Genomic DNA, 128203 nt, shown 5'->3' with positions numbered 1-128203 from the left:
AATTTTGTCTGCATTTTAATGAGAAACTGCATCATTCACGCTTTACAAATTTGCACTAGGCAACCTGAAACACAGTTCACACTCCTCCGAATTTTGCAAAGCCATTCTCCAACTCAACAAAGTTTAATGAACTATGCAGAATTGGTGAAACTGACATGCAAATGACGAGACAAGGACAACTGTGATTTTAAAGAAGAATAGGAACCTTTCACAAATTACTTAAAAAGACAACAAAATAAACTGGACTCCTTGGCAGGTTTTGAATAAACAGACACAAATTTATTGAGGGTCAACATAGTAGATAGATAATATAAAGATGTATATAATTTTATAATATGCAGAAGTTAAAATTGGTTGAGAAATCAGAGAGAGAAGCTGAGGGAAGTCTTAGGGGGGAGGCAGGGAGGGTTTGCTGGGGAGGGGGGAAATGGGGGGGAAATAATGGAGATGATTTGTTTGGATAATTTGTTATGTGAAAACTGTTAATATTTTTTTTAAAAAAAACACCACAAAGTTTACAAAAAACATAGAATGGGAGAAATGTACATAAAAGGCATATAAGGGGGGTACATACACAAATTCATTATAGTGTGGAGAATTGCTTGCAGAAGTGTGTATATTAGTCAAAACGGATGGTGTTTTTTTTAATTCTCATGCAAATTCATCAACATTTGAGCAAAAATTTCTCCTAATAATCCTAATAAAATACATTTCCCCTAATAGACACATTTTTTCCTAATATTTATATCTTCCCTAATGCCATGCATTTTTGCATCGTTACTAATATATGCATTTTTATGCACAATTTATTTCAGTCCATGCATTTTTGTACACGCTACTTGACCAGAGAATTGCACTGCAAAATTCAGAGGAGTGCAAATGTCAAAGGATGGCTGCACTTTGGTTCTCTTCTGTTGCTTTGGAAAGCGCAAATAAGTTTGCCTTTAAATGCGAACTGTGCCGAAATTCTCTCTGGTCTCTTATTCCCCACCAACTTTCTTCAAAAGCATGTGTCAGAGTCACCCGTGGTCCCAGCTCACAAGAGACCAAAGTCCAGTCCGGCTTATGTACAAAAGCTTTTATTGAAGAACATTCTTAGCTTCACATCCGAGCTCCGTGACTCTACGTCTGTTACGCTTAGACCGCTGAAGTCCCCTCTGAGTCAGTCCCGCCTCTACACCAATTTAAGAGGCTTGTACTGGTCCACCTCTTCCTCTCTTTCCTTTTCCGCAGGGTCTTTCTGCCCCCCTGTGTTCTCTCCCTTCGGGACTCCCCAGAGGCTGAATCCTCTGGCGCCTCCTCCCCCCTCCTTCGCGCTTTGGGACCAGGCTCCTCCCCAGGACTCTCTTCACTTCCGCGCGCCTCCCATTTTGAACTTGGTGCGCGTACGTTGCTCCTGACCTTCCCTTCGACAGTTACACTGCTCTCGATACTACTTTCCTCCCCTTCCGGCAGGACGTCTTGCCCTGATCTCCTTCCCCTCTCTGCTTCCTGTTCTGCTCCTTCTGACACACTGGTCACTCCACCCCCTTCACTCCGTTCCGGCGGAGCAGCCAGTCCCGATCTCCAACTCCCACTGGGGGTTCCCCCTTCGTTTCCCTGCTCCTGACTGCTTCCCCCTCTAGCTCCCCTTGGCTTGACCAGAGGGGCTCCCTTTTGGGAGTCCTCCGATTCACTGGACGGACTCATGGACAATCTTGGGTCATTGTCGTCCTCTTCCTCGTCACCCTGGAATCCTTCCCCCTCGCTCTCTGTCTCCTCCCTCATCTGCGCCTCTCTCCCTGAACCCCTGACAGCATGCTTCCTCCAAGCACAGAAGTGGCAGCTTATAGCCATCATGACTAGTAGCCATTTTTAGCCTCATCCTCTTTTGTTGGCGGCCATCTCCGCAAGTCATGGATGCAGATTCTGTAGTTTTATAACTATGGTTCAAACAGGTATACAAAGAGCCTTCAGCAATGTGTATCAGTGGAAGGGGCGACACTTGCGAGTTATCTTTCCCAGTGCCTTTTTTCCTTAAAAAAAATGTTTAGGGCTACTTCCATTTTCCTACTCATATTGAAATACTGCCCCTCAATGAGGCCAAACTTAGATTCACAAAATGTTTAGGGGTATGTGTACCCCTGCGTACCCCCATAAAAAAGGCACTGGTCTTTCCTATGAGCACGGGGGTTCTGCAGCAAGCACACCCGTTTTTCACTTCTGGGAGGGTGCTTCTTCCTTGCACGTTCTGGTTTTCTGCTTCAGCTGCTTCTGAGATTTAGGTCACCTCAATGACACGCATCGGGCGGCCGAGCGTCCAGAAGACATTAAACCAAACACCCATCTTCCTGTTCCACCTTGTACTGCTGCTTGTTGTGACATGAATAATTAAGGCCTTCTCCCGCCCGCCCTGCCCTGAAAGGTGTTTCATGGGAAATATCCCTTAGCATCTTTGATTTCGTGTGAGAAGCATCAGCAAGCGAGGAGGAGAACTTTGGTGCAAAGCAGCAGCAGCAGCCTTGCTCTACGATTCAGCTGGGCAGCTGTTGACTACGCAGTGTTTTTTTTGGCGAGGGTGGGAAGGGAGATGCATCCTCTTAGGCTGCGAAACTGTCATCTGCGGGGGTGCCCCAGATTTCTTTTCTCCATTTTAGCTTTGCACGTAGCCACTCTAAACCTAGTTTACCTACATAGCACAATGGTGGGGCAGAGGGCCAAAATGCAGAATGGACTGTACCACTTCAGACAGTTGTTAGGGGATGGAAGTTCTCCTTTGTGAAAGTTCTCCTTTGTCAAAAAAAACTCCTTGCAAACAGAAAACCAGCACAGCAGGGAATGAACTGGGGCTGGAGCCTTTCTCCTTGATGTGCTAGCTTTCTGCACGTGGGGATTTATTAACTTTACTTTACACAGGAGCATGTACAACTGAAGTCCACCACAGTCATTCTACCACGTCATTCCTATCTCATTCTTTCACCTGTGTAGACCAGGTCTTACACCTAAGCAGGGAGTAAGAGGAGAGAGTTTCATGCACTGCAAAATCCTTTTTTCCCCCCCAGTCTTAGTACATCCACCACCCACAGTTCAACCTGCAACTTCCCATTTTCTAATCCCATGCAAAGGTAAGGTATAAGGCTTCCTGCCTCTTCAGGTATCCATTAATTTGGTGTGTCACCCAGTTAAAGAAATCTTAGCCAACTAATTGTGTGGCGTTTGCTTCGTTTTAATTAAATTTATTTGCATATGAATAAAAATAACAGTCATGAGGAAAGTTGTGCCTCATCTCAGAGAGACTGGCAACACGAGAAACAGGCCCTTCCTGTGGTGGCTCCTTGACTGTGGAAAGTTCTCCCCAGAGAGGCTCACCTGGCACCATCACTACATGTCTTTAGGCGCCAGGCAAAAACATTCCTCTTTACCCAGGGCTTTGGCCATTTAAGAAATCTATGGCCTGCTAAAGCTAGGGGGACCAGGAGGCTGTAATTATGATCATTTTATTAGTATGCTGTTATTGTGCTTTTTATTATAGATGTTCCATAAAATGCGCTCTTAATGTTGTGGATCACTCTGGGATCTTTTGATGAAGTGCGGTATATAAATACCATTCCCAGTGTGTGGGGTGAGAGCTGTGGTCATTCAAGGAGCACTCTCTGCATGCCCAGAGGCGACCTTTTTATTACTTCTTCACCTATAATCCTCCCCCCCCCCTTTCGCTTTCCTCACAGGGGTGGTTCCACATTTCTTCTCAGGTTCCGAGCTCCAGCCGTGGAACCAGGTTCTGGTGCCTCACCTTCAGCCAGTGTGACACCTCAGCTTGCAAATAAGCCCTGTTCACTCAGCACTTTTGGCAGTCACCAAGGAGGAAGAAAACCACGATGCAACGCTGCATCATGGGAATCGGTTAGCAGGCGCCAAAGCGCTTCTGTCAGCCATGAAGGCCTGAGGGCTCCGCAGGAGAGAGAAGACCTAGCAGTTTTCTGACTCAACCGAGGAAGGCAACCAACCGTGTCAGGGAAGCCAGTGCTCTATAAATGGTCAACTGAAACCCCCCAGAGCATTGAGGCAGCCCCCCCCCCCGAGGGGATGGAAACTCCTGCGGCTGAAATTCACCCAGTCAAGCAGGCAGCAAAGAAAAAAGCCAGTCAGAAATATGATGTGATTCCGGCTTCCAAAGTCACTTACAAGAAGTGGGCCTCGTTCCTGCTTACAGGGCAGAGCGGGAAAACCTAGAGAAAAAGCCGTGTTGCAGAGAACTGCTTGTTTGTTATCATATACACCAACTGCGTGGGGCAGCCTGTTTCCTCTCTGGGAAACAAGGGGGACAAACTAGCTGCGATGCTCATCATGTTGTTTGTGTCGCTATTTCCCCCCTCGCTTTTTTAAATTTTATTTTGCAAAAAGATGCTGCACTGTAGGGGACCCCAAGCAGGACCTTGTTGGTGAGGAGGGGAGGGTTAAGTCACCCCTCCGTGACATGTCCCAGCTGGCTTGACCCTCTCCCTACACACCAGCAGTGCAATATGCCAAATTTAGTTTGGCTCTCATACAGTGGATGCTCAGGTTGTGAATGTGATCCGTGCGGGATGCAAGTTCGCAACCCGCAGCGCTCACAACCCGCAGTGGAGTGTCTGCGCATGCACAGGTTGCGATTTGGTGCTTTGGGGCATGTGCAAAGCGCGATTTAGCGCTTCTGCGCATGCGCGACTGCCGAAACCCAGAAGTAACCCGTTCTGATACTTCCGGGTTTCAGCGGTCCGTAACCTGAAAAAACGCAACCTGAAGCATTTGTAACCCAAGGTATGACTGTATTGCCCTTACTGTCTTCTCTGGAAGGGGGAATTTCAGACCTGAGGGCCAAATGTGAACCTCCTGGCCTCTCTATTTGGTCCTATGGACTTCCCCCAGCTGTGCCTGTTTACCAGGCCTGCTTCCCACTTCCACAGAGTGGTTTTTATTGTGGTTGTAGTTCTGGCGGGAGTGTGTCCTTGCACTCTGATCATGCCTCTTGCTTGCATAGACGCAGGACGGAGAGGGGTGTGTGTAGTGTCTACAGAAACTGGCCCAGAGGTGAGATTTGCAGTCACCGTTCCATTTTGGCCCAACTGTTCTGTTAATTTGTTCCAACTACACTACACACAAGAATACATGTTCGAGGGGTGAATTGCGTTTGGCTGCAATCTTCATTGGAATCGGTGGGATTTACTTCTGAGTAGACATGTTTTGGTATCACACAGTTAGTCTCAAACACACGTAGAGGATAGTTCCATTGTGGCACTTTAAAAACTAGCAGGTGTCAGGGCCAGAGTCAGACACACGAAAGAAGCAGGGCTCCCTTGTCAGTGAAGTTAACTCTTTATTCAAAGAAATGGCATACTGTACAAGACCTTACTTGGAAAATCAATACAACCCAGGTGGTTAGGAAAGCCCAGAGTATTGTGAAAGAACGATGTCAATCAACATTTGATTATCTCCTTCTACCGGTCCACAATAGAAGGTGTCCTTTCCTACTGCATCACAGTGTGGTACGCTGGTTTGACATAAACTGATAGGAAGTGCCTACAGAGGGTGGTGAATATAGCACAAGATATTATGGGCTGTCCCATGAATCCACTGGATGAAATAGCGGAAGAACGTTGCCTAAGGAGAGTGAGGAAAATTCTCAGGGATGATGCACACCCTGGCCGGCACTTTCTGGATCTCCTGCCCTTGGGCAGAAGATATAGAAGCATGATTAGTTGTGCCAACAGGGTAAAGAACAGCTTCTATCCATGGGCTGTTAGGCTGCTGCATGAAAAGATAACAACAGGGCAACTGACTTTCGGGTTTGGTGGGTGTGCGTCAGTAAATGAAGGGAATGAAGACTAAGAGAGCTGAGTGGGGGGTGCTTGTGTAATCTCACTGTATACAAGTTGTACAAGTGACAATAAAGTATTTCAATTTCAATTTCAATTTCAATACAACTCAGCAACCCTTCCTAGCAGCTCCTGCCCCTATGAACTGAGGTTCTCTGCTTCCCACCCTCCCTAACACTCCTTTCCCAGATGTTTCCTAAGCGGTCTCACGTTGCATCTGCGCACCTCTGGTCTGCTCTCATTACTCTACACTTTCTTTCTTTCTTGTTATGCAACTTGTTTAATTCTTGAAATTTCAGTGTTTGGAACTGTTTTTTTTTTAAATAATATTTATTAAGGTTTCCAAATTAATACAAAAACAAGAAAAAAACATAAAAAATAACAAAAATGCAAAAATGCAAAATTAAAAAACAATTAAAACAAATACAGTTTCCATTACTTATTTCCATTAACTTATTTCCCAGACCTCCTCTCACCTCCCCCTTTTGTATTCCAGTTCCAATTATTAACTTAGCAAATCCTTATTATAACTTATTATAGCTTATTATAACTTATTTCTCAACCTTTACATTACAGCTGATAACCACTTAATTTCAGTCCAACATCATTCTAATCTCCATTAATTTTACAATGCCTCTGTAGATAGTCTTTAAATTTCTTCCAGTCTTCTTCCGCCGACTCTTTTCCCTGGTCTCGGCAGAATCATTACTCTGCACTTTCTTGGAGACCGGGAGTGGAGCTTGTCGCAGCAGGAGGGGGAGACTCCCTGGATTCCCCAGCTGCCGCTTGACCCCCCCCCCTCTGCTTCAGCCTCAGAGTCTGAACTGCTCTCTGTCACAGGCTCTTCCTGCTCACTAAGCCCTGTTGCCCCTTCTGCACCCAGCTCCTTCTCCCAGTCTTCTCCCCCTGACCTCTCCTTAGTGTCCCACCACCAATCCCTGGGCTCTGAGCCTTCCTCCTCTAGGGTTTCCCTTGGGGGGGGCGGTTCCCTGGCTGGTGCCTCCCACCACTCCTCTTCATCCAGCCAGTCCCTGACAGCAGGTGTAATGAGACATTTATGCTGTCATATGCCTGCTTTAATAACTGTGATCTCTCTGCTCCATGCCTCCCCCCCCCCACTTTTCAATGCTACTGATTATCTGCAGGGCCAAACTACAAATGGTTGACTGACCACCAGTGAGATCCTGAACATTTTCTGCTCAACATTCCCACTGGATATAATGGATCCTACACAGACCCATTGAAGGCAATGAACATGCCTAAGTTTGGTGCATCAATGCACCTGAGAAATAAATTAGCTGGATACAACCCATTTACAGCGCATGGTTCCATGCCACAGGAATCTTGGGAACCATAGGGTGCTGGAGAACTATGTTTCCCAGGATTCATTGAGGGGGAAACATGTGCTTTAAGGGCAGGTCATCATTAGACATTTAAAGCACATTAAATGTGCATAACTCTCCCAAAAAAATCCTGGGAACCCTAGCTTGCATAGGCTGCTGGGAACTGTGGTTCTGCACAGGGAAAACCTGCAATTCCCAGTACTCTTTGGTGGGGAAGTCATGTGATTTAAATGTACAGTACAGGTACAGCAGGTGTGTGTGGGGGAACCCCTCAGTCCCTCTGACGACCTGTTCCGCCGCACTGGTCGCTGAGCCTAGGGGGCACCTCAAGTTGTTGCAACTATGACAACTGAGCAGAATGGAAGGCAAGAGGTGTGGAGGGTGTGTGTGCCAAATTTGAAAGACCAGGTGTTTCTGAGCTACAACTCCCACCTGCTCCAACAAGCCAGGAGTGGTGGGAGTTGTAGTTCAGTAACATCTGGCGGGCCAAAGCTTCCCCACACCTGGTGTGTGTGTGTGTGTGTGTGTGTGTGTGTGTAGCAGGCACGTCCAACAGGTAGATTGTGATCTACTGGTAGATCACTGGACATCTGTGGTAGATCACCGGTAGATCACTGACTCCCCCCAAAGAAGCACAACAACTCTGTCTGCCCTATGAAAAGCTCAACATTATTGCCTTGCACCCCCAAAAAACGGGGCTTTCCTCCTCCCTAAAAAAACCTTTGACCTGAACTCCTAAAAAACGGGGCTTTCCTTCCTAATAAAAGTTCAACCCCCCCAAAACAGGGTTTTCCTTCCTAAAAAAGAGCTCAACAACTTTGACCTGAACCCCAAAAAAGTTGGTAGATGACTGCTAGTTTTTAACTCTGTGAGTAGATCGCAGTCTCTTGGGAGTTGGCCACCCCGATATATAGGATCGCACGGGGGCGTCGGATAGCGCCACCCTCACCTGGAGATAACAGAACTCTCTTGTGCGTGCGCTGCGCCTTTAATATTTACGGTTCTCCTCCCCGCTGGAAGTACAGTACCGCCAACACCAAGCCGGGCTCCTCCGCAGTGGCTTTTCTTCCTCTTAGGATGGATGAATTGAAGATGTAAGCCTGCCCGCCCGCCTAGCTGGGGGTGTCTCCTGGTCAACCGTGAGGGAGAGGAAAAGGAGCCACCTCCTGCCGTTTGGGGGGGGGGAAGAGCCAGGATTTGCCCAACACCCAGGAAATCTCTCCTGCCCAGGGTAATAATATTATTGCAGGAGATCTTCTTATGGCTACTAGGGCTTTACGCGCTAGAGCTTCCCAACTAAGTCCATACTCAGGAGGAGACCCGCTGAAGTCAATGGACGGAAGCTGGGCGTGAGGGGCCAGGGCTTTCAATGGGCCTACTCTTGAGTAGAAGCTTAGTAGGAGGCACAACCCACGGATCTCCTTTTGTCGCCCATTGCATCGCTCAGGAAGCGAGCGGTGGGGAGCAAGGAGTACCGAATCTCACCCAAAGGTGTACATCTCCAGGCCTTCTAAAACTGAGAGGTTTGGTTGAGTGAAAACGAAATAACGTTTGCAAAAGGAAATAAAACGTGTACGGAAGGACTACCCTGCTTGGGATCTCTATAATAATTGTGTGGATGGTTTATTATCCCAGCAAACCCCATTCTGTCTACCGAACACCCTGTGATTATTCATTATTTCTTACTATTCCTGCATAGAAATGAGTATAATTAGTGTCACCACTCGCTGTCATTCCCTCACTTCTAAAATTAAAATTTAATTTTGGGGCATAAATGCACAGTTTACCTGGGAGTAGATGTCATTGAACTGGGTGAGTCCTACACCTGAGTAACTGTGCTTAGCACTGCACTGTTAGAAGGTTTTTATTTTACTTTTTGAAGTGGCGTTTTGGCAAAGCTATGAGTTAGCGTACAACCAGGGTAATAAACCGATATTAAAAGTATCTCGCACATATCTGCCTGTCTAGATATGATAATATCTGGGGGTTTGTGCAAGGAAACCACAGGTATTTTCCTTTTTTGAATGAGGGGAAATCCTGTGGACCTCTTTCACTTGCTGTGGCAAAGATCTTTGCTTTTATAGCAGAATGGTGAAATGGTTTTGTCAACAACATGCTTCATCCAAACTCAGCAGGGGGGCGAGCAGCCTGGAAGGCAGAGATGATGTTTTTCCTTCAAGTAAATAATTGGTTTATTACAGGGATGCAGCGAAAGTTAGCAGTCCAGGTGGCTCTCCCGCAACAATATCTTCAGAGATTTTAAATAGGATATAGCTCAGCTGGTGGACCATGAGATGAGGGTCGTGGATTTTAGCCCCACGTTGGGCAGAAGATTCCTGTGTTGCAGGGGGGTGAATGCCGAAAAGAAACATGCAGCAAAGTTTGAAAAAAGTGTGCTTGTAATGCAATAATAAATGCAGATGGAAGGCTGTGCCCTTTGTATCTGAAGTATTCAGATTTATCCAAAAATCACAGCCAAACTTCAAAGATGAATTCCCCAAATACTGGAACCCAAACAATCCCTGTGTGCCAATGAGCAGCTTTGCGTTTTTATTGTTTGCACTCCAAGCCAAGGCCTGGTTACTCCAAAGTAAGTCCCACAGAATTTCAGTGGAATTTACTTCCATGTAAGCACACCTGGCCATTGCTGTATTATCCCCACAAGAGGCGTGAGGTAGAATTCTATTTAACTGCACCAACTGTCTCCTTTTAAACTGAAACATTCTGAAGCGACGTGATGCAAAAGCAGTTCTCTGTTGCAGCAGCCTATGGGGAGAAGAGACTTATTGGCATATGTAATACGATTGGCTACCTTTTACACCAGATTCTTCATTGGAAGATGCTCGTGACCACTTTGGTCTATGGTCCCAGGAGTATAAGAAGCGGTTGTTATTACCTTGGGGTGACGAAGAGAGATTTATTTATTTATGACAAAATTTACATATCGCTTGATTGTAAGAAAACCTCTGTGTGGTTTTCAAAAAAAACCAGCCACGTTGGGGGTTAGTAATGACTACCGTTCACCAACCCACCCTCTTCCCATTAAGTAAAACGAAAGCAAAATACAGCCCCACATCTGATATATTTTGTTTATTTCATACAATGATTTCCACCCAAGACCTCAAGGGGTATATATGCTTACTTCCTTTTTATCCTTGCAACAACCCTGCGAGGTTGGAGAGGCTGAGAGATCATTTTTGCTCCTTCACTCCCTTACCAGGGTGGCAATGGGTGGCGTGACTGAGAAGCCGCTACATAACGAATGAACTAGGCTATGGGTTCCTTCTATGCCCTTTCAAGCATCCTTTTTAGTGCTCATTCATGATTATTTGGGTTCCTAATGCTTTTGGGATGGTCACATATGACCCCACCCACACAGCGATAACATACTAGCATTGCGGAAGTGTCACAGAGCGAACGTAAACAGAATAATTCCACCACCAGTGCTTCATTTTACTTTGTGAAGAATATGTTGCAGAAAACACCAAAAATTTAATGCTTGATTTTATCTAGATCTTGCCAGATTGAACGCAATCTAAAAAAAAGACCTGTGCCATGTAGGAACTCATTCCAAACACCTAACTGGACGGCACAGCGTTTACACAATTAGCAATTGAGATAGTGACTTTTTGAAGTAAATTGCAGGCAAGGGAGCCCTGATCTGCATTGGGACCCTGCTGCTGGGCGGGGGGGGGGGGGGTAGGGGCGCAGAAGGGCTTTAAACCCTTGCTTCTTGCAAATGTTCAAACCTTTAAACCTTTGTCTCTGGTTGGAAAGCAGAGCAGTATGGCCACCCCAAACTTTTTGCAAGTGTGGATTGTATAAAAAACAGAAGTGTTTATGACCCCCCCCCCCGTTAATAGCACTGTGAACACAAATGATCATGAATGTGTGATAAAAAGGCATGGGGCAAGGCCATAGATACTGAGGCAAAACAACTACATATATGGACCTTATTCATGAACTGACTAGAGAATGAACTGATCCACTGGGTCTTCTGCCTTTTTCGTTGAACTTTATGAGACTTCTGTTGAAATCTACAATTTGATGCAATGAATAGTATACCTTATTTATTCAAAAGTACAGCCGGTTACGTCTTGTGTGTTTATTGATTATTGCATAGGTACAGAGGAGATATATATATATATATATATATATATATATATATATATATGTAGTTCCTTAAATAAGAACCAGACTGAGAAACATGGAAATCTTAGAATCAAAGAATTGTAGAGCTGCAAGGGACCACGAGGATCATCTAGTCCAGTCCCCTGCAGTGCAGGAATCTTAAACCCATGGTGCTTTGATTAAGAATCTTATGCTCTGCCAATGGCGCTGTTATTCCTGTAGCAACAGCAGCAACAAAATTGGTCTTTGTGCTCTTTCAACAGGTTATGAGAAGGAGATACTGTTGCTCCCACCTTGGTGGAGTTTTGTAATACCAGATCCGGTGGATCCCTGACCACCCCCTTAGTGCGCAATGGAGAAATCTCAGCAGAAAGACCAAAAAAACCCCAAATCCTCTAAACAAGATGCCCAGCCTGCTGAACAGAAACTTGACCCCGGTAACCGAGGGCTGAAGAAAGTGAGCAACAAGACAGTGATAACAGGAGGTGCTGGCTATTTTGGCTTTACCCTTGGCCGTGCCCTTGCCAAATCAGGAACCAGTGTGATTCTCTATGACATTAACCAACCCCTCTGGGAAATTCCAAAAGGAGTAGTACTCGTACAGGTATTTATCATTTATTATTATGATCGTAACACCCCACTTTTCTTTTCCATAAGCAACACATCGTGTAGAGAGAGATTATTATCTGCTGTCAGGTGTAAGGCAAGTAAAGTGTGGTTGTGGGGGAAAGGGTTTGCAAGCACCAGTGATCAGTGGCACCCCGATGCAATGGGGGTGGGTGGGGTAGGTGACTATGATCTCTGCAAGATCGGGGGGGGGGGTCCAATCCTGCCTGTTTTGAACTTTCCAAGGACCAGGAAAACCCTCATTTAAAGGGGGAAAGTTCCAGGACAACACCATGGGATGGGAGGGACAACCTGTGGCTATCCCTATATTAATGAGACAGGCAAGTGCAAATCCAGAGTTCTCCAGTATGGACAAACACTCTCTCTTTCTGCACAGATACCCATTGGATTTGCTTTGCAGTTCTTCCATCAGAGGGATGGATGGTGTATGAGGCCTCCTCCAACTCTTATGATGGCATGATTTGCACAGTATGTCTCCTGACCCTTTGCAATGACAGAGAAGATCTGCATGATCAAAGAACTGGGTCCTTGCCCTCTCTTCCCTGTTGCTGGTGGTCTTAGAGTGTGTATCTTGGCTTCTCGGCATCCTTTGTTGTCTGTTGCCTGGGGGAAAAACATTGCTGACCCCCGCCCCCCAGCCACCACTCAGGAGTATGTGATCTCTGTGTTCTAGGCAGATGTGAGGCACTATGACCAGCTTTATGCAGCCTGCGAAGGGGCAGACTGTGTCATTCACGCAGCCGCGTACGGAATGACAGGATTGGAACAAGTGAGTTGGCTTCTCTTCGTCTTGAGTTTCTGCAAGGAATCAACCCCTTTCATGTGGCCTTTCCAGATTGTGTTGAACAGATTTTCAGAAAATTTCCCGCTGCCCTGAATCAAACGGAGATCTGTTGATAGCTTTTTCCAGGGCCTGCCCCTTTCAGAAAGGAAAATAAAATACACTAGACTCTCAGACAAAGAAGCCCTGAGTGGATACAGACAGTCTGGTATAGCTCAGTCCGTAGAGCATCTCAGGGTCGTGGGTCCAATCCCCACATTTGGCAAAAGAATCCTGCACTGCAGGGGGTTGGACTAGATGATCCTCTGTCAAGGAGCTGTCAGGCAAGCACAGGTCATCCACAAGTCAGGAGAGAACTTGAGACACACAATGCAATAAGCTTTTAATTCACAGAAAGGAAGCACCACAGCAGCGTCCCTCTGGCTTGTCTCACCTAGCTCCTTCCCCTCTCACTCCAGATCCCTCCCAAGCAGATGTAAAATGCGGCACGGGGGCGGGCTCCTCCTCTGGGCCTGTCTGGCCCATTGCTGAGCAGCGTGTAGGACTCTCCTCAAGTGGGTAGTCTGGGGAGGAGAGCCAGTTTCTTGGCAGCAGAGGCAGCCTCGGACTCTTCTCTCTCTGAGTCTGCACTCGTGCTGAGACTCTCAGCACCTAGCGCTGTCTTGGAAGACCTTCCTTCTCCTGACACACACACACACACCCGATCACTCAGCCCTCCTGCATCTAGCATCTCCCAGCTTGACACTCCTGCACACTGGCCCCCTGTGTCCCACCACCACTGCCCTGGGTCTAAGTTGTCATCTTCTGTGTCCTCCCTGGAGGGGTCTCTTGCATAGGCGGCGCCCAACACTCTTCCTCATCCGGCCAGACCCTGACACCCTCATGGTCCCTTCCAATTCTATGATGCTTTGAAAAAAGATGCCTGAGTGATGCTGAATTAGATCACAGACATTCTCTTAAGCAAAGGCAACAGTAAGAATATGTATATTTTTTAAGAAGAGAAATGTTTTATTTTCAGTAAACAATGTACTGAGAGGGGTGCATAAGTAAATTATCATTTGTTATTCCACATCTACTTTTGGCCCCATGTGACCTCTGGAGGACTATAAAAGGTTCCCTGTGCTGGATTTCACCCAAGACTAACTAGTGGTTCTCCAGGGTCTTGGGCAAAGACACTTTCCCATCACTTGTGGTCTGAACCTTCTAACTGAAGATGCAAGAGAACGTACCTGGGACCTTCGGCAGGTACACAGCCTCTGAGCAATAGCCCTTCTTGACTGCTTTTTTCAGATGATTTTTTTATTATTATTATTTTTTTGGCGAAATTCAACTTTTACAAGCTGGCCTTCTTGACGCCTAGGGAGCAAGCCAGGCCAATTCTCCAGAGACCAAAACAAGCTAAAGCAATTCATTTTGCTTTGATTGCAGCAGCTGGAGCAACATTAAACCTCTTCCTGCTTTTCCTAGATGCACAAGAGACATATTCGGTCTGTCAATGTCGGAGGAACCAGTGTTGTCATTGAAGGTGCGTACAGCATCAGTGCTTTGTTTTGGATGAGCCAAGGCTGAGGATCGTCAATGGTCGGCTTGTTTACATACCACATCTCCCACAAATAAATCTGTGCTCAAAAGCAGTTCGCACAAAAGCCAGTCTAAATACGATAAAGAATAATAATGGTCATTTATTATTTATATGCTGTCCACCTGACTGGGTCACCCCAGCCACTCTGGGAAGCTTCCAACACATTAAAACACAGTAAGACATAAGACATTCAAAACTTCCCTATACAGGGCTGCCTTCAGATGTCTTCTAAAAGTCACAGGGTTGTTTATTTCCTTAACGTCTTGTGGGAGAGCGTTCCACAGGACAGGCGCCACTACCCAGAAGGCCCTCTGCCTGGTTCCCTGTAACCTCACTTCTCACTATGAGGGAACTGCCAGAAGGCCCTCGGAGCTGGACCTCAGTGTCCGGGTTGAACGATGGTGGTGGAGACACACCTTCAGGTATACAGAGCCAAAGCAGTCTAAGGTTTTAAAGGTCAGCACTGACACTTTGAATTATGCTCAGAAAAGTACTGGGAACTAATGTAGATCCTTCAGGACTGGCAGCTGCATTTTGTCTTAGTTATGGTTTCTGGGTCACCTTCAAAGGTAGCCCCACGTAGAGCGCATTGCAGTAGTCCAAGTGGGAGCTAACTAGAGCATGTACTACTGTGGCAAGACAGTGTGTAGGCAGGTATGGTCTCAGCCTGGGTACCAGATGGAGCTGATAGACAGCTGCCCTGGACAAAGAACACAATAAGACAACATCACTGCAACATAATGCAAGAAAACCCAAGAATCAACAATTAAGAATTAATTTAGCAAGGATAAACATTTAAGAAGTAAGTATACAGCTTACTAATAGTTCAGGCTAAAGTATTCATTAAGCAATTCCCTTCTGCAGGCTCCTAGGGCTGGAGGGTGGAGCGAAACCAATCACCCCCTGATAGCAACCCCAGAGTCTCCCCACCACCACGGTTCTTTCTCTAGAAAGAGCTCCCTTTTGAAGTCTCCTAGGGACGCAGGTGGCGCTGTGGGTTAAACCACAGAGCCTAGGACCTGCCGATCAGAAGGTCGGTGGTTCGAATCCCCACAATGGGGTGAGCTCCCGTTACTCGGTCTCTGCTCCTGCCAACCTAGCAGTTCGAAAGCAAGTCAAAGTGCAAGTAGATAAATAGGTACCGCTCTGGCGGGGAGGTAAACGGCGTTTCCGTGTGCTGCTCTGGTTCGCCAGAAGCGGCTTAGTCATGCTGGCCACATGACCCAGAAGCTGTACGCCGGTTCCCTCAGCCAATAAAACGAGATGAGCACCGCAACCCCAGAGTCAGCCATGACTGGACCTAATGGTCAGGGGTACCTTTACCTTTACCTAGGGCTGGAGGATGCTGTAATGTGAGCCGGGGCAGAATCTTTTGTTGGCTGCTGTTGCTCGCAGCCATCCTGAGATACCAGACCTTTCCCTCAGGAAAGCAGATTTCCATTTGTCTCCTTCCCTCAACAAAGTGCTTTGTGTTTCCTATGTCTCTGCAGTCTGCAAGCGACGAAGCGTCCCCAGGCTGGTCTACACAAGCAGCATCAACGTGGTGTTTGGCGGGCAAACCCTTATTGATGCCGATGAGCAGAGTGTGCCTTATTTTCCTTTAGCACAGGTATTGGGGCTGCTCCCCTTTTTTAGCATTTGGCTGCAACTGAGGGGTGTGGGTTGCAAGAGAGAGGAGGGCTGAGTTTTTTTAAATGACCTCCCCACAACACAAGGGAAATTACGTGTTGTTTTTTCCCAGCCTGTTGCTCTGGATCCAAAGTGTAGGGGTGGATCCAAAGAACTGGTGGAGGCTGGTCTATTAGCCCTCGGTCTGCCCCCATCCCCCACCCCCACCTCCCTGCATTCTTGCTTAGAAGCTCATAGATAAACTATGGTACTTTAGGGACAGTGATGGCCACTAATTTGGGTGGTTTTAAAAGAGGATTAGACTGTGATTGCCTGGGACTCAGGCTCGGATTCAGAACCAGAGGAGACTCAGTCTGCACCGGATCCTTTGCCTCAGGCGTCATCTGAACCAAGTCTGGGGCCTGATCCTGAAGAGCCCCAGTCTGCACAGGTTCCCCTGCAACAAGCACCAGCTGGTTCAAGTCAGGGGCCTGAGCCTGCCCTGGCTCTAGATGCGGGGATGACCTCGTTGCCTCCAGCTGGGCCATCACTTACAGCTGCTCCACTACTGGTTGGGTCAGGGGAGGCTGAGGCAGCCTCTGGCTCTAGTAACCCACCGACGTCTCCTGAGCTGCAGAGACTGAGGTCTGAGAGAAAGAGAGACCTGAGTACTCGCAGGAGGAGTGCTCGCCTTCGGGCGAAACAGGGAGGTGAGTCACCAGGGGACCATGACCAGCCGCTACCCCAACAGAGATAAAAGGCTGTCGGACCCTGCCCCAGGTTGCGGGAGCAATATTGCTGTATGCTAGATCCTGCCTGAGATCCTGTACCTGTCCTTGCCTGGTATCCTGCCTCGTGCCCTGCCTTGGCCCTGTCGGACTGTCTCCCAGCGGAACCTTCGGATTCTGGACCGGACCTGGACCAGGTTTCATGGGTTACCCCCGGGCCCAGCACATAGACAAATTCCCAGAGTACCAGGCTATCAAGGACTACTAGCCATAACAGCTCTGCTCTGCCTCCACGGTCAGAGGCAGCAGTGCTTCTGAATACCATTTGCTGGAAACCAGAGGAGGGGAGAGGGCTCTTGTTCTTGGGTCCTGCTTGTAGGTTTCCCACAAGGATCTGGTTGGCCAGCGTGAGAACAGGATGCTGGACTAGATGGGCCCTTGGCCTGATCCAGAAGGTCTTAGAACCAGTCGTGGTGTGCCCCTGCCTGTCTGTCGTTGGGTTTGGCTACTGCTAGTCTCCTTGCCTTCTGTCCTACCAGTCCTAGTGGGCACTTGCCTCTTTTTCCAGTGGTGTATGATGGGTTGCCAGTGCCCAGGGACACATGGAGGGGTTGGTTGGATGGGAGGGAAATGGATGCTTGTGCACCCAGCTGCTTAAAAGCGTCCGCAATCACCCAAGAGATTGCAGCCACAGGGATAAGGAAAAAGAGCTCTTCCATTGTCTGGAGAGGTTGCTTCCCAGTTTGCATGGAGAAGCCGTTTTCAACGGAGCCCAGTGATAGGAGCGTGCGGCTGGACTGAGGCAGCGCTGGGTGTTGAAAGTGTCCAGGGAAGCAATTTTGCACCCAGGGCAACCACCCCTGTGCTACAACACTGCCACCAGCTCTTGCTCCTGCTATTTCATCTCTAGACTTAGGTTACCACTAGAGACCCTTGGGCACGCTGGGATTAAGAACAGCCCTATTTTTCTCTCCGTATGATCCCTGTAGGGTTGCACCCCATGCTTTGGGGAAACTGAATTGCATCTTCTCAGAGGTCTGTTAGGAGTAAGACACATGGAATTATTTTCACACGACATCACTTTCCCTACTGGTGTCCCATACTCCTGTAGGGCAGACTGACCTCCTCCCCACATTATTTTCACTCTTTTAAAAAAATAAATGTTATTACAGTCTTGGTTAAATCCTAAGGGAGAAAGTGTTCCCCAGATTCAGGCAGAAATAAACCCCTTCCATCCATCTTCTAAGTTGGCACATAGAGGTGTTCTATGTGGTCCTACAATTGTGGAAGACCCTCTGCTGGGGATTTACCCATGACCCCGTGGTAAGACTTGGAGCTGTGATTAAAATCGCATTATATGGGCTGTTCTTTGGCACCAGGGATGTAGATGGTGACTGACTGAGTGGGAGAAAAACATATTACCTGTTCAAGCAGATCTGTTGGCTTACGTGCTTTGGTATTTGCTAAATAATCCAAACTAATTAATTTGATTTCTTTTTAGCAAATGAACGAGTATTCCAGAACCAAATCAATTGCAGAACAGATGGTTCTAGGAGCAGACGGAGTGTCTTTACCAGGTACTTTTCTGTGATCTTAGCTTGTGGCAACCTTGGGGGGGGGGAATGATTTTATTGTATCTTTCGTGACCCCCAGAGTTGAGCAGCTATTAAGGTTCAGACTCAAGAGGCTCCACCTATGAAGTTATTCCAGGTTCACAGCTCTGGCCCTGCTCTTGGAGACTGAGAGACCGCAGAGCCTGGGGTTGGCAGGCAGGAGTCCGCAGAGGACACTCCCATACCACCAGGGCCTGTAGGCTCAGAGCCAGGACCTCCGTGGACACCTGCCCTTGAACCTGAAGAAGCCAGTCCCTCCCATTGCACCTCACTGGTCCAGCAGCACAGGGAGATATGCTCACCTTCAGGATAGAAGGTTGCCCCTTTAAGACTCCAAAGCTATCCATCAGAGGAGCCTAGAAGCAGGTAGGAGGAGGAGGAGTCGGGAGATGCTGAAACCTGTGGCCTCTCTTGTCCCATGTGGTCCAGCATCAGCCCTAAACATGGCGGTTTCTTCAATTGACGTGTTCAGAATCAGCCAACAGCTTCTTGTCCTGTTTCCTAGGAGGTGGCAAGCTGCACACCTGTGCTCTTCGACCTCCCGGCATCTATGGGCCGGAAGAGCAAAGGCATTTTCCCCGGATAGCCGTACGTATTGTGACTTGCTCAGAACACTCTTCTGTGAATGTGGGGGGAAACACTACCATATGAACCTATCCGGACCCTGAGGTCATCTTCTGAGGCCCTCCTTTGTGTGCCTCCTCCTCGAGAGGTCCGGAAGGTGGCAACACGGGAAAGGGCCTTCTCTGCAGTGGCTCCCTGTCTGTGGAATGCTCCCCCCAGGGAAGTTCACTTGGCGCCTTCATTGTACACCTTTAGGCACCAGGCAAAAACGTTCCTTTTTAACCAGGCCTTTGGTTGATCGGATTTACATCCTATGCCCTTTTAAAATGTGGGGGGGTTGGGGGGAGGGGCTATTGGGTTGTTGTTTTTATTTTTATTAGGTATTTTGTGGCTTTATATATTGATTTTATTCTGTGAACCGCCCTGAGGCCCCCGGGTATAGGGTGGTATATAAATTCAATAAATAATAATAATAATAATACCACCATGGGATGAGACCAGTTACAGTTAGGTACCAGAGAAAACAAGCCACGCAAGGAAAGGTTGAAACAGTTGGATATGTTTGGCCTGGAGGTGAGAAGACAGAGGGTGGGCTGGGGGCAATGATAGCCCTCCTCGAACACAAGAAGGGTTGGCAGATTGAGAAAAGCAAAGACATGCCCTGGGTTTACTCTGCTTGGAATACAGTGGTACCTCGGGTTACATATGCTTCAGGTTACATACGCTTCAGGTTACAGACTCCGCTAGCCCAGAAATAGTGCTTCGGGTTAAGAACTTTGCTTCAGGATGAGAACAGAATTTGTGCTCCGGCAGCGCGGCGGCAGCAGGAGGCCCCATTAGCTAAAGTGGTGCTTCAGGTTGAGAACAGTTTCAAGTTAAGTATGGACCTCCGGAACGAATTAAGTACTTAACCTGAGGTACCACTGTACCTGAATAGGGCTTGCTTTAAAAGTCTCCTGTTCTTCAGCTCAGGAGAGCCAGTGACAATTCTGCATCACATCTCATTTGTCCCTCGTTGTAACTGGCAACGTTATGCTTCAATCATACCTTCCAACAGTTGAATATTCAAAGAGGGATGTTTGTCTTCACATTTGGGGGACCAGAGACCCGGATGAACTGGGTTCATGTCAAGAATCTCGTGCAAGCTCACATCCTCGCCATGGACGCTCTCACTCCTGAGAAGAACTACATAGCTGTGAGTATATCGTTACACATGCTCCAGTTTTTCAGGTGCCGAACATTCTGGGGATGTGCAGAGCATTTCCTTGGCGTGAGGCACCTGGAGGGCTATGGCATTTTCAGGATAATTGATTTACTAAGCAGCTTTTCGGCAGAAGTTGCTAAGTAACGCTAAGAAACCCACAAAAACACCAGTGGTTTTGAAATCAGTGGTTAACATCAGTGCAGCGTCAAAAGGTTCAAGTCCACCATGTTGATTCAAAATGACTTCCAGGTGTATCCAGACATAGATGATGATGATGATTTATTTATACCCCGCCCATCTGGCTGGGTTTCCCCAGTCACTCTGGGCGGCTTCCAACAAAATATTAAAATACAATAGTCCGTCAAACATTAAAAGCTTCTCTAGATGAAAACCTGTTCCCTGCTCTCATGCAAAATTTGGCTATAGTAAATTGGGAGGTGTCCAACTCCCTAGAAAACAAATGTTCCAATATATATATACAGTGGTACCTCGGGTTACATACGCTTCAGGTTACAGACTCCGCTAACCCAGAAATAGTACCTCTGGTTAAGAACTTTGCTTCAGGATGAGAACAGAAATCGTGCTCCAGCGGCGCGGCAGCAGCGGGAGGCCCCATTAGCTAAAGTGGTCTTCAGGTTAAGAACAGTTTCAGGTTAAGAATAGATCTCCAAAACGAATTAAGTACTTAACCTGAGGTACCACTGTATTACGTTTACTATATGGCTTACTGCTATAACTAATTTCCCCCATGAATTTTCCCTGACCCTGAGGTCATAATCTGAGATTCTTCTCTGTAGCCCACCTCCAAGGAAGGTCTGAAGTGTGGGGATAAGAGAGCAGGACCTTTCTATAGCATCCCGCCATTGATGGAATGCTTTCCCAAGGGAGGCCCACCTGGATCCACCCTTGTCCTCATTTTGGCGCCAGGCAAAGCACAGGCGTTTGGATAGCACCAGTGACATGACGTTGCACTGTGAAATCAGTTTTTGATATGTTTCGCCTGTGTTTATTGTTGTATTTATACTTTGGCTATATATCAAACCATCAGGGTTTTTGTTATTGTTTTGTTTTGGTGGGCAATAAATTTAATGCACCTAAACCTCTGGAGCTTCCAGGAAATCATACAGTTCTCAGTTGAGCACAAAAGGTGTCCAGGTAGGTTATTTTCCTTCCTAAGGCTGCAGGCAAACCGTACATGTAAAGTTTGTGGTTTCCCCCCAGCAAACATGGGTGAATGAATGAAGTGGGACTCCATCAACATCTGGGTGGCTACGTTGCCAATGTGTGTATGTCCAACAATGTCTGTATGGCCACAAGTTCCCCCTGTCTATTCTGATCTCTTTCCCCTGTGTTCTTTGTAGACTGGCCAGGCATATTTCATCAACGATGGCGAGAAGGTCAACCTTATTGAGTGGTTAACCCCACTGGTGAGTGCAAGAGCTGTTTGTTATAGACACAATTGTACTCTAAAACCTCTTAAGCCTATTGGCTGTGGTGGTTGTGATGGATGGGAGTTCAAGTCCAGTATCATCTGTTGGGCTTCAGTTTCTCCGTTTCTTTTTTAATGTGCCTTGAGTCTCATATGGCCTGATATGATACAATAATTAATAAAGGCAGCTGTATAGTGTTGGGGGGGTGGGAATCAGGTGAATATGGGGGGGGCTTACAAGTCATAGATGACTATGTATAATGCAAACCTTTGCTGAGTATTTTACCAGTGAAAATTTCTAGACACAGAAGTTTTTTGTAAGAAATTCAGTAACAGGAGTTTTAATTTGTTTTGGTCTTAATTTTGGACTTGATTTTAACCTTCTCTGTATTTTAAATTATGGTTGTAATATGTGAGTGTTTTATTGTTTTATCTTTCTCGTAAACCACTTTGAGGTTTTCCTACAATCAAACGGTGCAGAAATGTTAAGGAATGGACAGATTGATAAATGAACAGATGTATTCAAAGCTGTCTGGTTTCAGTATTTCAATGTTTCTTTCAGTTTAAAGGATTGGGTTGCAGCAAGCCATGGATACGTGTTCCTATTCTTTTTGCTTATTTTTCAGGTAAAATATTTCCAGTTGTTTGGGGTTTGTTTGTTTTTACAGTAGTTCAGACAAAACCTTGGGTTTGCACTCAGTGTGAACCATGAATTTTATCTTGCAACAAACCATGGCTTGAAAAGCTGGCTTGTTGAACCGGCCATTGTGGTAAACCATAATGCTTAAACTGAGATGTTTGGAAGCACACGCTAAACTCTGCAGAAATCCTTCTCCCAATCACAAAAGATCTGAGTTTCTGAAGCTCGACAGTCATTGTTTAGCGTTATGTGCAGATGCGCCCATTGCACTATATCGGCGCCCATCTCAACTGAGACCTGAGGGGGCAGAGGTTAATGTTTTTCAACCCTGATGTTGTTCCATAAAAAATAGCATTCTCCGTGCACACACACCCCTGGCCACAACTGCATTGCCTTGTGGCAAGGATGGGGAAAAGTTTCTGTGGGGAAGTTCACTCCTATACAGGTGTTGAGGAGGGGAGGAATTTTGATCAGGACAACAGCAAGTGAAGAGAAGGATCAGCCTTTCACAGCATGGCCTCAGCCCAGATTGTGACTGCCCATGCTGACAACTGTCTGAAACCCAAATGTTACATTACATATTTAATTTAATGTATAATTTAACCCAAACTTTTTAGAGCTGCGGGCACAGGGAATCTTATTAAGGAGGCAAATAACAACCCCGATGCCAGAGAACAGTTTAATTGCAGCTCTTTTTAGCAATATAAACAAATAAGTTGCCAAAGTTAGACTTGAGAAATGCAGTCAGGGCTCAGCGGCAGAATGTGTTATTTGTGTGCGGAATGACCCTGGGTTCAATCCCTGGTATCTGCAGGCAGATTTTGGAAATATGTCTGTCTGAATGGAGCATTGCTGCCTGCCTGTACTGAGCTAGACAGACCCAAGCATTTGACTCACAGCTTTGTGCATGCGCTGCTATTTCAAGTGACCATTGTATTTATCAAGTGCTTTTTTTATTCTTTGTACAGCTGTGGCAATGGAACACTTCCACAACCTGTTAATGCCCATTGTTGAAATCACACCTTTGGTCACCAGAAATGAGGTAATGCATGCCCACGTTATTACGTACTGGGTTTGTTTCATAGAATCAGGAGTGTAGAGTTGGAAGAGACCATAGTGTCATCTAGTCCAGCCCCCTGCAATGCAGGAATCTTTTGCCCAATGTGTGGCTCAACCCTACAGTACTCAGATTAAGAGTCTCATGCTCTACTGACAGCCATTTGTTGTAGTAACGTATACTCTACCCTTCAAGCAAATTACCAGGGCAGATTACAAAATAGAAAAGCACAAGAAAACAAACTTAAAAACATACCAAAAGCCCTTGTAGTGCAGAGGGAGCTTTGGAATCTGGCTGGCTGGCTTTTGTCCCGCACAAAGAGCCCATTTTACAGGTGGAGAAATCTCCCAGGTGACGTCCCAACATTCTAACCATTACGCCACACTTCTTTCCCCTTCTAATTTTTCTTTCGTCTTTACTCTGTTGTTACTCTTGGCTTGCATTACATACGTCTGATGTTCTTAATGGTATTATGAATTGGCATGCTACCATATACATTTTTGTTGTTGTTTATGTTGGCAGAAATTCTAAAATAAACTATTGTGCTTTTCAAAAAGAGGGTTCAGCAGTCGTGGGTGAGAAAGCTATCACTGGCTACATATCACAATAGCTATGTCCATAGCTGTCAACTTACAGATTTGAAAATAAGGGACCAGCAGCCTCGAAAATAAGGGATCAGCAGCCAAAATAAGGGATCAACAATTACTTTTATAAAATACCTATTTTGTTGCGTGCAAATGGCTTTAGATACCTATTAGGTCCATCATATAGCATATATTCAACACAAAAAACAGCAACAATTTGTTGTTGACAAAGCAAGCTGGACATAGAAAGGGCCCCGTTACCTTCAGTAGCTTATTTAAGAGACATCGTCAATAAGGGACAGCAGCGGGACATGGCGCTGGAATAAGGGACTGTCCCGCCAAATAAGGGACGCTTGACAGCTATGGCTATGTCCTGCCTCCATTGGATGCCTCTTAATATCACCTGCTGGGAGTCGCAAGTGGGGAGAGGGCTGTTGTTCTTAGCTCCTGCTTCTGGGCTTCCCATAGATATCTGGTTGCCCACGGTGAGAACAGGATGCCAAGACTAGGTCGGCCTTTGACCTGATACAGCCAGTGCCTTCTTAGGTTCTTAGGAAAAACATCATTTTAAATGTGCGATGGAAACGATGATGGAATGAAGGGAATTGTGGTGCAGCCGGCATCTGGAGGCCACTGAATCTGGGAAGCCCACCCCATACCAGGTACCCTCCATTGTCGTTTGCTCTCATGTTGTTTCAAAACAGTTTTTAAAAGAAACCCAACTCCTTTGCTTTCACTTCGCAGGTGTACAACATTGCTTACACGAACACGTTCAAAATAGATAAAGCCCGGCAACAGCTCGGCTACGCCCCAAAAAAGTACTTGTTTGCAGACTGCGTGGATCATTTTTTGAAAACCAGGCCCCGCAAGAAGAATTATTTCATGCTGAAAAGCTTCGTGGTGATAGCCCTGTTCATCGCCCTGATCATCCTGGCAGTTTACCGTCAAGAAGTTTGGGAATTTGTTCACAAGAACTGGGGAAAGTATCGGCATCTTGTCGTGCGATAAACCAGCCATTCTCAGGCACAGAGTCGGCCGGGGGAACATTGCCCTTGGATCGCATGGTCTGTTTTTCTTAGCTCTAAAGTAGTAGGCAGGCAGGTACATTAAGAGGAATAAGAAACATACAAGGAAATCGTCCTGCGGTGGCTAATGAACAGAAAGCCAAAATGGCCACCTAAAATCATACTCAGGAGACTCGCGCAAGGGGAGAGGGTGTCGTTTTTATATCAGCGGCGTCTGCGTTCAGTTGGTTCCTCGTCTTTCGTCAAACTGGAGAAGAGAGGGGGGCTTTCAAAGGCTGCGTACAAATAATCCTCCACAGGCACATCAGGACGGCCTCTTGCCTCTCCAGGTCATGACGAGAAATGAGGCCCACGAAGGTGAGAAAGGGATCCAGGAGAGCAGTGCCAACAGCGAACCATTTTGCACGGCACTGGATGTCTCTCGCCAACTTTGCAGCACGAGCTGAAAATAAAAGCACGCCTGAAAACCTGCCTGTGTTTTTCTGAAGGCCAAAGTGGACAAAACTGGCCTGTGGAAAAGCAGGTCCACTGGTCTCGCCATGTTTACATATAATACATGGTTGGAGAAGGCGGTGGTCTGTCCTTTACATGTGAATAAGCACACTTGAGGGTAGGGGAAGGTTTCTCTGTGTTGTTTGAAAAGGAATGGGGGGGGGGACCTGTGGCCTTCGAAATGTCATTGGACTACAACTTCCATTGGCCCTGTGATGTAGTGAATTGAGCAGAAGGGAAGGCGGGGGGGGGGGCAGGCCGAATTTTGGCCTTGCCCAAGGTGAAATTTGAAAAACCAAAGACAATCCCCAGAGGTTGTCGTTCCAACACCACCTGGAAGGCATTACAGTGCCCTCTGGTGTAAAGGGGAGCGCATCGGCCTCACCCATCTATTCTTCTTTCTTTTTATGTGTTGGCTCATCCGGTTGCTCGTTTTAACGGATTAATTTATAAGCCCCGCCTTTCAAGAATCAAGGTCCTTTCCAGCATTAAATGCTACATTTAATAACACTTCACTACCGCACTTGGTCTAATCATCAAAAATGCAGCATGAACTGACTCCAGGCCACCCCATCTCATCCCTTAGCCATAGTCTGTTTCTGTTAAGTCAAGGTAAAATATTAGGGTTTCAAAATGTATTGGGATGGGGCCTGCATAATGCTGTGTGTTAGCATTGCGCAATTGTGGGGCCACTGCCAAAAAGGCTCTGGCTGATGTGTATGTCAGCTGAACTCCCTTTGCTGGTGAGCATCGGAATAAGGTTTTGGATACAGGTCTGGAGTTACGGGCAGGCGTCTATGGATGTAGGTGAGCCTTTAATTTCAAGGTCACTGCCAGTATTTTAGAATGGGCCCGGAAGTGCACCAGTAACCAGTGCAACTGGTACAATATTAGTGTAATATGCCTTGCCTGTCTGCTTCAGGATATTAACTTGGTACTGCAGTATCTTCAAGTTAATGTTTTGGGGGGCGGCGTATTTTTTGTTTTAAAACACCGTATTTACTTGAATGTAATGCACACCTTTTTTTGGCCAAATTACATTGCGAAAATTAGGGTGCACATTAGATTTGATGGCACCAGCCAACAACTACTTTTCCTGTTTGAAAGTTTTTGAAAATTTGATGGCGCATTCAATTTGCATAAATACAGTAGATGGGATTGGGCAGGATATGGCAAATCCATAAACTGGACTGTGTTCCATTGAAATACATAGACTAACAATCTTATGGTATATAATTGTAGAGTTTGAAGGGATCCTAAGGGTCATCCAGCCCACCCCCTTCAATGCAGAAATCCTGCCTCCTGCTGTCCCTAGGTGAGCTCAAATTCAGTGGGGCTTACTTCCAAGTAGGGAGGGGGAAGAAATTCGGTTCGGTTTACATTCAAAGATGGATTTATCAAAATCGCCCTTTCCGAAGCAATACAAAATTCATGCATTGTATTCAGGGAAACCGATTGCAAAAATGTGTGGCTTAGTCAAAAACCCACATAGGAACAAAAAGCGGTATTTTTAGGAGAAATTTGCACTAAAACCCTTAAATGTTTTGGGTTTTTTTTAATTAAATAAGAAATTGCTGTAGAAATAAGGGGAACTGAAGATTGGGGAAATGGGCAATGGAGAGAATCGAAAGTGACAACCGAAATGGGCATGTCGTTCCATTCCTACATGGTTTTGCAGTTCGTGTTATGTTTAGTTCACCGTCTTTCGCTCTTCTCCCCATTGAAAACGCGTGGTTTTTGTCTAGGCAATGAATGGGCTGATATGCATGTCAGGCCTGTTTTAGAACAGCGAGAGCTGCGAGACAGAACAGTATTTTCAGTCCCCGGGGGAAAACGACGAAATAAAAAGCGAGGTATAAAGGGAATTTCACCCGGCAGCCCTGCTGCATTCCTTAAGGGCATTGCAGAGGTCGCAATTGCATTGCAAACGGCAGCTCATCACGATCCCGAAACCCGGGATTTTGGAGAGCAGCAAAATCTTTCAAGATCACCTTTCCAATCAACGGGGAGCAAATTACCGAGATTTCGGGTGGAAGAGAGAGAAGGGGAAAAAAAAAAACGTATCTTGGCAGCGGTGGGATTCGAACCCACGCCATCGAAATGACTGGAGCCTAAATCCAGCGCCTTAGACCACTCGGCCACGCTACCACCCGATTGCAGAGAGGCTCTGAACGGCATATAAGGGACGTCGGGAAATTCTTGCAGAGCTATTTCCGGCTTGCTTGCTTTTTTCCCCCCCTTCCCCGTTCATTGCAAAAGGGAAGGAGCTTCGCAGCAAATATTCCCCTGCAATTCTCTGCTGCTCGCCGCCGCCCTTCCTGCTAGATAAGATGGTTTCCCCGTCGCTCCGAGCAGAAAAGCAAAAAAAGGAACCACCGTGCAGACTCATTGCACTGCCAGGCTGTGGATTTATTTAAATAAGTGAGCAAGGAAATAAAATGCGAGCTCTCCCAGACGCCCCAAAATACAGTAAATAATGGCGTCCCTCGCACCGAACTGCAAACGTGGACCTGATTATTGCAAGGGTTGCTGTTGTTGCACATTGTGGGCACGGGGTGGCGCTGGTGCTCCAGCATTTTCCTCCCGGGTCGCAGAGTTAAGAGAAAAACTTCCACTAGAGACTACTATCCTTTGCTTCATCCTATTTTCTTGCCCTAGTTAGTTAACTTGCCACAAGTCCCAGAAGCTTTCATGCTGATTTCTAAAGGAAGCTGGCCATGTGTAGATAAAGTGGGAACCAAGGAAAGGACAGTGCTGCTCTTATTTCCCCCCACCCTCTTCTCCAAATATGCATGCAAGCATATTGCAGTTTGCATTTGCTCCCATACAAATGAGTGGGTCTTTATTCTCCCCCCCCCCCAAATAAAATTTTTCCTGGGGTGGATGAGGGTGAACAATTGAGGCTATATGTCATGGGTAGGCAAACTAAAGCCCAGGGGCCAGATCCGGCCCAATCGCCTTCAAAATCAGCACGTTTTTACATGAGTAGAATATGTCCTTTTATTTAAAATGCATCTCTGGGTTATTTGTGGGGCCTGCCTGGTGTTTTTACATGAGTAGATAGAATGTGTGCTTTTATTTAAAATGCATCTCTGGGTTATTTGTGGGGCATAGGAATTCGTTCATTCCCCCCCTCCAAAAAAATATAGTCCGGCCCCCCACAACAGTTGTACTAGCATATATGAATAAATTGTTGGTTTGCTACAGTCACAGACCAACAGGATTAAATGCACAATCAAAACCATCTATCTCCTTAAAACAGTTTAAAACAGATATATGAAAATATGCTCACTTGCTCTTTCTTAAATGAAACTGGCAAGACAAAATTATCCTCATCTGCATTGAAGTTTGGAAACTTATTTATTTGTTTATTTATTTAGGGCAAACCTTAAGCAAAACAACACTGATCTACAGAAGAATAATATATTCCTGGGAGATTTCTTAATGGGGGAGAATCAGCACGTTATACACCAAAAGCACTTATAACCAAAAAAACTGTAGAGTTGGAAGGGTTCCTGGGGGGTCATCTAGTCCAAACCCCTGCAATGCTGGAATCGCAGCTAAACAATTCCTGATAGACGATGGCCATTCAACTTCTGTTTAAAAACCTCCAGTGAAACCCTTGTACCCACAATAAAATACTTCTGGGAACTGTAGACTTTCTGGGTGCTGGAATTTGTAGCTCTGGGGAGAAGTAAACTACAGTTCCCTAGGATTCTTTGGGCGGGAATGTGTTTGAGGGACATGGTCAACAGACTCTATTGTTCCACATCTGAAGCTAATTTGCTCCCTCAAATAATTCCGGGCGCTGCTGTTTGTTAAGGGTTGGTGAGGGGGGAAACTACAGTTCCCAGAATTCTTTGAAAGAACTTGCTCTGAATGTGCTTTAAAGGTGTGGTGTATACACAACGACAGATAGGAAACGGACATTAGCTAATCAGAAAAGAGTGAGGGTGATAAAGGAAGAATATGGCAGTTTAACTGGCAGATAGGGCCTGGCTAGCAAAAGAGCAAGAGATGCTTAGGGGTCTGTCTGGTAGAATAAAGCTGTTTATTATTTCCTGAGGAAAATGACCTAGAAAGGGACTAGAGGCAAATTAACAGCAGATAGCCATTCTATTATTATTATTATTAATCATCTATTTTTCCCTGACGGACTCAAAGCGGCTAGGAAGCAATAGATTTAACAGCAGCCATTCAGTTGTGGGGAATTATAAGTGAAGCTCTTGTTTAAACCCGAAACAGTGTTTCTGACAGAAAACGACCATGCATTCATGAAACTATTTATAGTCCGCTATCTCATGAAGAACATCAAAGCGGTTTACAACAAAAGCACACGAAAACTGCACAGTAAAAAAAGAAGTCTGAAAGCGTGTATGGTGGGGGGAACCCACATGAGTCAACCATTGTGGAAAATCCTGGCCTACACCCCTGCTCTGTGGTAGGCTAGGCTAAGCTACAGTGACTGCCCCAAGGTTTCCCAAGCAAACATCACAGCCCAGCAGGGATTTGAACCAGGCCCAAGTCCAGCACTCTAACCATTATGCCACACTGTGGAATCCCCGGTTTTTTGGTTGCTACTGACAGGGTGTGGCGACCAGGGCTGCAACCAATGCCGGATTTATGTATAAACTAAAAAAGCTATAGCTTAGGGCCCCACTCTCTGTTAGAATTCCTGCTCCACGATTGCAGTCATGGGATTGTTGTCTTCCACATGACGGTACAGTGGTACCTCGGGTTAAGTACTTAATTCGTTCCGGAGGTCTGTTCTTAACCTAAAACTGTTCTTAACCTGAAGCACCACTTTATCTAATGGGGCCTCCCGCTGCTGCCGCGCCGCCGGAACACAATTTCTGTTCTCATCCTGAAGCAAAGTTCTTACCCTGAAGCACTATTTCTGGGTTAGCGGAGTCTGTAACCTGAAGCGTATGTAACCCGAGGTACCACTGTACTTTCAAATGTGCTCCCACAGAAACAAGTTTCCAAGCTAATGGGGCCTCCCGCTGCTGCCACGCCGCCGGAACACAATTTCTGTTCTCATCCTGAAGCAAAGTTATTAACCTGAAGCACTATTTCTGGGTTAGCGGAGTCTGTAACCTGAAGCGTATGTAACCTGAAGCATATGTTACCCGAGGTTCCACTGTATATGTTTTGACCCCACAGAGTGGGAAGTGATGGAGACAGGATGTTTGTGTTACTGTGTCCTTTGTTCTTTTTCTCTTTGCTATCTGATGCTAGAGAGAGAGGGAACCATGTTGCAGTGCTCCGTGTGTGTTTATATGTAAATTAAGTAGATTAGCCAAAATGCTGAGTTGCTGAGGTCTGTCAAGAGAACTGCGCAGACTCTGAAGATCCCTAAGTATGCCGGTGTCTGTTGGCATCGATCACTGTGATGTTCGGGCTGAAGAAAGCTTATGAAGCTCCTGATCGACCAGGAGGGAGGGAACATGCCAGTTGGGCATGTGTCTCTGCCCGAGTCCTACTCGAGTGTAGGCTGAACTCCTGACACTCTCTTGGGAGCCCCCAAAAAATTTAAAGGGGGGAAAACTGGATGTACATTTCCAAAATATAAGATAAAAAACAAATAAAATAAAACCTACATACAGCAACAGTGTTTTGTGTTGTGTACGTTCCTATGGTGTAATTAGGTCCATAAATTACCATATAGCATATATTCAACACAAAAAACATTTGTTGTTGACAAAGGATGGGTGACACCTGGCTTGAGAGCAGTACATGTGAAAAGGATCTAGGAGTCTTGGTTGACCACAAACTTGATATGAGCCAACAGTGTGACGCGGCAGCTAGAAAAGCCAATGCAATTCTGGGCTGCATCAATAGGAGTATAGCATCTAGATCAAGGGAAGTAATAGTGCCACTGTATTCTGCTCTGGTCAGACCTCACCTGGAGTACTGTGTCCAATTCTGGGCACCACAGTTCAAGAAGGACACTGACAAACTGGAGCGTGTCCAGAGAGGGCAACCAAAATGGTCAAAGGCCTGGAAACGATGCCTTATGAGGAATGGCTAAGGGAGCTGGGCATGTTTAGCCTGGAGAAGAGGAGGTTAAGGGGTGATATGATAGCCATGTTCAAATATATAAAAGGATGTCACATAGAGGAGGGAGAAAGGTTGTTTTCTGCTGCTCCAGAGAAGCGGACACGGAGCAATGGTTCCAAACTACAAGAAAAAAGATTCCACCTAAACATTAGGAAGAACTTCCTGACAGTAAGAGCTGTTCGACAGTGGAATTTGCTGCCAAGGAGTGTGGTGGAGTCTCCTTCTTTGGAGGTCTTTAAGCAGAGGCTTGGCAACCATATGTCAGGAGTGCTCTGATGGTGTTTCCTGCTTGGCAGGGGGTTGGACTCGATGGCCCTTGTGGTCTCTTCCAACTCTAGGATTCTATGATTCTAGGACAGCTGGACATATAAAGGGCCCCATTAACTCCAGTAGCTTAGGGCCTCATCAAACCTAAATCCGGCCCTGGCTGCAACCACCCTAGACTGTGCTGCCCTGCTACCCAGCTCCAGGCACCTCGTCCCACGCTTTAAACGCGCGCTCGATGCGCTTTAAACCCGGTCTGCATGCGGACGCCCAGAAGCCCCGCCCGGCTCTGCTTCTGGGCTCGGAGAGCCGCCTTTTCCCTCCTTCCCTCCCTCCTGCTCCAGCTCCTCCTCCTGCTCCAGCCCAGGGTGAGAACGAGGCGTGCCGTCGGATCCCTCGCTGCGTAGGGAGAGTTCAGCAGGGAGGCTGCAGGCGCCGCGCTCCGGAACGTGCTCGGTGCGCCCCAGTCCCGTCCCCGGGGGAAGCAGCAGCGAAGCAGCAGCAGCAGCAGCCGGCGCGCGCGGCTCTTGCACGTCGCCTCTGCTCCTGGCACGCTTGCAAAAGCCTGGCCCGCCTCTCTGGAGGCGACTAGCTGGGCCGTCCTTCTGCAGAAGAGAGAGCGAGAGGGCTTGGCGAGGTGGAAAGCAAGCAGGGACCTTTGCAATTTTGCAAAGGTGTGGATCTGCGTGGAAAGGTAGGCCCGGGGCATGCAATTGTCCCTCTCGTTTGTTTGGGGTGGTCAAAGCAAGGAAAAACATTGGCATGGGCCTCCTGTGTATTTGTGTGGGTTTAGGTCAGCTTGGGTGCATAGGGTACCTTTGTGTTTGCAAGGCCGCCTTAGCTGCCTTTGCAGACGGCCCCAAGCTCTGGCTAGCGGCAATCGTGGTTTCTCTTCCTGCCCCTCCTTAGGAGCGGGTAGATGCAAGCAGCGCCCGGGCTGACCCTCCTGCCATATCCTCCCCTCCCGCCTTCTTTCGCTGACACGTCTGAATTCGAGAGCTTTCCTGGGAGCGTCCGCGCTGCTGCCCTCAGTGCTGGCGACTGGGGTGTGGGTAGGGTTGCATCAACACACAACTGTGCTCTGTGTGACGGTGGGAGTTGCGAGCGGCCGTGTGGACAGAAACAACCGTCTATTGTGTTCCTGGCTGCACAGTGGGCATTTTGTTTTATTTGCCTCTCGTGATTCGTTCTGTCAATCATCGGGATCAGGAAGGGTTTGGTGAGTTTGCGCATGTGTGTGTTGGGTTTTGTAATTTTCTAAAAAACAAGATCGTGATCAGCTAGTGAGTGTTTTTATGAACCGATCTCCAAATGCATTGTCATTTAATGAGAACAGATTGGGGCAGGGCGGGGGGGAGGACAGCTCCTCCAGAGTATCTGTTGGTTGAATATGTCTCCTGATTTGTTTGCAGGGAGGTTAGACGATGTTGGCTGTTTGTAGAGCGTTTGCCCTCATCTGTTTGCGGGGAGGTCTGATGACAATGCATCAAGCCTTATCCCACGCTTTCCATTGAACCTAAGAAGCTGCCTTCTACTGAGCCAGAAAATTGATCCATCTAGTTCAGTATTATCTCCACTGACAGGCAAGGGAATACCCCTAGCTCTCCTTATTGGAGAAACTGATCTTTTGGGGAAGCTGATTTCTCTTGTGTATCTGAAGAAGTGTGCATGCACACGAAAGCTCATACCAAGAACTAACTTAGTTGGTCTTTAAGGTGCTACTGGAAGGAAATTTTTTATTTTCTCTTGTAGGAGATCTCCAATTTTAATTGCACAATTCAAATTTGCTGCAAAGTGATTGAATTGCACCCGAAAATAGCAAGAGTTTGGAAACACCTTTGGTTGTGTGTGTCCTTCTGTAGAGTTGTTGGATTCTTTTCCCCTTTGGATCTGACAGAACACCATATTTGGGTGGGGGAAGGAATTCTGTCCCCGATTAGACCGCAATTCTATGCACAACAACTCAGAAGTAAGACCCATCAAATTAGGAATTAGTTATATGATTGCCACTTTACACTACAATCCTAGGCATGGCTACTTAAAAACAAGTCCGGGTGTGTTCAGTAGGGCTTAGTCCCAGGTAAGTGTGAGCAAGGATTACAGCCTTAGTTACTTTGTTTTGAAATTAATATACTGTATACTGCTTTATTCAGCTATGGTTGACTGGTGATCCTCGACTATTTGTTCTGTTTAAAGGAAGAGATTTTATTTTGTGGCAGAGAATGTGCTTTGCATATGGAAGGTCCCAGGATTTTACCCTCAGCCTTTCTAGGTAGGAATGGGAGTGAGCCTGGACAGTTGTGGGCAATTGGTTTAGACAGCACCGAGTTAGATGCACCAGTCTTCGGATTTGGTACCCTGGACTGATCTGTGAGGAAAGCTGATACTTTTCTTCAGGGATGGTCCCAGTTCTCACGTATCACCAAACCATGGCTAAGCGTGAACCGGTGAGTGTGTGAATGCACAAAGCAAAAACTGTTGCTGCTTTCAACCTCTGCCTCTCCTGCCGCTGCTACACTACCTGTAGATAAGCCATGGTTTGGTATAGCGTTGTATCCAGACCTGGGCTTGTGGGTTGTCCCGCTCCCAACAAACCACAAACTCTGACCAAGATTTGTTCTTGGGGGAGACAAACCATGAGCCTGAGTTTGGATGTAATCATAAGCCAGACTATGGCTGAGCTCCACGTAATGCAGCAACAGCATCACCGGGGGGGGGGGTGTAGCAGGCAGGATTTCCCCCAACTACGTGGGCATTATCCCTCATTCACACCTGACCATGTGTTGCGTTTTTGCTTCATGTGAACAGGGCTATGGACTCTCTGTTTCCCCTTCACTCTGTAACATCTGTGTTAAAACCGCTGTGATGTTGACAGACCCTAGCTGTAGCTGTGGGAGGCAGTGGAAGACAGAAGTGCCTGGCGTGCTCTAGTCCATGGGGTCATGAAGAGTCGGACACGACTAAACAACAACAAGAAGCTGCAGCTGCAGCAGATTAGGAAAAGGCTGAGCAGGCAGAAAGTCATTTTGTTCAAGATTCAGCTATCCCAGTGTAAATGCTCCCAAAAGACAGGGCGTTTGGTGCCTAAATGATGGGTAGCATTCTGCTAGGGTGCTTTGCAATAAGGAAGCAGCCATTATCTTTTAAGGAACGATTCCCTTCATGCTGCTATTTTCCAAAAGTGCTATGTTATGAAGCCTTGTCTTCTAGTACAGACACTAACCAGCTTGGAAACTTGTTTCTGTGGGAGCACATTTGAAAGTACAGTGGTACCTCGGGTTACATACGTTTCAGGTTACAGACTCCGCTAACCCAGAAATAGTGCTTCAGGTTAAGAACTTTGCTTCAGGATAAGAACAGAAATCGTTCTCCGGCAGTGTGGCAGCAGCAGGAGGCCCCACTAGCTAAAGTGGTGCTTCAGGTTAAGAACAGTTTCAGGTTAAGAACGGACCTCCGGAACGAACTAAGTACTTAACCCGAGGTACCACTGTAATGGAGAACAAGAAGCCTTCATAACTGCTCGAGGAAGGAGAATGGGCGAAGGCTTTGGAGTCGTGCTGGAAATAAGGGAATGAATGCTGGTTTTCCCCACAATGCCAGCACCATAAATTAACACAGAACATGGCTGGGAAACCCAAATGAGACCTTCCAGGCCTCTCCCCCCCCCCTTGAAATTCTCCCCAGGACAAACCCCACATTTTTACCCCCATGTAACGTGTGTCAGAGGATTCTGGTGATGCCCCTTGCTCGTCTGGAGAGAGAATAGGGGAACTAGCCTGTTGTTAGGATAACCAAATCAGGAACACCCCAGACCCTGAGATTTCAGAGTACAAACTTGAGACCTAGGGGTGGCCCTGGCCCCCGGTGATGTCAGAGGAGTAGGGTCTGGAGACATAGGTTAATTGGGAGAAAGGAGTGGAGGAAGTGTTTGCGCTGCAATTTGCAGCTGACTCTTGGTGGGAGGACGCTTGCAAGTTGCATCCACAATCTGTCTGATAGATAGGTAATTAAAGACACTCTGGTGGACCTGGAGATTTAAGCTTTCCACCTGGAGGGGGGCCAGGCAAATCTGGAGACATCAGGTCTGACCTGCAGGTCTGGCAACCCTGCTTACCTGTACCAGGGTATTTGTCTGAGGCGCATCACTTTAGGACACCAGAGTGTGTCATTTGTATGGTGTTTGTGTAGTGGAAGAGCGTTTTAGAAACTGCAGCGCCACAGTCCTGTACGTGTTTACTTGAAAATAAGTCTGGCTGAGCTTTCTCCCTGGTGAGTGTGTCCCACTGAACACACTGGGACTTCTCCTGTGAGTAAACATGCTTAAGCTCAAAGTGCAAAAGAGCATTTACAGTAGGACGTTGCTGGGTTTTAATGCACCCAGTGTTACGTAATGGAATTAAACATTCTGTAGTTGAACAAAGGCAGGGATGATTCTGATACCCAGGAATAGCCATTTGTGTTTTTCCAAAAGTAAGCCTCTCACCGGCATAAATGACAACGAGGTTGCAGCCTGCTTTCTTTTCTAAGCAGAGAATGTTCCTGGACTGTTTGAATGCAGGTTGTTGATGTAATGTCATGGCAATCAAAGGCATTCAGTCAGCAGATCTGCTTATTGACAAGCCTGGATATGTTCACATATTTATGGGGATCTGAACATGGAACAGATGGAGGAAAGGGGGGATACTTCCCCCCCCCAAAAAATGGCTGCACAGTACCAACCTCCTGCACAGTTAAATGTTATGCAACCGTTGCCGTGCCAACGCACCAAAGTGTTGCAAAAATAAATAAGTAAATAAACATTTAACTCCATGTGTAATAATAATAATAATAAATTTTATTTATACCCTGCCCTCCCCAGCCAAGACTGGGCTCAGGGCACCTAACAACAATAATAAAAACATGTTGATTAAAATACAATTTAAAAAACAAGATAGATATGTAGATATCTCATGTCCTACATTACTTGATCAGACTATAGCTTCATGGGGGCTGAATCAACATACCTATCTGGGTTTTAATTCAAAGAAAACCATACTGTGGGCTTACTAGTTATGACCTGCATCACATACAAAGATGAATACAAAATTGAATTTTCTGCATGGTTTGTGCAGAGTCTACTTTGCATTCAAACGCTGCATGATTCCTTCACTTTCTGGGTGTTACAACCCAAGAGATTGTTGTGTTTCCTAAAGCTCGATGCACACTGGGTACAAACCCTAAAGAAGAAGTAAAAATAAATTTCCAAGATACAAAATGGGTGGGGAATTGTTTCCGACAGTATTTGTTGGAATGCTGTGTAAAATAACCGCTGCTGTTTTCAACATAAGGTAGCAGGCTCTGGAAACCTCGCGGGACAAAGACAGCGTTCTGACTTACACTGTGAGCGCAGGCAGGAAGAAATGGAAATGACAGCCATAATCATCATTATAATAATTGATTCTGTGGTTTGGGAGAGAAAGTAGTTGTTGTCTCTGCAGATTGACTACTGAATAAATTTTGAAAGTAGCATTAAAAGTATTCTGTAATGCTGTTTCCCTCCCTCCCTGCTAGTAATTCAGTCAATCAGTCAATCTTTATTATTACAAGTAATTATTATTTTGTGGCTATTGTAATGCTGGATTTAGAGCCCTGTTGCACTGTTCAGGGTGCAGATTTCTACACACACAACCTGGGCACAAGCCCCTGAGTGCACAGGTAGAGGACAGCAGTTTTGTATGCTTTTCTGTACTCTGTTAGATATGGGTGTTTTACTGCGTTGCATTCCTACATTGCTGGGGGTTGGAATAGATGGCTTTTGGGGGTCCCTTCCATTTCCTTAGCACAATTATAGCTTTGCAGCTCTGATCCTGGCAAGTAACAAAATGCACTTTCTAAATTCCATACTGAATCGGTAACCCGTTTAGCCGGCAATCCTAAGCACCTTGGAGTAAGTCCCAGTGGACTCGATACGACTTTTTTTCCTGAGCAGACGTACCTAGGGTTGTCTCGAGCCGCTGGGTCGTGTACCATTCCCAAGATTGCACACTTTCTCAAGATTGCAGGCAACATTTGGAGATTACACAGTGTTTCCAGAGAGTGCTGAGAAACAGTTTTGGACAAGACAGTTCTGGGAACCAATGCTTCTGGCCGGGTAGGGGTTTTAATATGTAGGCAAAAGGTGTTATTTTAATGCAGTGGTGGTGATGCCATGGCTATCCAGACATTATTGAACACCAGATCCCTTCAGTTCCAGCTAGCATGACCCAACAGTCATGGATGATGAGCCATGTTGTGTATGTTGCATGTTGTATGATAGTTTATCATACATCTGGAAGGCCATAGCTTCCCTATGCTGGTTCTAAAGAAATGTGGGTTTTGAGTTAGAGGAGAAACTGCATAAATCCCACTTGCTTTCAGCCTGATCTCTAGATGTGTCTGGGTTTGTTTTTATATATAAAAAAATCATAGAGTTGGAAAGGTACCCCATGCAATACAGGAATCGCAGCTAAGGTTGTTTTGATTGATTGTGTTTATTGTAATTGGTTTTAGGATTTATGCTGTCTTTGTAAGTTGGTTTGAGTCACTTCCATGAGTAAAACGATGGAAAAAAAGATAGTCTCACCTTTGCTTATTTGGAAGTAGGAATGGGGTAGAATTCGGTTCACACTTACACGTATTTACAGGCAAAATTGTAACTCTGAAGGGTAAACTATGGAGCCCAGAATGACACCTGCAGAATGGCAAAAGCAGGAAGTGTGCAATTTCCAAATATCGCAGCAGGAAGCCTAGTTGCTGGTCATGGCCCTCAAGACCTAATTCGGGCTTATCAGCTGACAGTCTAGGGGACCTGTCCCAGAACACCTTCCTCAGTTCTGAGATGCAATTTTAAACTTTGGCAGAAAAGTGGTATATAAATGTAGTCAGTAAATAAATAAATAAATAGACTGTGTGTACACAACAGACAGAAACTGATAACGGGAGCAGAAGTCAGCATTCTAAGAATTTCACCTTTTACTATTCAAGTTTCTAGTCCTTACGCTTTTTGAAATTCAGGCAAGGGGCAAAAATGTTGCAGAAAGAAGCATATTCAATTAAGTTCCATCTCTCATTATCTGTATCTCTTGGAGAATTCACAGAATTTGCGGGAAGCAGAATTTGGATTATCTTATTTTGCGGGACGAGGGAAGCACAGAATATATACATAGCACCATGATGAAATATCAGGTTGACCATCAACAATAAGAACCTTCTTGGAGCTGCCAAAACAACTCCAGCTTGAGCACAGGGCAAGTTGCCATTACTTTTAGATGAACCTTTAAAATAAAAGGTCTCTGTCCTCTTCTTGGCACAAGGTAGTGAGGCTGGCCTCATTGCACAGGCTCATTGAGGTATGGAGCAGCAGAATGACTGGGGGTGGCAGGAAAAGAGTCTGCTCATTTGGCACCTGTACATGGCTGCCTCCTTAAAACAGAGAAAGCACAGGATGTTCTCCTGGAAGCAAACAGCTCTCTGCTCCTACATGCCAGGAAGATAAGGCCTGGAATTGGATCTGTTTCAGAAGCATGTTCAGTACTGCTGATGGTGCAGCATTAGTACTCAAGCTTAGAGCACAAGAAAAGTGCATTTGAATACAGTGGTACCTAGGGTTACAGACGCTTCAGGTTACAGATGCTTCAGGTTACAGACTCTGCTAACCCAGAAATAGTACCTTGGGTTAAGAACTTTGCTTCAGGATGAGAACAAAAAACGCATGGTTGTGGTGCGGTGGCAGCGGGAGGCCCCATTAGCTAAAGTGGTGCTTCAGGTTAAGAACAGTTTCAGGTTAAGAACGGGCCTCCAGAACGAATTAAGTTCTTAATCCAAGGTACCACTGTATTCTCTGCATGAGATTTCCAGTTTTTAATAATAAAAATAAAAATATTGGTCTCCACGGTTGTTGTTGTTGGGGTGTGTGTGTGTGTGTGTTCTCCAAATCTTGGGGAATATACATGGAGGTCTTTGTTGTTGTTTAGTCGTGTCCGACTCTTCGTGACCCCATGGACCAGAGCATGCCAGGCACTCCTGTCTTCCACTGCTTCCCACAGCTTGGTCAAACTCATGCTGGTAGCTTCGAGAACACTGTCCCACCATCTCAACCTCTGTCGTCCCCTTCTCCTTGTGCCCTCATTCTTTCCCAACATCAGGGTCTTTTCCAGGGAGCCTTCTCTTCTCATGAGGCGGCCAAAGTATTGGAGCCTCAGCTTCAGGATCTGTCCTTCCAGTGAGCACTCAGGGCTGATTTCCCTAAGAATGGAGAGGTTTGATCTTCTTGCAGTTCATGGGACTCTCAAGAGTCTCCTCCAGCACCATAATTCAAAAGGATCAATTCTTTGGCGATCAGCCTTCTTTATGGTCCAGCTCTCACTTCCATACATCTCTACTGGGAAAACCATAGCTTTAACTATATGGACCTTTGACTGCAAAAAAAAAAAAAAACAAACGCAAAAAACCAACACTCTGAATAATTTTCGCCCTGGTTTTCATAATCTTTCATCATTCATGTAGTTCTGTGGCTTGGTTTAAGGCCAGAAATCAAACCAAACAAACTTGTTCCTGTGGAAACAAGGAATGTCCAGAAAGTTACTTATTACTTTATTGTTTAGTGACAGTTACTTATTAGGGAATTTTGGCCCAGGCTTAAGGAGGTGCCATTTATACAATTAGCAATCGCATGGGCGACTTTTTAACAGTAAGCAGGGGGGGCTGATTTGAATCAGGTGGCAGGAAAGGATTAAAACACCTCAGTGCCCCCCCCCCCCGCCAGGAACCTCCTGGTTAGTATTGGGCCCCGTGCCTGCTACTTATTTTGTAAAATGAAAAAAGTAGTTGTGGTGTGAGAGCCAATATGGTATAGCGGTTAGCGTGTTGGACTAGGACCTGGGAGACCAGGGTTCGAGTCCTCCCTCCGTCATGAGGCTCACTGGGTTACCTTGGGCCAGTCACAGACTCTCAGCCTAACCTCCTTCACAGGGTTGTTTGTAATGATATGCCACCTTGAGCTCTTTGCCAGAAAGGTGGGGCAGAAATGAATAAATACAAATAAATCCATCCATGCAGTTGCTAATTGTCTTCTCTATGTGTTAAATGCTGGGGTCCTTCATTGGGGCAGGATCAGTCCAGCCATGGCAGCAAATGAGGCAGTTGTCTAGGTGGCTCCCCGCTTTTCAGAAGTTGGGGGGGGGGAATAAATTGGTGCCATCGGTTGTTTAGCTTGATATTTTCTGCTCAGATTGAACAGCCTCATTGAAAGTTGTTCTGCTTTTCTGCAGAGAATCACATACGCACTTGCCTTTCACTGGGAAAATACCATCTCTAATTTTAGCTTGTGTCTTACTTTAGAAGAGGTCAGAGGAGCATTGATCTGTGCCTGACAGAGAGATTTATGGCAGGCCAGCTCTTAGCTGTAGTGGTGGCTAACGGGGCATCCTTTACCTACAGGGTTTTTACAACTGCTGGTACTTCTGTGTGGCCTCCTGCCTCACTCCATTCCTGCCACGTGAGGAGGCTTGCGTTCAACTTCTGCTGCCGGAAGTTGATCCACCATAGGTAAGCACCTTTCCTTCTTATTGACTTTAACTGTAGGGTGAATTCACTGCGTGGATCTTCAGCAAACTAGTCTCTGTGCCTGGGTTTCCGCATCTGAGATAAAATGGAAAGGTCTCTTTAAGGCAGTTCCTTCCTTTTGCACCAAGCAACCTGGGAGTCATTGATGATTTTTGTTATTTAGTGTGGCAGCACCTGCACTTTGGAACTCCCTGAGATCAAGCAGGGTCATTCACTGTGCTCTTTTTGGCACCTCCTAAAAAAATTCTTGCTTTGACAAGACAACCCAGATGTTTAGAAAGCTCAGTTATTCTAATCTGTTTTAGTATTTTAACTTTTGTATGCCTTAAAGTATGGTTGTGTGTGCAAGAGCATTAAGGTATAAGAACATAAAAATAAGATAATAATTAAGCAGAAGCAGTAAATATTTAAAGAACCAGAAGGGGGAGTTGAGGGAAGTCATGAGGGGGGGGGGCGCTTCTTTTTTCTTTTGTATGATAAATGTTACATTGTGTTGTCTGATTGAATATAAAACTGCAAAAATTCAATAAAATTTCATTTAAAAATAAAATAAAGTAAATTATGGTTGTGGATTTTTCTCCATGTTATCACTTTATCTTTTTGTAAACCATTTTTAGGTTGTTGTTTTTTTACATCCGAGCGCTGTGTAAATGTTACAAAGCAAGTTAGTAAATAGATAAATTAAAAGAATGAATAATTCCACCTTTCATTTCTAGAAGAAATACCAATTGCTAATCAGAGACACAGTATGGAATCAGTTTGAGGCTGTGCCTTTCTTGTTTGTTCAGATATGTTTCATGTGTTGAGTATTGATGGCCTTCAACAAAATGTGCTTCTGTAGCCAGCCAGCCAGCTATAACCCCCTCCACAATACTCCTTTGATTCCATTCCCTTTTCCAACTAGTGTTCCATTCACCACTCAAGACAGTTTTCTATACCCACTGAGCATGCTCAGCCCTCATCTCCCTCCCCACAGCTAAGTATTTATTGTACTTCTGAAAATCTGGGCGTTCCCACCTAGGGGTTCTTTTATGTCTGTAGGTGGTGGCATTTTGGCTGTGCAAATTTTGGCATGCGCAGCCTGGACATGGGAAATAGAGGGAGCGATTTACCCTCAGACTAGGTTTGATGAGTTTGAAATGTCTTGGATAAACACCCACCAAAGTGCTGGCGCTAATTGGACCAGTGGCTCAGCTGCGGCGAGGTCCCTTCCCAAGAGAGTTGGATTGAGAAATTTCTGGATGCATTGCACAATTTAGCCTTTTGCAAGTAAGCGTTTAAGCTCCACCCACCCACCCCAAATCTTCCCCAACCTTTTTAAAAACGAGTCCTGCTCAGAAACAATGATAATGAAATGTATTATTTACCAGGCGCCATACAGAAGGTAGAATTACATCACACTGCCCTCAGGCTTGCAATCTCATAAAAGGAGAGTGAAATAAAGGCATGGAACCGGAGGGGGAGGAAACCAGATCAGAAGTTAGCTGGAAAAAAAGGCTCAGGGAAGTCTCGTGTTTTTAAACGATGGAAGCATGCCTCTACGATATATGTGGAATTCATCTAAGAAACAACTATAGCCATAGAGAAGGGCTGTAGCTCAGCCGTGGGTCATCTGCTTTTGTACGCAGGAAGTCCCAGGTATGTCCGGTTAAGGGGCTGGGAGAGGTTCCTGCCTGATGCCCTGGAAAGCCACTGCCAGATGGTGTGTAGAGAGCATGGGTAGGCAACCTAAGGCCCGGGGGCTTGATCTGGCCCAATCGCCTTCTAAATCCGGCCTGCGGACAGTCCGGGAATCAGCGTGTTTTTACATGAGTAGAATGTGTCCTTTTATTTAAAATGCATCTCTGGGTTATTTGTGGGGCCTGCCTGGTGTTTTTACAGGTAAGCAGCCACCGGGGCTTGTCCGGTGCTGTGGAGAAGGGAGGGGAGAGTCGGTTGAGGGGGTGGCTTATAGTCCGGCCCCCCACAAGGTCTGAGGGACAGTGGACTGGCTCCCTGCTGAAAAAGTTTGCTGTCCCCTGCTTTAGGGGAAGCTGTGACAGTTTGAAGTGGTATAACACTGCTTTAAATTAACAATGTGGATGTGGCCAGGGTGCTTTTGTCAAGCCAGGAGGTAGGAGACAAATTCCATGCATACGGCCTGCATCGTCTCTGGTTGGTTGGTGGGTGAGGCTAGACATGTCTTCTCCATTGCTGAGATGTAGCAGTTGGATGGCTCCATCAGTGGCGTAGCGTGGGTTGTCAGCACCCGGGGCAAGGCAAGTAATTTGCGCCCCCTAACCCGTGGATTTTAGCAGGGGGCAGAGAGCTGCGAGCGTGAGCGCGCCCCCCACCCAGATGTTGCGGCCGGGCCCCCCTGCACCCCCCACGCTACGCCACTGGGCTCCATGCTTCCTGCCAACCTCTGCTTCAGCCCTCTCTGCCTCCCAGGAAGGTGAACTGTTACCCCACCTGGGAATACAGGACTCAACAAGAAGACACTTCATATTTATCCATGATCTGGGATATTTCTCCAGGTTAGGATGGAGCACCACAAGCCTCAGCTTGCAGGTAACTTCACCTGTTCTCCCCCACATAATGAATGAAGAAACAGCAGCAAAGAGAAACGAGAGATCTCCGTTGGCTCAGGAACTGCACTCTGCGATAAAAGCAACATTCAAACCGTCTCATCGTTTTATTAACCACCACGGGAACCGCCCAAACCTTTAAAGTAATGCCACAAACAGAATGCAGCTGTTTTCAAACACTAGGCTGATTTCATAAACTCCTTTCCTCAGCGTAATTTTAAAAAGGCATATATTGGCGTGCGAATCTCTCCCAGCCCAAAGGCTGCCTCGCCTCATTATTTTCAATGGGTCTACTTGGAGAGGAACTTAGCTGGATGCAACTCAGTGGGGTGTGAAAAATGGCATCATTTTTCTTCCAATTAATGCTAACCTGGTATACCTAGAACAGGGCAGCCTAACTTTCCATACCACATGGGTCACAGGAATACTTTGACATGGAACCCACGGGCCACACACTGCCTTCTTGTGGGGGTGAGCAAGGCCAAAATTGGACGTTCCCCCAGTCCTCATGCTGCCTTCCCAGAGCTGGTTAAGTGAGGGAGCGGTCTTTGGGAAGGAGGCAGGAGGCTGTGACAGGACTCTAGAGCCCTCCCGTCTCCTTCCCAAAGCCCAGCACCTTGTTTACCTGGCTTTGGGAAGGCAGGACGAGGGCTGCAGGCAGGGGCAATCAAATGTTGCCCAAGTCCACCCAAAAAAGATATTGAGGGCCATATGTGGCCCTCAGGCTATGTGTTGGACTGCCCTGGTCTAGAGCATCAGCTAGTACAGAGAGTGCAGAGCTACAGATAGACACATAGGAAGCTGCCTCCTAAAAAGTCAGGCCATTGGTCTATCCGGCTCAGTATTGTCTAGACTCTACCAGGAGTCAGCAAACTTTTTCAGCAGGGGGCCAGTCCACTGTCCCTCAGACCTTGTGGGGGGCCGGACTATAAGACACCCCCCCAACCGACTCTCCCCTCCCTTCTCCACAGCACCGGATGAGCCCCGGTGGCTGCTTACCTGTGTCTTGCGAGCAACAGGGGCTGGCAGCAGCGGAGGGACAATGAGCAGCGCACAAAAGGGTTCCAGAGAGGGGCTGCTTAAAATGGCGGCCGCTTAAGCGCTGCTGCTGGTGGCACCAACAAAGCCCAGCCCCCTTCCTCCTCTAGGCAGGGCGGGGAGAAGCCAGGAGGAGGGAGGGAGGAGGTGCCGCTGCCGTGTGAGGAAGAGGAAAAGAACGCGTATGCTGGCGATCCATATGGCGATTCCCAAACCATCTGCGGGCCGGATCCTGAAGGCAATTGGGCCTGATCTGGCCCGTGGACCTTAGTTTGCCGACCCATGCCCTAAAGCAGGCATGTCCAGCAGGTAGATCAAGAACTACCAAAGAAGCTCAAGAACTTTGGCTCCCCTAAAAAAAAGCTCAGAAACGTAGACCTGAATCCCACAAAACAGGACTTTCCTTCCAAAAAAGCCTCAACAACTTTGACCTGAACCCCTAAAAAATGGGGGTAGATCACTGCCAGATATTAACTCTGTGAGTAGATCCAGTTTCTTGGGAGTTGGGCACCCCTGCCCTAAAGAATCCTGGGAGCAGGGTGCTGAGAGTCGTCCCCTTTCAGAGCTGCAGTTCCCAGGGTTCCCTGCGAAGAGGGATTGATTCTTAAATCACTCTGGGAATTGGTCCCTTGGGAGGGGAATAGGATATGGTTACCAGACGTCCCCGTTTCCCAGAGACAGTCCCCTGATTTACAAATTAGTCCCCATACAAAATCCATTGAAGTTGCAAAGTGTCCCCGGATTCATTGAAAAATAAATCTGGTAACCTTAGAATAGGAGTCTCCTAAGAACTCTCAGCATCGTGTTTGGCCTTCAGGGCCATTTTCACCAAACCACAGCCACTCGCCCCCACACCTGGTGCCATATGCAAGGTCAGGTATGGGGCAGTTACTGCTGTAGCTTCAAAGGAGCAATGGGGAGCTTGAAGTGAGCGCCTGATGGTTCATTTCCTGGAGGAAGGCATGTTCCCACTGCTAAAATGGAGATACGTAGAACGTTGTGTGTTTTAATTGGTTGTTCGTTTATAATTGATTTTAATTAAATGTCTTAAACAGCTGTTTCTAATTTATTTATTTATTTATTAAAGTTCTTACGTTACATCATCAGACATTGTCATATTACATCACAAAACTTATTATCCTGTAATTTTCAACCTGTATGTATACACACTCACACTCACTCTCTCTCTCTCTCTCTCTCTCTATATATATAGAAAAGGGGGGGGGGGACCAAAAGTAAAAAGCTATTCCAAACTTACTCCGAAATATAAATACCAATACTTTGGACTTCCTGTCTATCCCGTTGTATATTCCTTTTTTTTTTACAAATGAATGTACTCTTATTATTGTATATTTCTTTACATTTTATCTAATACATTCCTATATCAATATGTATCCTTGGTCTTGTTTCTCAACTCAGCCTCTCTCCAACGTCAATCAAATGCTTGCATAGATAGTGAACCTTTATTGTATTTTTGAACATATATCTTATATCTATCCCACTGTTTCTAACTTTTTACTGATGATTTTGTTTTATTCTTTTTTTGCAAACCGCTTTCAGGTTTATTCAGGGTTTGTTTTGTTTTTACAACCAAGTGGCATGTAACTTTTATTAAATGAACAAATGTAAAGCCTAAAGATTCCTACATACTGACCCATTTCCCCCCTCCCTCCGTTAATTCCGATATTGATCTCCCGCCTTTCCCTTCCTTAGGTTCCTTCATTTGTAATACTGGCTACTTCAGCCCCCACCCGAGCAAAGTCACTCTCCCACCAGTATGGCGGAAGAAGACCTTATCTTTCACATGGAATGCTTCGATAACACCAAGCCAGCGAAAGCAGTCTCTGGGAATTACCACGACACCGATAGCGAGGATGAAGATAATTACTATATCTGCCCGATAACAGATGACCCTGTTTCAAACAAGGCAGCTGGTGACAAAGTCAGCAACTATTACACCAACTTGATGAAAAATGAGCTGTATTCATCCAGCGCTTCTCCTAGGAGTTCTTTTGACATCAAGGTTAGTCCGCACCAGTCTCTCTTTCCTGGCATTTCCTGGGCTGGCATGAGGTCAAAACTTTCTTCCCCTGCTTTGCTTCTTGTAACTAACTACTGTGATGTCCAACTTGCGCTCAATTTACCCAGACCTGTAGCTGCTCTCAAGACAATGGCCCACCCCTTTAGACCAGTTTGCAGTTTGCTCATATCCTGTGCGTAGACCGAAGTGTGAAGCAGTAAACATTCGGCACAGAGCTGGCTTGTGTGTTTGTAAATACGCAGAAGACACAGGTTGTGGACCTGCAGTTGATCAAGGCCACAATTGTTGGCAAAGTCTGTTAAATAACGCAGAAGGAGTCCAAAGAGAAAATAAATCCTGGTAATACTTTGCTGAGGAAACTGAACGGAAGGCAATGTATAATTTGAAGAGAAAGGAACAGACATGTGCTGTCTTTCTCTATCTCCAGGCCTTGTACATAGCAGGGAGGCGTCCAAGCAAGCATACAAAGGAAAACTCCCTCAGAACTACACAGCCTATCAAGGCAGTGTGCCACCTCAGCAAAACATCATGCCGCCTGAACTGCAGCCCTTGTTGAGCTGGCTTTGGTCATAAGGCCTCCATTATTATAATAATTATTTTCCGTGATAACAATGTATTACGTACTCTTCAGCCATTGCTCACTGTGTGGGATGTGAAGCAACCAAAAGCTACAAGAGTCACAATAAATAAAAGCATAACTAGTTGCAGCAGGCTGTTTCATAAAAGCAGCATAAACAAAAGGTAAAGCCAAAAGGTATTGGCAGGTAAAATGGGTTTTCACCTAGTACACCTGGCAAACCTCTCAGGGAAGCTGTTTTCCCAGCTAGGGTGCCATAGCTGAAAAGGCCCTGCCTTCCACTGCCATCTCTCTTCCTTCTGATGTCAGAAGGACATGGGACAAGTTTACTGTGTTTACCTCTGAAAAACACCACTCTGTGTGCAGCAAACATAATTGCCCTGTGACTCATTTGAAAACTCTGGCCCTTGCCGTTAGCTTCCATATAACTATTTCACAATGGGATGTTGTCACTGATGTTTCTTAAGAAGTAGCACTCTGGGCCAGAAGTTAGATGTCTGTCAGTGAAAGGCTGTTAGGAAGCAGAGGAGAGGAACACCAGTTGAAAGAGAAGTGAGCAGGACTGTATTCTAGATCAGTGTTTCCCAACCTTGTGCCTCCAGCTGTTTTTGAACTACAACTCCCATCATCCCTGACTAGCAAGACCAGTGGCCAGGGATGATGGGAATTGTAGTCCGAAAACAGCTGGAGGCACAAGGTTGGGAATTGTAGAGTTGGAATGGATCCCAAAGGTAATCTGGTCACAATCCCCTGCAGTGCAGGAATCTCCGCACGCGGTCCCCCATCCAATTTAGAACCGTAGTGGACCCAGGCTGCATTGGTGGATCAGATGAAAGGTAGCGTAGAAAAACTGGCTTTCAAAAACTTTCACCAGCGCACAATGGATGTGTTGATTGTCTTGAAAAGCGACTTTCATTTAAATGCTATTTTGCTCTGTTCTACATGCTTACTGTAATTGTTTTCATGTATGTCCTTTAGAATGGCACTCAGCAGCATTCTAAGCATGGCTCTGCCGTTGACCATAGCCGGGTAGGTCAAAAACGAATGCGGTAACATTTCAAAATAAATTTCTTGTTTGAGGTGGGCGAGTGGTTTAAAACCCAGATCCCACCATTTCCAGAAAAATCATATGCAGTTTTATGCACAGTTCTCTTAATAAACACAGTTTTGTATGCAGTTTCCCCTCACACAAGCATTTTCACTAATACGCACATTCTGTGCACAGGATTGGGCTTGAGTGTCTTGGAGAATGAAACAGCCTTTTGTCTGGAGTTGTAATGTTCATCTCATCCTTTACATACTAACATGCCTTTTGCTTCATGTGGTGAGCTGGGATTTTTGGTTCATTTTCAAGCGGCTTTTGCTTCTCAGTTTGATTATATGTAGCTTGTTTTGTGTTCTTCCCCCCACTCCTCTTACTTTTTCCTCAAGAGGATGTTTGAGTTTGACTGGGACATTAAAAAAATATGAATAGGAATGCGTGAGCAGATCCAAAGAAAGGATGCGTCTGGCTGAGATTTGCGGTCAAGGGGCTCCCACCAGCTGAGACAGGGACGTACTCCCAAAATATTTTGTTGTCAAAGAAAATAACTTTGCATTAAAAGAAAAACACGAGTTCAGTCTTGGCTTTCGTGTTGATTATCATTTGTTGAGCAAATTAGTTAACTTGGATAGGCAGAAAAATTTAAAAATACATTTAAGGAACCGCAGAAAGAGGGGGAAGGAAGTCAAGTTTTGAAATGTTGAAATGACTGTAAAGTTATTGAAATGTATAAGATTGAAAATCATAAATATGTTTTTTAAAAAGAAAATTTTAAAAGCCGTTGGCCTGAACCAGTAAATCCTTTCACATATTTACCTCCCCCCTCCTTGATGTCATATATATATGATGTGATGTCAGAGTAGTGTAGGCACGTGTGGTTTTTCCAAAACAGGTCCAAATGTAGAGGCAGGCCCACGAGACTTGTGTCCGCAGACAAATATCCTTTATCCTGCACCGTTTTCGGGCTCTCTCTGTGTGCTTCCCATTGCAAGACTGAGGTCCAAAAGTACGATGGGAGATCAGTGATTGTGCATGATCTCTGATGGCCTTTTGTGAATAACGCAACACTTTTCCCACTTCTGCAGCAAGCCTGGAAGCAGGCCATTGAGAAAGCCAAGCACATGCCTGACCCATGGGCGGAATTTCATCTGGAGGACATTGAAACAGAAAACGCAACACGTTACAGGTTTGTAGGCACTTCTGCTTCTGGTACTGATGTTGCATGTGTGCCCCTGTGGGCTTGGGTTGGGGACAGGGGCACCATGCTGCGGCCACTGTTCCTGCCACTACCTACCTACTCCTGCCGCCGTTACGTGCCCTACTACATCCACCAATGGTGGCACAGATTTCATGCAAGATCTTGCCTATTTTTTTATTTTATTTTTAACTAACAAACAAGTTTTAATGTACCTATTCAAAATTATATTCCATCAGAAAGCATCCTTAGCTGCTGTTAACAACACAGAAGCAACACAGCCCCACCCCCACCCCACAAGCAGTCTTCTTATTCCCTCATTACAGTGGTACCTCAGGTTAAGTACTTAATTCATTCCGGAGGTCCCTTCTTAACCTGAAACTGTTCTTAACCTGAAGCACCACTTTGGCTAATGGGGCCTCCTGCTACCGCTGCACCATCGGAGCACGATTTCTGTTCTCATCCTGAAACAAAGTTCTTAACCTGAAGCACTATTTCTGGGTTAGTGGAGTCTGTAACCTGAAGCGTATGTAACCTGTAATCACATCCTGGATTTCAAGTATGTAAGAACATGTTGATTTTCCTCCTTTTAAATGGATACAACAGGCTTTCAAAAAAGAATAAGCCTGCCTGCTCAACCATACCTAGTTATTTGTGATCCATTGTCAGTCATGCAGCGCAATCCTATGCATATCTGTTCAGGAAAAAGTCCCACTGTGTTAACGGATTTGAGTCCCTAGTATCCATGAAGAACAACTTTTGTCCATTTAAATCCCTGATGTGTATAACCTCTGATTACACGAATTAGGCCAATTTTGTGCCAATACAAATTGATGTAGCTTTTTATGTCATGTGCATGCTTACACATAGTAAATGGCAAAGTCAGGTTCCAAGACAGCAGTTGGTTGTTCAGTAGAGCACAGCATTGTGCTCTACAAAATCTCATGCAATTTTGGGCAAGCTCTCACCCCAAATGGGCACAATGTTGCCCGAAATTGGTGCCGATTTGCAGCATCACTTCTCTGCTGTTGGCAGAGGTGGCAGGCCAGGCGGGAGACCTGCAGGCAGGCAGCCTGAGGCAGTGACTTCACCCTGCCCAACGGCTGAGCCGGCACTGGCAGGGCAGGGCTATGTGTCAAAGGGGTTTGTTTCTTTTTCAAAATAGTCCATCTTGAAGCATCTTGAAGCAGTGGCAAATATTAATCTCTCTCTCTCCCCCCTGAGTATGGACTTTTTAGTGGCACCCTAGAAGGAAAAATGTGTGACCAGGAAGACGTTAAGAGGCTTGCTGCTGATTGATGTGCAAATAGGTTAAACAAAATGGGCAATAACCACATTACTCCTTTTAATTAGTTGTCGTATTTATGGCTCTTGCCTGTATGCCCTGATAGGTTCTTGCTTGCGGGTGTTCTGTTGTATTTCACATTTTAGTATTAACTTCCATTGCAGGTTTTTAAAATAAATACCAACCAACAGTTTAGGTAACCTTTATCTGAACCGGAGTTAAGCTGTTTATCCAGAGTCCGTGTGGCTTGTCCATTACTGCCCCCTGCCTCACCCCTTGTAAACATGTCTTGCACGTATCCTGATTTTTGATTCTCCAAATCTTATCTTTTTCTTCTTTGTCCCAAGCTACAATTGTGAGCTCGTTGCTGTTGTCTTAGGAATTAAATCTTCATAAGGAAGAAAGCTTCCAACACGCTTTTATGCAAAGCTATAAATAGTTGGGCCTCTTAGAAACGCGCTGTGGCATTCTTAAAATAGTGTTTGCTTTCTCTCGGGTGTGCGTGCTCCTCTGCTACGCAGCCAGAATGTAAACCTTTTAAAAACGACCAGTGCAGGCGTGCTCAGAGCACAACTGACCTCTAACTTGTGTGCGTTCCTGCTGGGCAGACAAGCTCATCGGAACATGCTGTACATAATGCACATCTGAAGTGTGCATTCGCTGGGTGTGAAATGAGTTCAACTAAGCATGTTATGGCAGGATTACATGAGGAAAGGTGGAAGAAAACTGTCAGAAATAGATGGTTGCCCAACACATTTCAATTATTATAGCTCTCTTTTCCTATTAAAAAGATCTTGAATCGCAGTCTCTGCAGAAAAAGACAGATAATATTTGAAATACATTGGCTGATAAATGGTCTCCTGCGCGACTTTAAGGAAAGTGTTGGACACACCCTTCTTCCCAGGTCATGTCAGTCCTTTGCTTAATCTGAAACCCCCTTTCCATTATAAGCATGAACCTCAGGAAAACCAGTCATGGAACTATATGGAAATCTGTAATTCCACCATAAAATATTATAACCACATGAAAACACTTTTGTTTCGACAAGGTTTTCCAGCTGGATGAAAAAGTATCCACCTTAGGTGTTTATTCTGAATTGTTTTTCAAACTTCCATTGTTTCATACTGTATTTTAAACTACTTTATGTTGCAGCCCTCAATGCCACCTCCACTGCTGCCACCAAATGCTGCCCCAAGACTTTCCCCAAACCTTGGATCAGATTTGGGAATGGGGGCAAGGGCTGTGGAAGGAAGGGGGAATAATAGAAAATTGCCTCCTAGTACCCCTTCATGGGGGTCTCCACAGGATCAAGGAGCTTCTATGAATGGTTGCAGTTGGGGAGGGGGGAATGGATTAAATGTTTTTATTTGAAAGACAGTTAAATTGATCTTTTAATCGACGATACCTGATGGATGATTATTTTTATATGTTTTATTACAAATATTGTGCATGTGTGTTTTAAATTCTATTTTCCCTCTCTGGTATTTTTTTTGGGGGGGATTATTGGGTTGTTCTTGTTTTTATTTTGATTGTATATTTTGTGTTTTTATATTGTGATTTTATCCTGTGAACCTCCATGAGACCTGTGGGCATAGGGCGGTATATAAATGTTAATAATAATAAATTTGTGGTATGAGACTCGCATGAAAGGTAATTCACAAGTTAATGACACAGACCAGTTCCTCCAGTTTCACATGCGCTTCATGTGTGTTGCATAGCATGTAGTGATAAGCAACATGTGAATCCACATGTACAGAATTCCACATCAGCCAGATTGTGGCTCCCTCCACACCATACATTTAAAGGCTAATTTAAAGCGCACGCACACACACCCGAATCCTAGAAACTATAGTTTTACCCTTCACAGAGCTGCAATTCTCAGGTCCCTTGACAAACCAGAGTTTCCAGGATTCTTAAGGGGGTGAGAATGTGCTTTAAATGTGCTCACAGAGGCCTGGTCTCAGCACGTCTGATGGTGTTTGCTGTGCTGATCCTTTAAAGGAAAAAATAATCCACATTCTTGTACTTACAAGGGAAAGTAGAAACTATTTCAAGTATTGTGTAGTGCGTGTTCCCAAACACTTATGCACAGTCACATGTGGCTCTGCAGAAGTTTTAGGGACAGAAAGAGACAGCATTTCTCCCTAGCTGGTGTCAAAGATACGCAGACGATGGCTATCTGTCTCCAGCAACATTGCTGTTTATCAGTTCATGATAAAAGAAAATCCGCAGTGAAAACAATCGCACAACTAAAGCAAGGATGTTCTCCTCCCCTGGAGGGAGGTGGGGGGGAGGGAACCCCTAAAATCTTTGTTTCTTGTTCAACCAAACAGTGATTAAGGGTGTTGAAAGTGGGCAGTGGTTTGTATAGCCAAATATTGTTTTCTCTCTCAGCTCCCATCCGTTGAATTTTATTTCACTGAGAGGAAAACAGAATTGCATTCTTCCCTTCAGAGTTGTTGTTATACAGTGGTACCTCGGGTTAAGTACTTAATTCGTTCTAGAGGTCTGTACTTAACCTGAAACTGTTCTTAACCTGAAGCACCACTTTAGCTAATGGGGCCTCCTGCTGCCGCCGTGCCACCGGAGCACGATTTCTGTTCTCATCCTGAAGCAAAGTCCTTAACCTGAAGCACTATTTCTGGGTTAGCAGAGTCTGTAACCTGAAGCGTATGTAATCTGAAGCGTATGTAACCTGAAGCGTATGTAACCCGAGGTACCACTGTATATATTTATTAGCTGATTTACTTGTAAAACTGAGTCAAAGTGATTTACAAACACAACAGGAATACTAAAACCAATTATGATAAACAGAATCAACAAAAATCTAACAAACATGTCTATTTGTTTTATCCTGTTCCAACCAAAGAGGCCACAAATACTTACAAATGCTGCAAACAAGGGGGTGGAAACCTGGGTAAACCTCCTCCCCCCCCCCATTCCTAAAACTAGCTAAAGAAGGTTCCAGGCAAGCCCTGGGGGGGCGGGGTTGGCATTCCACAAGCAGGGAGCCACCACCGAAAAGCCCCTTCTTGTGTTGCCATAAATCTCCTTTGAAGGGGGAACATGGAGAAGGGCCTCAAATGATGATCACAAATATTTCTCTGTCACTTTTAAAAAACTAATGTTTTTCATTTTTAATGTTGTGTTATGTGTGTGTTTAAATTGCTTAATGTTGTTTCTGTGAGGCTCCTTGAAAGGGCATGTTTTAGCGTAAGTGTATCGTAATAAACAAACAAACGGCGAACGATTCGTTATTACTTCTACTTTGACCCCTACCTCCAGAAGGTTATCTTCCAAAGTATATATGTATATATTAATATGTAAACACACATAACTGCCTTGGGTGGGGTGCACAGATAATATCCCAATAGGCCGAATGACTTGGTAGAAAGTGAAATAGCAGTTTTGCTAGGCAGCCTGCCAAGGAAAAATTACTGCTGCTGCTGCCCTTAAAACAGTGGCGTGTGGCTGTACCTAAGGGCATGTCTGAATTATTTGCCCCTTGTATACTTAGTCCCATTTTCATTTGTCCCTCTTTGTTTCTGTACTGCTCTTGCTTATTCACACTAGCAGGCCAGCACTCTCAGGGAATTGCTAGAACTCCAGCCTCTAGGCTAACCCCACTACTGACTCATGTCTTTAGCATTTCTTTCTGTCTCCCAGACCTTCCAGCCAGCTTCGTTTGGGAGACGTGAGACAAGAGCAGGGGACATTTCTCTTCCACTATCTGTGGGTTTCCCAAGATGTGTCTGGTTGGACAGTGTAGAAAGTAGGATACTGGATTCTGTCAGACATCAATCTGACCCATGAGGGCTCTTACTTGTGTTCTTAATTTTTGTTGACTGCTGTAATTCGCTCTACGCGGGACTGCCCTTGAAACTGTCCCACACGCTCCAGCAGGTGCAGAATGCTGCAGCGAGGCTCCTCACGGGGTCCCTGACATGGGAGCATATTCACCCAGTGCTTTACCAGTTGCACTGGCTCCCGGTGGAGTATAGGGTCATGTTCAAGGTGCTAGTCTTGACCTTTAAAGCCCTTTGTGGCTTAGGGCCCTCGTATCTACAGAACCGTCTCTCCTGTTATGCCCCACAGAGGACCTTAAGTTCCATGAATAACCATAGTTTAGAGGTCCTGGGTCCTAAGGAAGTCAGACTATCCTCTACCAGGGCCAGGGCCTTTTCAGTGATGGCTCCAAACTGGTGGAATGCTCTGTCCCCTGAGACTAGGGCCCTTCAGGATTTAACCTCCTTCCATCGGTCCTTTAAGACAGAGCTATTCCACCTGGCCTTTAATTTGAATTCAGCCTGATCTTTTATTTCCCTTCTCTTCCCTCCCCCTCCTCTTTTATGAAGAGACCCCACAGCTAATTCTCCCCTGACCTCCTCGCTGGCCCAAGTAGGACCAATTCAGCCAGCTAGCCCTGGGGATTATCTAATTGATTTTTGATTTTTGAATTTTATTGTTGTTCATGTTTTTATACCCTATTTTATGCTGCTTTTATAATTAAGTGTTTTAAAGTGTTTTAAATTTGTTGTTAGCCACCCTGAGCCTGGTTTTTGAACCGGGAAGGGTGGGGTATAAATAAAAATTATTATTATTATTATTATTATTATTATTAATTTCCCACAATGCCCCTGATGTAGCATCACACTGGGGCACTGTGGGAAATTCAAAAGTGAAAAGCAGACCATCTCCAAAGCCTGGCAATGTGGTTAAAACAAGTAATAGTTTCTTTTTTCTTCCTTGGTGATTTTTAACTATCAGACCCATGTTGTTTCTTACTTGGCAGATACAATGCTGTTACTGGAGAGTGGGTCGAGGATGAGGTTCTGATCAAAATGGCTTCACAGGTGAGAACTTTGCAAATTCTTGGCTTCCGTTCCCACCTGCCTTAATGGCGGCAGCCCCACGACAGTGGGGGATTGTCGGCGAGTTTATTTATTTATGGCATTTTAAAAGTCCTGCTCTTTTTCCAGCATTCATATTAGCCCCCCTGCTTTATCCTCAAAACAGCCCTGCAAGGTTAGATTAGGCAAAGAGTTAGTGATTGGCCCAAGGTTACCTGGTGAGCATTACAGCTGAGTGAAGACACATGCCTAAGTCTCCCCTACTCCTTTTCTAGCCATTTAACCTCCACAGTGTTGTGTAATGGTTAGAGTGTTGGACTAGGATCAGGGAGACCCAGGTTCGAATTCCCTCTTGGCCATATGGAGCTTGGGCCAGTCACTATCTCTTAGCCTAACCTACCTCACAGGGTTGTGAGGATAACATGGGAAGGAAGAGAAATGCCTTGGAGGAAAAGTGTGGAATAAATCCAATAAATAAATAAATGGGAGTTTGTACTGAGTCTGTTGTTGCTTCAGACTGCTCCATTCCACAGAAAACACTGGGTATTGATACAACTATTTATATGCAACAGGGAGTTTGCCCCTTTTGGACTGGGGGGGGGCAGTAGTCTCCTTGTCTTTCACCTGCCGAGTCTATTTCCAAGTCTCAGTACTTGGCCTGCAAGTTCCCTCTGGACCTTTATTGCTTGGAGTGAATCTGCACATTACCTGTTTTGACTGGGATGCTTAACCCTTTCCACATCGGCTAATTTTCTCAAGCAAACAAATGCCTTCCCATGATTTTTCCTCTCAGATCACCTTCCCATCTCAGAGCCCAGTTAAGGGTGAAAGTGAATTAATAACATCTGGGAATTAATAGCATCTTGAAGGGGAGACTTGCTGGGAAGAATTGGGTGGGGGACACTCACTGCTTCGTTCCCACCAATTCTAGCCTGCAGCTCAAACTCCAAAGCAATTACAAAGCTTCTGCTGGTGAGCTATGATAAAAAATAAGTGTACCCCTTCTAGTGCTTAACTCACACTTAAGATAAAAGGTGCTGTCTATATATTACAGAATGCTGTGAAAAGAGGCCATTAACTCCCACTTTAGCTTTTCTTGCCCTCCCAGTAAATTTAAAATATAGTAAAGTAACCTAGTTTAGGGGGGGGGGTTTGCTTGATGAGCCTGTTTTCACACCGTATGATTTTTATATTGCTCTTTCATTATGGGCTGGGCTGTTCTTTACAGTTGCAAATGGCTGCTCTGAGTAATATGAGTGCATTAGAAGGCCAGGAATCAGGATATAAATATTTGAATGCACATGTAAGGAAAACATGGACTTGGAGAGTGTATTTCCAGTATGGATGCTTTAGCTGTTGTGACAGTTCTCTGCATTCTCAAAAGGATGCCTGCAGTTCGTAGGATTTTATTTCAGTTGCTGGGGTGGGGGGTGGGGAGTAGGGGGTAAAGTACAGCCAGAATTTTCCAAATACAAATAACCTTTGGATGAGTAACGATTGATCATATTTATATTGATTTTCAGCCTTTTGGCCGTGGAGCAATGCGGGAATGCTTCAGAACGTAAGTGTATCTCTGCTTATAAATATTCTTGGCCTGTATTTTGCAGGATGGGAGATTGAGCCTAAAAGTGATGAAAAGAAAACAATCAGGGCCAGAGAGAGAGAGAGCGATGTGGGGCCACATTTGGCCCTAGATCTGAGATTCCACATTCTTGCCCTACAGATTATGGGGTGAGAACCCAACAAATATAATAATGTCACCATATTGCAGAAATTATCCTGGCTCCCATGCTATCATGTTTTCAAAGAGCATTAAGTTCAATTTTTTCCCCTATTCCTTGTTCTCTCTTGGTCTTTGGTCTTGCAGGAAAAAGTTATCTAATTTTTTACACACTCATAACTGGAAAGGTGCCTTCAACTATGTTGCCAAGAGATACATAGAAACCGTCAACCGGGATGTCTACTTTGAGGACGTGCGACTCCAAATGGAGGCCAAGCTGTGGGGAGAAGAGTATAATCGGCACAAGCCCCCCAAGCAGGTACCTTGTTCTAAGTCCGTGAGCAAAACACCACCCCCACCACTCAGGGGAGGCAAACAGTTCATTGAGTTTCTGAAGCAACTTAGCCATGCAAACCCCATTAATGTTAAAAGGTAAAGGTAAAGGTACCCCTGACCGTTAGGTCCAGCCGTGGCCGACTCGGGGGTTGCGGCGCTCATCTCGCTTTACTGGCCGAGGGAGCCGGCGTACAGCTTCCAGGTCATGTGGCCAGCATGACTAAGCCGCTTCTGGCGAATCAGAGCAGCGTACGGAAACGCCGTTTACCTTCCCACCAGAGTGGTACCTATTTATCTACTTGCACTTTGACGTGCAGGAGCAGGGACCGAGAAACGGGACCTCACCCCATCGCGAGGATTCGAACCGCCAACCTTCTGATCGGCAAGCCCAAGGTTCTGTGGTTTAGACCACAGCGCCACCTGCGTCCCCCCATTAATGTTAATGCCGGTTAATTACGACAAATAAATCCATGACCATTTCACTGGCAGCTTAATGTAAGTTGAATTCCAAAAAAAAGCATTCAGTGGAACTTGCTGTGATTTGTCTTCCACAATGGAATGTGTAACACGGGCAATGTTCCTGATGGACTGGGCACAAGGAGTAATTTATAACTGGCTGCAATTTCCTCTGTTCTTTAAATAGAAACTTGAATTGTTTTCAAGTGAAGGTACTTAGCTGTGTGTCACACCCTTCTGCCCAAATGCTATAAAGCGCATCAGCAATTCTACACTGATTTCAGGAAACGGATCCTCAGCATTTATCTGCATACGTTTATTTTGGGAACTATAAGTCCTGTCAGGGGAAAAGGCAGGGTATAAATAAATACCGGAATATTACAATAATAGTAAGTTTGCCCCTCACAGAACTACAGTTCCCAACACCCAAACTTCAGTTCCTACAATTCTTTGGGGGGAGTGTGCTTTGAATATACTTTGGAAATATGGTGTGTATGCTGCAGCCCGTGTTCCTTTCTAGCCTCCTTTTTTTGGTCAGAGTTTACCATTTGACATGAACTGTTTCTTCAAAACTTCCTTGCTTCCTTCCTCAGGTGGACATAGTCCAGACCTGTATCATTGAAATGACGAACAGAGCTGGCAAGCCTCTGTTCCACCTGGAACATTACATTGAGGGCAAATACATCAAGTACAACTCAAACTCAGGATTTGTGCGAGACGACAACATCCGCCTCACTCCACAGGTGAGACTTTCTTGGTAACTGGATTAGTTTTAGTGAGCTAGTGGGCCTTTTTGGCTGTCATCAGAGGCAGTCCAGAAGTGTCCAGGCAGGGGGTCAAGATTCGAGGCAGTGATTGGAAAAGTCGAGCAGCAGCTTAGGCTGTGTCCTCACAAAAGAAGACCAATGTCGCTTGGACTGAGGACCAAGCTCTGAGATAAGGGCTTTACAGGGACCTAAGGACGGGGATTGGCCCCATTGAGGTCACCTCACTGAGTGACCCAGCAAGCTGGTACTGCAGTGTAGATGGCGCTCACACTTTTCTGGCTATTGCAGGTGGCGTTGTGGGTTGAACCACAAAGCCTAGGGCTTGCCAATCAGAAGGTTGGCAGTTCAAATCCCCGCAACAGGGTGAGCTCCTGTTGCTCGGTCCCTGCTCCTGCCAACCTAGCAGTTCGAAAGCATGAAGTGCAAGTAGATAAATAGGTACCGCTCCGGCAGGAAGGTAAACGGTGTTTCCGTGCGCTACTCTGGTTTGCCAGAAGCGGCTTGGTCATGCTGGCCACATGACCCGGAAGCTGTACGCCGGCTCCCTCGGCCAGTAAAGCGAGATGAGTGCTGCAACCCCAGAGTCTGTGACTGGACCTAATGGTCAGGGGTCCCTTTACCTTTTGACTTCCTGTCTCTGAACTGGAGACTATCTACATGAACACTCCCTGATGCTTGATATGCCTGTTACATGGGGCTCTGTGACATTGCTGCCCTTGTAATGCTTTTTTGCTGAGTTATTCTAGCTTACCAGTCTAATACCCCTTAAGCTTTTATGGCTCGAGCTTTCAAGGTTCCGTTAATTTTTAGTTAGGAAAATGAGAATACCTTGGTATCTGCTTAACGAAGGCAGGAGCTCCTAGTCTGCCTTCTGCCTTAAGTTGTCTTGCAGCTGGTCCAGATGTTATACCTTGGTAGCTTCTGAAAAATTTGAAACTGTGTGGCCAAGCCTTTGTGTGGGAAGTAATTAGTGTAGAGAAGTTCCTAATCCAAGGGATGATCCTGTTTTTTCCATTGTGCTGTGGCCTCTAATTTTTGGGTGGTTGAGCCTCTGTAGGTTTCTGGCTTGTGTGTACAGCTTCCCGGGTGGAAGTTCCATATTTATGTGGAGCAAGAGCTGTAGCTCAGTGGTGAAGCACCTGCTCTGCATAGTTCAGTCCCCAGCATCTCTTGATAGCACTGGGAAAGACGCTTATCTGAATTCCTGCAGAGCCACTCTATTCAGCATAGATTAGGTGTTCCCAAACTGAGGTCCACAGACAAGTTTCATTCAGGTGGTTCACGGCGTGTCCGTGAATTTGTGGCTGAAGACGGGAGACAGCGCATCCATCCCTCGACATATTCCTCTTAGCTTCCAATTGCATTTTTATTGCTCCTTCTGTTTCCTGTATTGTATCTTACTGTATTTCAATTTGCGTTCTGCAGAATCCAAATTGAAACACAGTAAAACACAATGCATGAGAAATAAACGAAGCAATGAAAATGCAATTACAAATCACATGGCATCTAGCACAGAGCACTGCAATTGCTGCAGACAGGCAGAAAATCAGTAAGTGGTCCGTCAAGAACCTCCGCAATTCTCAATTTGTTGGGGGGGTGCGTGTGTGGACGTGGGAACTTTGAGAACGCCTGGGGTAGACAATGCTGAACTAAATGGACCAGTTGGTCTGACTAGATATAAGGCAGCTTCCTACGTTGCTAAGCTTACAATTTCCTGCAGGCTTTTAGCCATTTCACGTTTGAACGCTCGGGACACCAGCTGATTGTCGTTGACATCCAAGGAGTCGGAGATCTTTACACAGACCCTCAGATCCACACAGAGAGTGGCACAGACTTTGGCGATGGCAACCTAGGTAAAACCTGGCCTGTCGTTTTTGTAGCCTTGGTAGTTCGTTAGTGAAGCGACTCATAGAATCATGGAATTGTAGATTTGGAAGGGACCCTGAGGGTCATCTAGTCCAACCCCGAAATGCTGATGGGCTTTGGGGCCGATGCTGAGGCAAACTGCCCCTTACGTTGCAGCCATTGGTCAAGGAGCCCTAATAATGTGGCTCCTAGTGGCTTATTTCCCTTGAAATAAAATTCCGTAACCCTGTTTAAACATGCCATTATTCATGTGCAACATTTTGAAGTCCCAAGGTGTTTTGACAACAGTGAGAGATGCCTGTTTCTGTACATTTTCAGGGGGGAGGATTTAGAACTTTGCGTACTGAAATTCTTCTTTGGATACCCTCAGGTGTGCGAGGGATGGCCTTGTTCTTTCATTCTCATTCCTGCAACAAGATTTGCAAAAGCATGGGACTGACACCTTTTGACCTCTCCACCAAAGAGAAAGATGCCTTATTTCGAAGTAATAAATTGCTTGTAAGTGCTCCCTTTTGTACCACTAAACTGTGACCCATTTTGCTATCATATCCAGGTCTGATTCTAGATTAAACAGCTAAGCAGCATCTAATCACTGCTGTTCCATTTGAGCTGGAAATGGAGCGTATAAATTAAAATGATGCCTCTGGTCATTCAAGAAGCAGTTTTGTTCTCCCCCCCCCCCCCGGGCCTCTGCCATGGACCTGGATCCGCTGTTTGCATTGGAAGGAAAGCTTTCATTTCCACCAGTGGAGTCTTTCTTCCCAAAGCATATAGCATCCAATTGAGATTGGGACAATTCTACCCCTTTGTCCTTAAGGGGTAAAATTTCTCTTATTCCAGGCACAGAACTTGCTATTTTCTATTTTCTAACCCATTCTCACAATTTCTAATTGCATAAATAAGGACACATCCACATTGTACGTGGCTTTCCCAAAATAATCCCAAACACTGTGGTTTGTTAAAGGTGCTGGGAATCCTAGCTCTGTGGGGAAGGAATTACAGTTCCCAGGATTCTTGGGGGGGGGGAGCCATGTGTTTTAAGTATATTGTGTGGGTGTGACTCATCGAGTCTAGTTTGGGCCCTGGGTCTGTTTCAGATGTTTTCCTTCATTGTCCCCAGTATACATCTTCCCTTGAAATAGTTGGTGAAGGCAGGGCAGCTCTTTATGACTACGTAACAGTAGCATTTCCCATGCTGACTGGGGCTGATGGGAGTTGTAGTCCACAATACCCAAAGGGCACCAAGTTGGAAAAGGCTGCGTTGGGCCCGCCATGCCTGGAACGTGTCACTGGATCATGGTTTGTCTCTTCAAATGTTGTGAAGAGAAAACGGGAACCTGATTATCTGAGGCACTTCATGTGGAGTTTTGTTTTGTTTTGCCAAGGAAAACGCTCAGACCGTTCTGCGAGGAACAGAAGAAAAATGTGGCAGCAGCCGTGTCAGAACCGTCTCTGGCAGCCGGCCTCCTCTGCTTTTCCGTTTGTCCGAAAACTCTGGAGATGAGAGCATGAGCGATGTGGCCTTCGACTCGTTGCCCTCTTCACCTTCTTCAGCGACACCCCACAGCCACAAAACTGAACATCTGCGTAAGTGGCGTATAGGGTTGTCAGAGGATTCTGGCTCACTCTTCATTTAGGGATGAGCCTGCCCATTTTGGCCACCCCCAGACCATGCACGGATCGGAACAAATGCATGTGGATTTCCCCCCTATATTCTGCGAACTGATACATGCATGCGTTGCAAAAACACAACTGATATACTTATAAGCTGTGCCTCCTTTATTTTTAAAACATTTTACAGCTGCTTAGAGCAGTTGGTAGCTTCCGTTTATTCACATGGTAAAACAATATTTTATAATGCTCCCAGGAAGCCAGTGTATGTCTTAAATAAAGGGAAGGTTCTATATTTCATAGAATCATAGAACTGTAAAGTTTGAAGGTGCCACAAGGGCCGTCTAGTCCAGACCTGCAATGCAGGAATCTCTTTTTTTAGACACCTTGCTGCTGATTTTCTCTCACTTTACATTTTAATTTGTATTTTATCATGTATTTCCAACTGTTCTAATTGTATTTATGTATTTTTTTTGTTTTTACCTTGTGCAGATAGCATTGACATTTGTGTTGTAAAGTGCAGGCTCTTTCACCCTTCAGTTTGCCCTGCTGCTTCCCGGAAAAAAACCACAATTTAGTGCTGAATCGGAATAAATGGCAAGCAGGTTTTCCACAGAAAATAGTTGGTTTTCTGAGGGCGAGCAGCGGGGCAAAGGCAGAACCGCCCAGCTCTGTGCTTTCTAGGCACGGGACAAGCAGAAGTGTGAATGGGCCCTGCTCTGTGGTCTTTTGACAAATGGCAGTCTATAATTCTTTAAAATTTATTTTTAAAGTGCAGGGGAAGTGTATGAAGAAAAAGATGGCTGCCCTCTGTGTGCCTTTGGGGGCTGACATATTTCCCCCCCGTACCAGATCCCTGGTAGCCTTATTGGAACACTGAATGAAAAAAACAACACCACCAGTGACTGCTCCTTTTGGTGGGGAGTTTAATTTGAGCCTAAACAGGCTTTGTGCATATCTCCTATTCCATCGGTGATGCACAGCGCAGGTTGCCAATTGGTTGTACCTTGGTCCTCTTTTAGGTCTAGTTGTTCTGGCCCTGAGGTGTTTTGTGACTATTGCCATTGAGTTAATGCGTAACATTTTGCCCCCTAGACTGGCCGGTATTCAATGAAGTGGATAACTTGGTTCATGATGGCCTTGACAATCAGCGGGTAAGTGCCAAAGTAGATGTGATTGTGGCAGTTGTGTTTGTGTGTGTTTTTAAGTTTAAGTGTGGAACGTCACATAGACACTTTGTGGGCCTCTATGAGACCAGGATACTGGTCTAGATAGGCTTTTGACCTGATACAGCAGGGCTGCTCTGATGTTCTTAAGAGCTGCCCCAGCCACACAGAAAGAGTGAGATAGGAATCTGATTTTAAAAGCAAACAGGTGTGCACCTGAGGAGTGCAGTATCCTCATCTCACCTTTCATTTTGCCCCCCCAGCCCCTCTCCCCAAGTGCTTTTCTTCCAACCAGAGCTACTCTTTCTGTGGCAGGGGTTGCTATCCTTTTTGGGGCCCGTGGTCACACCTGCAAACTGGATAAACTGTTGTGTGCATCGTTTGCATGCTTCCAACACGCACTCATGCCCTGCAACCATGCACACACATGCAGACTCATCTCCCACCACCATTTATGCTTGGAAAAAGTGTTTTTGCTACTCTCCCCCAATCCTAATTTACTGCCGGAGGGTGGGGGGTGGGTAGAAATATCTTCCTGAAGAATGAAGCTGGTGAGGCAGGATACAGTCATACCTCGAGTTGAATGCGCTTCGGGTTGAGCGCGTTCGAGTTGTGCTCCGCGGCAACCCGGAAGTAACGGAGCACGTTACTTCCGGGTTTCGCCGCATGCGCAGACGCTCAAAATGATGCATGCGTGGTAGCGGTGAAACACGACCTGTGCACACACCGTCGCGCCTTGCGTTCCATTCAGGATGCGAACGGGGCTCCAGAACGGATCCCGTTTGCATCCCGAGGTACCACTGTATAATCTTTATAATCCTGAATTCAGCAAGGTAGAGTGAGGTAGGTTCCTGCATGCCCTAGGGACAACCTCTGAGAACACATGTGAACTCACAAACCCCACAGTGGTGACCCCTTTTCAATGTGATTTCATCAGTTCTCATGTATTTAAACGTGGGTGTTGGTTGCCATGTCCAGTCTGAGCCCAACATTTCATGCAGAGGGACTGTATAAGCTTATAAGCTGTATAAGCTGTATAAGCTGTTTCAATTTAAATATGAGCTCTTTTTAATATGAGACTTTTTAATGTATGTATGTATGTATGTATTTATTTATTTATTAGTTTAGTTTAGTTTAGTTTAGTTTAGTTTAGTTTAGTTTAGTTTTGTTTTGTTTTGTTTTCTGTGGCTGATTTCAGTTTCTAAAAGTAATAAAACCAAAAAACAAATATAATGTAAGACCCTCACTCTTGTTCCATGCATTGTAAAATGCCACAAAACTCTCCTAGTCAGAAAGGAGAAGGATGTTGAAGAATTTCAGAAAAAGGAGCGGAAATGGCTCATGTTCGCATATTTAGCTCGTGTCCAGAAAGGAAATCAATACGGTGAATATGATCGGTATTTGCTGCTGCCGTTGCTTTCAGCCAGCAAATGATATTAATTGATTATGCCTCCCTTGCATTGGGTTTCCTTTGCACTGAAATGAGCGGGGTGGTATAACATCATTACATAAATTATGAAAGTTATTTTGCCACAACAAACAGTGAGGCCGGCCTGTGGTAGAACGGAAACTGTTGCATGTAATGAATACAGTGTGGAATGGCAAATAATGCCATCTTGCATCCCTGCTCTAGAGCAGACGATGTATCTCTGGTGGGCATTCATTTCAGTATAGACTTAGCAATCTATAGTATAGACAAGCAGGGATCTTTATTACCTGCTGCTGCTTCTACACACACACACACACACACACACACACACTCTTTCCCAGTCATCTTGATTTTCCATCATTGTGTCACAAGTTCCCTGAGCTAGTTAGGAATAGTCTTTTCATGTCTAGTTTGTTGTGTTGAGAAAACAAGGTGCAAAGCTGCTATGTGACTGTCCTGGAAGGAAATACAGTGGTACCTTGGGTTAAGTACTTAATTCGTTCCGGAGGTCCGTACTTAACCTGAATCTGTTCTTAACCTGAAGCACCACTTTAGCTAATGGGGCCTCCTGCTGCTGCCGTGCTGCCGGAGCACAATTTCTGTTCTCATCCTGAAGCAAAGTTCTTAACCTGAAGCACTATTTCTGGGTTAGCAGAGTCTGTAACCTGAAGCGTATGAAACCTGAGGTACCACTGTAGCTGAATTTATAAAGCAGGAGTATTTGTACTGCCTTTGCACATTGAGAGTTCAGAGAAAGTACTGGCATTGTATCCTGTTTTTTCTCCGTAGGACTCTGAAAATGGAGGTGACAGTGGATACCCCAGCGAAAAGAGGAGTGAACAAGAAGACATTGATCACCGAGAAAAAGTAACGCCTTTTCCCTCCAGAGTGAATAAGCCTTCCCCTTGCCCCCTCATTTTTGTATTATGTAACCCATATATAATTTGCTGCTTGTTTTTCATTCTATGAATTTGAATTGTGAGCAGAAGCTCACAGCAGGCAACTGGGAGGCTATCAAGCTGTAATTTAAGGGCACTGTGACTTGTAGGTCTGGAAAAGGTAAACTGAAGTTCCCAGGATTCTTTGTGGGAAGTCAAGTGTGTTTAAATGCATAGTGTGATTGCAGCCTACATGAAAGAAACGCCATGTTGTGACAGGTGCCTGTCTCCTCTATCCACCTCTCTTTTTCCTGACCTTAACATCAGAGGAAAGAGGACAGGAGGAGTGTGGCAAAAAGGGGGCAGATTCACCTGCACTTCTCTGCTCACCTATAGGCAACTGCTAGTCACCCCCAGGTGAGGTAGAAAGGGACACACTTCATGTCTCTTCCGGCTATTGTTATAAGAACCAGTGCTTTCCCCCCTATAAAAATAGGTCGGTACCATAACGTTGTTACAGTAAGTTCCCCACTTTTTAACAACAGCAAAAAAGAGGTGCCAGTACATTTTGTACCCTTGAGTAACCCCTGAAGAAAAGCACTGATAAGAACTAACATCATTTTTACTCATTTTCTGTTTCACTATTTGAAATATTTAACTTTACTCATATTGAAATGAATGCATCACTCCAAAATCTTGGGAAAGGGGATTGATTTTGCAAAGGTTCTTAGCAAAATGTGAGTCATATTCTGTACCTTTCTTTTCTTTTAACATTAACGTAGGGGCATTCCAATTGCAACCGGAGACATGAACCTGACGAAGACAGTTTGGGCAGCTCTGCACGGGTAAGTAAAGCATAAAATGTCTTCAGGTAATAGCTGATTGCTGTGGTTTGGTCCTTAAATATCATATGCATATTAATGCACTTAGCTTTTCTCAGAGTAATATTTCACCCTGACTTTTTAATTCTTTTTCCTCCCTAATTAGAGAAATGCTGTTGTAAATAAATCCTCTGTGACCACTAAAACCAGTCTCCAGAGCAAACTGGTGATTCTGCATGAATATTTCAGTTACATGCTGTTATTTGCTTTAACTTTTACCCCGCTGTTTGGTTTTGTTTTCATTCTGTTCTGCTGTTGCTGCTCTGTCCACACTGTTTGAATGTTTCTCTACAAAAGGCTCCAGATCTTGGAGTACGCAAAAAGCTCTCATTACTGCTGCTCTTTTTATTCCCTATTTCCTTCTATTATTATTGTTAATTCAAATGAAACCTCTTTTGATGCATACATTCATTCATCCTTACTGATGATTTTCAACAGCAATTTTTTAAAAAACCTACCAGCTCATTCTAAAATAAAAGAAAGATAAGCTAGTTGAAGCTTAGGGTTGCCATATTTCAAAAAGTACATTTCCTGACACCCGCAAAGTTGTTTAGCTTTTTGGGGGAAACCTCCCCCCAAAATAGTGATTTTAAGCTTCTGGAACTGTTTCTGCTGCTTTTTCCATCATGTTGCCATACATCTGGGCTTTCCCTGGCATTTTGCTGATTTGGCGAAATTCTCCCATTTATTTATACACCCCCTAACCAGGACGTGTCAGGAATTTTCCTGACGTATGGCAAGCCTAGCTGAAGAGTTCTCGTAAGCTGCAAATCTCTCTGAAACAAAGGTATTGTTTCTAGCTGTAAGAAGCACTAGAGGATGCTAGCCAAAGAGAAGTCTTAATTAAAATACAGATTCATTTGTTTTTAACTGCCAGAAGAATTGTGAACAACTTTAAATGGCTGAAAATAGGCATTTGCAATTCATTGGCGGAAGTTTCCAGGCATCTGTACTGATGGGGACAGATGGACACATTGAAATTACCATGTTATTGCCAAGCCGCAGTCTGAGAAGAACAGCATGCTGTTATCTAGCCTGCCTGTGCCTGCTATCTGCATCATTTCAAGAGAGATTGTTTCAATTGTTACTGTCCTGTTCCTATTTTCCTCAACCTGGTTCCCTTCAGGTGCTTTTGACTGCAGTTTCCACCAGCCCTAGGCAGCATGGCCTTCAATGGTGGCAGTTGTATTCCAAAACATCCAGAGGGCGGGAACATTGGAGGAAAGCTGATCTGAGGGCTTAAGCATGTGCCTTGATGTGTGTCCCCCCCCCCAAATTTCTACATAATGCATTTCCTGCATTGCAGGGTCTTAGATGACACTTGGGATCTCTTCCTGGAAATGGTTCCTTGTCTTTCAGGCTGCTGTGGTTTTAAGGCTATTGTTTATTCCAATTACTATCATTTATTTCTCACTATTCCTGACCCACCTGAGTTCTAGTCGGTTTTCACTAGGGACCGAGCCTTTAATGAGGCAAACCCTGCATTCTAGAACTCCCTGCCAGTGAAGTTTTTCAGGAACCATCCCTCCCATCCTTTAGACATCTTTTGAAAACTTTTTTGTGTGCAGACAGGCATTTATAACATTTTTTCTTTTAACCAATCAGTATATTTTTAATGCTGTTGAACCGCCCTGAGATCTATGGATGAAGGGACAAATCTAAACAACAACAATAAAAATAGAGATGATTATTTATTATTATTATTATTATTATTAGTGATTCTTAATGGCTCTTTTGTTGATACTATCCTTGTACATAACCTTGCAATACTTTTATGCAAGTGTGGGTTATGGATTCAGAAAGAAGAAGGACCACAAAGATGTCTGGGGTACCGGTGGCGAAAGCTTCTAAGGACACTTTCTAGACATCTGGTTGCGTAATGCAGCATTAAACCAGGAGTTTATGGGTGTGACCTGCCTGTTCTCCAAAGTTGCTAGAAATTCTGGTTGCGGGCAGAGAGTTAGGTGTTGATGTTGTTTTCACCCCTTTGCTGCCGTCACATTTCTGTTTTGAAAAGCCTAACTATAAAGGTTTGCTGATCAAAACTCATGGCACAAGAGGGATCTATCGGTTGGCGCTGTTTGTTTAGATAGGGCAGCACGTGCTCTCTCTTTTTCCTTTTCTTTTTCTTCCATCTTTTTCTTTTTTACGTTTCAAACTCAAGTCACGATGCATTCGCCCTGTTCTAGGTCAGTGTGGAGAAATGGAATCTCTACAACGCTTCCAGAGTTCACATTCACAGACCCTCCTGTGTGGCGGTGGAAGTGCAGAGACTCAATGCCTTGGAGCTTGAGAAGAAAATTGGGAAGTCCATCCTTGGGAAGGTTTGATCACCACACAGTCTCTTGCATCCGGCAGGCACCAAGTATCACCTGAGCCCGACGGCTCACTCTGCAGAAAGAACGAGGGTTTTCACATAAATTGCTTGTCTCCTTAAGTAAAGAGGACCAGCCTGGTTCTAGGGCCAGAAAAAGGAATAAACTTGTAATCTGTGCATCAACTAATACTTAATTTTCCATTGACAATGCATTTAAACTTACTGGGTGACTATGGAGTTGTCAGCGTTGCCAGGGATAGGATAATTTAGATTAGAGAAAGGGCATCAGAGAAAGGAGTTAAACACCTCCCTCTTAGAGCCGCAGTTTTCCAAACTGCTCAGTGAGACTAAAGATTAGTAAAGCAAAACAAAAAAAAAAGTTTATTTTGGCCTTAATACTCAGGGATGAGCTGCTGATATTTCCTCAGGGGCAGCAAATGGCTAGGAAATTTATTTTTCCCCTGGGGAGTGCTTCATAGTACTGTATTTTTTGCTCTATAAGTCTCACTTTTTCCCTCCTAAAACGTAAGGGGAAATGTGTGCGCGTCTTATGGAGCGAATGCAGGCTGCACAGCTATCCCAGAAGCCAGAACAGCAAGAGGGATTGCTGCTTTCACTGTGCAGTTATCCCTCTTGCTGTTCTGGCTTCTGAGATTCAGAATATTTTTTTTCTTGTTTTCCTCCTCCAAAAACTAGGTGCGTATTGTGGTCTGGTGCGTCTTATAGAGCGAAAAATACGGTATTTTTGAGGAGGCTTAGTATTGGCACCCGGCACCCATGGGCAGCTGTTCATCCATATTACAGCCTTTTGAGGACTGCATCCAGGGGGAGCAAGAGGATCTGTCCAGGGCACCAACAATGAAGCCGTGTCTGTCCGTACAGCCTCAGTTGCAGTGCAGAAGTGACTTTGAAAGCATTCAAAATGTGCTGTTCCTTCCTCTGGTTAGCATGGGTGTTCCTCTGAGACAAGCTAAATACATGGTGGCGTTAGGTGAGATAGAGCATGCATTTGGAGACCGCTCCACACATCACTCTTTTTTGCAGCTTGAATAGGAGGGAGGGGGGAAATATTATCCCAGGCAGTACTGAGATAGTCCTGTGAATCCACTTCCAGGAATTTACCTTGCTGGCTTTTAAGGTTAAGAAATTGCTTCAGGGTTTCACGGAACAATGCCCAGTGTTCTAGGTGCTTCTGGTGTGGCGGCATTGCTAAAACTAAACATGATGTGGATGTGCTCAGCCCCCTAGATGGGAGACCACTATCAGTTCCATGTAAGAACAGACATAACATACATAATCATAAAACGATTCCTTGAAAACGTTTTGCAGAACTGAACAGGCCATCGGGTTATTCTTCATTGGGTCATCTTCCTTTCTGATTTCTTCCGTTCTCTTGATGTCTCTCTGTCTCACAGGTGCACTTGGCCATGGTTCGTTATCACGAAGCGGGCCGTTTCTGTGAGAAAGACCAGGAGTGGGATGAGGAATCGGCTATTTTTCACCTGGAGCATGCAGCTGACTGTGGAGAGCTGGAAGCCATTGTTGGCTTAGGGCTCATGTACTCCCAGCTGCCCCATCACATTCTCTCTGAAGTCACACTAGAGGTAAGCAAGGCAGTGCTTAAAGTTGCCAAAACCTGGAGAGGAAACGGGGCTCCTGCATGACCATTCCCGCACCTCTGGATTCATGTTTGAACACAGAAACAAGTCAGGGATGTTGGATATTGTAGCAGTGGCTTTTCTGCATCAGCAGGCGATTGAACCAGATGACCTTTGGGGACTCTTCCGACTCTTATGAATCACATTTGTCTGTACACCTTAAAATGTGAAGTGTTAATGAGACCAACACACGTACTGTGGTACATTTGAGTGAATGAATGAATTTTATTATTACGGTCACTAAAATATAACCTAAAATTATCATTTAAAACCTTAATCATGATGATAGCACAGCTTGTTCCCTACATTTTATGGCAGCTGCACATATTTTGGCCACCCTTAGCGTGATCTCTAGATCCTTGTCCTCTACCAGGAATTTTAGACATTGAAGTTCGGACCCATTTAGAGATTTTTGTATAACAGGAGTGATAAATACCAAGCGTATATCCCCGTAGAAACAGCAGCGTAAAAAGACATGAGAGACAGTTTCTACCTCCATCAAGCCGCAGGGACAGGCTCGTTCCACGTATGGTTTACCCTCGAATCTGCCCTGCAATAAGGCAGATGGCAGCACGTTGAATCTAGAGAGGGTAAATGAACGTCTGTGGTACAGTTGAGTAATTTTAGAGGATCTAAAGAGGGGAGGGGCTCTTTAGATGCTAATGTATCGTACTGCATTTATTTCAAAATATTGTTGAGGGGACCCTTTTGCTCGTTCAGTTGAGGTGGGCTCTGGACGTTGTTCCAGAGCCTGACCTTGGCAGAGCTGCTGCCCATGTATCTTACAAATACTGTTGCTGAGCCCTGATTTGCTGCCTGGGAGGCCCTCAAATGGGAATGATACCAACATCCTTTTGTTAGCTGTCACATTCAGCATTCCACAAATGCAGCGTCTCTTCCTGGCAACCTGATACCCAGCTGCAGTACAGTAAGACAGGACCCCCCCCCAATCTCTTATTTATCTGTGGTATGCACAGAGGACATTTGGTGAGGTGGGGGTTGAGCTGGGAAGAGGGCTTGTGGGGAGGAGCTAGGAGTAAGAAACTGGTTGAGCTTTTCCCTGAGCCTTCTGCACATTCCTACCACTCCAGGGTGGGGAAACCTTATGGGCTCCTGACCTTACAGGTCCTGCAGTTGCCCACTCTGTCCCTCCACCACCCATCCGTTCCATATCTTTAATTAATATGATAACACACAATGTTCCAAGGGATGCGGGTGGCGCTTTGGGTTAAACCACAGAGCCTAGGACTTGCCGATCAAAAGGTCAGCTGTTCGAATCCCTGCGACGGGGTGAGCTCCTATTCCTCGATCCCTGCTCCTGCCAACCTAGCAGTTCAAAAGCACGTCAACGTGCAGGTAGATAAATAGGTACCGCTCCGGCGGGAAGGTAAACTGCATTTCTGTGCACTGCTCTGGTTCGCCAGAAGCAGCTTAGTCATGCTGGCCACATGACCCGGAAGCTGTATGCCGGCTCCGTCAGCCAATAAAGTGAGATGAGTGCTGCAACCCCAGAGTCGGCCACGACTTGACCTAATGGTCAGGCGTCCCTTTACCTTTACCTTACACAATGTTCCAGTAGATTAAGATCCCATACAAAAATCTCTTGACAATACAGTTGTACCTCGCAAGACGAAATTAATTTGTTCTGCGAGTTTTTTCGTCTTGTGATTTTTTCGTCTTACGAAGCACGGATTTTGGAAAAGCTTCAAAAATCACCAAAGTCTTCAAAAACCTCAAAAAAGGCTACCACACCGCGTGCTGTGAGTTGCTCCTCGAAGTCAAGTCGCAACTGCACCCCCTGAATGCACAGTTTTAAGAAAAAGGAAACAAAACTTGCAAGACAAAGGAAACAAACTTGCAAGACGTTTTCGTCTTGCGAAGCAAGCCCATAGGGAAATTCGTCTTGCGAAGCAACTCAAAAAACGAAAAGCTCTTTCGTCTTGCGAGTTTTTCGTCTTACGAGGCATTCGTCTTGCCAGGTACCACTGTAGTTCAGCTTTTTCTACAAGCAGATATGGCAACTATGATAATTGATGGTTATCCTCTTTGCTTTTACAGGACATCAAGGAAAATAGAAGCAAAGGGTTTGATTATTTATGCAGAGCATCAGAGGCAGGAGACCGTCCTTCCATGATTCTTGTTGCTAGAGCATTTGATACAGGCATGAACCTTCCTCCTGACAGGTACTATTTTGTTAAGGGCCTCTGACAAGTGGCAGGTGTGTGTGTGTGTGTGTGTGTGTGTGTGTGTGTGTGTGTTGATTCTTAAATCACTTTAGGAATTGTAGATTTATAAGGGGAATAGTGGTCTCCTAACAACTCAGCACCCTTAACAAACTATACCTCCCATCATTCTTTGCGGGAAGCCATGACAGTTTGAAGTGGTACCATAGTGCTTTAAATGTATACTGCCATTTCTTTTCTCACTCTCTCATTCTGCGACGTTTTTCTCCTTTTGGTCACCACTTCTTTTCCCTCTCTCTTATTGCCACCTTCCTTTCTCTCTGTGCCATCTCCATTTTAAGCCACATGAAATAGGCCGAAGCCTGCATGAAATTAGGGCACTTTTCCGAGGACAGATTGCCCACCCCTGTTGCAGAATTTCGCAGATCGAATAACAAGACTCAGCAGGATATTATCCTTGGAGTTTTCCATGATTGATTTGTTGTTTAATTACTCAGATGCCGGGACTGGAAGGAAGCCATACATTGGTACAATTCGGCATTGAACATGTCAGATTATGACGAAGGAGGGGAATACGATGGGACCCAGGATGAGCCCCGGTATCTACTCCTGGCAAGGGAAGCCGAGATGTTGATGACTGGAGGGTTTCATCTAGACAAGGACCCACAGAAATCAGGTACAGTTCTGGCTTTTTTTTCCCTTTTCCTTTTTTTAACTTTCTGTATTTCATCTGTGCGTGTCTTAATCTTTATAAGATGCCTTGAATCCAATTGTTCGAGACTTACACTTCTCTGAATTCTGCAGTGCAGTTCTCCAGTGAGGGAATGTGTACAAAAATGCATATACTGGGGGAGCGTTTGCATAGAAATGCACATCTCAGTGAAAATAATAAACAAAAATGCTTTCGTATTTGTTTTGTATGTGTTAGGCAAAATTGCATGCATGTGGACGTTAGCAGAAACTTGCATTAATTTGCATTCATTCAAATTTCAAGAGGATTTTTGTTAACATCGTGAACTGATGTGGAAACGGGGAGAAGTAAACTTAGGATTGAAAAAAATGAAAAACAGAGACAACCCGCAACTGACAGATCCATGCATTCCTATTTGGAAGTGCCTTTCATGTGATCCTTCATCCTGTTTTCTTTAAAAATAATAATTTTATAATAGTACAGAAGGAAAATTAAAACAAACAAACTGATATAAACACACAAAACATTCCAAAGATCACATTGAGAAAAGGAATACACAGGTGAACCACACATCCTCATTACACACTTTGAAAAGTATACATTTATAAATTCCAAATGTGTAGCATCAACAGTGAAGTTAACAACAACCTTCTTTAAACCTTGGAGAAATTCTGGGACGTGATATCTAAATAAAGAAAATCTAGAGTATTGAGATAACATACCTCTCCAAAAAGAAAAGTGAATAGGAGGTTCTTCTGGTGAGGAATTAATGAAAGAAATGGAAGCTACTCATCTTAAAATTTATCTCTGCTACAGTTGTCTCTGACTACTCAGCAATATTGTGTTAGTTTGCCTACAAGTGCAACCTTCCAAAGCCTATCATACCAGTTTTGCATAGTTAACAAATGATGGCTTCTCCATAAGAGTGGGATCTCCACCTAGGCTCCTTCCAGGAAACACATTATTGATGACTTAAATTGACAGATCCGCCCATCTCTTAACTGGAGACATCCTTCATGTGATTCTCCATCCATTTTTCTTAGGTGAGCTGTTTACTGAAGCTGCGGAAGCTGCTATGCAAGCCATGAAGGGAAGATTGGCCAACAAGTACTACCAGAAAGCGGAAGAGGCCTGGGCCATGATGGAGGAATGAAACTTGAACCAAGGCTGTTTCTGTGTGTGTGCATGTGCGTGTGTGCGCGCGCATATCAGTATAGATGCTTTTTTAAAAGACTCTTATTTTGTGCAAGGTGCATGGGGGGTGGGAGGAAATTTTAAAAAAGGTTTTTTAATGTGGTGTTAACTGATAATTGTGTTTTTCATATGACGATTTTTCTAACTCTGTTGGAACAGAAATACAAAGCAGGAGCGGTGAAATGTACTGTTACTGACATTCAGAGATGCAATATCAGTTGCTGTTGATAATTTTGTAAAAATGGTCCAACCTGTCTCTTCATTTGGAAGAAATAAAGCAGATATCCACTTTTATGGTAGGCACAATAGAAAGTTGCTTCATGTTTTACTTCCCTCTTCTATCTCTGCCTCCCTCTATTAGGAAATGCAGATATTTTTGCATTTGGGTCTCTTTTGTTAGAAATGCATGCTTGTTATTGGTTCAAGATTTGGTCTTCCAGTCTAGGACATAATAGATATGAGGAACTGGGGAATGTGGCCCTTCTATCCCCACAGTTCTTGACTCTGTGGTGATGGGCAGGAAGGCAGTCTGGAACCTTCTTCCTTTGAACTTGGAAGAAGCTGTAAATTAGGAATACATCCAAGGGCGATACTTTCTTCATCGTACAGCCACTGTTGCCTATTAATCATGGAGCCAGGATGGTGGTAGACTCCTTGTTCTGTTGCCACAGGGAGCAAACCTTTCCCAATTTCCTGCAGTCTGTTGATTTTGTTTCCCCCCCTGCTCAAGCTTTTAAAATTCTTTGAAAACAAAAACCCTGAGAAGTGATTCTCTCCAATCTCATCCTGTTCTGTGGTTTAGGAGCCAATTTAAATATTCAAGAGGTCCGTGAGGAACAGTCCTCTTACAGAAATGTTCCACTTCAGTGTTTACATTTGAAGTGCTGTGTAAGTCTCCCTGCAAACTGAGCTAGAAGCTTTCAGCCTGATTCATAATCCTTTCATGACTTTGAAGAGTAAGGATGTGATGTTCTGATCAATCAGGCAAATTATATTCCACATTTTGTTTTGAGGAAAGGCAGCCTTGTGAGAGAGAACCTGTACCATATGCCTTTCTGTATGTTTGAATAAGTTCTTAATGAACAATGGAAAGAAACCAAAGAACAGGAAGGAGGAACAAAATTCTGCTCATGACATGTTGTTGCCAGGTTGTTGTTTTTGTTCATTGTAATAACTCGTCTATCCTGAGAAAGGGACCTGGTAAACATGGAATCCTGGGGTTTCATGTCTTAGTGCAATTTAACATGATGGCTTTCTTGACTCTCAGCCTTTACATTAAAACTGGTATACTGTTCAAGTCAAGCTGTCCAAAAAACCAAACTTTGATGGCAGGTGTCGCCTAATAATCCTTGGAGGTATACAGTGCACAAAAGAACTGATGCCTCCTTATATTCCTCAATTGGCTTTCCAGCACTGATGACAAGGACAACAAAATAAAGTAGATATAAATCAAGGGTGGGAAACCTTTTCAGACCAACGGCTTCCATTTCCTCATGGGCAACCTTTGGGTGTCTGCATGGCAGTGCTGGGCAGGGCCAGAGGTGAAAGTGGGCATAGCAACAGGTGTGACACTTACCTGTTGTACAGGAGACTACATTTCCGCCACACAAAATCCAGCTATATACATAGACACACACACCCCAAACACATTTCTCCATCCAGGCAAGCAAGGCACATATTATCACAGATGAAGGACACATTCCAACAAGGCAAAAGCACTAAATGATGTGGAGAAGAACATGAGGTGGGTGTATCCGGGGGGGGGGGGACACGCAGCATGGGGAGAATTCGGAGGACCAGGCAAAGCAATCCAGATGGTCACATTTGGCCCCTAGCCCCAAGATTCCCCACTCCGGGTGTAAATGAATGCAACAGTAGCAAATAAGGTGCTATTTTTGCATATCCTGATGGAAATGAAAAGTGTACGGACATGGCTTCCTCATTAGAGCCCTTTCAGAGGAATTGCTTTTCTGCAATTAGCTGGAAGTGAAACGGAGATCCAGTATAGCAATTAATAAGCACTATTATTGTATAGCAATGTCCTCCTCCATAGTCAAGAGCCATCTAATGTTTACGGTACTCACAAGTGAATCTCTTTTCAGCAAAATGCCTTCTGCAGTGTTAATTAAAAGCTCCTCACAGGTTTAGCCCATCTTACTGCTTCATGTTCAGTGAACAGGAATTAGTAATGAATTTCCCCTTTAATCAGCTTCTCTGGGAGTGAGCTTCAATTAATAGTTTCTCCTATTTTGTGTATGATTTTTATAGCATAATAGCACTTTAATATCAATGAGACCACTTTGCTATGTTAGCTACCACTGCCACCCTTCACAGAACACACCTGGCTAAATGAGGAGCAATTGGGGTACAGTTCGTTACTAATCCACCAGTTGTGCTGAACAGGATGTAATAAAACAGGCAGAGCCTGCGCAACTTCCACGTAAATGCACATTTGTCCTTAAAATGCATTGCTTGTGCACACTTGGACAGGTTATTTTATTAGTAATATATATCTCGAAAACAGTAAATACAATGAACTCCCCGTGAAAAAGTAAGTGAAGAAGGGATGGCTATTTCAGATAAAAGTTTGGAAGCAACCAAAAATGATCTTAATGTCTCCAAGATTGGAATTTTATATGGGCTTTCTTGGAAGTAAACCCCACTGAACTTGGAGGGATTTACTTCCCAGTAAGCGGGTGGCGCTGTGGTCTAAACCACAGAGCCTAGGGCTTGCCGATCAGAAGGTTGGCAGTTTGAATCCCCATGACAGAGTGAGCTCCCGTTGCTCGTTCCCTGCTCCTGCCAACCTAGCAGTTCGAAAGCACGTCAAAGTGCAAGTAGATAAATAGGTACCGCTCCAGCAGGAAGGTAAACGGTGTTTCCATGCATTGCTCTGGTTTGCCAGAAGCAGCTTAGTCATGTTGGCCACATGGCCCAGAAGCTGTCTGCGGATGAATGCCGGCTCCCTCGGCCTATAGAGCGAGATGAGCACGCAACCCCAGAGTCGTCCGCGACTGGACCTAATGGTCAGGGGTACCTTTACCTTTACTTTTAAGCATAGATAGGATTGGGTTGCAACAACTTTTCTGACCTCACTCTGCAATACAGCCCTTGCTTGTTTGACTATGCAAATAATGGTTTTGTGCTTTCTTCCATGGTAGCATCACTTTTTCCTGCCCGCTTTATTATCAGTAGTGACATCTCCATTCCCAGTGAAGTTCTCAGAAGCCTCTAGTCTAATTCTGAATTTTGATGGTGAATCTCTAGCTAGACTTCAAACTACATGCTTTAATGTTCATGCATTTATTTATTTTTTTAAAAAAAACACCTATATATAGAAAACTAGATATCAGGGAGAAGGCTAGAATAAGGACCTAGCATCTAGATTTCTACATTCAGAGTAATTTTTTATTTTGTATAGAGGAGCACTCAGTCATGTGATCCCCCACCTGCAATCCAAAGTTGTAGACTCCTGACTGCATCTACTGCATGTAACTATGGGCCTCTGGCTCTCCATTCCTTAAGAAAACATTTTTGATGTGACAGCCAGACTTTCAATTAAGTAGCAGGCTGTTAATCATTAGTTAATTAACTTTGTCACCTTTGCACCAAGCCACTCAAGAGATGAAAGCAATTTCTAATAACATCTGCTACTTCACTGTAGAAATATAAGACCCATTAGTAAGTCCCCTACAATGTTCATTCATCTCAGATTTTCATTACGCACCTTAATTTGCTATGTCCACTCTCTTTGGAGATTTCACTTGTTTCCTGATTTACTAACCTAAAAATCCTGAAATCACCTTCCAGCTGCTACCAGCGCTTCGCTTTTGAGATGTTCTCCTGGATTTGATCTTTGGGGCATATTCCACAGCAAGAATTGCTGGAGGGTACTTGATGGTTACAGACAAGTACTCAGAACTTGTTAAAGAGTTTGCTGAGCTTTGTTGCAAAGCATAAGAGGCTTGAGTTCCTATATCATGTTTACATTGCCTGACGGAAAGGAAGAAGCACAAAAATGTTGTGATAGGTACATTTTCAATAAATTTATGAGGAAGAATCTTATCCAAAGCTTGTGTCTTTATTTCGGGACTCTTGTGTCAGGAATGTCGACTTCATTATTGATCCGGTGTCTAATTGCATATACACAATAAAAACCATATAAGGATTTGAAATTACGGATCATCAGCTGACTATTACAGAAAATATTTTTATTGTCTGCATGATGGTATGGAAAAGTTTTCAGCAAACATTTAAAGGTGAATATGGAAGATGCCTGCTGTATCACTTAACTGGAAGAGCATTCTACAAGACTGGGCCAAAGAAATGAAAGGTTGATGTTGACAAATGAGGCTCATCAACTCAAAAGAAAAATCAGTGATGCTCCTGCAAATGATCTTGATGGCTGTGCTGGGATATTTGGGTTCAGATGGTGCCTAACGTACTTACGTCGTTCAGGGTTTTGTAAACCTTGAACCTTGCTCAGGGGTAAATGGATAGCCACTGTAGATGTTTCAACAAAGGTGTTGGCCATGTGCCTCCATCAGCAGTCTGGCTTCCACATTTTGCACCAGCTAGAGCTGCTGGACCAGGTCCAAGGGCAGCCCCATGTAGAGTGCATGGCAGTGCGATGCTCATACCCTCTGTGGGTTTCCCACAGGAATCCGGTTGGCTTTTGTGAGAAGAGAATGCTGGACTCAACAGTCCATTGAATTGCACCAGCAGGATGCTATTTCATTCATTCAAGTTAGTATATTTCTAATCTGCCAGTTTCTGGGCAGGATACAATACAGTTAAAAACCACACTTGGTGACCTGGGCTTGGACAGGACATTGTTGTGGGGTGGCTAGGAGTTGGGGAGAAGTTAGATTAAGGCAAACGCACCAAATCCATGCTTTCCAAAACAACACAAACTAAAACGGCCATCCTTTGAAGTCTGCACTTCACTGAATTCTGCAATGCAGTTCTCCAGCCAAATAATGTGTACAAAAATGCTTATACTGGAGTAAAGTGTCCATAAAAATGCATATAAGTAATGTACAAAAGTGCATTGTATTAGGGGGGATTTCTTTGCCAAAAATTGAATATATGAGAAGAAATTAGCACTAACGTTTGCGTTTTCATGTGGACTTTTAAAAATTGTAAACTTACATGGAAATGTGGAGAACTGAAAACCGTAAAAATGAGAGAGAACAAAACTGGCAGTTTAACCCATCCTTAAGGTCCCCTAAAAGGCCCTGTCATGGGTCTCTGCCAACTGGCCTCACCTGTTGTTGTATGTGTATAATGCCCCATAATTCCAGGATTAAAACAGTTCTGACCGTTCCAACCTAGTTTGTCATCTCGCCTATCATAAGCTTGAGCAATAAATGCAAGCCACTATGTCGGTGGCTGGAGGTTGATCTGTATGATCCCAGCTGCTGCTGCTGCTGCTTCCATGAATCCAGCCACAAGCTGAACAAGGAGAAATGCACTTTTCATCAACACAACGTAGAGCTCTTGGGAGATGCCATAACGCAACTCTGTACAAAGCCACGCCCCATCAGATGAGTGAAAGCAGCGAGGAAGCTTCTTGGAATGGTGGCCAGGATTCGCAAAACTCCAACCCCAAATGCCATTCATGGAAATCCAGAACTTCAAGAAGTCTTGTGCTATGTTGGATCAGGATGGCCTAAAGACTTTTGCAATTCTTCAGAGGTGAGTCGGAAGAACTTTGCAGACTGTGGATGACTGAGTGAACCGGAAGGCCTAATCACGAAAGGGAAGCGCATTGTTGCAGCACAACAAATGAGGAAAGAGATCCTAGAACTTATCTAGACCAGAACTCATCCATCCACCAAGGATGTCAAGGTCTAACCATGGACTGCTGTAAGTGATCCAAGTGGACAGTGTGATGGCCAGGTTCTGGAAGGGGCAGAAAGAACAAAATCTCATGCTGTGACTTCTGATCCAGAAGAACTGGATCAGCACAATGGGAAGGATCCTTTAATCACATGATAGACCTTAGGAAAGGTGAGCAGCTGAACTGTAAGGCTGACCTGGCTTGGTTCTCAGGTCCTGCTTTTCAAGGTCTATTGAGCTACTTCCCTTGCCTGAGCACTGAAGAATATGTCTGTTTGCTTTGGCACGCCTCATCAACATGACCCACAACGCAAACCCATTTACAGTAGCAGAATTCCAGTCATTTCTGGCATCTGGAGAAATGGCATCTCCATTTAGCCTGGAGAAGAGGAGGTTAAGGGGTGATATGATAGCCATGTTCAAATATATAAAAGGATGTCACATAGAGGAGGGAGAAAGGTTGTTTTCTGCTGCTCCAGAGAAGCGGACACAGAGCAATGGATCCAAACTACAAGAAAGAAGATTCCACCTAAACATTAGGAAGAACTTCCTGACAGTAAGAGCTGTTCGACAGTGGAATTTGCTGCCAAGGAGTGTGGTGGAGTCTCCTTCTTTGGAGGTCTTTAAGCAGAGGCTTGACAACCATATGTCAGGAGTGCTCTGATGGTGTTTCCTGCTTGGCAGGGGGTTGGACTCGATGGCCCTTGTGGTCTCTTCCAATTCTATGATTCTATGTAGCATGCATTTTCATTTGTCAACCCTTCATCAAATCAAATGAACTGTGCTGCCACAGGGCTGAAAGCACTTTCTGAAGAAAACATGATCTTCGTGCTTCGAATCATAGAATTGTAGCGTTGGAAGGAACCCTAAGGGTCATCTCCACCAACCTCCAGCAATGTAGAAATCTCAACTAAAGCAATCATGACAAATGGCATGTACCCAGATGAAATGCACCCAGAATCTTTTACAATTTTATAGAAATTAACATTTTAAAATTGTGTGAGAACCCTGGAGATTATTTATTTATTAGACTTTTTAAGTCGCTAGTTACCTGAAGTTCTTCAAGCAACTAACAACGCATTAAAAATATAAATACACTAAACCAGGGGTCAGCAAACTTTTTCAGCAGGGGGCCGGTCCACTGTCCCTCAGACCTTGTGGGGAGACGGACTATATTTTGGCAGGGGTGGGAATGAACAGATTCCTATGCCCCACAAATAACCCAGAGATGCATTTTAAATAAAAGGGCACATTCTACTCATGTAAAAACACACTGATTCCCAGACTGACTGGGCCGGATTGAGAAGGCGATTGGGCCTTAGTTTGCCTAACCATGCACTAATATCAAAACAAAAATTACCCTGTAACAGCTGTTATAAGAATTTAAGGTCCTGTACAGTGGTACCTCGGGTTAAGTACTTAATTCGTTCCGGAGGTCCATTCTTAACCTGAAACTGTTCTTAACCTGAAGCACCACTTTAGCTAATGGGGCCTCCCGCTGCTGCCGCTCCACCAGAGCACGATTTCTGTTCTCATCCTGAAGCAAAGTTCTTTTTTTTTATAATAATTTTTATTCAATTTTTAAAACACATAATTAAAAGACAAACACATCACAAAATACAAACAAACATAAACAAATCAAACATAAATAAATTCATAATCTTATTTTCTTGTAACTTCTTTCAATCGACTTCCCCATACCTCCCTTTCGCTGCATCCTTATTTTAGAAAGAATTTTTTAGCAACCCTTTAGTCAGTTTATCCATTTAGTTCCCTTCATTAAATTCCTATAAATTTGTTGGTTACAGCTGTAATTCTCTGCTTCTTACCCCTTGACATCTTAACACTCCTCAATTTTACAACAGTTTTTAAGATATATTTTAAATTTCTTCCAGTCTTCTTCCACTGCCTCTTTCCCCTGGTCACGAATTCTGCCGGTCATCTCTGCCAGTCCCATGAAGTCAATCACCTTTGTCTGCCATTCTTCCAGAGTAGGTAGTTCTTGCATCTTCCAATACTTTGCCAGAAGAATTCTTGCTGCAGTAGTAGCATACATAAAGAAAATCCTATCCTTCTTTGGCACCAATTGGCCAACCATGCCCAGGAGAAAAGCCTCTGGTTTCTTAGTAAATGTCCATTTAAGGACTTTCTTAATTTCATTATAAATCATTTCCCAGAATCATTTCCCACTTTAGATGATATGCTGCCAGGGAAAATAAGATTAAATGACATTACCTCAGTAGATTTCATATTCTACAATGGATACTCCCTGCGAGTGATTGCCTCCTTCAAAGATCAAAACTTGGCCAAATATATATATAGATCAAGACACTTGCTGTTAAAGAAAAGGATAACGGTAACAAGATTTTTTGAAAACAGCACATGTTTGAATTTGCTTCCTGATGATATTACGACAGCTGAGATAAGATTTACTTGTAAATCAAAGGAGGAGAGAGGACACTCAAAAGACAAACTGGAACACATTGAGCAAGGGCCCTTGAAACTAAGACAGGAGATGAGACTGCCTAATGAGGGGACTGATAACTTCTATCCAGAAGAAAAGGCATTAATAAATCAGTTTGGATTGTTGCCTTTCCTTGCCCAATCTGAGATCTTGGGAAGATTGGAGACCCTTAGAAATAAGCTAACAGAGATGAATGCTCAGGAAAAAGCAAGAGAGAAAGATCCGGCAACGGACCAATTAAAGAAAGAGTACCTCTCTGAAAAAGTCAAGATAGACCCCATGAAGGACTACTCCTATAATACCTCTGCAACTGCAGAGATAAACCTATTAACAACAGATCTAACACAGTGCGCAAGGGACAGTAATAAACTACCATCCAAGAAGGAAACCATCCCTATGGCAACCATGAAAGACTACTTTTATAATACCTCTGCAGTTGCAGAGATAAACCTGATAGCAACAGATCTAACACAGTGCGTAAGGGACAGTAACAAATTATCATCTAAGAAGGAAACCATCCCTATGACAACCACAACGCGCTCTTGGACCAGCATGAGATACCTAGATGAGGACGAACTTGGTACTAGACAAATAGAACACCTCAAGGTAGATTCGCCAAAAAAAGGAGTACTGATCACCAATGTTAGCACGCTGCATCCTTCATTCGATTTCATTGAGTACTTGAGCGATACATCTATGGACATTGCCAAAATGAACGAAACTCAATCAATAGACAAAAAGATAGGCCCTAAAAATCTTTTAAAGGCAAATTGACTAAGATCAACTTTTGGCAAGACAACGTGCAACCTTACCTTGCTAACTTGGAATATTGCAGGTTGGCAAAAGAGGGCTTCTGACCAATCCTTTACTAAATATATCCAGAGACATGACATTGTGTTTCTCCAGGAGACCTGGAGCACAAGCGAAGTGGAGTTAAATGGCTTTTCTGCGTTCTCCCTCCCAGGTCTTTTGAGTACTAGAGGGGGGCGAGTTAAAGGTGGGTTAGTTACTTTAATCTCAACAAGGCTGAGGGCCATATTTAAAAAACTAGACCCATTAGACCACCTGGCCACAGCTGTGCAAGTACGGTGGAGAACCCACAGCTTGCTGCTGATTAACGTATACCTACCCCCACAAAGAGAGAAAAAACTGATAAGAAATACCTGGGCTCAGTTAGAACAGTATCTTGACAAACTATCAAATCAATTCCCTGATGCCTCTGTAGTGGTGGCTGGCGACCTAAATGCCAGAACTGGACAATCTGATGAGGCTTTGTATGCCCATTTCCATGAAACAGCCCCCATTATAGAGGAAGCCCACTCAATACCAGCTAGAATCTCAAAGGATAAAGGCTGTAATTATGCTGGCTTATGCCTATTACACCTGGTCAATAAGCTGGACTTGGTTATACTGAATGGCCGTACTGAGGGGGAGAAGGTCGGAGAATTCACATTTATATCTAACAATGGCGCCTCCACAATTGATTATATAATCGTGTCGTATGATCTTCAAAACAAAGTTCTGGAATGTAAAGTGGAGGAGCGCTTAGATAGTGACCATCTGCCATTAAGTGCACTTGTAGTTGCGGGGAAGGATTTATCCTGCGCTGAGAAAATTGAATATTCGAGCCCTTCAGCTTTGGAGCTCAGATATTCTCGTATTAGATGGACAGACGAACTGCATAAGGAAATTTCAAGTAGGCTATGCTCAAAGGAATTCCTCACTAAGAGAGATAACCTTATAACTTCCTCAAGCCATGAATTAAAAATAAATTTATTTCAGGAGTTAATTTCACTCCTTCAAGATTCCCTGAAGGAAAAAAGGAACAGGTCAAATAGGCAATCCTCAGTATATAAAAACTCCAAACCCTGGTTTGATCAAGAATGCCAGGACATGAAGCTAAATTTACTGAAAAAATATAAGAATTATAGATCTGCCAATCTACCCCAACTCCCCACGATCTGGTTTGAAGATAAACGAAACTATAAAATCCTGATTAAAAACAAAAAACTCCTGGCACAGAAAAGAGAATGGAAATGCCTAATAGATGCATCCAGAGAGAGAGACTCGGCCACCTTCTGGAGAATGGTAGCGAATGGAGTGCGATCTACCTCCTCAGAAGTGGAGTATACTATACCTGCAGGGACTTGGGAGGCATTCTTCCAATCATTATATTCAGCTCTGCCTTTGACACAGCCACTAACACAGTGTGCGGCAGGTGATGAGTGGCCTCCGGTGACGGTTGCGGAGGTCAGGAGGCTTATTCAGGCACTCAAATACAGAAAAGCCCCGGGAGCAGATAATATCTCCCCTGAGCTTCTCAAAGCCAATATTGACTGGTGGGCCCCAGTCCTTGCCACCCTATTCACTAGCATAGACCAAACAGCAATAATACCAGAGGACTGGGGATTGGCAATCATTGTTCCCATCTTCAAGAAAGGCTGTAAACTTGATCCAGCCAATTACAGACCAATCAGTCTCTTAAGCATTATTAGCAAACTTTACGCAACTCACTTACGTGAAAAGTTTGCGGACTGGCTGGAATGGGAGCACATCCTTAAGGAAGCCCAGGCTGGTTTCAGGGCACATAGATCAACTTTAGACCAAGGACTGGTATTGCAACATCTAGTGGAGAAATACACCTCAAAGAAAGGAGGCTCCCTCTATGTAGCCTTTATAGATTTCAAATCAGCTTTCGATTTGATACCCCGGCACAGACTTTGGGAAAAATTAAGTGCCACAAACATCGATAGACGTCTTTTGCTTCTCATCCGCAGACTACATGAAAATACTCGGATCCGTGTTAGATGTGACCGTTATGGGAACCTATCAAAGGAAATCCAAAGTTTCCATGGTGTCAAGCAAGGCTGTGTTCTTGCCCCTATTTTATTTAATTTCTACATAAACTCCTTAGTTAGAAAGATGGAGGATGCAAGTACTCATCCCCCAAACCTAAATAATATACCAATCCCAGTCCTTTTGTACGCAGATGATGCGGCACTTATTTCCTTCTCTTGTGTGGGACTAAGAAAACTTTTACGAGCTCTTACAGAATATTGCGAAGCTGAACACCTAATAATAAATTACACTAAATCAAAAATTATGGTGTTCTCCAAGAGAAGACTCCGACACAAATGGAAAATTAATAACCAACCTATTGAGCAAGTAACATCCTTTAGATATCTTGGAATAATCTTTGATGAGAAGGGATCCTGGTGCCATCAGATTAAGAATTCCATTGCAAATGCGCAAAGATCTTCCAGAGCTATCATAAGTTTCTTTTATAGAAAAGGAGGTCAATATGTTCCTGCTGCCTCCCAGGTCTTTGTCGCAAAAATACTTCCACAACTGATGTATGGCACCCAGATATTTAATTGTCAAAAATTCAAGTCTCTGGAATCTGTACAAACTAAATTTTACCGCTCCCTACTAGGGTTACCTACCTGTGTTTCCAACACAGCCATTAGGCTGGAGGTAGGTCAACTCCCTATCAATGCCAGGATATGGATCCTGAAGATTCACTTCTGGCTAAAACTCATATTTTTCCCAGTGGGAGTGGCTCCCTTGACTCTATTAGACCTGTTCCAGTCTAAATGGAGATTGTTGCTCTATGAAAAATTGAAGGGCCTGGGGCTTTCCCCACAAGAACTTATAGCCTCAGGTTTTGAAAAGGCTAAAAGGATGGTGAGCCAGCGAATAGGAGATGTAGAGCTTCAGGACCATATGAGCAAGATAGATAAATATCCAGCTATCCAAGATTATGGAAAAGGGTTCAATTTAACACCATATTTGCTGGACTTACAAATCGCAAAATACAGGCGGGCGTTTACCCTTACCAGATTTGATGTACTGCCATCTGCCTTACTAAAGGGCAGATATGTGGGCAAACCCTATGCTGAACGAGTCTGCCCATGTGGTCTGAAAGAGGTGGAAACGGCTTCACATGTGTTGCTACACTGCGACCTCTATGGGGATATCAGGTCACTGTTTATTTCCCCTATCGTTCAGAAATTTCCAGGTCGATCTGAATCTCAGCGGCTGAAAATCCTACTAGGAGACAAAAACCCAGAAGTAACACTGAAAGTGGCCAAATTTTCTGCGGCTGCGATCAAGCGGAGGGCATTAGCTGTAAAAAAGTAAAAGACTTGACCCCCGGACAAGCCCACTCTTTTTTAAGTTTACACATATATTGCAGCGCGTGTGTGTGTGTGTGTGTGTGTGCATATGTGCATTGCTTTTATGTATAATTTTTTAAATTGACACCATTACTCCCCTTGTAAACTACCGTTGTTTTTTGTTTTTCTTCTGGTCTATGACCGTAATAAATTACTTTCAACTTTCAACTTTCCCAGAATGCTTTCACCCTCGGGCAGGTCCACCATAGGTGATAGAAGGTACCTTCATTCTCATTACATTTCCAACAATTATTGGGCAAATGATAAATTTTTGCAAGCTTGACTGGGGTCATGTACCACCTGTAGATCATTTTCATTATATTTTCTTTTAAGGCATTACATGCCGTGAACTTAACACCAGTGGTCCATAACTGTTCCCAGTCAGCAAACATAATGTCATGACCGATATCCTGTGCCCATTTAATCATAGCTGATTTCACCGTTTCCTCCTGTGTATTCCATTTAAGCAGCAAATTATACATTCTTGACAGATTCTTAGTATTGGGTTCTAACAGTTCCGTTTCTAACTTTGACCTCTCCTTCTGAAATCCTATTTTCCTGTCCTCTTTAAATGTCTCATTTATCTGGTAGTAATGCAGCCAATCTCGAACTTTGGACTTTAGTTTTTCATAACTCTGAAGCTTAACCCTTTCACCTTCATATTCTAAGATTTCACAATATTTTGGCCATTTAGAATCCATATTAAGTTTTTTCACCCCCTTGGCTTCCATTGGTGACAACCACCTGGGAGTTTTAGTTTCCAGTAGATCTTTGTATCTGCTCCAAACATTATATAATGCTTTTCTAACAATATGGTTTTTAAAACCTTTGTACACCATTGCCTTGTTATACCATAAGTATGCATGCCAACCAAAACAATTATCATATCCTTCCAAATCTAAGATGTCTGTGTTCTCAAGAAGTAGCCAGTCTTTCAGCCAGCAGAAAGCTGCTGCTTCGTAGTATAATCTTAAGTCCGGCAGGGCAAATCCCCCTCTATCTTTTGCATCAGTTAAAATCTTAAACTTAATTCTGGGCTTTTTGCCCTGCCAGACAAATTTTTATATATCTTTCTGCCACCTCTTGAAACAATCCATCTTGTCCAAAATTTGTAAGTTCTGAAACAAAAATAGCATTCTAGGCAATACATTCATCTTAATAGTAACAATTCGACCTAACAAGGACAGTTTCAACCTTGACCATGTTTCTAAATCTTTCTTTACTTCTGACCAACATTTTTCATAATTGTCTTTAAATAAATTCAGATTCTTAGATGTTAAGTTTACCCCCAGGTATTTCACTTTTTTCGTTATTTCCAAACCTGTTTCACTCTGAAACCTCTCTCTTTCTTCCATTGTTAAATTTTTCTCCAAAACCTTTGTTTTCTGTTTATTCAATTTAAATCCTGCTACTTGACCAAATATTTCAATTAATTCCAGCACTCTTTTAGTACTAGTGTCTGGCTGTTGTAAAGTCAAAACTAGGTCATCTGCAAATGCTCTTAGTTTATAATGTCTGGCTCCGACCTGAACTCCTTTAACCAACTGGTCCCTTCTAATCATATTTAACAAAACCTCCAGGACTGATATAAAAAGTAGAGGAGATATTGGGCAACCCTGTCATGTACCTTTTTCTATAGGTGTTTCTTCCGTTACCACATTGTTTACAATTAACTTTGCTTTTTGTTCCGAATATATTGCACATATACCGTTTTCAAAACCTTGGCCTACCCCCATCCCTTGGAGATTCTTTTTCATAAAGCTCCAACAAATGTTGTCAAAGGCTTTCTCCGCATCCACGAAAATCAAAACAGCCTTTCTATTAATGTCAACTTCTAACAGCTCCAAAATATCGATAATGTTCCTCACATTGTCTGACATATGTCTCCCTGGGAGAAAGCCAGTTTGGTCCTTATGAATCTCCCCTAATAACACTCGCTTCAATCTTTTTGCCAAAATGTCTGCAAAAATTTTATAATCCACATTGAGTAAAGATATAGGGCGGTAGTTTTTAACCTGGTTTTTTTCAGTCTCTGATTTCGGTATAAGTGAGATGAAAGCCTCTTTCCACGATTCAGGTGCCTTTTCCCCCTCCATAATTTCATTGCAAACTTCCTTTAGAGGTTGTATTAACCAATCCTTCAGCATTTTGTAGTAACTGGCGGTCAAGCCGTCTGGTCCTGGTGATTTTCCCAGTTGCATATTCTGGATGGCACCCTCTATCTCTTGTTCTGTTATTTTCTCATTCAGGATCCTTTTATTTTGTTCTGAAATTTTTGGTAATCCGTAATTTCTAAGGAATTCTTCAATTTCTTGTTCGTTTACTGGCCCTTGTGCATATAATTTCCTTAAAAAGCTTTGAAAACAATTACTTATCTCATTGGGTTTGTAGATGGTCTTTCCCTCCATCTCTAAGCTCGTCACTGTATTCAGTTTCTGCCTCTTTTTTAATTGCCATGACAAAAGTTTCCCACATTTATCTGCAGATTCAAATGTTTTTTGTCTCATTTGCTTTATTTTCCATTCTATTTCTTGATTCATCAATTCCATGTATTGCGTCTGATAATACTTTATCTCTCTCAAGATCTCTTGGGACTTTGGTTTGGACCTCAATTTCTTTTCTCCTTCTTTCATTTTTCCTAAAAATTTTTCTTTCCTCTCATTTTGTCTTTTCCTTTTTATAGAGTTCTGTTGAATTAGGAAACCTCGCATCACGGCTTTGCTAGCATCCCAGATTGTTCTTTTCTCCACGTCTGTTCTCAAATTTATCTCAAAATAATCTTTCAATGTTTTTTGGGCCTTTTTATAAATCTCTTCATCTTTAAATGGGGTGTCATTCATTCTGAAGCAAAGTTCTTAACCCGAGGTACTATTTCTGGGTTAGCGGAGTCTGTAACCTGAAGCGTATGTAATCTGAAGCACATGTAACCCGAGGTACCACTGTAAATGTACCAAGCAAACACATACAAATATGTAAACCACATGTCTGAAACCCACAGAAAAGTCCTGAAACCATTTTCTCTCTCCCAAAATGACCTCAAATATTTATTTGCAAGGTCGAAGGAAATGGGAAAAAACCTCCCCATTGTCTCTGTACTCACAAATCCTGCCTTAAGGGCACATTTAAGGTGTGAATAGGGTGAGCCTGTGACCTGTGACCTGTATTCAGGAATTAAGTAGTTATAATAACAAGAGAGTGGTCAAAACCCAGATAATGCAATCAGGTAACCTGCCAGACAGGAGATAAACAACACACTCAGGATTCTGTTTTAGAGGACCGCCTCCTGTGATGTATGATGCATTGGAGGAGGTGGTCCTGGGATACACCCCTTCTGTGATGTATGTATCATGTTTCTGGGGTGGTCTGGAGTTTGAGGGTGGGCAATTTAAAAAGTCTATGTAAGGGGGGGGCACACCTTTGTTCTGGGTACCTCCTCTTTCCTGCTTGTGGTGAGTGAGGTCCCTGTTGCAACAGTTTAATAAAGATCAGGCTTACTAGCTGCTTTGCTTCTCAATATTCTCTGGTTGGTCCCTGTTATTTTCTCCTACCGATAGAGAACCTACAAAATGACTCTTTATGGGCTCTTGGGTACCCCATAAGGAAAAAGGAGCAGTTTTTTTCTCATAACACAACCATGGGAAGTTTGGGCAGCACCCTAGTAAGAAAACATCATAATTGTAGTCTATCGAAAGCCTGGGGGAAACGTTGTCTTTTACCTGGTGCTGAAAATATGTCAACAAAGGCACTAGGCACACACTGCTGTAAGATTATGGCTCAAAAAACCTTTTTCACCTGGCACTGAACCAATGGAATTAATTCTTTGTTCAGAACTCATACATTTCTGCTGTCTCATGGCCCAGAAGTCATGTTTTCTCAGTATTTTTGCACACCACCAGGCCACAATATCTTTCCTCAATGTTCTGAAAGTCTGCTAACCTTGCCGTTTTATTTTTTTCTGCACTTATGTGTAATTTTCTGCACAATCTGCAGCCTCTCTCTGTTTCACAGGACTGTAGCCATAAAGAAACAAGGCAGAGTCCTGGCTCCCTCAGAGATTCTCTATGCCTCCTTGAAGAATTTTCAGCTTTCGGTTAAAATAGCAAGTTTTTAGACCTTTTACCTCAGGGATATTAAAAGAAACCATGTGCACAGTATTCTATGTGATCCCTCATTAAGACAGGGGTGGATAATGTTTTTGTCAAACCAAGGGCCGCATTCCCTTTTGGCAACCTGCTGAGGGCCATATGGCTGTAGCCAGTGGAGCAACAAATGTAAATTTCTACACACAGACCTTTTTATCTTCCATTCAACACCCAGGGCGGAGAAGCAAAGCCAGTGAGGCAGAGGAGGAGATGACTTGGGGAACATTCTGAGGGCCAAATAGAGGGGCCTGGAGGGCCGCATTTGGTCCCTGGGCCTGAGAATCCCCCAGGCTCCACTAAGAAGCAAAATGTTTACAGGGCAATCCTTCCATGTCTACTCAGAAGTAGGTCCCATTCATTTCAATGGAGATTACGCCCTGGTACCTGGGCATAGGATTGCAGCCTTTAAAGACCTTTAAACATTTTAGGTTAACTGTTATTTAACTACTCGCTCTTCTTTAGTCACACCTTCTCCTTTAAGATGGCCCTCACCGCAACCTGGAGGCTACGGCCTTCTTGCATCTCTATGACAACAGTGGCGGAAAGGATCTTCCCCATCTGTAGAAACTAAAGTCGTGGGGGCTTGGTTTTTTTAGACATGGAGTGAGGAGTGCAGGATCCCCTCTGCACCTTAATTCCCTGAAATTACTCTCCTTAGTGCTTTTCTTCTGAGCCAACCTGCAAACCAAGGAGTGATGTTGGCTGATGGGGCAAAAAAGCTTGCAAAGAGATGGGCTGCGGCAGTGCCAGATTACCAAATAGGCAGAGTAGGCACCAGTCTATGGGTCCCATGGCTTTTAGGGACCCCGCAACAACAGACAAAAATAATATTGATTTGATCTTGAAAGAAAATTGCAATCATGCTTTCTTAGTTCACTGTTATCCCACTAGAGCATCACCCCCCCCCCCGATTTCGACTGCCATGGGGCCTCCACAGGGTTTAACCCGGGACTGGGCTGTGGCGAGAAAAAAAGTGGCATAGGGAGGTGCCTAGAGAATACTGGGAACTATAGTTTACCCCCTCACAGAGCTACATTCCACGGCACCCTCAGCAAACTACAGTTCCCAGAATTCTTTGGAGTATTCCAAAGAATCCTGGGATTCAATGTGCATTTAAAGCCAATGTGCATTTAAAAGATGTTCCCCAGGAAGACCCTCAAGGTGAGGATGAAGACAAGATATTTGCTCCCACTGTCAACTGGTATTCCAAGGTACGCTGCCTCTGAATCTGCAGGTTCTATTTAGCGACCGGGCTGATGAGAACATTGGGTGCTGGGTCAGAGCCGAGGACCAGCTGAGTCAGGATCCTGCCTCTCACAAATGCCTTTGGGAAGTCCACACAAGCAGGGGAATGAAGGCAATTGTTGCTCTCCCCACCAACTGGTATTCAGAGATATACTGCCTCTGAATATGGACGCTTCATTTAGCCTTCATGATGAATAATTGACGGAATCTTTCCCCAAAGAGTTAGCTGGTAGCCTAATTCTGATTATAGAGTTGCTTTCCCTCCTGCAAGCTGACCAGCCACACAAAATAATAATAGTAATAGATTTCCATAGCATAACTGTTAATTTCAATGCACCTATTGTTATTTCATGCACTGTGCTATCTGCACAAATACAGCTCTGTCTCGTTTCAGACCTTGATGGGGAAGGATAATAAAATAATAATAATAATAATAATAATAATAATTATTTTTTAAACAGGGCCAGGTAACATATGGAAGGTGAACTTGGGATCTGGATGGAGAAGGAAAAATAAATTACAGTATTAAGGTAAAGGTAAAGGGACCCTGCCCAGTATGATAATTATGATGGCAATTATTTAAACAGGGATGTCTAAAGCATGGAAGGTTGACAGATCTTGATGGGAGAAATAAAAGTATGATTATTCTTAAAACAGGGCCAAGTATATGGAAGGCCGACTCAGATTCTAATGGGGAAGAAAAATTAAATCAAAGCATTAGTATTATGGTGATTATTGTCATTTAAACAGGGAAGAATAAAATATGGAAAGTCGAGCTGTACACCTTTGATGGAGAGGGAAAACAAAACCATAAACTTTTAGTATTACTCAAACAGGGATGAGTAAGAAGATATGGAAGCCGGTCTCTCCCATCTCGGTAGCGTGGCCGAGCGGTCTAAGGCGCTGGATTAAGGCTCCAGTCTCTTCGGGGGCGTGGGTTCGAATCCCACCGCTGCCAGTACGCTTTTGCTCGCTTCCTTTTATTCAAGGGAGCCTCTCTGTGACGAGGCGGCGGCGGCGGCGGCGAAGCCTGCGCACATAGCGCCCCCTGGCGCCCGCGTCCTAGCAGCGCCGCTTCCCCGGCGAGCATTATGGGTAAGAGGAGGAGCCGAGGTGTGTTTCCCCACCCCCTCCCACGTGCCTGCCGGAGTTACACCAACATGGCTGCTGGCTGAGATTTCCCCCCGCCGGACCTGCAGGCACGTTGCCGCGAGGAGGAGGAGGAGGAGGAGGGGGGGCCGGGAAAGGCAGCCTCTCCCCTCCACCCCTTGGAGCCACGAGGTAGGAGAAGCAGCGGCGAATTGCCTCCCCATTCCCGGACTTTTGCAAGCTTCTGGGGTTGGCTGCATGCTGCTCTTTATTGCAAGGCCCGGGTCGTGTGGATCCTCCTCTCCTTTCCTCCCCCCTCCACCTCTCTCTCTCTCTCTCTCTCCCCCTGTTGCAAATCTTGGGAGTGGGGGGAGCAGGAGGGGAAAGTAAAGTGGGGGAGACACGCGCCAGCCCTGCAATGTTTGCCTAGCAAAGTGGGTGGGCCCTATAATCTAAGGGGGCATTTCAGGGGGGGGGCGGTGAATTGCATATGTGGCGAGGGAGCCTTCACGCTCCTTTTCCTCCTCTCCGGCAAAAGTTACAAGGCCAGGGGTTCGAGATCCAGCGCTCCCCATCTCTCTCCGCACCCCCCCCCCCAATAAGCAGCCTCCCTAAATATGTGTGAGCTCTGCAAAGCCTTCCCATTGCTGCATAGTTACATCAGCCACGCTCCTTCCCGGCAAGGAGCCTTCAGGAAAATATAAAATAAAATAAATAATGAATGAATGAATGCTTTGAGTGAGTTTTTCAGGCTCTCCTTCCCGAAGTCTTCCCTGGGAATATTCTCTCCTGATCAGGGAGAGAGTTGTTTCTGCTGGGGCAAAAATCCATTTCCTCTTTCTCTGCTGTATGGTTACATCAGGGTGACTGGACTTGGGAGGTTTAGTCACTGCCAAGAAAAGGAGTTTGTTTTGGTTTTTTTAAATGAGCAGGTGCCAATGCACACCTTGCTTCTTTTCCCCAGACCTGGGGGGGAATTATTAGTAAAGTAGAATAACCTCAGTTTCCCTCAGCCACGAGTTCTATCTTACATTGCAAACTTATTGAGATCTCCTGATAGCTCTGGGAGAAAATAATTGTCGTCCAGTTCAGCTTGAGCTTTGCAGTCATGGCAGGTGATTTACCATATTTTTTTGCATCATAACACTCACTTTTTTCCTCCTAGAAAGTAAGGGGAAATGTCTGTGCGTGTTATGGAGGGAATGCCTACGGGTGGCATGCCTATGAATTTTCCTCCTCTAAAAACTACGCGTGTGTTATGGTCGGGTGCGTGTTATAGAGCAAAAAATACGGTATATATATTTGGAAGGGTTCTTAGATCAATGACATTGGGGTGGCTGTTTTTCACCTTATCCTTGGCTGCTGCTCTTTTACCTTTAGGAGTTGAATGTGGGTTTTGAGTGTTCAATGCTAAATTACTTTAGAGCAGGGAGTGGCACTCTGTCCTTGGGCCCAGCCTTGCATAGCAGTTGCACTGACAATGAATGAGCTTTACCAGGGAGTTCTTGGTGACTCACTGACCACCTGACCTGCCCTGGCTCCTGAGTTGGCTTCTATTTATTTCGCTGCCCTAACACAATATTGGATGATGGCTGTCCAAATAGATTCCTCTGCTAGGGTTGCCAACTCTCCCCACCCCTTACAGTCCCTGGTTGCTTCTGTGCCTATAGCAGCACTTTGCTCAGCAAAGCTTTGTGGCAAAGCTTTCACAGGCTGCTGCCAAGAAATTAATCCGCTCTGAATTCTGCAGATTGAGCAGCTGACGTTAGCAGGTAATTAAAATAAATATATACATACTATTTTCATAAAAATACAAGGACTGAATAAAAAACAACAGCCCTGTCCCTACCAATGCAACAGCAACGCTACACTTCCATGAGGATTAAGTCTTACTTCAACCCAATAATATTTATTATTTTTTACGCGTTTACCCCACTTTTTCTCCAGGTGGCATCCGTGGTTCTCTTCCTTCCTAATTTATCCCACAACAACCCTGTGAGGTTGGTTAGGCTGCGAGACTGTGACTGGTCCAAGGTCACCCAGTGAGTTTCATGGCTGTGCAGGGATTTGAACCCTGGTCTCCCAGGTCCGGGACGCGGGTGGCGCTGTGGGTTAAACCACAGAGCCTAGGACTTGCTGATCAGAAGGTGGGCGGTTCGAATCCCTGCGACGGGGTGAGCTCCCGTTTCTCGGTCCCAGCTCCTGCCAACCTAGCAGTTCGAAAACACGTCAAAGTGCAAGTAGATAAATAGGTACCGCTCCGGCGGGAAGGTAAACGGCATTTCCGTGCACTGCTCTGGTTTGCCAGAAGCGGCTTAGTCATGCTGGCCACATGACCCAGAAGCTGTATTCCGGCTCCCTTTGCCAATAAAGCGAGATGAGCACCGCAACCCCAGAGTCGGCCACGACTGGACCTAATGGTCAGGGGTCCCTTTACCTTTACTCCCAGGTCCAGCACTCTACACCACTTTGCCAGGGGTTGGGGGAGGTGTTGCTGGGTAGTTTGCCATGTTCATATACGTTAAAAAAAACCGACAAACAATTCCTCTCCCCAAGTCATTGTCCTATCCTCTTGCATCTCTGAACTGACTTCTCAGCTCTTCTGCTATGGCAGCTCATTAGCAGGTAAATACTATTATCATTATTTGTTTTCAGCATGGAGACAAACTTTACCACTCATGAAGTTCTGCACATCAAGGTGCTGTTATGCCAAGTTTGCTAACAAATGAGAAAGAGAGTCCTGGCTTAACTGAATTTTGTTGATTTTCTTTTTCAGTTCTCTCGAAACAATACTAGCAACACCACTTTTCTTTCCATGCTACTATGGCAAATGAAGAAGATGACCCAATTATACAGGAGGTAAATATATACATGTCTTCCATTTGCATTGGCTTCAGGACAGATTAAAGAACATTGTATGTTTCCTCTTGAGGTTTTCAGCTTTGTGTGGTTTTGGCCATGGAAATTGGTGGCGAGTAATTGATTCGGGTTGGGCTCCATGATGAAGCACTCCAAATATGGTGCTGAGCCTGAGTGGCTGCCAAAGAGGGTTGTATAGTTCTTGGGGATGATTTTGTAAACTTCTATGTGCTAAATAAAATGTAACATGCCTTTTTTTTAACCTCCCTCCTCCTTTTGTTAGATTGATGTGTACCTGGCCAAAAGTCTGTCAGAGAAGCTGTATCTGTTCCAGGTATGTTAATTGTCGAATTAACCTGTTTAAAGGGGAAATGAACTAAAGCAGGGGGCAAGGAATCTGTTCTCCTTCAGATGTTAGACTTCAGCCAGTGCTGCCTCATTGAGGGGCAGCGGCAGTGGTGTCTTCCTAGCAACAGCAGTACTGGATTTGCTGGGATGGAGAGAGGTGAGGCAGCAGCGTTAAAGTCAGGGGAGCTTCAGGGCAGTGGCCTCACAGGTGCGCAGACATCTGTGGGAGCCCCTGTGACAACCTGGAGCTTCTCCAAGCTTCCTATGACTTTACCTGACCTCCACCAACCCCCACCCTGTGAGTAACTCCTGACTCCAACCCTTCTCACTTCAAACCAAGCATGGCCATGTGATCGGAGTCGAGTTGTCATTCAACATCTGGAGAGTGAGAGATACAGGCGGGGTCCGGGCAACAAGGCTAAATACTCCCAACTAAAGATATAAAGGCTAGTTTCTAACAGTGAGGAGAAGGGTGCCAGCGCATCTTAAATCCTACAAATTTAGGGTTGTACCCATTGTGGCTATTGTGTTCACTCAACAGGACTTCTCCCTCCGCTCATCTCCCCTGCATGCAAAATTTGCTCTGGAAGGTTAGGGGGAACCCCCAAAACGAAACTGGCGAGAGAAAGGGGAAGCCCCCTTATGAAGCATTGGATTTCAGCTGGAAATCATGGTTCATTGGGAGGAGGCTGCATCTTCTCAAACCCCCCCCCCCATGTGAATGCCCCCAGTGACAGGTTTCCCCCATTCTTGCACCAAAAGTGGTGGTTTGTTTTAGCCTTAACAGCAGCCATATCTTTGTGTTTTCATAGTATCCCGTTCGCCCAGCTTCGATGACGTATGACGACGTAACTCATCTTTCGGCAAAGATAAAACCAAAGCAGCAAAAGGTTTGAGCCTATTCTCTTTTTTGGGAAATAGTTGTTTAATAACCAAATTGAGTTATTTTCGAAAAGTTATGGCTTAGCAGAGCCACTGCAGTCACTGTGCCATACCTCGGACAGCTGGGGTGGGGCATCACCGGGGAGGGCTGGGGACATTCTTTATCCTCAACCCTGGAAGGCTGCTGCCACTAAGTGGAGACTGTGTTGGGCTAGCTGTACAAAGTGGTCTGGCTATTTACTCCTTATTTCATAGAATTTGTGTACCTCTTGGTCAGAGGAAAAACCCTCAAAGCGATCTACGAAAAGGATAAAGCAGTAAAATGATCACTAAAATATTTGCAGCGATAATGAAGAGTGCAATAAACCACAGTAGAATAGACTTAAAACAAATTACAGTGGTGCCTCGCAAGACAAAATTAATCCATTCCGTGAGGCTCTTCGTATAGCGTTTTTTTCGTCTTGCGAAGCAAGCCCATTGACAGCTTAGCGGATTAGCGCTATTAGCGGTTTAGCGGCTTTTAGCGGATCAGCTGATAAGTGGCTTATCAGCAGATCAGCTGATAAGCGGCTTAGCGGTGGGGGAAAAAAGGGGGGAAACCCGCAGGAACTCGCAAGACATTTCGTCTTGCGAAGCAAGCCCATAGGGAAATTCTTTTTGCGAAGCACCTCCAAAACGGAAAACCCTTTCGTCTAGCGGGTTTTCCGTCTTGCGAGGCGTTCGTCTTGCGGGGCACCACTGTAAAACTTTTTAAGCACCTGAGAAGGGTTGTCTGAATAGGAATGGATTCAGCAGGCGCCGGAAATAATACAGTGAAGGCGCTTGCCGGGTATCAATAAGCAGGGAGTTCCAAAGTGTCAGCGCTGCCACACTAAACAACTGAGTTGCTACAGATGCAATGAGAGCACTGGCGGAGGAAGAGGCGTGTGGGTGGAGCACACCGCCCCTGGCAGCACAATCACGGCAGGGTGCCATCGCGGCTGCGCTCCCACTCGTGCTGTGCGCCACGCCCCTACGGGCAGCACACCACGCCCCAGGACGCCCCCACCTGCTCTATGCCCCCCCCCCCCGGTACCGGAGCATGAAGCTCCGCCACTGAGTGAGAGTATTATGTGGCACCTGTAAATGTGCCAGTTCCACTGATCGAAGCCATCAGCCATTCCCATCAGGCTTGCTTTCCAGACCCTTGATCATCTTGGTTGCCCTCCTCTGCACTCATTCCAGCTTGACAGCATCCTTCTTAAAATGTGGTGTCCAGAATTGGGCACAGTATTCCAGGTGTGGTCTGACCAGGGCAGAATAGAGCGGTACACTTAATGTATTTTTTCCGTCTATATCACGCCCACTGTTTTGGGGGACTCAGATTTAAGAAAAATGGGGGGAGATGGCCCCGTGTATAAGACACCCCCTAATTTTTGACATTATTTTTAAGGTAAAAAAACCTAGTCTTATACAGTGGTGCCTCGCAAGACGAAGAGAATCCGTTCCGCGAGTCTCTTCGTCTAGCGGTTTTTTCGTCTTGCAAAGCAAGCCCATTGATGGCTTAGCGGATTAGCGCTATTAGCGGATAAGCAGATAAGCGGCTTAGCGGCTTAGAAAAAGGGGGGGGAGGAAAAAAACCCCGCAGGAACTCGCAAGACATTTTCGTCTTGCGAAGCAAGCCCATAGGAAATTCGTTTTGCGAAGCACCTCCAAAACGGAAAACCCTTTCGTCTAGCGAGTTTTCCGTCTTGCGAGGCATTCGTCTTGCGGGGCACCACTGTATAGTCATACCTCAGGTTACAGCCGCTTCAGGTCGCGTTTTTTCAGGTTATGGACCATTGAAACCCGGAAGTACCAGAATGGGTTACTTTCGGGTTTCAGCGGTCGTACATGCGCAGAAGTGCTAAATCACGCTTTGTGCATACACAGAAGACCAAATCGCAACCCGCGCATGCGCAGACTTGGGTTGCGAACGCTGCAGGTTACGAATGTGCATCCCACATGGATCATGTTTTCAACCCAAGCGTCCACTATACACGGAAAAATACGGTACTTCCCTTGAACTGGACACTATACTTTGGTTGATGCAGCCTAGAATAGCATTAGCTTTTGTATGTTGTCGCTCTTGAAAACCTAATGCGTATTTTTTTAAAAAAGATTGAAACACATCTTTTTTTTTTTTTCTTTTCCTTTTTTTTTTTAAAGGTCCCTGACTCTTAATACAGGCTTACAGTTACTGTTACAGATTTTAATCAGACACTTTGTGTTTTGGTTCATCTTTCCCTGATTATTCTATTCTGCTTATTAATTGTCAATGTACTGCTGATCTACCGGTGCTTAGGTTGAGCTGGAAATGGCCATTGACACTTTGAACCCCAATTACTGCCGCAGCAAAGGAGAGCAGATTGCGCTCAATGTCGATGGCACGTGTACAGATGAAACCAGCACGTATTCCTCGTAAGTACCGTTTTTGCTGTAGATCAAGGAGCTGGGTTTTGACTCTACTATTGCTTGGCCAGCAGAGTGAGGCAGTGGAGATGTGCTGGGCCTGTAACCGAGACCCCAAAGCCCTAAAACGTCCATCACTGGCATCTCCTCGGAGAGACTCCTTGTCTGCAAAACCTGGGCACCAGCTGCATGCCAGTGTTGGTGATACTGAGGTAGATGGACCACTGGGTCTGGCTTTTGGCATAAAGCTGCTTCCTGAATATAAGATCCTGAGTGTTCTGGGGGACGGCAGAGGATCTGCTTTGCAGGTGCAGTCCCTGGTGCCTCCAGAGAAGGCTGTGGAAAGCCTGAAACCTTGGAGAGTGGCTGCCAGTCAGAGTAGACAACACTGAGCTGTATGGACCAATGGCCTGATCCATACTAAGGCTGATTTCCCTGTTAAAATCGGAATATGCATATAGCCTGAAAGCTGAGCAATGGAGCAATTTGTGTTTCAGCTGCTCAACCTGTGGCTCTTTTATCACATCTAAAAATATACGCCTGTGTTCTTTCCCTCTTCTGAACACAGAGCATCCTTCCACCCATTCTACACATCATTGTTTTCTCTAGTAGAGTTGCTTTCAATTGTCATCCTCTACTTGAATCTTTGGATCCAAACTTAATTACTTAAACGTAGATCTCTCTTTCTCCTCCTCTTCCCTTTTCTCTCTCTGTCTTGGGAGTGCATTTCCATAGTAGACATACTAGTTTAGCGGCCATCCCTCTTCCCTAAAAAACTCTTTTTATTTTTTGTGTATGTGTGATAGAGATCCCCAAACGGCAGCTGGCATTGACAACCCCCCAGCTTTCCAGGGTGGAGAAGCCAGGTTTAGATATAAAGATCTTGATTGTGCCTGCTCTCCCTTGTCCCCGAACTTGACTTCATATTCTGGTTTGAAGTCAGGAATTTAAACCACAGTTTCCTGGTTCAAGTTTCAATGTAAACAATGGATTGAGAAACTCAGGAAGCATAGAATTGCAATACTCGGGGAGAAAGATCATGGGCCCAATGCTCATTCTCAATCTGAAAGACAATGGCTTATCGGTTATGTCAGAGCTTTCCAAACTTGTCATGTCAGTGAAACACTTTTTATGTGTGCATCTTTTTGCAACACAGTAATTCAGTTTTACTAGCAAACTAACCCCTTTCCAGCCCCGGGAGGAGAATGGGGAGCGTTCACGTGACACAGCTACACACTGCAGCCGTCACACTAATGTGTGGCGACACACAGTTTGGAAAGCTCTGAGTTATTTACAGTGGTACCTTGGGTTACATACGCTTCAGGTTACAGACTCCGCTAACCCAGAAATAGTGCTTCAGGTAAAGAACTTTGCTTCAGGATGAGAACAGAAATTGTGCGGCGGCAGCAGGAGGCCCCATTAGCTAAAGTGGTGCTTCAGCTTAAGAACAGTTTCAGGTTAAGTACGGACCTCCCGAACGAATTAAGTACTTAACCCGAGGTACCACTGTAATTTACAGGTTGTTAACATCTTAACTGGGCCTTGGATTACAATCCTGCACATGTTTGGGGGCAAATTCTGCAGGCCTTCCTTCTGAGCAGACATGCAGTGCGTAACTAGAATGTATACATTTGTACTGTGGACATTTACCCTGTTTCTCCTTAAAAAGCAGTGAATGCGGTCTGATCCTGGGCTGTGACCTGCTAGTAGAATACCACTGCTCTGGTAGATATAATTGAGGTAACTTCCTGTCCTTTCAGGAAGATGATGGACAAGCAAACGTTCTCCTCCTCACAGACGACCAGTAACATATCGCGATATGCTGCTGCAATCTACAGAAAAGGTTACTTTTTAAATTTAGCTTTTATTAAGTATTTTCTTGTGTAACAAACAAGCAAAGAAAGAAAAGTAGAAAAGGTGACACTTGAATTCTCAAGGCTTGTACCAATTTTGGTAGAAGAGATGGGGAACCTGTGGCTTTCCAAGTGGTTTGTTGGACTCTATTAGCTTCAGCCAACCTGGCCATAATGGGAGTTTGCCAGTGAGCTTCCAGCCCCAATTCAGGGTGTTTGTACTAGCATGCAAAGCCCTATATGGCTTGGGATCCAAGTACAGTGGGAGCCAGTGTGGTGTAGTGGTTAAGAGCGGTAGTCTCGTAATCTGGGGAACCGGGTTTGTGTCTCCGCTCCTCCACATGCAGCTGCTGGGTGACCTTGGGCTAGTCACACTTCTCTGAAGTCTCTCAGCCTCACTCACCTCACTGAGTGTTTGTTGTGGGGGAGGAAGGGAAAGGAGAATGTTAGCCGCTTTGAGACTCCTTAAAGGGAGTGAAAGGCGGGATATCAAATCCAAACTCTTCTTCTTCTTTTTCTACAGTGGTACCTCGCAAGACGAATGCTTCATAAGACAAAAAACTCGCAAGACGAAAGAGTTTTTCGTTTTTTGAGTTGCTTCGCAAGACAAATTTCCCTATGGGCTTGCTTTGCAAGACGAAAACATCTTGCAAGTTTGTTTCCTTTGTCTTGCAAGTTTGTTTCCTTTTTCTTAAAACCGTGCATTCACTTCGAGGAGCAACTCATAGCACGCGGTGTGGTAGCCTTTTTTGAGGTTTTTGAAGACTTTGGTGATTTTTGAAGCTTTTCCAAAGTCCGTGCTTCGCAAGATGAAAAAACTCGCAGAACGAATTAATTTCGTCTTGCGAGGTACCACTGTATTTAAAAGAGCGCTTTCCTCAGTATCAACCATCTTGATACTACAGATGGCAGGTGAGACCTTGTTGGTGGTGGCACCATTGATTGAACTGTGGCAGGGCTTTTTCAGTGGTGGCTCCCCAATCGTGGAATGCCCTCCCTAGTGAGGTGCATTTGCCTACATTAGCTTTCAGTAGGCATTTGAAAATCTTCCTGTTGATGCAGGCATTGGGAGGCTGAAGTATATTGTTACTGGCAAATCCGAGATCACCGGATGTTTTTAACTATGACTGCTTTTATTTTAGTTTTAAAAGATTTTTATTGGTTTGGCATATGCTTTTAGAATCTTTTAAAACTGTAACTGTTCTTAGAATGTTTACGGTTTTTGTTTTTCAGTTGTGAATCTGCCCTTGGCTCGTTTTAGGAAGAAGGGTGTGATATGAACAAACAAATTTACTGAATAATTGAAATGAAGAAATTCACTAAATAAATACTAGTCCAGATGCCCTTGAAGGGCCACAGATTCCTCACCATTCCTTTAACAATTCAAATACTTGAGCACTCATCTATACACACACACACACACACACACACACACACACACACAGTGGTGCCCCGCAAGACGAACGCCTCGCAAGACGGAAAACCCGCTAGACGAAGAGACTCGCGGAACGGATTAATTTCGTCTTGCGAGGCACCACTGTGTGTGTGTGTGTGTGTGTGTGTGTATATAAATATATATATAAATATATATATATATATAAATAAAATGTCGGGATTCTGTTAATGAGATGATTGGCGACAATATTTCCATCATCCTGCCTGCGTGTTCAGGGGTATGGCTCTGCCTGCTTGTTTCTTCCCTAGACAGTGAAAATGGCTGTGAAAATGTCCTTCTTTTTCCTCCAGGTGAGCTTCACCTTACACCTCTCCATGGAATCCTGCAAATGAGGCCGAGTTTCACCTACTTGGACAAGGCAGATGCCAAATACAGAGAGCGAGAAGCTGCTAATGAGCGTGAGTGGCTTGCTAGGCTTTCTCTGTCGACTGGCTGGTCAGACTATGGGCCTTTCTCAGCGGGGGCTGCTAGCCGAGATGGCTTTAAAAGGAGAATCAGAAAAATTTGTGGAGGGAAAGGGCTTGGCGACAGCTACTGGCCTTGATGGCTGTTCCTCCTCCTCAGTCAGGAGGCAGCTGTGCTTCTGAATATCAGTTGCTGGAAGCTGCAGGGGCAGAGGGTGCTGTTGTGCTTGAATCTCGCTTGCAAGTTTCCCTGCAAGGAGTCTAGTTGACTCCTGGGAGAACAGGATGCTGGGCCATTGGTCTGATCCAGCAGGCTCCTCTTTTAGGGTGCAAACTGCTAGTCTTGGACGGCTCCAAAAGTGTGTTTGTGGAGGATCATCCCATCAAGGGAAAACTCAGTGATGAATATATATTGCACACAGAGATGGAAGCTATATACGAAAGAACAAATTGTCGTTATCATTGTTACTAACGTTTATATTGTGCCCTTGCTCTCAAGGGAGGGTGGGTGGCTATTGCTTTTGTGTTAATAATAATAATAATAATAATAATAATAATAATAATAGTTTATTATTTGTACCCTGCCCATCTGGCTGGGTTTCCCCAGCCACTCTGGGCGGGTTCCAACAAATACAAAAAATACATTAAAATGTCACACATTAAAAACTTCCCTGAACAGGGCTGCCTTCAGATGTCTTCTAAATGTTAGGTAGTTGTTTATCTCGTTGACATCTGATGGGAGGGTGTTCCACAGGGCGGGTGCCACTACCAAGAAGGCCCTCTGCCTGGCTCCCTGTAGCTTTGCTTCTCGCAGTGAGGGAACCGCCAGAAGGCCCTCGGCGCTGGACCTCAGCGTCCGGGCAGAACGATGGGGGTGGAGACGCTCCTTCAGGTCTACTGCTTTTGGATCTCCCAGAAGCAGCAAATTGATCCCTATAGGGAAGCAAAAACGCTAGATTAGATAGGCCTGTAGTGTGATCCAAGAGGGCTCTTATATCAGGGGTGGGTGTCCTCAGACTCTGGGGCCAGGTGCGATGCTGTATGCTCTCGGGATTCTCCCCCGGCCTCAGCCCTCACATGCCCCTGCTTCGAACCCCCAAGTATATTTGTCTGGTTGGGACATAGACCGGCTGGTTGGGGTGGCGGATGTGAGGAGGGATGTGTGTATGTGTGTTGCCTACTATGTACCAAAGTCAACATTTACATTTGCTGCTTTGCCCCTTCTTGGCCCCTGATCCTTCCCACCACCAGCATGTGGCCCTCAGGAGCCCATTCAGAATGGAAAGTGGCCCTCGGGCTGAAACTTAAGTCCCCCCACCCCTGTCGTGAGGTTCCCCTGGCAACTCCAGAAAACGTAATGGCATCTATCTTGGAGATCGCACATCCCTGCCTGGAGAAATGTTGGCTGTCAAGGCATTTTAATAGTGATTTTCACGCTCCCTTCCCTCTTGTTAACAGCTGGCGATTCTTCCCAGGATGAAGCAGAAGAAGACGTCAAGCAGATCACGGTAGGCCCAAACTCCCTATTTAGCAGCACTTCAGAATCTGTAGCCTAGAAATGTATGTAGGAAGCTGCTTTGTACCAGCTTGGACTATTTGTTTATCTAACCCAGTAATGCCTTCTCTGACTGGCAGCTTCCTTAACTGGAGAAGCTGGGGACTGAACCTGCGACATTCTGCCACAGAGCTAAGGCCTCTGTCTCTTTAAACTCCCTGTGTTTCTTTAACCAAGAGTGGCAAAACTACAACTCTTCCAGATGTAAGGAAGATATGAACCTGCCTTATGCCATGTCAGACCATTGGTTCTTCAAGCTCAGGAGTGCCTACACTGACTGGCAGCAGCTCTCCAGGGTTTGGGGCAGGGGGTATTCGTAGCCCTACCTGGAGATGCTGGGGACTGAACCAGGGACCTTGCGCATGCAAGACAGATGTTCTACCGCTGAGCTGAAACCCTTCCTCTTGCTCTTGCACTACAACTCCCATAATCCCTGGCCCTTCGGCCATGCTGTCTGGGACCGAGTCCGCTAGTGACTGGAGGCTACAGCTTCCTTGCTTTAAGGCTCTGCTTCTCAAACTTGGGTCCTCAGCTGCTGTTGGACTACAACTCCCACTATCCCAAGCTAGCCGGACCAGTGGTCAGGGATGATGGGAGTTGTAGTCCGACAACAGCTAGGAGACCCAAGTTTGAGAAACGCTGCTAAGGAATGCAGTTGGCGGGGGGGGGGGGCATTAGACCCAACCTTTCAAACCTATTTCCTTGATTAGTTGAGTCTTGTCTTCCCTTTACTATCAGTCGCATCCCTTTTCCTAACTTCCTGGCCTTCCACAAGTCGTCTTCTTCCTTTTCCTTCGCCAGAGAGCCATCTTGAGTATGCTAGGACAGTGTCCTTCTAGACCAGCCTTTCTCAACCTGTGGGTCCCCAGATGTTGTTGGAGTATGACTCCCATCGTTCACAGCAATCGTAGCCCACAGCCAGGGATCATGGGAGTTGTCGTCCCAACAGCGCTTGCGGACGCAGCGTTGAAGAACTCTGGTCTAGGAAACCTCCTTGGGATCCTCCGTTCCAGCTGTGTGCTTCCTAACATGTGCATGCCCACATACATGCACAGAGACACATCTCCATCCCCTCTGCTTCCTTATCCCCTCCACACTCAAGCATATAGTCCTGTATCTCTGGGCGTCACCGCTTCAGACAAGGAAGCGAGGGGTCTCGTAATGCTGCTCGGTGCATTTCGCCCTGCACATAGAAAACTTGGTGTGATGCCTCGGTCTGCATAAAAGAACTGTGAAAGAATCTGGAAATACCATATTTTTCGCTCTGTAAGATGCACCTAGTTTTTGGAGGAGGAAAACAAGAAAAAAAATATTCTGAATCTCAGAAGCCAGAACAGCAAGAGGGATCGCTGTGCAGTGAAAGCAGAAATCCCTTTGGTTTTCTGGCTTCTGTGATAGCTGCGCAGCCTGCATTCGCTCCATAAGATGCACACACATTTCCAAAGAGCCAGTGTGGTGTAGTGGTTAAGAGCAGTAGATTCGTAATCTGGGGAACCGGGTTCGCTTCCCCGCTCCTCCACATGCAGCTGCTGGGTGACCTTGGGCCAGTCACACTTCTCTGAAGTCTCTCAGCCCCACTCACCTCACAGAGTGTTTGTTGTGGGGGAGGAAGGGAAAGGAGATTGTTAGCCGCTTTGAGACTCCTTAAAGGGACTGAATGGCGGGATATCAAATCCAAACTCTTCTTATAGAGCAAAAAATACGGTAATTCATAGGTGAGAACAGCGTAGGAAAGTAGAGGCAAGTCACGTCCATATCAGCCATGAGGACTAGGAACCCTTTTCCTTCCGGAAAACGGGAGTGAGAACAGGTGGAGCTGTGAAAAAGGGCAAGCAGTGGCTCCAGCCGCAGCTGCATTGCCAGTAATTTTGGTTGGCGTTCTTATTTTTTTAATAGTATATTCTTTATTGAAAAATAAAAATGACAGAATTACAAGTGCACAGAGTAAGAGAAGACACAAAGAAGAAGAAGAAACAAGAAATAGTGCCCATGTAGAAAACAAAACAGAATGAAAAAGAAAAAAGATATTGTATACATTACAAAGAAAAGGGGGTGGGGAATTGCTATTGTAGTTAACCAGACCTCATGGTATTTATAAAAATGAATTTCAAATATTGCTTAAAGTCATGTTGATTGTCTCTATCACCTTCTGCCAGAATTTTTTCAATGTAGGACATTGTACAAATAAATGTTTTAGGGAAGAATTATCCCAGTCGCATCTCCAGCAGCTTGATGTCTTAGAGACAGTCCTTTCAAAAACAAGCTTTCTGGCTTCGGTACATTTTTAATTCCTTGAGAACCACTGTGGACTCAGAGAGGATTTCCATACATGGGATTGGGGGTTAGACTAGGTTTCTTCTGTCTGACATTTTTGGTGCCTGGATCCTGTGGCTAATCGTAGGAAAATGACACCTTTTCCAGGTGAGGTTTTCCCGCCCCGAGTCGGAACAGGCCCGGCAACGTCGGGTTCAGTCTTACGAGTTCCTGCAGAAGAGGCAGGCGGAGGAGCACTGGGCTCACTTGCATTACTACGGTTTAAAGGTTGGTGTGTAGGCACATTGTAATGGTTATAAGGGGTTGCTCGTGTGTAAGTTACCGCCACTCCTGGCTAGGTAGCCTGGTTAAACCTGTTCTGGCTGATAGCCCTTCACTCCGTGGCTGTTCAGTCGCCAGCAGAATCCGTCAGTGGGCGTTTTTTGAACCTCTTCCAGCAAAGAAGTTGTTTGACGCCAAGTCTCCTCCTACTTTCCCTGCACGGAAGTCTTCTGCGCAGGGAGGGAGTGGGCAGTGGAGTGCCCGTGCTCTCTCCACTGGTTTCTGGCGAAGAGTCTTGGAGCCTCCTCTCCGAATCCCCCATCGGCCCCCCTTCTCTACTGGTGTTGCGCTGATTTCCTTCCCCAGCCGATGAGCTCCCTCTCTCCCTGCTGGGCCCCTCTCCAGCATCGCTTGAGAGCCTTGCCTCCACCTCTGGCTCCGATGTCAGTTCCCTGACACACATGTACTTGTGTTTCTGCTGCAAAAGCGGATATGCTAAATATGCACAGTGAGTTTTAGATTTTACGCTGCCCCCTTTGCAGTAAACAGAAAGCTGCAGTTGCATGCAGTCGGGTCTCAGGCCTCGATCGATTGAAGGCCACTGGACTAGACTAACTCTCAGGGTCCCTGTGATACTGGCAACCTGTTCCTGTGAAAGTTTACTTCTCTGTTTGGGGCAGCTGCATATTCCTGCATTGCAGAGGGTTGGGTTAGATGGCTCTCAGGCTCCCTTCCAACTCTATGATTATGTTGTCTTTTCGGCACCTGCTAAAGATGTCCTCCTTTCAACAAACCACCTAAGGTCTTTATCCCAGCTGGTATCTGTCTCAGACATGAGCTGTTTTTACATAGGCGCCGTTGTCGTTTTGAATTGTTTTTACATATGCAAATGTTTTAGCTGCTTTTATTTATCCCCCCTCCCCCCGGTTCTAAATTTATTTATTCAAAGACGTATAAAAAGACATCTCCATTGCAAAGTATATATTTATTTATAATATGCTGAGATAAAACAGCTACTTAGTCTAAAAGGGAACAAAGTCAGAAGGAGGAAAAGGCAAGGAAAGTTTAAAGCTAAAGAAAGAGAAAGCGAGAGAAAAGAAAAAGAGAGAAAAAACTAAAGAAAGATAAAGAAGAATGTTATGCTGTAATTGTTTTATGTTGTGACATGGATTGCTTCAAGATGGGAAGCCATTAATAAGTGAAATAAATATGAAAATAGTGCGTATGCTTGAATACATTAGAGATTAGTTCCAAGTAAGCCTAAGTAATACTTGTACAGTGTTTTTTTCCTCTCCCCCTTTTTATAGTACCTTTTGGTGATGATTAGAGGGGACTGAAGACTGGATGGCCAGGGCAGTGCTTCCCATGCTATATTATGTGATGGACTGACATTCCCCCCCCCCCAATTGTGCCAAGGGACCAGTTCACTTGGTAGACCATGAGACTCTTAATCTCTGGGTTGCGGGTTCGAGCGCCACGTTGGGCAAAACCATTCCTGCATTGCACTGGCTTGGACTATATTACCTCACAGTCCCTTCCAGCTCTACAGTTCTATGATTTCCATGATCTTTGAAACATTCCACCAAACCTGGACTGTGGTGGAGTTACTGCAACCAAAAGCCGGTGGCTCGTGGACCAGCACTGGAGTAAGAGTTGTGTGACACAGGAAGTGTCCATATACTTCTGGTTTTCTCAGTGCATCCAACAGGACTTGAAATTTGTGGGGGAAAGCCTTGCTTTCAAAACCCTTACAAGTCTGTCTTACAGCAATTTGAGGGGAATGCCAGCTATTCGGTTTCATATTATACGGGAGAAATGTGGAGATTAAACACAGCGGGGGTCTGAGCAGTTGTTCAGAGTAGCCCTTAAGTCTCTAAAAGATTGCTTGGAATCTGTACCCCATCATGATTCTTGGGCTTCTCACCCCTTCTTTCCCAGGACAGCCGTTCCGAACACGAGCGCCAGTATTTGTTTAGTCAAGGTCATGGCATGGCTGGGAACACGGAATTAATTAAATCTCCAAGGTAAAGGTCTTTCTTTTAATTCCTCAAATTGTTTCATTGGGGGCAGTTCTGAAGTCGGGGGCTCACAAGCACACTTTTAATGCATTTTTTATTAGCATGGGAAATGGCATGCTTACAGTCCCCCTCCCCTCTGCATTTAATAAATTCCAGGCCTGACAAAAAGCTTGTATACGTAGACTTTCTGCCGGCTTTTCCACCTCTGCAAAGTTAAATGGCCAATTCACAATGCCTTGGGCCTCATTCTGCCACTGCTACCGTCTCCCCACATGATGTTTGCCGCTGTTGCTTTCTCATAGCTGTTCCCCTAGGCCTCAAATGAGCTGTGCTGGCAGGTTTCGTGTTCCTTGTGTGTGGGAAGGCAAAATGGAAGATGAGTTTCTTTTTTTAAAAAAATGTATTTTTATTAAAGATTTTCTTGATTTACAAAGGTATGTGCAATGTCTCTCGGGAGACGAGTTTCTGAATGAAGATTCCCTAGACGGGGGGGGGGGGGGGGGCTAGTCAACCTGGTGCCCTTCAGATATTTCTGACCACAATTCCCATCAGCCCTCGTCATCTGCCACCCCAACAAGGGATCATGGGAGTTGTTGTCCAGGCCGCCATGTTGGCTATCCCTTCTCTAGGCAAGCAATATGATCTATTCTTTCTCTTTCTTGCAGTGAGTACTTGATGATGCTGGTGCCTCCGAGTGTGGAAGATGAAAAGTAAGTAAGCCAGGGGCCACATTCTGTTCTGACCCATCTTCCAGGGGCCACATGCCAGGAGTGGGCGGGGCCTGTGGCAAAAGTGGGCGGGGCAGCAAATGCAAATTTTGCTTTCTACCCAGGCATTCTTCACATCCAGGGAAGCAAGAGGCATTAGAGTTTCCAGGGACACTTTCTAGGCAGGCAAAACAAATCAAGCAAAGGGGGCGTTTCTGTGAAGCTGACCTGTTCCCATTTGTAATAACCATGGTCGCATCTCCTGCTCCCACATCCCGTCCCCCCCCCAAAAAAAAATCTGGGCTGATTGGTTTCTCCCAAGCCAATATGGTGTAGTTGTTAAGAGTGGGGGACCAGGGTTCAAGTCCCCACTTGGCCATGCAGCTAACTGGGTAACCTGTAACCAATTGCTCGGTGTAACCTACTTCGCAGGGTTGTTGCGAGGGTGGAAAGGGGAGGGGGAGAGCCACGTATGTCGCCTTGAGCTCCTTGGATTATAAATGAAATAAAACTCTTGCTGAAATGGGGAGGGCAGCTTTCCATAAATCACCAAACCTCAATTCTCTGTGGTGGTTTCCCAAATCGTACCTTTCCTTCCTTACATAGGGACAAGCCTGTAGCCCCAAGTAATGTGCTTTCCATGGCTCAACTGAGGACTCTGCCCCTTGCGGACCAGATCAAGATCTTGATGAGAAACGGTATGCTGTTCGACATTGCGCAACTCACACGGCCTCTCTGAACTCTTTTGACTTCCTGCGTTACCAGCCCCTCCTGCTCCCTCTTCCTGGTTAATGGATGCAGCCTGCCATATAAAACAGGGAGACACCGGGCCCCGCCTGAAATACATAGTTAAAGCAGTATCTTGCCGCTAGAAGTAGTCATGGCTCCCCTCCCACAGCAAAGAATCTTGGGAACTGTAGTTTGTTAAGGGTGCTGAGAGTTGCTAGGAGACGCCTATTCTCCTGGCAGAGCTAGAATTTCCATTCCTCTTCCCAGGAATTGTTGCTCTGTGAAGGGGAATAAGGGTCTCCCAACAACTCACAGCATTCTTGACAAACTACAGCTCCCAGGATTCACTGGGGGAAGCGGGGATAGCTCGGGCAGTAAGAGCATGAGACTCTTCTCAGGGCTGTGGGTTCAGCCCCATGTCGGGCAAAAGATTTCTGCATTACCGGGGGTTCTTTCAACTGTTCAGGTCTATGATTCTAGGATAGTTTAAAGTGGCATGGTGATGCTTTAAGTGTACTATGGCAGATGGGCCATATTTCACTGCTTGCAATTATTTGCTCTCTTATCCTATGAACTTTTAACTTCAACCAGAGATTGGAAAGCCTGCAGACATCCAGATAATTGCTAGACTCCAGCTCCCATCAGCCCCAGCTGGCATGGCCAAGGACAATGGGATTTGCAGTCCAGCAACGTCTAGAAGGCCACCGGGACTCCGTCCTTGACTTAGGTATTTGAATCTCTAAGGATTATTTGTATTTTCTGCTTTCCCCCCTTCTGCAGTGAAGGTCATCGCTTTTGCAAACCTGATGAGCCTCTTGGCTTCTGGGACGGATCCTACGGCAGCCTTGCGGTGCATACAGCAGGTGGCGCTGTTGGTGCAGGGAAACTGGGTTGTGAAAAGGTAAAAATGCCTTTTGTTCTTCAGGGACTCACCCCTTGCAAAGAACACCAGTCTGTTGTTCGAATTACGGCAGCTCTTATTCTTGTTGCTGCTGTGTTTTTTTACAGTGATGTAAACACAATAGCACACAATGCAACGCATGACAGTTTGTTAATGCGTGACAAGGGTGTATTGCTTGTGTACCCATTGCATATTTTCAAGCTGGCTCCTTGTTGGATACAAACCATGCACCTGAGCCATGCGGGATCATAAACAGTGACTCCCGGCACCCAAAGATCTCAGGGATCAGGCAGGGATATAAGCAATCAGGTGACTTTTGAAGTATCCTGGACCAAAGTTGTTAATTGCCTTGAAAGTGAATGCAAGAATCTTGGAACCTCATGCAAGAGTTGTGCAATTGTATCAGAATTCTCCTTGGGAGTTTCTGATCAGAGGGAACCTCTTGTACGTAGACCTTAGAACCACTTCTTCCTCCTCCTCCTCCTCCTCTTCTTTTCTTTTCAAATTTAGTTTTAAAGTTATTTACTACACCGTCATTGCACACACCTTTCTGGTTCTTTCAAAACCCTGCCAAATAGAAACCGGTCGTGTCACATGCACTTCTATGTAGCTTTCACTATTGTGAAATTCTTTCCGGCTTTAATATATACAAAGCGTTTTGGTTTCTCCTTGGAATGCCTTTAGTAATCCCAGGCAACGTTTCAAGGTGCCATTCGATGGGTGCCCGGAATTTCTGTACATGTGTTCTTATTGGGTCGCACTGTGGTGTCCTGCGGCTAATAAATGGTTTGTCTTCAACAGCGATGTCCTCTATCCAAAAGATACCTCCAGCCCGCACAGTGGGGTCCCGGCGGAAGTGCTCTGCAGAGGAAGGGATTTTGTTGTGAGTATTAAAAAATAAAAAACAAGAAAGTCAAATATTCCTTTCGCTGCAACAGCATTGCAAAGAAGTATAGGAAATCCGTTTGCCCGCTTAAACATTTATCTTCTCAAGTCCAGAAACCCTTGGAAGCCACCCAACACAAAATGTGTGTTCTCTACCAACCCTGCCCTTGGGGAGGGTGTTTTTTTGTTTTGTTTTTTAAGTGTTCAGAAGCTTGGGGGGGGGAGTGGGCAGGGGTTGTTGGTCCCTCCCAGACCTCCATACAAGGCTCACTCCTTGTCCAACTTTCACTCGGCACTTTGGCAGGTGCGCGCCAGATTGAAATGTATGTTTGCCCTGGCGAGCACACCTGTGGGCTCCTGCTTGTGTTAATCATTTGATGTTTAAAAAGTGGAGGGGGGAAGAGCTTAGGATGGAACCCAACACAGCAAGACCATTGTTCTGTCGGCACAAGGATTTCTGCTTGTTCAACAGAACATTTGCCCCCCCCCCCCTTGTTGGTGTGTCCCTTTCAATCTCTCTGTCCAAAAATTTTCCCCAACCCTCTGGAGCAGCATTGGGTGGGAGGAAGGTGTCTTGTTGCGTAAGAGGAAATCCTTAAATTGGTGGGACTGGTTAGTAGAATAATGCCCTTTTCCTTAACCGTTTTTTGCCCAGGGGAGGCCTTTACTTGCTTCCAGACTGGAGATTCAGTATATCAGGTTCAACAGCAGTTCCCTCATATTAACAGTTGTGCTATTTTTAAGATTGCGGCTGTATTCACACTGGAGAACGGCCTCTTTTTAATACGACTGTGTCCTTCTCTCCCCTTCCCATTGCGTTTTCCCTCCTCAGATGTGGAAGTTTACACAAGACCGCTGGGTAGTTCGGAAGGAAGTAGCGACAGTTACAAAAGTGAGTTCCTTTTATAATTCTTTTGCTTCGTTCGGGACACTCATCTTGGTTCAACCTTCTGTTTTCAATCCAGGGCTTTGATAACTTCTTTCAAACCATTCAGTATATGGTGAGCCTCCTGCCCCATAGCAGAGTGACGAAAGGGGCCTACAGTTTTATAGGGGAGAGCTATAAAGAATTGGGCCTTCCTGATCTCCCCCTTGCTATGGTCTGAGGAGAAAGCTGTTCTCTGGGTCTTGAACCTCCTTGCCAAGATGTCTTCCCCCAAAAGGGAACAAAAAAATCCACAGAAAATTTGCAACCGTGACAAATCACACAGATCACGCACGCTTGTTGCCAAAGCGTTTTGTCATGCACTCTCACATACGCAGCGTTGTTAGTATTATTTTTAAATCATCAGGCCTCGGCAAACTCAGCCCTCCAGATGTTTTGGGACTACAATTCCCATCATCCCTGACCACCGGTCCTGTTAGCTAGGGATCATGGGATTTGTAGTACCAAAACATCTGGAGTGCCGAGTTTGCCTATGCCAGATTCAAAACAATCTGCTGCATCTTTTGGTACTGTGTCATCAGGGTTGACCCTTCCAAAACATCAACTTCGCTGCTACCGGTAAATATCCAGTTGATGGTTTAAAAGGAACAGTCGGGTTTTCCCCTTGCAGTGAATTCTTGTCACGTCCCTACCGCAGGTGTGCAGGAAGGGTCCCTTAATTTTGCACACACACACACCACAACGCCACGGGGTAGGAATCGGATTAATATGCATGAGGCTTAGAGGAGCATGTTTCCGCTTCTGAATAGTTTTCGGTGCATTTTTGTTATTTATTTAATTTTTACTAGAATTTTATTTACAACATAACACAAACCCCCCCACCCCCCAATACACTGATCCACCCTCATGAAACGTGAACATAACATACAGTGAACATAACATACAACAATACAACCAAATGAAAGACTTCCTTTATTCTGAACCTGGCCTCCTTATTTACTTCTTATAAACTGTTTCCTTTATGAATAATTATTAAGATTTTTCTAATTATAACTTAAATATCCACAAAGTCTCCTGCATTTTCCTTAAATGAAGCGGCAATTGCTTTGTAGGGGAATTTTGCCTTTCCATTTGTAGATATGCTAGTTTTACGCCCTAAGCATAGGGATTGCACAGGCAAGTTGGAGCTGGTTTATCTATCGGACTTAATGCCTTCTCTGAGTTTCGGCTTCTTGGAGGTGCAGTTTAGCCTCCCATGTTTTTCTTGCGGGGCCACACCCTGGCGCTTTGTGTGGCCGCTGATCTCGTTTAAAAAGGGTTTTGGTTTCTCCTAAGCAGCTGGTTACATATATCTATTGCTTTGTTTGTGCAGCTCGGCCCAGAAGATGTGAAAGATTTCTTGGAGCACATGTCTTTCCTGAGGATAAACAGGGGCTGGGAATTCAAGCTCCGTTACGATGAGGATTTTGTCCAGAAGCACCCAGATGTGGTCCAGAGGCAGCAGATGCTCTGGATGGGCATTCAGGCCAAGTAAATGGTTTGCTTTTCCTTGGGGGCGGGAACAAAGCCGAGATGGGAAAGAAAAAAATGTTGGTTTCTCCCTTGCATCTTCATACTACCTGTTGCAGTACAGTTACGTAAATGGAGGCCGGTCGCTTAGACGGATTTAAGGGTTTATTTTCTGGATCCTATTACATACGCCTACTTGGGCCCGATCTTATTCACAGCACATGGTGCCAGCAAAAAACCTCAGAAACTTGTAAAACCATCTGCGCACACCTCAAGTTACACTCAGAGACTCATAGTGTTGATGCCAAAAGAGAATAGGCCAAATTGCACATGGTATACTCATCAATCTTTGAATTGGAAAGATCGGTCCAGTATACCTGAAGGAACCCCCATTGTTCAGCCCAGACACTAAGGTCCAGCACCGAGGGCCTTCTGGTGGTTCCCTCCCTGCGAGAAGCGAGGTTACAGGGAACCAGGCACAGGGCCTTCTTGGTAGTGGCACCCGCCCTGTGGAACGCCCTCCCACCAGATGTCAAAGAGAAGAACAACTACCAGACTTTTAGAAGACATCTGAAGGCAGTCCTGTTTAGGGAAGCTTTTAATGTTTAACAGACCAGTGTATTTTAATCCTTTGTTGGAAGCCACCCAGAGTGGCTGGGGAAACCCAGCCAGATGGGTGGGGTATAAATTGATTATTATTATTATTATTATTATTATTATTATTATTATTAATAATAATAATAATTATTTATTTGCTGAGCAACACAGCTGGGTTGGCCAGACTTTCTGTGACATCACAGCAGCTAAGCCAGTGGCAACTCCAAGAGCCATGGCACTTTCACCTTACCAAATCCCATTGGTGAACATTCTGAGCAGAATAAACCAGTGGTATTAGGAGAAGCAAGACAGGCAGAGATGTCGGGCCTTGCAAGACCTCAAGGACCATCTCTCCCCCCCCCCCCAAAAAAAACCCCAACCTGGAACCTGTGTTTGTTGTTTGAGGCTCTCTCATGTTGTTTGTGGCAATATGACCATCAGCTAGGTGAGGACTGCAGGGCCTGCTCCCTTCCAGGGCCTTTTCCATCTGGCCCAGGCCCTTATTTGGAACAAACTTTTGGGGAAGTGTGGGAAGTGTTCTGCCATTGCTTCCCTGTTCCAGGTGGTTAATGTGCTTTAAAATGTCCTCAAGCAGTCGGTGGCAATTTACATTTTTTTTTCTTTTTTCCTTTTTTCCTTTGTTGGGGGTGGGTGGGTACATTACAGGCGGTTGGACTAGATGGCCCTCGGAGTCCCTTCTGACGGTGTGATTCTGTGTGGTTCTTTCTGGACTCCACTGCTGAGAACCATAGAATTTTAGTGTTGGGAGGAATCCTGAAATTCACCCAGTCCACTGTGCTGCTCGAGCAAGAATCTGCCACATTGCTGACAGATGCTTAAATACCTCCAGCAGGAGAGACCCGACCACCTCCTGTGGCAGACTCTTCCGCTGGCTGGTGGATCTTACTGTGTTAAGAAATCCCACCTAATCTTGAGCTGCGATCTGCTTCCCGGCAATTTCCACCCATTGACTCCAGACCTGCCCTCTGGAGCAACAGAAAACAAGTCTCCACCAACATCTACATGGCAAACCCTTTGGTTTTCTTTGCTAAGCAACTCCTTCAGGCTGCAAAAGTATGATGGGTTTTTAAATGCATTCCTCCATTTGTATTCTCCCCCACATGTAGAAAGCTAGCACATCAGTGCTGGGCCTGAAACCTTTCTTCCTAGACCCGTTTTTGCAGGCTGATGTGGTTCTGTGCAGGAAGGGAGCTTGCTGTGTGGCTTGGCTAGCTGTCACATCTCCATAAAGGAGTATTATGTTGGGTGCTTGATATTTCCTGGGGTTTTCCTTGAACTGTATGGCGGCGGGATAAGTTGTTAATGTTCGTGATCTGGGTGTAGCTATTCGCAAGGCACTGAAATGCTCCTCCTACCCAATTTCAGGTTGGAGAAAGTCTACAGCTTGGCCAAGGAACACGTAGCACCAAAGAAACAAGCTGCGCAAGCAGGTGAGCCAACTTGATTGTTTTTATTTTATTGCATTTATATCCCCCCTTTTCCTCCCAAGAAGCTCAGGGTGGCAAGGTGCTTCTCCACCCCCCTCATGCAGTCTTCACAACAGTTCTGTGAGGTAGGATAGGCTGAGAGTGAGGGCCTGGCCCATGGTCACCCAGTGAACTTCATGGCTGAGGGGGGATTCGAATTCTGGTCTCCTAGGTCCCAGTCCAACCATAATGCCACACTGGGAACCAGAGGGTTTGATGCAGATTTTGTAGGTCGGTCGATAAGTTCTGTGGACATCTAATGGTGATATGCTCTGGTCCCCGTCCCCCGCACTTTCCCCCTTAACATTAGGGCTAGGTGATGTCTGGTTTTCAACCTCACAATACAGTGGTGCCCCGCAAGACAGATGCCTCACAAGACGAAAAACTCGCTAGACGAAAGAGTTTTCCGTTTTTTGAGGTGCTTCGCAAGACAAATTTCCCTATGGGCTTGCTTCGCAAGACGAAACGTCTTGCGAGTTCTTGCGAGTTTGTTTCCTTTTTCTTAAAGCCGCTAAGCCGTTAATAGCCTCTAAGCTGTTAATAGCCGCTAAGCTGCTAATAGCCGTGCTTAGCAAGACAAAAAAACCACAAGACGAAGAGACTCGCGGAACGGATTAATTTCGTCTTGCGAGGCACCACTGTATATCACCAGCCCAAACATTGTGATATATCAATATATCACCATGTCTGAAATAAGGAGGTGAACATGGGCTTGAATTCTCCAAAGGAGTGTGTGTGTGTGTGTGTGTGTGTGTGTGTGTGTGTGTGTGAATGATTAATTCTGTTTTTTAAATCAAATTTATACCCCACCCTTCCAAACAAGTGATAAAACAATAAACATATTTTTTTGGGTGGGGCAATCTAAAGAAAGCATCTGAAAAAAATCCTATAGAGATCGAGACTGAGAAAGATTTCAGCTTTAAAGGCTTGTTGAAAGAGCGGGGACACAAAAGAGATAGCGAGAACAGGGGAGTGCATTCTAAGGGGCAGGTGCCACCACACTAAAAGCCCAACTCCTGCATTGTGCAGACAGACCTCCTGATAAGGTGGCATCTGCAGGAGATCCTCACATGTGCTCGATTTGGTATATAAGGGGTGAGGCAGTCTTTCAGATACAGTGGTACCTTGGTTCTTGAACAGCTTAGTTGACAAAACATATCAGCTCCCAAATGCCGAAAACCTGGAAGTAAGTGTTTTCTAACGTTTTTCGGAAGCCCAACGTCCGATGCGGCTGTCGGCTATTGGTTCCGGGGCGCCTGCACCAGTCAGAAGCCGCACCTTGGTTTTTGAACGTTTCGGGAGTTGAACAGACTTCCGGAATGGATTAAGTTTGAGAACCAAGGTTCCACCATATTATGTTCCCAAGCTCTGTAGGGCTTTATGCACCCAAACCAGCTGCTTGCACCAGCAGGACTCTACGTATATTGTACGCTAGAAACTGACTCTTCTTCTACTAATCCCTTCCCAGGTGTTTTCCTTGGTGTAGTCAAACTTTCTCCCTAGACACCCTACCTTGCTTTTCTTTCTCAGGAACCCTGTGTGGTCTGCCTCCTCCTTACATGGGCTTAATACAAGGATGGGAAACCTGTGGCTCTGCAGATGCTGTTGTGTTCCATCTCCTAGCAGCCCCTGCCAACATGGCCTATGGTCAGGGATGGTGGATGAGAGCCAAGGATTACTCAAACCACGGTTTACCCTCACACCCCTTTCGCTTGTTTTTTGTAGCTGCCCCCTTGCTGGTTTCTGGAGAGCAGCGGGTCAGTCTGGCGAAAGCAAGAGTCAAGCAGACCTACGGGCAGTTGGAGCAGGACTTCCAGAAGCTGAAAGCGGAGGGCAAAGCCAGCCAGGGCACTTGCCCGGTGGACATATTTGGCGTCCGTATAAAAGAGGAGCCCGTGAGCGATGAGGAGCCTATGGACACTTCTGTCTGCGACGGCCTCAATAATGGACTGGCAAACGGCATCCATTCGGAAGAGAACTCTGTGGACTCCGTGAACGGCCTCTTGCCGGTCCAAGAGAGAGTCACGCAAGAACTCAGAGCCTTTGTGGCAGCGACGTTTAAGAAACAGTATGTGCTAACCCTGAACGAGCTCAAACGGTTATTTAATCTCCACGTGGCTAGTCTGCCTCCTGGGAATCTCCTGTTCAGCGGCATTTCCGACAAAATGTTACAGGACATGGTGTTGGACATGGGCTGCAAACAAATTATGGTGCCTGTAAGTGATTTTTCTGCTCCTGTTTTTTTGTTTTGTTTTGTTTATAAGTGCCTTTGCAGGCTGTGAGTGGCAGGTTCGGTTGATGTGGCAGGGGGCTGGTGGAAGAGGTGGGGTCATGGTATTTCTGTCCATTGGCTTGGCTGCTGTGATGTCATGGAGGTGCTAGGCAGCCACGGTTTGGAAGGGCCCTCATGAGGCCTGGTAGCTGGAGTTCTACTTCTGTTTTAATGTGCTGCTGAAATATTATCTGCAGGCTTTTGGATGCAGATCTGTTGTGCAGTTCTAGAGCCTTTTAATGCAAGCTATGGGGGGGGGGAGAGACCTGGTGTTAGAGCAACTGCTTTGCATGCAAAAGATCCCACGTACAGTCTCTGGTATCTCCCTGTTTAAAAGGATCAGTTGTTGTTGGCATCAGTCTTGAGAGACAATGGAGTGCACCTCTGGGAGTGAAGTCAAACCGTTATGTTGGCAACACCAAAGTGACCTTCCTGGGGTGTAGTCCCAGGCAGGTGTGTATGGAGGTACTGGGCTCCCCATGCAACAAACCCTCCCTTTTGGCCTCACTGTTGTGGTCCAAAGGAAAGCAGAACAATACATTTGGCACCAGCTTGGCTGCAGGAGTTTCCGGAAGGAGTCATACAAGGCGTCATCCAACTATCTCAGGGACTCCACTCCGGATTCGTGTAGGTTTACTCCTTAGCCCTTTCTTCTCCCGAAGGTATACCACAAAGCAGCAGAGGCTGAGGGCCTGAGTTTTTTTTCTCCTAGTTAGACAAAAACTCCATAAAATAAAATAGTTTTTAAAATGGCCCAGAAATCTCAGAATCCATCAAGCCATTAAGTCCTTTTAGGCCAGGGACAGGGAACCTCTGGCCCACCAAATGTTGGACTCCAGTTCCCCTCGGCCCCATCCAGCATTGTCAGTACTCGGGGATGATGGTTGTTGTAGTCCAGTGACATCTGGAGGGCCAGCGGTTCCCCAGCCCTGCTTGAGGCAAAGGCTGCTCAGAATACAGTGGTGCCTCGCAAGACGAAATTAATCTGTTCCGTGAGGCTCTTCGTATAGCGGTTTTTTCGTCTTGCGAAGCAAGCCCATTGACAGCTTAGCGGATTAGCGGTTTAGCGGCTTTTAGCGGATCAGCTGATTAGCGGCTTAGGAAAAGGGGGGGAAAGGGGGAAAAAACCCGCAGGACCTTGCAAGACATTTCATCTTGCAAAGCAACCCCATAGGGAAATTCGTTTTGCGAAGCGCCTCCAAAACGGAAAACCCTTTCGTCTAGCGGGTTTTCCGTCTTGCGAGGCGTTCGTCTTGCGGGGCACCACTGTAGGTGAGTTCTGAAGGCCCACTTAACAGCCATATTGTAGCAGCCATATGTAATTCAGTTGGGAGGGAGTGCCATAACTGAAGGGGCCACCACTGAGAACACCCTGTCACTCATGACTGCCACCCCAAGTGATGTTTCTGATGAGCACAGAAGCAGGGCCTCCAAAGTCAAAAGGACACTCCTCTGTACTTAAACATTCTCTCCATCAAAAACTAGCTTAATAGCTTTTTTAAATGGCCTAGTTTTTACAGAGGTGGCAAATTCCATGGGCTTACCCTTTCAGGCTGCAGGTGAGCTCTAATACAAATGAATGCTTCTCCATACCACCACCCCCCACACAAAAAATGTCTCCCTGATACGCTAGTTTTCTGTGTGCAGGGAATTTTAATTTATTTATTAAGGAGTATTCCAGTATCTGAGGTCCCCACAGACTTTTAAATCCACCTTTGAAAAAGGCAGGTTTCTCCACTTTTTTAGTTGCATACCCAGTACTCCCTCCTGTACTTGCATGTTGTAATTAAAAAATATGCAGAGTTCCTGGACTCGTTTCGTTTGATCTGTAAGGAAGGTAGCTAACTGGAGTGGAACAAATGCCATCTTGTCACAAGGAAGGGTAGCTGAATTGACTGTGTATATCTGTGTCTATAAGAGTAATTTATGGAAGTTACTTGTCTAGCTGGAATAAAACAATCATGGCTTAAAGGCGCTGGCATGTTGGAAGTGAGTGACTATTTCATCGGTCTTTGTTAGTCAGAGCTTTGAGGCATACGTACTTTAAGTTGGGAGAGTTTTATGATGTTCCCTGTGAATTAGATTAATGCTGTTGCCTCTGGATCGCAAGGCACTTCTGCAGTCACAAATGTGATTTAAAAAAAAATCCCACTGAGTATAAACTTTGAAGAAAGCCAGACTCTCTTCTCTGCTTTCAAAGCGACAAGCAAGTATTGACAGTTGCAAGTATTGAAAGTTGCCTCTTTTTCCATGACCTCCAGGAACAGGGCTTTTGGCAAGCCAAACCATGGTTCTAAGAAACCAACAAACCCTGGTTATCCCTAAGGTTTAAAATGTTATGTCTGCACAGGGCCCTTCTTGGACTATTTTAAACCAGGATAAAGGACTAGCACATCCCTTTTAAAACATAGGTTTCTGATCTGCCACACTGTCCCTTTTCAATCCTTATATCTCTGCATGCTCTTTGCTCCTTGTGTTCTTTATCTCTTTCCATCTCTTTGGATTGTGAGCTGCCTGGGCAGTAGGCAGGATGGGCTTCACTTTGTTAAACAGCTCATATGTGTAAGGGACCGTATAACCATTGGAATTGGGGAGGACAAGGTTTCAGTTATCCCACTAAACCATGTTTAGGGAATGTCATTTATGGTTTACTGTGACGTCATGTCAAACTAGGGTTTTTTGTAGATAGCAAACCAGCATCAGGACGCTTGGCTTGTATTATTATTATTTGCATTAATATTATTTATACCCCATCCATCTGGCAGGGTTGCCCCAATAACTGGGCAGCTTCCAACATAATATAAAAACACAACTAAACATCAAGCAATGAATGCTAACCACGGTTTGGGGTGACTGCTGAGCCACTGTTATGGTTCCAGCCCCTCTTCCTAGAGGTACCCACATCCTAGAGATGAGAGTGAAGGGAAGATGGAAAGACACAAACTATTCTAAATCACTGTTATATCTCAAACACTCCACAGATAACAGCAAAGATTGATTTGTGCTAACCATAGTTTAGGTTCAGGCCAAAAGTGCAAACAAGTAACAGTTTGCATGGTTTTCCCCCTTCCTCAAAAAATCCCCACGTACTGTCCCAAGTGGGCTTGGTGGATGGAGCAATGACCCAAACCATGACTTGTTGGCTAAGATGTAACACCCAATTACAGTTTACCCAAGCTCTTGTTTATAAGAGCTTGCTCCACTTCCCAGCTTGGTGGCCACCTGCGTGCCACAATTAGTCATGCAGTTTTGATTCATACATTGCAGCAAGCCATAGTTTGATGTTGCACCTGAATCGTCTTGGAGGCCTGATTCAGGCCTCATGCAAATCTGTAATGGTGGGGAACCAGTTAATGCACAGTTCCTGTTCCTATCAGCCCTTGGGGGGGGTGATTTGAATTGTTGTCCCAATAACATATGGAAGGCCACAGGTTCTGTGCCTGTCTGTTCTCCCCACCTGAGTTGGAAAGCTTCTTTTTAAGCAAACCAAAGTTCCCTGGGTCATCTGAACCCCTGGAACTGTGGCTTGTTTAAAATTGGAAGTGAATTCTAGTCTCCTCTTGCTGGCATGTGAAAGGGAAAGGGGAAGCCCAAAGCTTGCTGTGGCTTGTTTAACCTGTTCTAGGTTAAAAATCTAGGAGTGAGGCACAGAAACCTAAAATGAAAAGAAGAAACTTGTTTTGAAAAATACCAACTAGGTGGATTAACTACAGCTCGCTGTGTTCCTTTAGGAGGAATCTAAAACTTCCAAATTATGTAGGACAGAGTGAAGCATCTTGCCCAGTTATTGCTGCCCATCTTGGCACCATTTGAGATGGCTCCTGAAGAAAGGAACCCAGGTTCCAAAAGGCATTGGGCTGTAATAAATCTCTGCAGATGGCACTTTGTTGTTGTTTTTTAAAAAAATATTCAAGTTTTAAAGGTTACAAAAGGAAAAAAGAAAAAAACACCAAATTAAGCAAAAAATACCCAAGACAATACATCACAATAAGTAAAAACAAACACAAAAAACCCAGAAAAATACAAACAATTAAAAAACAAATCAAGCCTTCCCATAACTTATCTTTCATTTGCTTGTTTCCTTGACCTCCTCACACCTCCCTTTTTTGTATTCTAGTTCAGTTAGATATTTCAGCAAATCCTTTCCATCTTTGTTTTTATCCTAATAATTTATCTTAATATGCTGTAATTTTACAGTCTCTTCTTTCATCAATTAACAATCCATTTTTACTTAGTCCTTTATATCATTTCTGCTAAAACCACATAACCTCATTCCAGCATCCTTCTAACATTCCTTTAATTTTACAATGTTTCTGTAAGTAAACTTTAAATTTCTTCCAATCTTCTTCCACCGACTCTTTCTGCAGATGGCACTTTGGATGAACGGCATTCTTTCCTACTTGAAGCAAGCCAGTATATTTTGGCGCAGTGTCTGAATTGAACCCAAACTGAGCTTGTTTCAAATGCAGGAAGTGAGAGACAAAGGAAGTGGTGCAGTCGAGAGTGTGGTCCTTTCTTTTAGGAGACTGGCGAATTAGATTTATCACATGTCTGCAAAACTGTTGCTATGAGTGGTGTTTGTTTTTAACAAGTAGGGGTGGACTCCTTCAGAAAGGCAATAAAACTGATTCACATCATAGCATACAACAGCTCTGGGCACTTCTTGGCCTGGAAACCCATCTTTTTGCCAGTGCACTGTTAATAGGGAATGAATTCATCTTCTCGTTGCCATGAAAGCGGCTTTAAATATTTTAAGTGCACAAATTGCCGCTCCTAATTCCTGGGTGTCTGAGCATGGGTGTAATTCTGGGAGCTGTAGCTTCTTTAGAGTGCTGAGAGTTGATAGGAGACCCCTGTTCCCTTCGCAGAACTACAATTCTGAAGGCAGCCCTGTTTAGGGAAGTTTTTAATGACTGATGTTTTAATGTATTTTTAATCTCCTGCTGGAAGCTGCCCAGAATGGCTGGGGAAATCCACCCAGAGGGGCGGGGTATAAGTAAATAATAATAATAGCAATATTAGCAATAATTGTTATTACAGTGGTACCTCAGGTTAAGTACTTAATTCGTTCCGGGGGTCCGTACTTAACCTGAAACTGTTCTTAACCTGAATACCACTTTAGCTAATGGGGCCTTCTGCTGCTGCCGCGCTGCTGAAGCACGATTTCTGTTCTCATCCTGAAGCAAAGTTCTTAACCTGAAGCACTGTTTCTGGGTTAGCGGAGTCTGTAACCTGAAGCGTATGTAACCTGAGGTACCACTGTATTGCTATTATTATTATTATTATTATTACAATTCCCAGAATGGTTTAATCCCTCTTCACAAAAACTCCAAGAATTGTAGTTCTGTGAAGGGGAATACAGACCTCATAAGAACCCTTAAGAAACTACAGCGCCCAAAATTCTTTGGGGGAAGGCGTGACACACCAAGGTTGCAGGTTCAGTCCCCACATGGGACAGCTGCATAGTCCTGTATTGCAGGAATCAGACTTGGTGATCCGCAGGGTCCCTTCCAACTCTACAATTCTATGATTCTATGGCTGTACAGTGGTGCCTCGCAAGACAAAATTAATTCGTTCCGCGAGTCTTGCGGTTTTTTCGTCTTGCGAAGCACGGCTATTAGCGGATTAGCGCTATTAGCGGCTATTAGCGGCTTAGAAAAAGGGGGGGAAGGGGAAAGAACTCGCAAGACGTTTTCGTCTTGCGAAGCAAGCCCATAGGGAAATTCGTATTGCGAAGCACCTCAAAAACGGAAAACTCTTTCGTCTAGCGAGTTTTCCGTCTTGCGAGGCATTCGTCTTGCGGGGCACCACTGTATAAAGTGGTATGATACGGATTTAAATGCAGAGTGCAGATGGGAGTAGTGAGGGCCAGCAATAACTGTCTGAGCAACTGTGAAAGGGACTCCCGCTTACTGACAGCGGTAACACAGTGCTTGCAACAGGGTTGGGGTTGTTTTATCTTTGGCCTCTAGAGTTAATGCATGTGGTTAATGTGACTCGCTGGAATATTACAGCTAGGTAAACATACAGGGTTGCAGGCAGCCAGCTTAAGTTCTGCTCAGAGTAAATCCATTAAAATTAACAGACTTAAATTAGTCATGCCCGTTTGTTTGAGTAGGTCTTCTCCGAGTAGGACTAGCGTTGAATCCAACCCATAATCTCTCCGTCAGACTGTGTATAGAAATCATTAGCTATGAAAGAACAGAGGTATTCAAAATCTTCACAGCAAAACGTTTTGGCTTCTGGCTTCTGGTGCTCATCACATTAGAGAAGCTGAAGGTGGGTGCCAAAACGTTTTGCTTCAAGATTTTGAATACCTGTTCATTAGTCACTGTAATAAAGTATATGGTGTTGTTGGTGCTTAATTACATCCTTCCAGGACCCAGAGCAAACCTGTCTGAAGTATGGTGTGATGATGCTTTTAAAAAACTGTGTTGTTGTGTGTCATGCGTAACATTTGACTCCGAAAAGACTGACAACCTGCTCTTTCCTTTCCCTAATTACAGTGCTCTGGAGGCATTACGGCAGCATTATGCTTTTTAGGCTTTTTAGACCATGCCCCAGGTTGAAGCAGAGCTGTAGGCAATCTAAAGCAAATAAATAGGGTGTTTTGTCTCAAGGGGTGTAGGAAAACCTCCCCAGCTTTGGCGCTAAGAGTCCTGTTGAGCCCCCACGAGACTGGTTCAAAAGTTCTGTATTTGTCACCTGCCACCATCTAAGCACATGTCTGACGCGCATGTGCCTAGGCATGAATGAAGGTGACGTAGAAAAGCTTAGACCTCTTCGTCTCCAAGTGCTGGCAAACCTATTTGCTTGGATCCAAGTGGGGTGGCAGTAATACGATCAGAATTGGGGGGGGGGGTTTCCTGTGAAAATGATCAGGCACTAGATGCTAAAGCTTTGTGGTGTTGGTTGGGCAGGCTGCCATTGACCGCCCTTTGCTTTAAACACACAGAAGCAAAGTTTGCTATGTAAACAAGTTTTAAGTCCTCCTTATGTCCTCAAGATACAGTCTTATAGGCTTTCCGCTCAACTGCCAGGGGATACCAAGTTGTTGTTCTTCCTGCATTAAGTTGAAGCTTAAGATTGTAGCCTCTGCGTTCTGTCCCCCCGGGTGCAAAATCCTAATTGAATTATTCTTTTTTCCAATCCTGTCTTTAAATACCCTAAAGCCAATAATCCTAACCAGCACAACCTGTTTGATTTATTTCTTTATTTTAGTTTCCCCCGCAGACGACTGCGTTGCTGGATGAACAAAAGGTCTTTGCACTTTGGGAAGCTGGCGACATGTACGATCAGGTAAGCTGGTAATTGGAGCTGTTGCTTCAGCAGAGTCCTGCCTAGAGCAAGGGACATTGGCACCCGGCAGCGTTTACACATTTGCTCATCCTTCGTCCAGTCAGCAGCAGCGCACTTTCAGCTCATTAGGAAAAAAGGCTGGTCCAAGAGGCGGTTTTATCCTCTGGGGCTCAGTGTACCATCCACCCTTGATGTTGTGCTGCTTTGATCGTATAATTCCTCCTGCCTTAAATGATATTTTTAGGTTATATTTTAGTGACTTAAGTTTTAATTTATATATTTTTTAACTGTTGCTATATCTGTATTGTCCCTGTTATAAAGGTAAAGGGTAAAGGGACCCCTGACCATTAGGTCCAGTTATGGACAACTCTGGGGTTGCAGCACTCATCTCACTTTATTGGCCGAGGGAGCCGGTGTACAGCTTATGGGTCATGTGGCCAGCATGACTAAGCTGCTTCTGGCGAACCAGAGCAGCGCACGGAAACGCCGTTTACCTTCCCGCCGGAGCGGTACCTATTTATCTACTTGCACGTTGACGTGCTTTCAAACTGCTAGGTTGGCAGGAGCAGGGACCGAGCAACGGGAGCTCACCCCATCATGGGGATTTGAACTGCAAACCTTCTGATCGGCAAGTCCTAGGCTCTGTGGTTTAACCCACAGTGCCATCCACGTCCCTGTTATACCCAGTTGCAAATTCAAATGTATCCCTATCATGTTTTATGACTTCCTTGATATTGTA

General features: G+C 45.1%; 3 protein-coding genes and 1 long non-coding RNA gene across 7 annotated transcripts in view; all 4 read left to right on the top strand.

The window, feature by feature from the left end:
- The first annotated feature begins 8145 nt into the window (after positions 1-8145).
- SDR42E2 (short chain dehydrogenase/reductase family 42E, member 2) lies at positions 8146-25219 on the top strand. Of its 2 annotated transcripts, none has more exons than XM_081839918.1 (12): positions 8146-8271; positions 11572-11912; positions 12609-12704; positions 14184-14241; positions 15789-15907; positions 18136-18211; positions 18753-18835; positions 19869-20006; positions 21377-21442; positions 22007-22070; positions 23053-23126; positions 24470-25219. In XM_081839918.1, exons 2-12 carry the CDS (start codon positions 11661-11663, stop codon positions 24731-24733), a joined length of 1290 nt encoding a protein of 429 aa, XP_081696044.1. In that variant the 5' UTR covers positions 8146-8271; positions 11572-11660; the 3' UTR covers positions 24734-25219. The 2 variants fall into 2 exon arrangements, with proteins under 2 accessions (XP_081696044.1, XP_081696045.1); XM_081839919.1 differs by lacking the exon at positions 8146-8271 and adding an exon at positions 9987-10079.
- Positions 25220-30233: 5014 nt separating this feature from the next.
- LOC309329374 lies at positions 30234-78961 on the top strand. Its single transcript, XR_014151097.1, has 2 exons — positions 30234-30390; positions 76905-78961. It is a non-coding gene; the product is annotated as an uncharacterized lncRNA (long non-coding RNA).
- On the top strand, positions 41012-75208 carry EEF2K (eukaryotic elongation factor 2 kinase). Of its 2 annotated transcripts, XM_081839736.1 has the most exons (18): positions 41012-41130; positions 46467-46776; positions 49499-49599; positions 55686-55746; positions 57267-57304; positions 57611-57782; positions 58849-58998; positions 60743-60875; positions 61259-61386; positions 62274-62475; positions 63595-63653; positions 65884-65961; positions 66755-66817; positions 69043-69177; positions 70586-70774; positions 72887-73011; positions 73509-73687; positions 74746-75208. In XM_081839736.1, exons 2-18 carry the CDS (start codon positions 46531-46533, stop codon positions 74853-74855), a joined length of 2169 nt encoding a protein of 722 aa, XP_081695862.1. In that variant the 5' UTR covers positions 41012-41130; positions 46467-46530; the 3' UTR covers positions 74856-75208. The 2 variants fall into 2 exon arrangements, with proteins under 2 accessions (XP_081695862.1, XP_081695863.1); XM_081839737.1 differs by lacking the exon at positions 69043-69177.
- A 14931-nt stretch (positions 78962-93892) lies between the features above and the next one.
- POLR3E (RNA polymerase III subunit E) overlaps positions 93893-128203 on the top strand; it is a 39315-nt gene continuing 5004 nt past the window's right edge. Inside the window, exons 1-19 of one of the 2 annotated variants that reach the window (XM_081839741.1) lie at positions 93893-94044; positions 96629-96711; positions 96995-97045; positions 97872-97949; positions 100265-100380; positions 102132-102214; positions 103971-104078; positions 105543-105592; positions 108061-108180; positions 110113-110198; positions 110858-110902; positions 111506-111597; positions 112409-112529; positions 113331-113412; positions 114247-114306; positions 115673-115830; positions 117793-117857; positions 119619-120109; positions 127387-127464. In XM_081839741.1, the coding sequence (XP_081695867.1) occupies positions 96676-96711; positions 96995-97045; positions 97872-97949; positions 100265-100380; positions 102132-102214; positions 103971-104078; positions 105543-105592; positions 108061-108180; positions 110113-110198; positions 110858-110902; positions 111506-111597; positions 112409-112529; positions 113331-113412; positions 114247-114306; positions 115673-115830; positions 117793-117857; positions 119619-120109; positions 127387-127464 (1920 nt within the window). In that variant the 5' untranslated portion in view covers positions 93893-94044; positions 96629-96675. Of the gene's footprint in view, positions 94045-96628; positions 96712-96994; positions 97046-97871; positions 97950-100262; positions 100385-102131; positions 102215-103970; positions 104079-105542; positions 105593-108060; positions 108181-110112; positions 110199-110857; positions 110903-111505; positions 111598-112408; positions 112530-113330; positions 113413-114246; positions 114307-115672; positions 115831-117792; positions 117858-119618; positions 120110-127386; positions 127465-128203 lie in introns of those variants that run through there. The other variant, XM_081839742.1, reaches the window with a different exon arrangement.

The sequence above is a fragment of the Podarcis erhardii genome (genome assembly GCF_964252035.2).
Source record: "Podarcis erhardii genome assembly, chromosome: 14".
NCBI classification, from domain to species: domain Eukaryota; kingdom Metazoa; phylum Chordata; class Lepidosauria; order Squamata; family Lacertidae; genus Podarcis; species Podarcis erhardii.
The sequence above is the reverse complement of the archived record's forward strand: the minus strand, read 5'-3'. Positions and strand labels throughout refer to the sequence as shown.

What these genes read in the sequence shown, in the direction of transcription:
- EEF2K (XM_081839736.1), top strand. Translation starts at nt 46,531, where the DNA reads ATGGCGGAAGAAGACCTTATCTTTCACATGGAATGCTTCGATAACACC. An exon ending in TGATCAAAATGGCTTCACAG is followed by an intron (nt 55,747 to 57,266) that starts GTGAGAACTTTG and finishes ATTGATTTTCAG; the next exon opens with CCTTTTGGCCGTGGAGCAAT. An exon ending in GGAAGTCCATCCTTGGGAAG is followed by an intron (nt 69,178 to 70,585) that starts GTTTGATCACCA and finishes TCTGTCTCACAG; the next exon opens with GTGCACTTGGCCATGGTTCG.
- SDR42E2 (XM_081839918.1), top strand. Translation starts at nt 11,661, where the DNA reads ATGGAGAAATCTCAGCAGAAAGACCAAAAAAACCCCAAATCCTCTAAA. An exon ending in CTTATTTTCCTTTAGCACAG is followed by an intron (nt 15,908 to 18,135) that starts GTATTGGGGCTG and finishes ATTTCTTTTTAG; the next exon opens with CAAATGAACGAGTATTCCAG. An exon ending in TTGAGTGGTTAACCCCACTG is followed by an intron (nt 21,443 to 22,006) that starts GTGAGTGCAAGA and finishes TGTTTCTTTCAG; the next exon opens with TTTAAAGGATTGGGTTGCAG.